At 38.9% G+C, this 120,965-nt stretch overlaps 2 protein-coding genes and 1 long non-coding RNA gene across 15 annotated transcripts; 1 reads left to right on the top strand and 2 right to left on the bottom strand.

Annotated features, from left to right (window-relative positions):
* Positions 1–6,210: 6,210 nt before the first annotated feature.
* On the bottom strand, positions 6,211–12,815 carry LSM8 (LSM8 homolog, U6 small nuclear RNA associated). The gene is made up of 4 exons (XM_027574290.1): positions 12,666–12,815; positions 11,452–11,492; positions 8,770–8,897; positions 6,211–6,465 (listed from the first exon to the last, which is right to left on the bottom strand). The coding sequence occupies exons 1-4, from the start codon at positions 12,694–12,696 to the stop codon at positions 6,375–6,377; spliced, it is 291 nt and encodes a 96-aa protein (XP_027430091.1). The 5' UTR covers positions 12,697–12,815; the 3' UTR covers positions 6,211–6,374.
* A 122-nt stretch (positions 12,816–12,937) lies between these two features.
* LOC113911567 lies at positions 12,938–110,893 on the top strand. Of its 13 annotated transcripts, XR_004819466.1 has the most exons (10): positions 12,938–13,003; positions 14,428–14,621; positions 15,270–15,328; positions 61,106–61,200; positions 78,661–78,727; positions 86,236–86,269; positions 96,695–96,907; positions 99,485–99,557; positions 108,606–108,889; positions 110,547–110,893. It is a non-coding gene; the product is annotated as an uncharacterized LOC113911567 (long non-coding RNA). The 13 variants fall into 13 exon arrangements; XR_004819471.1 differs by lacking the exon at positions 14,428–14,621 and having other exon boundaries at positions 12,941–13,022; positions 108,621–108,889; XR_004819465.1 differs by lacking the exon at positions 14,428–14,621 and having other exon boundaries at positions 12,941–13,022.
* Positions 70,479–71,297, bottom strand: LOC113911565 (rab-like protein 2B). Its single transcript, XM_035723340.1, has one exon. The coding sequence runs from the start codon at positions 71,237–71,239 to the stop codon at positions 70,538–70,540; it is 702 nt and encodes a 233-aa protein (XP_035579233.1). The 5' UTR covers positions 71,240–71,297; the 3' UTR covers positions 70,479–70,537.
* Positions 110,894–120,965: the final 10,072 nt, after the last annotated feature.

Below are 120,965 nucleotides of genomic sequence, written 5' to 3'. Positions count from 1 at the left end.
ACTCAAGGAATTATTACACATCTTGCTTGTTCTTGCCTTTGTGTCAACCAATGTGGAAAGCTTTCTCAACCATTTATGCAAAGCCTTAATATCCATAAGGACCCAGCACAAATCTATTTACTTGAATTCTGCTCTGTGCTCCCCCACGTCTCTGCACATAGAAGCATTTGCAAGCTCTGCCATACATTGGGCACATTTATATATTGCTTTCAAATAACACTTTACCGGTCATGTCATCTCTCAGTGAAGGTTCTCTTATAGTAAATTCTCAGGAAATGAACTATTATTGATAAATTGTTTAGATTTATTATTCATTGTTTAATGTAGAATTTTATTTGCCCTAAACTATCCTTCCAATCTTTATAGGATACTTAGTTTTAATATACAAAATGAAATATGCAAGTTCTTATTCATTCTCAATTTTAGACTTTTAGCATATTCCCATTTCCCACATATCTTTTCACACTAAAGAGATCTAATCTTTATATGACATCTAATCACTGACTGTTTTTCTCTATACTTTCTCTACCTCTGGCATTTAAAAAAAGTGGTGATCAAAACTTCACATCACCTTTTGCACAAGGGAAAGATACTTATTTCCAATAAACTTACAGTTCTGTACAGAATTTTACTAGTGTTTTTCCATCAAAGAGCTTTATCAAGGAATGTTCTTAATTACTTCTGAGTACTTTTCCTAGGTAACAATAGATAACTTAAGAGTCCTTCATTCAGTAATAGGATATATGTTAGCTATTGTTAACACTGACACATTACTTTGTTCCAGGTAGTATTCTAAGTGTTTATTATCTTAATCTTCATAACAACTCAAGGGGGGTTGTCCCATTTTTACTGAGGTACCCAAGACATGGGAGATTAATTTGCTAAAACTACCAGCTAAGTCTGATTTACTTCACTGCCATGCTACACTGGCCTCACCTGACTCTAATTTAAAAATTCCTCAAAATTATACCTCCTACTTATCTTTAGTTATCTCTGGTCCTTTTCTACATAACTGTGGTAAAGTTTACCCAAATCAGGTTGAAAGATCTAAACACTTTTTAAAACTTTTAAAATAAATAAAATTAAAAAAATTTAGCTATCATTTTGACCTCTTTAAAAAATTATTTTTAAAATGTTATATAAGCCATACTGCAGTGCTTTCTGGCAACTTATCAGTTTATGAATTTACTTTGTAGTGTGTAATTATAATCTATGATTTTCCTGATAGAAGACAAATTAAGTGAAATGTAAGATACATCGTGCATATTTTCAGACATCAAACAGAACATTTTCCTGCCTGCCCCCAACACACACACACACACACACACACACACACAATTTTTCATACATGACCTAAGTGATATATCCCCCAGAGATGTGTCCCACCCCATCCCCTGATCCTGAATTCTTTTCCTTTTAACGTATTTCAAATGTAATAACAATTCGGTACCATTTGCATTATTTGGTATTTTTAAGGCCAGTATATAGGGAAAAGAAAACAAAAACCAAAGGTTTACAGTATAACTGAAAATTACCCTAGTGAGGAGAAAGGCTTTATCATATAGTTGAAAGAACACTGGCGTAGAAATTATAGCATGGTATTTGGATTCTAGTTTTAGCAATACTTGACCTGTGCCACTTCTGCCAAATAATACATCTATAAGATAAAAGGATGTTTAAAAAGGAAACATGTACAAAAAAAATGGAAGTAAAAGGTTATAACAAAAATCAATACAGAAACTGGATGTTTAAAAAATTTAATGGTGCACCTAATAATGCCAGTGGGCAGCAGATGGTATTGTTAACTAATGAGAGAAAACTGCTGGTAAAGTCCTCTTTTGCCTTTATCCTTAGTGTTACACAACCTACACAAGCTCTCCATGTTAAAACAGAAAAAAGGTTGGGAAAATGATGAATGCAAATTAGATCCAATTAAAAAGACAGTTTTTAGTCGTTTAAATGAATCCAAGCCCGGTTAAGTTACATCCTAGACTAAAGGAATTTGACAAACACTCATGTCCCTGGAGAGTAAGCCTTTGAGTCAAAAGATGATTTGGTTGAGGTGCTAAGGACAGATACAAGCTACAGAAGGACAAGAACTTGTTACTGTTGTTCCCTGCATTATCCACAGTTGCAAGCATGGTACCTGGTATGCCCTAAAATGGCTTTACAAATGTCACTGACAATATTCCAAAATACACTTTTTTTGTTTGTGGAAACATAGAAAAGGGATGATCACTAGGAGGCAGCATTGATTCACGAAGACCAGCTATGCCCATGTCACAGTTTCCCTGCTAAAACAGGAATAAAGATCACAGCAAAGCATTTGACCAAATTTCACATAAATAATCTCTGTAAACAAGATGGGAGAAAAGGACTAAATGTCTTGTAATTAAACAAATTTGTAGCTGTTTGAATGGGAACACTATGCTGTTTAATGGCTCAGTATCAATCTAGGTGGAGAGGGCTCTGCCTTATCAACATTGTTTTTTTCAGTCTTACATGTAAAGAATTTTTTTACCAAATTTGCCAATGACTTAAAAACTGAGAATAACAGCTCAACTTAAAAAAAAAAGCTCCAAATTAGTAAAAAAGAATATTAAAATGAGTGAAAGTAAATTTATAACATGAGATATAGAATTATATGCAAGTTCAGAATGGAGGGATCCTAGTTTACATGTGAAAGGTTAAACCTGAGTTTTCATTTTTGAACCCCACAAGTCAAGAGTATATGATTGCCATAAGACAAGTATAATCATACTATTTGTTAAATAATGTAAACTTATTACACATACCTTCCACTTAACCTTAAATCTTCAAAGTTGAAATACTCCAGTCTCTTATGGAGAGATATGGTAGCCAGAGGCACTGTGAAAAACCAAGGTGGCAAGACCCACATCTGCAACTTTTTCACTTTGGCCTTTGAATACCTAGAATAAGCTGTTTACTGTTTAAATCCCATAAATCATACCAAATTTTTTAAATGGAGCCTAATTTCATTTGTTACAGCACCAAAAATACATATTGTTACCATGTCTTAAAGGTAAGGATTCTGAAGCATAACTAGGACTCATCCAGGCATATGATAGGTCTTTTAATAATTCTACTACTTTCCTTAGCTATTTATTGAGTATTCCTTTTTGCCCCATTCCAGATCTACTGAACCACATCAGTGAGAGTAGGGCCCAATAATATTTAAAGCAACTCAGGTAATTATGAAAATGACCCACAACAAAGCTTTGCGAACTGCCTTAGATCATCTAAATATTTCTTTCAATCAGTTTTCTAATAGATATTTGACAGCAGGAATTTGATAATATACTTTCTACCAATAGGCAGTTTATAAAAATACAAAGACCTGGTCAAATTCGAGCCTTGTTACCCATATGATCTCTCATAAGGCTCTTAACCCTGCTGAGCCTCAATTTCCCCATATGTAAAATGGTCACTGTTGTAAACATTGAGCATCATGCCTGGCACAGGATATGCACTCAGTAAATGCTACCTACTAAATTTTGAAGGTGAAAGCCCAGAATACACTATATTGCCAGTTACAGATTGCTTTATAATTCTGGCTACTACCCAAGTAGGTTCACATGCCCTTGTGAAGGCACTGTATACTTTCTCATCCACATGGTAAATCCTTTGTTACACGTCTGAGAAACATGTTGACACAGATAGCCTATATTTATGGTGACTACTAAGAAGTTTTTATCATATCTCACAATAGGTTAAAAATTCTGAATGATTTTATAAAGGTGCTAAACAGGATTTTAAGTAAAGCAAATATTAATAGTTTATCTTTAATTATCTCTTATTCTTCTGCCATCAAGATTTGTAATATTTAAGCCAAAACTGTCGGCATGTTAAGGCCATTTAACTTAGCAAAGTGCTTTAGCCTAAAAGCAATGCTTTAAACTATTACTCTGGATAGTATGTTTTCAGTTAAAAAGAAACAAGTCCTTTCTGCAGTTAATTGCCCTTTACAAAAAAGTTCAGTGAAAATATCTTTCCAGGAAAGATTTCTTTCTTTGATGCATTATTAAGCTGGGCTTAGATAGTGCCTGAATCACAGAGCACAGAGGTAATTATAGGTTAAAATTGATTTGAGGCTCTTTATAAATAAAAGTGATTACAGAATAAAAATCTCATTAAAGAACATAAAAAACTTGACACTGCATATTAATCAAGTTACCGCTCATAGTTGTGGTTCCTTTACAATGCTCATGCAAAAAGAAATCCAATTTGAATTGGTTACAAGCACAGAAAGCCTACCCTGCGCACCCAGGAATAAATAATTGCGTAGACCATTTGGTGTGTTTTCATTCATTTTCTCTACCAACCATTACCAACATCCAGTTCATATTTGGGGAATGATTTTTTGACATCAGTCAGGTAAATGCATCATTATAAGATTTCAGAAGGCTACATCATATTAGAAACTCATTACCGTGATGGTTTGTCTACTGGTTTATGTGTAATTTGTGTTATGTCAAGTATGTTGGCAAAATATCTGACTTGGACTTCATTTGCACTGTTCTAATACATTTCACTTAGCAAATGAATGATCTGTATTCCTTATTTGGTTTTGGGAAAATAGTTTACCCATTTAAAATACCACTATTTACTTATATAGAACATTTGGTTTATAGTCCCTCATTAAATTGCCTGTTTGCTTTACTTACTTTGCATTATTTTCATTTTATTATTGATATAAAACCATATACTACAAAAGCCAAATAGTTATGATAGCCAATACTAACTAAACTTTGTCTAATCCTGAGGCAGCCCTGAACAACAGAACATCAAGAAAGTTATGCTGGGTGACGGTGCCTGGTGACCAGTGAAGAAAACTATCTCAACAGTTCTCTTCTTACAAGTCTTATTTCTATGAAGATATTTTCCAGAGGAAAATGTTTTATTTGTGAACCAAAAAACTATCATATCTAATAAGTAGAGTTTTAAATATTAAAAAAATATGAACAAAATCTACCTCTAAACTCTGAAAGGATCTACTCCAGAAGCCCTTTTCAGATTTTATACAAATTAGCCTTCATCTTTTCTTACTGAGCTTGTATTATTTTAAGCCAAGGGTCAGCAAACTATGGCCTACAGGCCAAATCCAGCCTGCCACCTGTTACTGTAAATGAAGTTTATTTGGAACACAGCCACAACTATTCATTTATGTATTATCTATGGTTGTTTTCATATGACAACAACAAAGTTGAGTAGCTGTGAGAGACCATATGGCCCTCAAAGCTTAAAATATTTACTATCTGCATTTCTACAAAAAAGCTTGCCAACCCCTATTGCCAAACACTTTCATTTAAAAAAAAAAGAAAAACTATTTAAATTTTGCTTGAATTACAAGAATGTAGTATTTTTCTATTTTCTACTCACCACAAAGTTACACACTTTAGCCCTCAGTGAGTTGATGAGAATTTCTGTGGACTAGTCTAGATATCTCAACACTATTTTTGTACCATTGTTTCTATGGATTCTTTAAGAAGTCCACACAGCTGTACAAAGGGTTTTAGAAAACAGCCTACTTGTAGATGAGGGACATTATCCACTTAATTGATTCACTCAAATAATCAACCAATTCTGATTGTTGCTCTGAGAAACCATGTTTACTTCTTTTAAAAACAGGTTTATGGAACCAAGGAGTCATGGGAAGTTGTTGACAATAACAGCAAGCACTGCCTCAATAGAAACGTCAGGTTTATTTACTCACATTTATAAACAACAACAAAAAACTCCTTTAATACTAGAAATTCCCCCATTTTTAAGATTAGGAGCTAAGATGGCTTTTAAGACTATATGTAATCCATTTTTTTCAGATAATATGAAACTTTGTTAGCGTTTTTCCTTTTCTCAACCAAACACATTTTTACCTACACTTCTAAGGTGCTAGAGAGCAACCAACCACCAAGGCAGTGTGATAAATGAGGACGGTTCATATTACAAGACTTACCTTGCTGTGACTTTCTTAAAAATAGGGAAACACAAGTATCTTGCACTATTGATGGTATTTGTATGCTTGATTTACACAGCACACAAATTTTTCTCTTTAACTAGTTTTCCATTAAGTATTAAAATATGAAATATTTGTTCTAAAAGTGCCTAAAGTAAACATTAGATTTTCATACTATTTAAGAGAAAAATAAAACCAAGCTACCAAAATTATGATTTAGGGGGAAAAAAAAAATGTTTTTCAAGGAAATGTAGAAATATTTTAATTTACATATCATATTACAATGAATCAATATGGAGTCAAAGTCTACAATTACACATTCATAAAAATTCCATACATCATCCTCAGAATAATCAGTTTCTATACAAGATTTACAGATGTCCAATTATGTAATTTTTCCTCAGTGTGCTACAGAGTTTAGAGGTTCTGCTCGAATATTCCCCAAATCAAGCGCAGAATCTGTCTCTTCATCAATTTCTCCAATGACTGCACTGTAGTTATTTAAGGGGAAAAAAAATCAGTTAAAACAATCTCATTTCTAAAAAAACTGAAAAGACACAGTAAAAACAACCTAAGGTGAAAAGCAAATATCGTTTTCATGAAGTAGTGAATTGCACATTTAAGTCACAAATTACTTCAAGAAGTAATCTGAAGGCAACATTATTACAGAAGCCAGTATTAAAGGACAGACTGCATACAGTGTGATTGGATCATGAGTCTTTAAAGGAAAAAGACACATATCAGATAGATATGGTACAAAACCAATCCTATGATTTCAACTCAACAATTCAATCCACGGACCGTGTTGGGGTTGATCACAAAATCATTACTAAATAAGTAAATAAAAGTGCCTACTATTTGTCTACTATTTGAGTAACTAAATCCATCAATACACACACACACACACACACACACACACACACACACACACACACACACGTAACATCCATTACTTTCCTTTTCAGGATTTCTCAGTTCATTCAATTTAAATGCAAGACCAAAAAGTACAGTTCTTCACATATAAAGATAATAGTAGCAACGGGTACTCAGGTATCATAACAAATGATCTTTTTGATGTGATTAGCTAAGGTTAAAGCCAACAAATCTTTCCTTGATTCAACACTACCATAATATCTGTTAACATTAATTTCATTAATACCATGCTAGGAACCAAGCCATAGCTCTGCAGCTGGATACATACATTGTTACAGCCACACCAAAGGATATGTATAAAACATTATTCCATAAAAAACTGGTTGTTTAAATTAGTTTGGTTTTAATAAGAGTAAGTTCTATAGGTGAATACTTATAATACAGAATTTTCCCAAGGGTGCTTTAAACTATATAAAGCCTCTAGCTCTCTAATAAATGATAAGTACCAAATTCTGAGAAAATATATTACGTTTTCTCAATATAAAACAAATCAATGATCTCAATTCCATCTTAAAAAAATTTAGTATCATTTAAAATCCTTATGGAAGACAGTAGAGTGCTGGTACATGTTTTAAAACTGGCTCTCCAAAGGAAAAGGGGGAGGCAGCTCTGCAGTGTTTACTCATATCCATAGTGCAAATACTCCCACTATGGTCAATTTCAAGCTACCACCAACAAAACATCAATCAACCAGCTTGCAAAATCCCTGAAAATGTAACAATCTGCTTCCTTGAGCCACTCAAGCTGGCTCTAGCACATCATTGAATCTATAACAAGGTTTTAAATTTTTTAAACTGAAGTTCAAAGAAAAGTTTGTTTTTTAATTTTTTTTAAATCAAAGTAGGAGAAAGTTTCTTAAAATCAATTATTAGGCAGAACCCCAATATAAATAATCACTATTATTCTGGTCAGGGAAACTGTCCCCACTAAATGCTGTGCCTTTCTCTCTTTTTTTTATAGCTCACTTTATAACTTTACACCTAAAATTCACCTCTTTAGAATATCTTATAAACCCCTGATTTTTTTATTAAAGATCAAATAATTTATCTATCTAAAGGTGATTTTCTTAAGATAAATAATTTAAATGAAGTATTCTTTCATCTTCTGTATCCTATTTGTCTTCCAAAATAATGTGAGATGTGTAATAGATCTTTTGCAGACTTCCAGCTATGTTTTAATTCTATACTCCCTAGAAAATTGATTCCAACAATCTTCTAGCCTCTCTAACTACACTAGCCACATGGGACTATTAAAAGTAATTAAATTTAAAATTCAATTCCTTAGTCACACCATTTTTCAAGCACTCAATAGCCACACTAGTACCTTAACACAGTGGACAATGCAGATATACATTTCCATCATCACAAGTTCTATTGGACAGTATTACTCTCTCTATACTGTTGAAGACTTTTCTTAAATTGCTACCACAAAATATGTCTTCTCAAACTGCCATAAGTTCACTGATTTTACAGCATAAACATGGGGCATCTTGTGTTCCAATTATACTAAAAACTTAGTAGGTAACGGATAACTACTTATTTATAAATTTAACACTTATAGAAGATGAATTATTTAAAACTGTTCACACAAGAGATTTTGAAGGCACCTTCAAACCCTAGCCTTAGACCCTAGAAGTGTATTTATGTTGCTCTAAAATTAGGGTTATTTTGAAAGAACATTTTAAAAAGCCTCTCTAATGAAGCATTCAGTGTAAGGGAGGACCCTTTCTGGACCCTATCTAGGCCACTTAACTATCAGAAATATGGACCAATTTCGGTGGATAAAAACCTTTTCCATATAGCAAGCAGTATATACCTGTAGTATATTTAACCCGTCTTAAAAAGAGGACATAATTTACTTACACATTGTCACCTCTTACGATGTATAACCCCAGCACCACTTGTTCTACTCCCTGTGAAGAGCTGAACACTCGTTCATGGCTTTCATCCAAAATCAAATTAATGGTCTGGTCAAACCCTTTCAGTGTTCCCTGTAAAGAAAACATTCAAGAGAAAAAGACAAATATTGTGGTTTACCTGAATGTGTAAATTCAATGATGCAAAAATTGTAGTTGCCAGGTATACCAACAGAGTACTTATTTTTTTATTTTTAATCATTTTAGAAGTACTTCTTTCACATATAAATCCATTATAAAATAGAATACCTCTTTATAACCAACAGTATCCAGGGAAACAAACTTACCTCTTGGTTTTTTAAGATGAGGAAAAAACCACCACACATCTGACTAGTGAGTAGAGTGTAAGGAGGTAGCATAAAAGCCTACATAGTTCAGGAGCTAACATTAGACACAGACTAAAACAAATGAAATTTAAGGGAAAACTATATAAACATGTAAAAAGGGGGAAGCATACATACCAGCCATAGCAATGTAACAGTATCACTTCATGCTACACCTTAGTACTAGGCCAGGTGCTAAACACACTGCACACATTATCTCAAATAATTTTTATCCTTTGAGGTACATATTAGTTACTCCCACTTCAGAGAAGAAAAATTGAGGCACAGAGAGGTTACGTAATCTCTCAAGGTTTCATGAGTAGGAAGTAGCAGAGCTAGGAGTTGAATCACAAAAGGCTAGCTTCAGGCCCAGACCACTGAACTACTATATTACTATGAACAAACAAATATAATTTACCATTTTTTGGAGATTCAAATTAGTCCCATAAATATATACAAACTTCAACTGGTAGTAACAGCTAACACTTAATAAGTACTTACTATCTGCCAGTGTTCTATGGGCCTCACATGTATTTACTTAACTGAATCTTCCCAAAATCCAGTAAGGTAGATACAAATATGATTGTTAATTATTAGAACCAGAACCTGAAGGAAATATTCAGAGAAAATTTTATGGAAGAATATTGGTTTTGAATAAAGGATATGGGTCTAGCACAACACAGTAAGTAGCTCAGATGCTGTTCAAGTTTCTGAAGAAATATCAACTTATATTAGTTTTGGGTGGTTAATTCTCTGAAGCTCACTATTAAACTGTTTGATGTTTTGAAGATCAAAATATGTAAAATCAGAATACAGTAAAGAGAAATAGATAACCTAGAATTTGGAAGAGAAACAAAGTACGGGGTATTCACTAAACTAATTAGTATAGTTGTTAACACAACCAGACATTGCCTCTTGAAGTCATTTTACACGTAACTATTCTATCAAGCGAGCCATGTGTCAATAAAATACAGAACTACTGAACTTCAGCACTCAAAATGCTCTTTTAAAATAATTTTCTTCTGTAAAATTAAATTCTCAAAGTTATTATCAATCCTGTTAAAAATAAGAAAATTTAAATTTGAGGTTTTCACAAAATAAAAAAACTACTTGCAAATAAAGTTAATAGTAATAGATGTCCTGAGGTGTTAAGATGAGATAAAAATATTTCAAACTGTCCTTATTTGACAAAATACGCTAAGGAGCCTAAAAAGAAAAGAGTGTTCTCTTGATTAAGAAGGAAGCAAGGCAACTAGCTTTAGCTTTGGAGTCAAGTTGAATTTAAATTCCAGTTTGGTTCTCCCACTTATTATCTAAGTGACTCTGGGAAAGTGATGCACTTTTTCTGAGCCTGGTTCCTAACCTCAAATTCAGGGGTAATTCTTCACAGAGCTGTACTGAAGATTAAGTGATATAATATATGTAAAGTGCCTCGTACATGATATACATTTAAATAAATGGCTGAGTCTAACACTTCGATAACAGTCACATAAGGACCCACTGAGAAAAATTACAAGAATTAAAAAAAGCAAAGAAACAAAAACAACTGCAAAATAGGAAAAGAAGAGATTAAAATATATGAATTAGTTAGAAAACAGAGAAAGCTTAACAGCTTTAAAACTTTTTTGAAAGCAAGCAATGTATAAATTATAACTGAAGAAATAATTAAGTAGCCAAAAATCATGAAATAAATTCCTCAGGTCAAGAACAGATCAAGGAGAGAATCCAAGAATTTTCTAGAATTAAGGGGGATACTGTGATAAAAGGACAAATGAGATGAAATAAAAGTTAGAGTCAATCATCATAATTTGTCCTACAGAAAAGAGACGTCCTACAGCCTACAGAGACTGAAAGTATATTAACACCATACAAGCCCTAAATGTTCATTATTCTACATATGTAGTATCTAAATCATAAAAAAGTTTCTAAGAGGCGTATACAAAATTTCAAAACAACTATGATTCGTGCAGTGAATGTCAGAGCACTGAATGGGGAAGGAAATAAAAAATGGAAGAGGAAGATAAATATAAAATACAGGCAGATGTCTGAAGACTAGACTAGAAGCTCTCTGAGGACAGAATCTATTATCCATCCTGGCTCCTAGAAACTTTTAATGTAAATTACACCCAACATTTATTAATGAAGGAAATATGAGGCAGGAGCTATTTATCAAAGAAAGAGTTGAACCGTAACAAAACTGCAATGCAGGTGTACTGTGATGCTTAGGCATTAAAGATCAGAAGTTTTACATAAAAATTTACAACCAATAAGCTTACAGGGAGAGAATGAATATGCTTACTACTTACCACAATCATTCTTCCGTCAGAAGTTATAACTGCAACAGTTCCTGATAACTGAATCAAGGAAAGCATTCTCAGGGAATAAAAATGAAAACTTGGGATCTCCTAAGGAAATGGTTTGAATTACTAGGAAAAAGGTGACAGAATTAAGACACAACTACTTAATACAACCACTACATTCACAACATATCTTTAAGTTTCTAACTTCCTCAAATCTTTGTGATAATTACACAATTAAAACAGGGAAAAATAGAAAAGAAAATCCCTTTCTGTATGCGCTCAGTTTTTTCCCGTCTCGGAAACAGCGGAGATGTTTGGTACTCTTTTTCACTGGGGAATGCTCCCCATAGGACTTGGAGGAAGATATTTCCCCCCTTCCTAGAACTGTTCATCTCTAAAAGGAAAATTGAATTAGTGATAATTAATCAATATTGAATGCTTTCAAGCGTGCTGAGACACTTTCTTCCAGGACCTGGCCTCTGGAATTCAAAAAAGCTACAGTCGATGTCACAAGGTGCCAATATGCTTGCATCGTTAAGCCTTTAGTATTTCACTTTTGTCCCAAATTTATACATGAGAGCAATGTAATGTTTCTATCCTGAGATTTTAAAATGGTAGTACTTCTATAGGGTACATTAAGATTTCACACGGGGTTTTATAAGTTATTTGCCCTTCGTATCAATTACAACAGCAAGCATTATTTTCATTCTATCAACAAAGAAGTTGAGACTTCAAGTGGTAAAGGGCAGAAATTCAACTTGTGCACCATCTTTAAAGTTTTTGGTATCTTCGAACAATAAGCAAAGCCTATGAATAAAACAAATTCTTGGATTGCGAGGCCCTCCTCGCCGCTAGGACGACTGTTGATCCTATTCCCAAACGTGAACGTATAGGCCCTAGGGTAGTATGGAGGAACAGATAGCTGATTTCTAAGAGACAGGGAAAAGTTCGGAATAAACACTGCCCTGTTTTTTTTTTTTTTAAGTTAAAATTAAAAGGCGACTTGGCCCCCAGGGGCGGCGGGCTCCAGCCCCGGCAGCGGGACTGGCGGGTCCCAGGTCCTTAAGTCCCTCACCCGCAGCCCAGGCCCCTCAGTGGCCGGGCATCCCAACCGCCCGCCGATCCCGACCCCCGGTCTCTCCAGCACCAGCCCTCTCCAGGGCGGACGCGGGCTTCGCCATGGCCCCGATTGATGCCCGCGGCAGCCGGCCCGAGGATACGGTTGATGTAGTTTTCCAAGGCGGACGTCATGATGCTCGGCCCGGCCGCTCTGGGGACCACAGGAACACGGGCGACAACTGGAGCTAAAAAGGCCCGCCAGGTAACGGACGGCGGCTCCCGCCGACTGGTGGCAGCAAATATCGCGAGAGTTACAGCACCGTAGCCTGGGCCAGTCAGAGATTGAAAGAAATCGGCCAACCACACTTGAGAGGCAAAGGGCTGGCAAGTTAGTGCGCGTGCGTAGTGTGTTTTCGCTGTTTTTCGGGTCGGCGATCGCAGCCGCCCGGAGTGACAAAAGCGGAGCAGGAGGCGGAAGGAGGGGAGAAGCTTCCTGAAGGTGGGGTAGGAAAGAGAAGGTGGGAGAGCGAGTTTTCTAGTAGAGGGAAAGACAATGTGGTAGAAGTTACTGGCGGAAAATGTTGAGAGAAGACAGGGGAGGCGGGAGAAAACGAAACAGGGTGTTTTCATCACAAGTAGAGAGATGAATGTTGTTCTCATATGAAATGTGGGTGTAGGGAAGTGGTGTATGATCCTTAGTTTTCTGCCACACGGGCCGAAATTTCATCTTTTAGGAACTCAGTGGCCCAGGACAAAATTATGCACGTTGAGACTATATGGTATACATCTCTGGAGAACACGACAGTAAAAAGCATGTTCGCATATTCTGCATTTGCCTCTAAAAGTACTCCAGTATGGAGGCGTTATTTATTTAAGAAACTGACTACAGTTTCTTATGTGTTACACAAACATATATGAGCCTCCGAAAACTGCCTCCCCTTTACCACGCCACAAAGCCTCTCTGTCCTCAGGATGAAATTAGTAAATAAATGGCAGGTCTGCTGCACCGCCTGGGAAAGGACTGGTGCCAGAAGAGGCGTCCAGATAAGCACCAGACTGGGTTTTTAGACTTGGCTCTGCTAACGAATTATGTGAGTGTCCTTGCACAAGTAACAGCAACTTACCTGGGCCTCTGTTTCCTTATGTCCTGTCACAGATACTTTGGGTATTACCACATATCACTAGAAAACATCACTCCTATTTTATTGTAACTTATAACTGAAGTTAGAAAAGGATCTATATACAAAATACCGCGAGAGCTATTCTTTTTACAAAATCTCTTTATGGTTTTATTAGGCTTGTGATTTCTTAACTGAAGAATTGTGGGTTTGAAATAACTTGCAGTGTCAGCAGTTTTCTTCTGAAAAGTGAACATCTGTTTTCCTTACAGCATACCCACAAATTTACCTACAGATCACTCCCAAATGGTTAATATTTTATATGCTGAAAGTTACTCTGACCTGTTTGAAACCACATATAGTCAGGAATTAGGTGGTGAGTGTCCCATTATTTTTAGGGGGAAAAATGAAAGTATCTCCCATAAGTGAAAAAATGAAGATAGTGTGTGATTTGCAAATGTTAGACATTGAAATAAAAGAAAAACAAAGTACTAATTAGGGATAAATGAGGTATCATTAGTAAGGAGTTTTTAAAAAATAATGTGCTATGTTTTTAAAATGAATAATAATCCATGTAGTTTTTCATCTCTTACAGTGCTTATGTTTCAAAATGTTTAGTTACATTATATAGGAACTTACAGAACTAATTTTATCATGGATACATCCCAAATTTATGACCTTGTGTAGTTTCCATTAAATTAATATGCCAGATAGATAGCAGATGTCTAGTTTTTATGGAGCATCACAAAGTCTTGTTGGTTTGAAATTTTTTACGCAAGTCTTAGCACTGCTGTGTTTTCTGTAGTCCCTAAGGATCACAGAGGCTGAGAGAAAGCCTATGGATAAGGAAAAGTCCAGTTAGTAAGACAAAAAAAATGAGTTACATCCAGATGACCTTGGGAGCACATGGACATAGAGAGCTCTACACCTCAAAGGAAAATTACGTTCCAACAGAGGAGAAGGATATGTATAAACATCTGACAACTAAAAAATGAAGAGGTACAGTGAGACCTTTAGTTTCTGTGAAAACCTCTCAAAGTGCTACTCATTTAAATGATACTCTATGACTGTTAAAAGGAGTCAACCAAAGAATGCTGAAATCGATACTCATTTTATCCCGTTAGTTCTGAATCTAAACCTTAGCAGAAAAGTAAATTTTGCTTTCATATTTAGTTCATTTAAGACTAATCTAATATTGTATATATCTCCCATCCCAGTCGTGAGCCTCCCCCTCATTAGTAATCCAATTGCCTGTATCTAGAACAACAGTCAAGATTTATCAAGAACAGGACAGGAAAAAGACATAAAGGAGAATTCGTAGACATGACATTCCCGGGAGTTACCTTCTGTTAGTAGAAACCAATGTATATAAAATGGGTCTCTGGATGCACTGTTAGGAGGATCTTAATGATGGTCCTGAGAAGCAGGACATAACTCATCTCCCTTTATATCCTATATTCTTTCATTAACCTGAAGAATCAGACTCATACTAGGATCTGGGGAGACTATTTGCACTTTCCTATGAATGGCCCATGGAAAATATTACTTTTAACCTAACATGGTATGAACTTTTATTTTTTATTGATTTACATTCCTATGAGTTCCAAAAGTGTCAACCAGTTAGCAATTTTGAATAAATCTTTCTAGGGTTTTCCAAGACAGAAAAGGACATAAATCATGATCTTTCCTTACAAGGAAATTCCTGAGTAAGTACAGAACTTTAATTATAAACATGAAATAATTAGTACATGGAAAAACAATAAATATTCCTAAAGAAAGATAATTGATGTGGAAATATTAGCTCATTTAACACTATAAATTACAAAGTGTTTTTCATATTTCTTTGTCTTTTAAGGTATTAAGATAGTCACTTTAAACTCCATTTGTTAAGGGATGGAAAAAAAGAATCAAATACAACCAAATTGTTAATTGAGAAGCAGTATAGAATTATGATTAAGAACACTGACTCAGAAACTAGCCTGTTTAGATTTGGATACTGTGTAACTTTGAGTGGATTACTTAATCTTTTTGCTGCAGTTTCCCCAACTGTAAAATGGAGAAAATTTTGATACTTACCTCATCAAATTGTTGGGGGACTAAAAGTAATTCTTGTAAAGTTTGGCCTATGATAAGCACTTAATAAAGATTAGTTATGATTACTGAAGGACATACATCACAGGTAACCTTTCTCTCAGTCCCAGTGCTTGTTCCCTTATAATATTCTATTCTCTGCTTTTTTTCCTGATTGGACAAATTGAGTGGTTACACATTTTAAGTGCTTAAGGGGAAGAGGCATATGTGTTAGAATCTTGGAAGGTTTTATGAGAAGCATAATAATCTGACATTAATTATTTAGTGGTGGTGGGAACTGGGATTAAGAAGGCTAGCAGGAATGCAGGTGTGAGTTTCTGATTTGTAGCAGTAGGAATAGAAAGAAGGAAAAATATGATTCAGAGATAGTGGTTAAGAAAGGCAGTGGGGAAGACAGCAAATCATGGGCTGCACAGTGATAGTGGTTGGTGAATTGGAAGGATGGCAAGAGTAGGGAAACCCAGGAAAAGACAGGATTGCTTGTTACTAAAGTAGATGGGGCCAATCCGTAGAACTGCGTGCGTGTGACACATGTTGCTCGCCAGCTAGTGGCGAGGCCACAGAACATACTAGTTACCCTTCAAATGGCTTTCACTTTACTTTGAAGGTCTGGAGAACCAGTCTATCTCTGGAGGTCCACTGTTTCACTTTACAAAGGATAATGCATATTAATAAAATACTTCTATATACTTTTTTGCATTCTTTTAAAAAAAGGATATTTATTTATTTATTTATTTATTTATTTATTTATTTATTTATCTGAGAGAGACAGAGCACCAGCAGGGGGAGGGCCAGAAGGAGAGGGAGAAGCAGACTCCTCGGGGAGCAGGGAGCTCAATGTGAGGCTCCACCCAGGACCCTGGGATCATAACTTGAGCCGAAGGCAGACGCCTGACTGAGCCACCCAGGCGCCCCCACTTTTATGCATTCTTTACATTATTTTTATCTTGGAAACCTACAGAGTAATACAAACATTTCGGCTACAGTGTGCTATGTACATTCCTGTAAATACCACGTTCAAAAAAATAGCTCATTTAAAATAACAGCTTAAGGAAAAAAATAGATCTGGAAAGGACCACTCAAAACCTGAACTGACTCAGAGTAGTAGTTCCCTGACTTTGCTCTCATTGAAGTCACCTGGAGATCTTCGAAAACTACTGATGCCCTGGTCCCCACCCCCAGACATTCTGAATTAAATGGTATGGGGGGGGAGGTTGGGTATTTCAAAAGCTCCCCAGGTGAGTGTAACGTGAAGCAAAGTTTGGGAACTACTAAACTGCACAATTCCTAACAAAGAAAATCTATCATTACTTATTTACTTTTTTAATTTTTTTTAAATTTATTTATTAGAGAGAGAATGAGAGATAGAGAGCACGAGAGGGAAGAGGGTCAGAGGGAGAAGCAGACTCCCTGCCGAGCAGGGAGCCTGATGTGGGACTCGATCCCAGGATTCCAAGATCATGACCTGAGCCGAAGGCAGTCGCTTAACCAACTGAGCCACCCAGGCGCCCCACTTATTTACTTTTAAAAAGAGTTGAAGGTAGCTTGAAAAATGAGTTTATGGAAGAGTTGATACTGCTGAGTGTTGGAAACAAGAGCAGGAGAACGTTATCATCAGAGGTTGCAGGTGGTGAAGCAGTTGCAAACTTTGCACAAAATGTATAGAGATGCTAGAGATGGATAGCCCTGATTCATTGCTGTGCCTTTTGCACAAAGATTTAAGAGAACTGCAAACTAAGCACTGTCAAAGTGGAATACAGGGCTGAGCTAAGCCAAGGGAAGAATGGGGTGCCATGCAATGAAAGATGGCATTTATGTACCATCTCCCTCCAGGCCTGGTGGGATCGTGGAGTCCGCTGTGTACTTTACATTCAGCTGTTGTTTCTTGGTAGCACAAGACAAAGTGCTAGGAAAAATTAAATATGAATCAACCCACCTTCCATGTTATTTTAACATTACTCCCCTATTTAATAATCATGTGAGCTGATTTGTATTATACAAAACAGTGCTGTAGCACAACAGACTGTTACTATTCCACTGAGAATCTGGGCTTTAAATACGGTTAATCTGCCCCTATTTACTTCTCTTCTCCTGTGGCTCATCCTGTTTCTTAGCACCAGGTAGTTTTTTGGACAGGCAGGTCTTAAGCCTCTGACTCTGCCCTAAGAGGATACTTGAATTCATAGAGAGTGGGGTGGCTTTATTTAAATAGCAAGTAAAGAGGAGGACTAATCCAGATGGAGCACTCATAATTGAGCCATTCAATATCTTTTTTTTTTTGGTATAAATTGCCATCTATATGTTCTCACTATCACAAAGGAAGTTAAGAAACATTATTTTTTTTTAAAGATTTTATTATTTGACAGAGAGAGAAGAAACATTATTTTAAGCTGTGCATTTACTTGCATTTTGTTATTTTTGCTAGCATTTAAAGCTTAGTGTGTTTAGTGTCTTGGGTTGCAGTACAGGTAAAATTATATTGTCCTTTTCGTTGTGATTTTCGCATGACAAATTTGGAAAATAATATTGAAGACAGAAATTACTTTGACTTAGATCTCTAGAATCTTTCACCTGAACTCATCCCTGAATGGTAGAGTTCACACTGTAGGCATAGACTGATTTAGCCTTGTTGTGACATTATATCGCAAGAGAGATCAAATTTAGGGGTGTCTGGCTGACTCAGTCTGTAGAGCATGTGACTCTTGATCTCAGGGTTGTGAGTTTGAGCCCCATGTTGGGTGTAGAGATTACTTAAAAATAAAATCTTAAAAAAAGCAATCAAATTTAATTTATTGGTATCCTTGGGGAAACATACTGAAGTTAGGCTATGAGGGATGAATAATGTGAGAAAGTACAGAAAGATGAATGGAGTGGTAGAGTGAAGTATATGAATTATATATATATATTTTTTAAATTTTATTATGTTCTGTTAATTACCACACATTACATCACTAGTTTTTGATGTAGTGTTCCATGATTCATTGTGCATAACACCCGGTGCTCCATGCAGAACGTGCCCTCTTTAATACCCATCACCAGGCTGACCCATCCCCCCACCCCCCTCCCCTCTAGAACTCTCAGTTTATATGAATTATATTGACAAAAACCAAGCATGAATAACCTTCAGTCACTAATGGAAAGCAAATGCTGAAGTTACTTTAAAATATGTATTGGGTAGAAAAACAAAAGAAAATCAAAGCTTTCTTACTATTTCTGAAAAGTTCTTATTATATAAGTTTTGCTGTTGTTTTGTTTTTATACCTAAGATATAATTACTCTCCCACCTCCAGCCCCCTCCTTTTTTTCAGATCATGGATCTAGACTTTTGAGCTAGAAAGAAATTTAGGAGTTTCCAAGTCCACATTTCTCATCTTGTGGATAAGGAAACAAGAAGTTCAGTGGCACTCTCACTAGGTCAGGTCACGTAGCAGAGCCTTCTAGATTCTAGATCAGTAATCTTGACAATAATTAGTAATAAATTGTTTTACTCACAAGATTTCAATCTGTATGTATAGATGCATGTCCATAAATGTCCATAATATGTCATTGTCTGCTTTTGTATATAGACTTTTTTTAAAGATCAGAAGGAACTGATATCCAAGAATATACTCAAAGGCTGTCTGCATTTTTGAGATATCAGTACCACTGAGAAGACTAGGAAAAGCAAATAGGATATTGTATTAGGCAGAGTAATCCCCACCCCACCCCAAAGATGTCCACATCCTAATTTCTGGAACCTGTGATAGTGTTACCTTGTATGACAAGAGTCTTTTCAGATGTGGTTAAGGTTAAGGACCTTGAGATGGGGTGAATATCCTGCGTTATCCAGGTGGGTCCGCTCTATGTACTTGAATCCTTAAAAGTGAAAGAGTGAGACGGGAGTGGCTCCGAGAGATGTATGTGAGAAGAACAAGTTCCACTGTTCATGGTTTTGAAGTTGGAGAAAGGGGGCTATGATCCAAGGAATGTGGTCATCTTTATCTGGGAACAGCTCTTAGTTAACAACCAGCAAGAAAACAGGGACCTTGGACCCACAAATGCTAGAAACAAATCTGCCATTAGGTCTAGTGGTAAGGAAATGGATTCTCCCTCAGAGCCTCCAGAAAGGAACACATTCTGCCAACACCTTGATTTTAGTCCAGTCCGCTCCACACCAGACTTCTGATCCTATAGAACTGTGAGGTAATGGTTTTGTTGTTTCTGCCATTAAGTTTGTTGTAATCGTTATATCAGCAATAGAAATTAATGGAGATAGTCAGTGTCTTAATTTATTATCTTCTTGGATTTTGACTAAAGAAGTCGTTTGGAAAATCAACTGTACTATATTCTAGAGATTTGGAGCATATTTGATTTTGGAGCACTTATAAACAACTTAAGTACTATTGTTCAAGACCATCTTTCTCTGTGGTACGAAGTCCTTCTAAATTCTAAACTTCTCCTCAGAATTTCCTCCACAGTGGAATTAAGTAAAACATGGGTTTCTTCAACCCAAATTACTATTTACTTCATGTGTGTTTCTGACTTATACTGTCATTATCATAAGGGCAAGGAGTGGTACATGTTCAACCTTTAATGAAAACTTAAGTGTTCTTGATCAAGTACTCACAGTCTTCTCAGCCTCCATCTCTCCTGTGAACATGGTCCATGATTCTAGTTTCTTTGAGATTTGTTTTGGCCAAAGTCATTTTGTTAGTAAATCACAGAGCCGGTTTTTGAACCTAGACAGTCAAGCTCCATATAGGAGCTTTAGGTATTACCATAATGCCCATTTTGACCAGCTTTGAGATATGATTCCTCCATTTTTCTGAATTTAATAATTTATACCATGAATAACAAAAAAACAAACAAAAAAGTCAGATTAGACTTCAGAAGTATGTGTATTGTTTCTCCCCTTTCTTCCTTCCTTCCTGTTGTTGGCATTTCAACCCGGAATGGCAGAAACATTTTCCAAGTCATTACCCCATGTGATAATAACTCATGTAATGGGATTTTTCATGCATAAAAATAATATAAAATAAAAAATAATCTGCCTTTTAACATATGTATCAGAAACTAAAATCCACAGACATATCATAATGCAGTGGATTAAAGGAAATCATCAGCAGATAGTTTTTTGAAACAAAAAGTGGTAATTCAAATTAAACACACCTCTTTGTCAGAGATATTAATCATTGTTTTTTGGGTATTCATCATCAGAAGGTCTGAGATAGAGCTTAGTGTGTCAGGTACTTTTTTTCCCTGGTCTTTCTTTCAACAGGAGAGCACCAGTCTCTGCTTATAACTATGTCAGACTTTGAATTGGGACCTACAGAAAATGCAGTCTTGTGGTCATACCAGTTGCAGCAAGAGCAAGTTCATAAAGGAGGCATACTATTGAGGCTACCAGTGGCCTCAGCTTCAGTTTGGCAGTGGGGTCCACAGGATCCTAACTGAGCCAGCTTTGCTGTGTGTTTAGGACATGCTGCATGGCTATGTAACTTCTGAATCTTATTCTCCATCCTGTCTCACAATTACGGAGCTACTGAATATACTTTAATAACCCTTTCCTGGTTAAATCAGCTCAAGTGGATTTCTGGTTTCAAACTGACAGCTAAGAATTCTGACTGTAGAAATGTTCTAGCAGTAAGCTACAGTGATCTTCAAACATTTTTGGTTATTTTTCCTACATTTAAAAAAAGTTTATTTTTTTTTTTGGAATCTCTACATCCGACGTGGGGCTTGAACCCACGACCCTGAGTTCAAGAGCCCCATGCTCTACCGACTGAGCCAGCCAGGTGCCCATCTTCTACATTTTTTTAACTAAAACTTTTTGTATCATAAGTTTATTAATTACAAAGAATGCTGTTTCTGCCACATAGTATTTTGTGTATGTGCTTTAAATATATTTTCATTAAAACCTTAGCACTGCAGATCAGACCCTTGAGCTGACTCTTTTTTCAATTTAAATAAATATGTTACCATGAATTCTGTGAGAACTGAATATCCCTGCACATCCTTTCTGGGTGTGTTGTGAATATAAGGTCCCAGTCACTCTACCTGGGCCATTTTATGTCCCTTTTAACTTAATTTCTAGATACATAGGTGCATTAATAACCATTTTCCAGTTCTCTCAAAACTATTTCAGTGTGTTTCAGTGACTTTCGCTTGTTAATATGTGCATTTCTGTGTTTGAGGGCTTTTTCTGGAATCCTGTCTCTGTAGTGGTAGGTTGGAAATGCTAGGAACTTCACACCCGCAGGGAGCAGTCTTCAGTCAGTGACTGACAAGGTGGGTTTATAAATACTTCAGCCCCTTAAACAAAGTGGGATAATTCATTTGGGATCTCTTTAGTCATTCAGTACAGTAGCTGCATTAATAGTGTACCTTTCATTGGCTCCCTTCCTTTCCTTGTGACACTTCTCTACCCCCTTACTGGTTTTCCCTAAATAAACTACTTGCACTTGAATTCTTGCCTCAGGATCTGCATCTGGGAGAACCCCACTGAGAGATCATAAATACTTCTTCCTTTCAAAGGGATCTCTATCTTACTTGAGTTTGAGAATAGCTGTAGCCTAACCACAGCCCTTGTCATCATCTGATTTCACCTGATGACCTTTTACATGATGGAAAGGACAAGATGGGGTTTCTAGGCAGGCCTCTTTAAATATCTCTAGGTAAAATAAATAAATAAATAAATATCTCTAGGTAAACAATCACCGCTGCCACCAAAGTTGGTCTCAAGTGGAATGTTTACTCAAAAATGAAATACCTGTGTATGGTACCTTAACTAGGTTCCTGCACTGAAACTTCAGTTAGGCTCCGTGGTGTAGCAGGAAATGAATGCAGAAATTACTCAGTTATCTGACTATGACACAGGAAAACTTTATGGTGTTAGAACTTAGACTCTTGACTTCAGATATTCCTTAATCAAGCCTGAAATGGTATAAAAGGCATAGAGTGAGCCCACAGTTCAGCGCTGCTCTGATCCGCTGATTCCTTCCTCTGGGAGGGTGAGAACCACAGGCTCTGGATATGCCTCATGGTTGCCACAGCAACTAATCTTACCCTAATCTCAGGTATATCCTTTGCTCCATTTGCTTACTGGTTCAAAGGCAAAGTGAGAGCACCATTGAGTGAAGCTGAGTGGCCATTCTGACCCATCCCCAAACACTGTCCAACCTGTGGTCTTGCCATAGGTAGGTGTCACCAGTAAACCTGTGCATCTCCCAAACACTGGGCTCTTTAGGTAAACATTTGGCAAATCTGAGCTCACCTTCCTCAATACCATGGTGAAGTAGTTACGACATTCAGAAGCCTGAGCCAAACTCACAGTTTGCTGATTTGGTGGTGGAAATGAAGGTTTGAGCCATCCATGTCTCTTTCCTGGAATAACTGGATGTGGGATGTTGAGTTTGCAAAGGCTTCTCCAGTTTTCCTCAAATCATACTGGGAGGCTCAGTTAGTTAGGTGTCTGTCTCTTGATTTTTGGCTCAGGTTATAATCTCAGGGTAATACGATCAAGCCCCACGTTGGGCTCCACGCTCAGCATGAAGTCTGCTTGTCCCTCTCCCTCTGCTCCTTTCCCCACTTGTGCTTTCTCTCTCTCTCTCAAATAAATAAATAAAACCTTTTTAAAAAATAAAAATCATACTAAGATGGTGACAGTGCACTCCACCTTTCTGTGAGACTGGCCTTGTTATATTCCCTCTCTGAGTCCTGTGATCTCTTTACAGACCTTTCTGTTTAGAAGAATATCTTAGGACAGAGTCTCCAGAAGGCCAACTTAAAGCAAGGATTTCTGTGTTAGTGGTTTGTTCAGGAAGTGTTCCCAAGAGAAATCAGTAAGGAAGCAAGGGAAGCAGGAGAGGAGAAGGGAGGAAACCCAAGCACAGGTACATTTGCAGGCTAGTTCTCACCCAGGGTAGTTTCAGTGGCGCCCCACAGGGAAGTGATGTTGTGTGTTTTGACACTGTGCAGTTTTGTCTTCATTGGAGGCAAGGGACCTGGGCTTTACTACTCCCTGCCAGTCCTTAGGAAGAGCTGCCTGGGGTGGGGGTGGCAGACTTCCAGCTTACTGTAAGTGAAGGCAAAACCCAACCAACTCATAGGTAGGCAGCATTCTGGAAAAGAGTGCAGGTCCTGGCCTCTGGAAGTAAACACATGTGAAGCCAGGAGAGAGGTGCCCAGAAACTATGAAAGCAGTTGCAGGAGATCTGAGTGGAGCACCAAGAGGGTCACTTCAGTAGGTGATTTAAGTTTTCTGTCCATTTAACTTTTGGGACCATTTGATGTGGGAAAATATTAGGAGGATCAGAAGATAATTACAGTTTGGTAAAAGAGATTTAAAAAATATGTTTCCACTTCTTGTTAACAAGGTTTGCAGCCCCCATACACATTCATTTGTGGTAAAGGCAATCTTCTGGTACAGGGACAGGGATTATAATGAAAAAGGATTTTTAGAGAGAATTATGCACTATATAGAATACATTTTTGTGACATCATGACGTCTGTGACATCTGAAACATTTGTTGGCACATTTTATCATTGGACTGCTCTTTAAAATATATGTAATCTGGTTTGCCCAGGAGTTTTCATAGTTTGAGGGCACAGAGGAAATCATAACAGTAATAACTCAGATTTCTGTAGTTCATGCCTAACCTGTCTTATGCAGGATTTCCATCTCTCATTCAAAGTCTTGCTGGTCATTCTGGGAATCCATCTAGGGTATTTGGCAGTAAATCACCAGGAGTCTTTTCTTTTATTCTAGATTTCTTTACTGATCATGGAGGCTTGAGAATTTTCTTCAGGGTGACCCTTTCCAACAGTGATTCGTGCCTGCAGTGACAAGATGAATGTCTCTGGAAGACTGGGGGGAAAGGGGATTTTCTCCCAAAACTTCTAGAGCTTCAGACTGTCAGGGTTGCCAAAATGATAGTCTGTTCTTAGTATCTTTCCCGAGCTAAAGCTGTATTGGATTCAGATTGTAAGGGTTTCTGTAGCATAGCTTGTTATTGGTTTCTGAAGGAGGGCTGCATGTGTACCTGAGTCTCAGAGAATCTCTGTGAAAACAATTCTTTCTTGCTTCTGTCTGTACCTGCCTCCATGCTCCCAGATTTTAGATATTACTGTGAGGAGGGGTGAAGAAAAAGATTGTCTTCATCATCTTTTTTTCTATCCCATACAAATGAATTTATGCAAATAGGTGACTGCAAACACTTGAGAAATTCCCAGTCTGACCTGATTTCTAGCAGTTGATACAACTTTATCTTCAATGTGTCTTTTCCTGACACCCCTCCAAAGAAACACACACACTCCAGAAAACCTCTCTGTAAACATAATTTTTTTAAAGATTTTATTTATTTATTTGACAGAGACACAGCGAGAGAGGGAACACAAAGCAGCGGGGGTGGCAGGCAGAGGGGAAGCAGGCTTACTGCCGGGCAGGGAGCGCGATGCGGGGCTTGATCCCAGGACCCCAGGATCATGACCCAAGCTGAAGGCAGACGCTTAACCAACTGAGCCACCCAGGCACCCCTCCCCTGTACATTTTCTTTCTTTCTTTCTTTCTCTTTTCTTTCTTTCTCTCTTTCTTTCTTTCTTTCTTTCTTTCTTTCTTTCTTTCTTTCTTTCTTTCTTTCTTTCTTTCTTTCTTTCTTTTTCTTTCTTTCTCTTTCTTTTTCTTTTTCTTTCTTTTCTTTTTCTTTCTTTCTTTCTTTCTTTCTTTCTTTTTTTTGAAGATTTTATTTATTTATTTGACAGAGACACAGTGAGAGAGGGAACACAAGCAGGGGGAGTGGGAGATGGAGAAGCAGGCTTCCCGCGGAGCAGGGAGCCCAATGTGGGGCTCGATCCTGGGGCCCCAGGATCATGACCCGAGCCAAAGGCAGACGCCCAACGACTGAGCCACCCAGGCACCTCTCCCCAGTATGTTCTCAAACAGCATCCGAATATATACTCTCTGTACCTTTCCCAACAAACCCTATAATTCCTTATTCGGTTTCCTTAATAATTACTTTCAAACGTTTTTCCTATATCTTAGGGTGCTATACACATTGAACAAAATGAGCGGTGCAAAATATTTTGTTGTAGGTCCAAAATATTTTTGTAGATCCGTATACCTTTTTATGTCTGAGAAAATATTTTAAAACTTACCACCTACACAGCAATAAATCATTTAATGATAGCCCCTTAGTGCACCATTAGAACTCTCTAGAATTTCATGAAAGACTTGCCAGATTATTTCCATGGAAATTGGTCTCATTTAAGAGATATTATCCTAAGGAACATTCCATATTGTTAAAAAAACAAAATTCGACTGAGTAAGTTTGAAGATCTAATTGGCTTTATTCAATGATTCATGAATCCGGCAACATCCCATCTGAGAAATAGAAGAGAGCTCTGAGTTGCACAGAATGGAAAGTTTTTATAGGCAGGAGGGTGAGACAAGAAAGTCAAAAGTGTATTATTTCAGGTAAAGTTACCTTCCCTTAGGGGGAGGCCCGGGGGTCTTATCAGGCAGATTTCCTCACTAGTGCTGACCAGGAAATTCCAGACTGCTTTAAATTCCACTCCTGGAAGAGGCTGAAGCTGCAGTTAGGTTAGACATTAAGTTGGTGGGGCTTAGCAAGTGACTCCATTTGGGGCTTATTGTTTCTTTGTAACAATATAAACAATTCATATTTTCTACAATTTTTTTTAAAGTTTTTTAAAAAAATGTTGAACTAGCTTTCACAGCAGGTTCTGACGAATCAGAGCAGTGCTGATGTTCTGCGTGGGCTGTATTAGACCTCGCATAAGGTACAAAACAATCTCAGATCTTAGGGGCTGTGATAGTGGTGGCATATATAGTAGTAGTGAAATTATTAAAACATTATTTTTATTATTTTTTTCTTACTGTTTTTACTTATGTCAAGTATAGCCTGGGTTGCTAATTGATGGTGGTAATATAAAATTTCTTTTACAATTAAATTCAGGTAACACTGTGAGTTTATTTGAAGAAAAGTAAAATAATGAAATTATATGTCATTATATTTATTTACATATATATATGTACACACACACACACACACACACACACACACACACACACACACACACACACACACACACACACACTGAGATGTCCTCACAGGGAGTAACAATCATGAAGGTGGTATAGGTGTGACTCAAATTCAGGGAATGTTGACTTTGCCCCTCAGGGTGTGCTAATGGGCTTGTAAATACAAATGAAACGTTATCTTCTATATGGAGGTGATCCTAGACCCGTCAAAGAACTCTGAAAGTTAAACAGTAACAAGTGTAGTGCATTCGGTGCAAAGAAAAGCAGAATCCGCTTACAGAGATTATTATTTATCCTTATATCTTCATAAACTGATTTCTCCTTGGCAGAAAGGTATTAACACAGTAAGGAATGGCTGTGTCCCTTAGAAGAAGGAAGTTGAGAAATAAAGGTGCAGAAAAAGGAAGTTTGCAAGAGCAGCCCTCACCTAGAGAAAGGATGTTCTGTTAGGCTGGCCTAAGAAGCCACTTGACAAGAATATTGCTATTGTCACATGAAGCCAGATTTCATTACACATTCCAGTAATGTAAGTCCTTGTTCTGCTTCCTCGTTACCCAAACACCCTTGTGATAATTGGGCTCAGTGGTCAGACTGTTACATCTAGACTGCTTGGCAATTACACTCCTTATAAATAAGTAAAGTGGCTCAAACAGCAGTCTGTGATGAGCGTTGTTAGTGTGGATCAGCTTCTTGAGAAGCTAATTATATTCACATTGATGAGATTAAGTTTCTAAATCTGAAAGGTTGAAGGCCAGATCTTGGACTGGTGATTGCATGAACATACATGCTTACTGTGGGGATCTGGGTGAACTGTACATCTGGAAAATCCCGATGTCTCAAGGCTCACTTTCTCTTAACTTTTTCAGCTATACTGTTCACGTTATTGTGATTTGAACCAAGTTCTTAATGTTGTTTTATGCCATATTAACATGTTGAGGTAGTTTGCAGATATCCTCTTAAGGAAAAAAGATATTAATTTCTGTCTTTTATTTTTGAAAATGTAAGGAAGGACTCAATGTTTTGCAAAAAAATGTTGAGTTTTTTAAGTACCCACCTGCCCGAAATTTTTTAAGCATCACATTAAATATTTCTCATTCAAACTGCTGTATATCTTTCTCGTTTCTTCATTGCCAGCTTTTTTGAATGAGCCATTTGCTTTCACTGCCTCCACTTCTTTGGTGCCAAGTCTCCCCTCTCCACCTCCTGCCATCTGGCTCTCACCTCCATTTTTCTGCTGAAACTCTGTTAGGTTTCTGACTGATAACAGAGCTTCTTTATCCTCTTTTCACTTGACTTGACTGCAGAGTTGGTCTGTTGTCTGCTGTTCTTTTGAAAACATACCTCCTTCCTTTTGTGATGTCCAAGACCTACTTTCTCCTCTTCATTTTTCTCCTGACAGTGCATACCCCTTTCTTTCTTCTGGTGTATTTTACTGCAAGCTTTTTTGAAAAAAAGAAATATAATGTGGCAAATGAAGCTAATCTTCTCCTGTTCTCTCCCTCCAATCTATTCTCCTATTCTGAAGTTGTATTATCATCGATACACTGTTCTGCATTTGTGTATCCACATACAGTGTATGTTATTTTATGTTGTAAAATTTCACGTACACAGAATCACAGCATCCTTAGTAGCTTGCTTTTACTGAACATTATTTGAGATTTACCTATTTTGATAAATCTAGATTCAGTTAATTCATTTTAATTTCTCTGTAATCTTTTGTTTATAAATTAATGACAGTTTTAACTACCCTTTAAATACAGACTTTTTTTAAGACTTCAGGGGCGCCTGGGTGGCTCAGTTGTTAAGCATCTGCCTTCAGCTCAGGTCATGATCCCAGGGTCCTGGGATCAAGCCCCGCATCGGGCTCCCTGCTCAGTTGGAAGCGGGCTTCTTCCTCTCCTACTCCCCCTGCTTGTGTTCCCTCTCTCGCTGTCAAATAAGTAAATAAAATCTTTAAAAATAATTAGTTAATTAATTAAGACTTCATTTTTTAGAGCAGTTTTAGGTTCACAGCAAAATTAAGGGGAATATGGAGATTTCCCATATACTCTCTACTCCCACACTTGCATAACCCTCATTATCAACATCCCCACCAGAGTTGCATTTGTTAAAATTGATGAACCTATATTGACACATCATAATCACCTAAAATCATAGTTTACATTACAGTTCACTTTTGGTGTTGTAAGTACTATGAATTTGGACAGGTGTATACTGACTTGTATCTACCATACAGTTTCATGTAGAATAGTTTCACTGCCCTAAAAATCCTCTGTGTTCTGCCTATTCATTCCCTCCCTCCCTCGAACCCTTGGCAACCACTGACTTTTTTATTGCCTCCATAGTTTTGTCTTTGCCAGAATGTTACAGTTGGAATCATACAGTATGTAGCCTTTTCAGACTGGCTTCTTTCACTCAGTAATATGCATTTAAGGTTCCTCCATGTCTTTGTTGGTTTAATATCTCATTCTGATTTAGTGCTGAATAATATTCCATTTTCTGGGTATACCACACTTTGTTTATCCATTCACCTACTGAAGGGCATACCTCTTCCAAGTTTGGGCAGTTATGAACAAAGCTGCTATAAACATCTGTGTGCAAATTTTTGTGTGGGCCTGTTTTCAACTCCTGAATACAAACTTTTAAGAGACTTTGTTGTTATTACTTTATATTTTTTTAAGTGATTTCATCTATTCCCATCACACCAGCTACCAATTAGAGACCACTGACTCCACAACTCCATTAGCCTTAGCGATCAAGTTAGGGATAATTTCAGCAAGCTCCATGTATATATATTTTGTAGGTATTGAACTTGTCTAAATTGCCCATTGTTATTACTCCTGAAAACTCATTTCTCTCACCCCTTTTCACTACCATTGAAATCACTACCACTCTCCTAGTCACCGAAAATAGAAAATGTGGGATAACTTTTTATAACCTATTTCTGTCTTGTTTTTTCTCCTAATTGTTTATCTAATCCTGATTCTATAAACAAAATGTCTCTGTTTTTTTTTCTTTTCTATATCCATTTCCATTGGCTTAGACCAAGCCTTTATTATTCTTACTGAACTATTTCCTTCCAAATATTTGCCATGCACCTAATTTTCCCCCATTACCATTTATCCTTCATCATGCTGCCAGAGTTATCTTTCTAAAAAAGAGCTGATAAATTCTCTAGAAAGGGATAGTAAATATTTTAGGCTTTGTGGATTATGTGGTCTCTGTGGCAACTATTCAACCCTGCTGTGGTAATATGCTAGTCACTAGACAAGAATACATAAATGACTAGGTATAGCTGTGTTCCAACAAGACTTTGCTTATAAAAATAGTAAGCTAGTAAGCCTAGATCTATAGTTTGCTGACCCCTATCCTACAACATAACTTGGATCATGTATCTCCCCACCAAAGCCTGTCCATTTTCTACAGAACATAATGTTCACCATCCTTCTAAATCTGGCATTACTGACTTACCACCTAGGGTCAATTGCCTCAAACTCTGAAAAACAATCTATAGTCTGATATGTTTCTTGATATCTCCTGATTTGATGGCATTGGGAAAGATGGTTCGATGGCAGGTGGGCTTGGGGATTTGGTTATGGGAGAATGAGAATGCTTCTGTCTGATAGTTCCATATTCTCAGTAGATGATGGGTAAGGATACCTGCTGAGAGACAAAGGTGGGAGAGGCAGAGTACATCACAGGACGAGGGTCCAGATCAGTGTGACCATTCTGGGGACCAGAAATGTAAAATTATTGGAGAACTATAGCAAGATTTCTGGGTCATATCAAGATTCAAACTGGGGGGGCGGGGAATCGGAGGAGGAGACGAACCATGAGAGACGATGGGCTCTGAGAAACAAACTGAGGGTTCTAGAGGGGAGGGGGGGTAGGAGGATGGGTTAGCCTGGTGATGGGTATTAAAGAGGGCACGTTCTGCATGGAGCACCGGGTGTTATGCACAATGAATCATGGAACACTACATCAAAAACTAATGATGTAATGTATGGGGACTAACATAACAATAAAAAAAATAAAATAAAATAAAAAAGAGATTCAAACTGTGGCCTGAGATTACAACTTTACAGTGAAACTAGTTGTGTGGTTACATAATCTGTGATCACTAACACTCCTGTGAAAACAAGGAGAAAGTCTGAAGCCAGAGGAGTTCATACATGGATTGGGGTTTTTGTAGGGTGAGCTTAATTGGAGAGAAGGAACTGAGAGTTGAAAGTATTTGTAAAAGGGTATCATGTTGATGATAACGGAATCTGTGCCAAACACGATGGAAAATGATGACAGGAGGGGACTGATGGCTAATAAGAAGGTGGGGGGATGAGAGGGTCAGATGTCCCCACATCACCGGAGACCTGTGTGGTCACGTGGAAGTCCTGGTGCCGCTGACTACGTAGGAAGCTGCCATAGTTAAATGTTTCAGTGTTTATTTATTTATTTTAAAGGTTTTATTTATTTGACAGAGAGAGACACAGCGAGAGAGGGAACACAAACAGGGGGAGTGGGAGAGGGAGAAGCAGGCTTCCCGCGGAGCCATAGTTAAATGTTTCAATAGGAAATTTTTTAAAAGGTTTGCATTTTTTAAAAGATGTAAAGGTCCAGGGTGTGACCATAAATTAAGTGACTGAAATGGAAAAGAAAAATGTCAATGGGCTATAGAAATCAAGAAACTGAGAAGCTGGGGCTTTTTGATGGGTCATCCACGTAGGCATTGAAATCACCCAGGATAAAGAAAGGAGACGGAATGGAACACTGCCAGGAACAGAAGGCTAATGAAAGCGGAGGTAGGACGAAGAGGTTGGGAAAAGCGTGTAAGAAGGTGTAGGAAACAGTGATCTGTCCAAATGACGTTAGCATTGAAAGAACAGTGATTTTTGCCGGAGGGAAGGGGTGAGATAATTTGGAAACAGAAAAGGGGAGCAAGGGGTACACCTACGTCAGTCAACTCAGTATAATCAACTCCTGGCCCTAATGTTTGTTCAGGGCCCAGGCGGGTTTCAGGTAAGGCAAAGAGGTAAAGGGAATAAATATTTGAAGAACAAGGAATCGCTTATTCATATTGGGGTCACAGGAGACACTCAAAGGGTCTGTTTGGGAAGAGAGGGAAGTGGAGAGGATATACAGCTTATGGATAAAGTCTGTGAGAAAAAGAATGACTTGCACCGGGACTCCTTCAAATTAGTGAAGCATGATGGCATCCGTCCCGAGAGACTCACCTTGTAATCCTCTTGGTGGTGTGTTGGCCTTGGGACTAGTGGTTATTCTTTCAGTAACTGGAAGTTCTAGATTCATCTGTTACAATGAGCTCAGTTAGCTTGGGTGAGCCTCTAAACCTCTCAAAACCTCAGTTTTCCCATCTATGCCGCGAGGAATTGGTCTAAATAATCTCTTGAACTTCAGGCATTTTAAATACCTGAGAGTAAAGAAATAGGGTCATGCCACATGTGAGTTTGCAGTATTAGAAATAAATATTTATCTTGCAAATCAATGATGTATCAAGAGTTAATATTAGATAGAAAGAGATATCTGAGAATTTATACATATGCCTCATTTGGCTTCAAAGTATGTTAATGATTTCAGCAAAACAGAGATACATGACAGAACAATCCAGCATATTTTAGAGATATTTGGTAATGCCTTCCTGCTAAAGCAAATATACTTTGTTAACTCACAAATATGAAATAGCAGTAGATTTATGATATCTCAGATGTTATGTAGTAATTAAGGTTGAAACTTACCTGCCAACCTTATCTCCCATCCTCTTTCCATTCTTACTCCCCATTCAGTTCGTATCATTAGTTAACTGTATTATTGTTACTATAACAGTAGAATAATGCATGAATGAGATACTTGAAAGTATACAGTTATAATTGGTGAAGGCAATGAGTTATTGAAGAGGTTCATTCAATCAAGAATGAAAATGCTTCACAAGTTTTTTAATATTTAGACTAATTTCCTACTAACCTACTTAGTTGAACTGATGGATCAGTTCAGTCAACCCTGTAACCACACTAATAGCCTACTGGTTAAAAACGTTACTTCAGTCCAGACTATGGAACAGCTTTGGGTCCAGTCAGATGATGGGTCTTATCAGCTGAGGAGTTTGTCCTGATGTCTTGATTTTAGCTGAGTTTGGTGTCCAGGTAGGTGTTTTGTTGAATGGTTAAGACTCTTGAGATAGGTCTCTAAGAGAAAAAAGCAGTAAAGTTTGAGCTTTATTGGGAAAGGACATTGGATAAAATCAAAGAGGGGGGTAGTGTGGACATTATATATTCCTTACTAGCAAATGAAAATACTGTATATTGGAGCTAAAACCTTATACATGTGAATTAATTTTACTCAGAGGCAAAATGTCAAAAATTGGAATGTTTCATTAGTTGAAAAGTGTATATGTGTAAAAGTGGTATAGAGGTTTCTTTATCTTATGATATTGAGTGGAATTTAAAAGTTAGTATTTGAGAAATAAGGTTTATTTCACACTAGGTGTTGCAATTACAATTTGGGTAATTGGCCACTAGATGGCAGGACTGTCATATGCATGTGGGTCAAAAAACACTGTAAAGGGGCATTCTGTAGGCATAGGTAATATGGTTTATTTTATACTAGCTGTTGCAATTACAATTTGGGTAATTGGCCACTAGATGGCAGGACTGTAATATACATGTGGGTCAGAAAACGCTGTAAAGGGGCATTCTGTAGGCACAGATAATTTAAAAAGTCAACATATGGAATTCCTTTCAATACAGTTTAAATACACAAGTTAAGCAGATACTTATATGTTAGGATTTTTGTAAATGCTGGAGACACAAAAATGAATTGTTATATGACCTATGTCACCAAAGAGATGATACTTGGAGATAGGTGTGAGGTCTTTTTGTTTTTTAAAGCACTAAATAGAATGTGGTAAACACTATTATTACAGATTTTTTATTTTAAAGTATAATGGGGACGTAGGGACTATGAAAATTAATTCTGCCTGTGACGATGATGTTGAGACAAGCAAGGAGTTCTTGGAAAGTTATAGAGAATGTAAAAGTCTGAGGAGGAGCTTCTAAAAAACAAAACAAAAAGCATAATCTAAAACAAAAGTACAAAAATAACTTATCTTTTACTGTTATGGATAAAGTGACAATGTAAAATTTAAAATAAAATTAAAAAATGAAACTAATTCCCTTTTTTTAAGATTTTATTTGTCAGAGAGAGAGGGAGAGCGCAGAGGCAGAGGGAAAAGCAGGCTCCCCACTGAGCAGGACCCTGGAATCATTACCTGAGCCGAAGGCAGATGCTTAACTGACTGAGCCACCCAGGCGTCCCAAAAAATGAAACTAATTCCTATGTAATCCTTACTTATAATCCAGTGGTTCACAACCAAGGACAATTTTGCCTCCGTACATTTGGCAATGTCTGGGGACATTTAAAAAAAAATTTTTTTTTTTTAAATTTTTAAGTAATCTCTACACCCACTCTGAGGCTTGAACTCCAACCCCAAGGTCAAGAGTCACACGCTGTACCAAGTGAGCCAGCTAGGCGCCCCCCTCTAGAGACATTTCTGGTTGTCACAGTTGGGGAGAGGGTGCTGCTGGCATCGAGTATGTGAAGGTCAGGGATGCTGCTAAACAGCCTAGTATGAACAGGACAGACCTCCACGAGAAAAAAATTACCTGGCCCAAAATGTCAACAGCACCAAGGTATTGTAACTAGGTAAATGAACCTAGAGGTTTAGAATTGGACAGGAGAACACAGGTAAAATTCAGCATTTTGGAAATTGAAAGCTATAATTTTTGTCTCAAGATCAGGAGCAGATGAGGCCTGGTGTTTGGGAGAAAAAAGGCTGGAAACAGCACCTTGGATTGAAGATATTTGGGCAAGCTCACTGAATGGCTCTCGAATATGTACAGTTGGAGCTAGGACAACACAAGCTTGATTTTGCCTTGGCTAATAAGGGTTAGAGGGCAAGTGGCCAGAGTCAGCACTGTGGAACATGCAGACCAGGGTTTGGATCTCAGCTTCAGCATTTGTTAGCTGGGTGACTCACTTTACTTTCTAAGTTTCCATTCCCTTAAAATGGGAAGCTTGAGAGGATAGAAATGTTAAATACCTAGGACATAAAAGGTGCTGCATAAATGGGGTTTAACATTACTGAGATACTGTGAAGAGTCCAGTTATATCCCCCCTTCCACAGTTGTCTTCACCCCTTTTGGAAAATTAGTCAGAATACAACTGTATGTCATAACATTGAAAATAGAAAAACATATGAATTGTGGGATGGGGAGAGGAAAAGTAAATGACAAAACACAAAACTTTTGCAAGACATCATTGGGAGAAGTATTGAAAGCTGAGTCAGAATCACCAAGCTCTCTGAACAGTATTGTTCTCTGTTAGGGAGAAAATAGCTAATATTTCCGTGAGGAGGCGAGGGGGTTCGGGGGTGGGGGTAGGGGAAGATGGTGCTGCGATTAGCCAAACACAGCCTGGCTAAGCCAACTGTGCTGTTCCGTCACCTACACAGCTGAAGGGGATGAAGCCCACGACGGTGCTGACTGTTCTCACTTGCTGTGACTACCACTGTTCCAAAGTAGGGGACATTGCCCTGCAGCAATACCGTATATCCCCAGTCCATACTTTCCTTGTTGATTACTTCATGCTGTCTGAACTTCATACCTCCAAGGCCTTCTCCACCATAATCACTCTTAGCTGATGATCTTGGTTCCTATTTCACTGGCAAAATAGAAGCCTTCATAGGAGAACTCTCATGGACTCTCACACTTCATCTACTCACCTCATGCACCTCTGTCCGTTCACTCTACCTTCTTTCTCCGTTACTAAGCATGCACTTGAACCATCTGTACTCTTAGCTAAGACCAGCCTCTCACTGATACACTATATGCCATCCCTTTTCACCACGAAAGGCTTGATTCCAGTAATTCTCACCCATTCTCTTGGATCATAATTATTCCCTCTCTTTTGGGTCATTCCTGTCACCATACCAACTGCTGTTATTTCTCCCATTAATTTTTTTTTAACTGTGCCAACTTCATTTTGCTTCTTTTCTATAAAACAAAACTTTAGAATCCTCTATATTGACCGGCTGACTTTCTCTGCTTCCATTTTCTCTTGAACAAGGTCCATTAGGCTTTCACCATCACTGCTCCACAAAAACTGTGCGTTTCGCCAGGGCGATTTGTATTGCTAACTTCAGTAACCAGCTCTCACGCCTCGTCTTCCCTGAACTGTTAGCAGCATTTGATATGGTCAGTTACAGTTTCCTCCTTAAAACATTTTCTTGGTTTCTTAGCTACCACACATTGCTGGCTTGCTTTCTACTTTGTTTGCGCCTTAGTCTCTTGCTTTCCCTCTACATGCTCCCTCTCCCAGCCTTTATATTTTTGGAACGCCCTGTAGTTAGTCTTGAGAACTCTTCCTTTTCTGTCTATATTCAGTTTCTTCATAATTTTCTCCAATGTCATGGCTTTAAATACCATATGCTGATGATTCCCGTATTTATATCTCTGGCTTAAACCTCTGTATCCTGAATTCCAGGCTTGTTGCCTAAACTTCCTCAACCTCTTTAGTTCCATCTCAGAATTAATGTGTCTAACACTAAACTCTATATACAAACTCCCAAACTTCCTCGTCTCAGTTAATGGAAATGTAATTCTTCATTTACTGAGGCCCAAACTTTGGAGTAATGCGTAATACCCCCTCTCTTGTATTAAAAACATCTCACATCTGAAGTGTCAGCAAATTCCATGGTCTGACTCTATTTTCAATTATATCCCAAATCTGTCTAATCTGGAACAAGTCCTTCTCCTCTCACCTGGTATTGCAGTGATGGGTTAGTTGGTTTTCCTGCGTATTCTTCGGTCCTCTTTCCCATTCTGCTTTTAATATAGAAGCCAGAATAATGCTCTTGAACTTAGTCAGATCATATTGCCCCTCTGCTCAAATTCTCTACTGATTTCCAAAAGATCCTGTGTGTTCTAGGCCTCCATTAATTCTTGGACCTTCTTTACTACTATTCCCTTGCTCATCCAGCTCCAGCCACGATGGCCTCATCACTGTTTCTTGAATACTTCAGTAACAGTCTTGCCTCAGGTTCTTTGTACTTGCTGCTCTCTCTGCTTTTCCCCTAGGTTCCCCTGTGGTTCCCTTTTCCTAAGGGTAAAATTTTAACACCTATTTTTAAACATTTTCTCTATACTCCTTCCCTACTTTAGTTTTTCCCCTTAACACTTAACATTCTCTAGATACTATATATTTATATAGTATTTATATTTATATATATTTATATTCCGTGTATTTCTTCTGCTGTTTGTCCATCTTCCCTCTCCAAAAGGACAGGGATTTTTGTCTGTTTTGTCCATTATTATAATAGCAGTGCCTAGAACAGGGCTTGCCACCCAGCAGGTACTCAATATTTGTTTAGTGAATTTTAAATGACTCTTTGTTGAGTGAACATCAAATGAATCTGGTAACCCTATAACCATCCACACTGGGGAGAAAGGTTAGAGTAGACATGAAAATTTCTTACACAATAATACTCAACAATGTAATTTGGCAAAAATAATCAGAAAACATTTCCTCTCAGAATCACTAAAATTACTTGAAATCCTTCAGAGCCATAACTAATGGTCAGGGATATGATAAGGGTTGCCACAGGGCTTGGTAGGGGGTAGGCAAAACTAGAAAAATTCAGTTCTCCTAGGGATGTATCTGGAAGCTATTCTTCTTAGGGACTTTGACAACCCTATTTGTCTACTTGTTTTAAGGTTTCTTGACTGATATCTTAATTGATTGCTGTGACTAAAATAAGTAACCCAAAATGTTAGGGAATAAAATAATTTTTTTTATGGCTTATAATTCCACAGCTTCCCTGGGCAGTTCTTCCCAACATGGTATTGTCCAGGGTCACTGAGACAGCATCAGTCATCTGAAGGTTTGACCAGGAGCTCAGCCAGACCTCTCAGCCAGATCTCAGTTCTTTCCACATGGTCCTTACATTGAGCTTTAAGTTATTGTGACTGGGTTCCAAGAGCAAGCATTCCAAGAAGTAGGAAGCAGAAGCTTCTGGGTTGTTTGAGGGCTAGACCCAGAACAGGCATAGTATCAGTTCTGTTTTATTCTATTAGAGGAGTCAGAAGCCCAGCCCAGAGACTGTGGAAGCGGGACTGCATAAGAAGTGTGGTTCATTAACTATCTGTCACATTGGGTACTTTTATTAGATACCTCCAGAACACTCACTCACATTCCTTGGGCCTACCTCTGGTTTCAGCTGAAGCTAAAGTGTATACTTCTGTACGAGCTCAGGCTGACTTTACACTTCTCACTTCAAGTGAGAGCCAGATTTTTCAGCTTTCTGCCCCAAATCCTTCTCTGATACCAGGAAACCTGAACATACAGGTGAGTTAACTTCTAGGACAACCTTATATCAGTGGGAGATGGAAGCTCCAGCCTCTTGTCCCTGGGGAAGATAATTCTGGGAAGCATGATGTATGCATTAGGACCCTCAATAGGTCCTGATGAATTGAGCTCCTTTTGCCCAGAGAAGTTTGGTTATGGACACTTATATTGGATTTTTCTACTTTTTGAACTCACTTTCCTTGGTCCCTCATTCCTATGTCCTAGGATCTCCACCCAAATAAGCTATCTGCGTTCAAGATCTTTCTGACTCTTCTTTTTTGGCGAAACAAACTTAGGGATTTGATCTAATAATGAGAAAAATCCTTTCATGTTTCTTTTAAAGAACAAAGTTGGGACTTCTGAAAATGGTTGAACTGTGTCTATAAATTCCAGTCTTTCCATTTCAGTAAAAGGGTTTATAGTCTAAGTGCTGAAAATGTGTTTCAGTGTGTAAAGCTAATTGAAGTGATGGAGAAAGTTTAGTCCTTTGTTAAATGGAAAGCAACTGGATAGGATGACTCATTCTGTCTTGGCCATTCCTGCAAAGAAGTTGGATGGCTCCAGATTTAGAAGTAGTGCATTTAAATGTGCACGCAACTTTGTAAAGATAATACTGTACCCTTAGGAAAGGTGACTGTTGTAAAATTTTCCTGTTTTAGGAAAAGAAAATATTCAGTGCAAAACCTTCAAATGTGGTGTATAAGCTAAGAGCTGGCACCTTAATTCAGTAAATAATTCAGTTGTTCAACTGAAAGAAGTCTTTATGCAAACTTTGGAAGAGTTTCAATATGAATATGTGTGTATTTACACTACTAGTTGAATTTATATTTGAAGATAATATATTTGAAGTAATTAAGTTATATTTCTTTTACAATTTATTTGTATATCATCTTCAAAAAATGATTTATAGCTACTTAAAATGATACATAAGTGTGACCAGGTAGAATGTATTGGAATTAAAATAAAAGCAGTGTAACAAGGTGGGGCACAGAGCAGATATATATCCAGATATATGTGCTTCTATGTTGGCCTTTGTCATCTCTACTCCACTTGAGATGAATATAGAAAAATACCTGCAAAAGCCTGAAGTTCTCCCCGAAATACAGTTTGGATCTTTTCTGGCATACAAATGAACATAAAATGGAATCCAAAAGTTCTGCTCTGTGTAGCATGGCAATGATTGATTTAGCTTGAAAACAATTTAAAGCAGTTATAATCAGATACTTGCTTCAGGTGAAAAACCACAAAAACGGAATTCTTGAAAACCCTCCCTTTAACACCTATAGAATCCCTGACCTTGAAGAGTGTTTCCTCACACATCTTCCAAGATGCTCTATTCAATATTCACCAAGATAATTGAGACAACTTGTTGTATTGGCTTATTGTTTATAAATTGGTTAAAGGTTCTGGGTCATCCTCCAGAAATAACTATTTTCACATTTAAAAAGTTGGTCAGTAACTCTTTTTCTGGCAATAATGAGCTTGCAGAACCTGTTGTTTGTTCAAGCTACTCACGATTTGAGATAATAATATAACCGCATCATTAGCCTGTAAAACATTGTTCATCTTTCTGTTCTCTATGGGCCTGTGTCCAACTCATCTGAAAGCAGCATCTGATCGTTAAGAATCAAGTTATAAAGAATGGTGGGGTTAATAACTTTGCTTCACCCTTGTGGAAAATTTCAGCTCTTCTATCAGAAATCTAGTTGTGATAAATTTAAGGATTGTTTTAGGCTGCTCTTCCAGTTGAAGACTAGCTTGAATTCATTTTGGTGTTACATGATTTAAAAAAAAAATTAGTATGTTTTACAAGCTATCAATTATCTGGGCAGCCAGCCCCAGGATGACATTCACAAGCCATAGGACTTTCCAAAATTCCAGTTTATCTAGGTTGAACCCACAATGTCCCTTTGATGCCAACCCAAGAATGTTGATATTAGTTCTTTTTTGTTTCTTCCTTTTATCCACTCAGCACTGCCTCCAGCCCCCCAAAACTGTCATTCCATCTCTAGAACTTTGCTTTTGCTCCAGGTTATGCCACTGTAATAACAGTGTCTTTAGCCAAACCACTTAACCTTTCCACGTCTCATTCCTCAGCTGAAAGCACCTACCTCATGGGGTTGTGATTAAATGAGTTCATACACAAAACTGTAGGGGAGAAAAAAAATTTTTTTTTCTTCTACCCTCCTAGGCCTTCTGGCTGGGGCCCTATAAATTGGCTGACAAAAAATTAACTTGAAAACAGGTTCTCAGCATGTACATTGAATACGGTTGGAACACTCAGAGATGAGGAGCTCAAAGGAGTGGTTAGAATTTGGGATCTATATACCTAACTTAGCAGGGGAAACGATGGGAAAGAGCACTTATGGAAGAGCAAATGGCTTTTTGGAGAGATAAATGGGCCCGTAGAGGCATATATGGGGGATACGATAGTTTGTGAAACTGTGTGTCTGGGTGTGGTATGGGCTTCTTGTCTCCCAGAAGCTGGTAGAGTGGTTCCTGGGAGGGGATTTGTGACAACTGAGTTCTTTTGGGAAGCCCTGCTTTTAGGCAGATAAGGGATTTCAAGAACCCAAATGCCTTCAGCTCAAAATAATCCTGTCAAAGTGGCATATTTTGGGGATGGCATATCCTGATCCCCTTCAGTGTATAAGACTGTGTAATACTCTTAGAACGTTCCTGACAAATAGCAAACACTCTCTGAATGCATGGTGCTGTTACTGTGATGATTGCTGTGATGGAATTCTATTTGAGCATCCATAAATGAAGGTTTGGGTTGAGCTTTGCTTGTACAAGAGCCCGTGTCCACTGAGTTAAAGGTGAGGAGGATGTAAGGGCGCCTGGGTGGCTCAGTTAGGCGTCCGACTCTTGGACTCTGTTTCGGCTCAGGTCATGATCTCAGGAGTCACGGCTTGGAACCCCAAGTCAGGCTCTGTGCTCAGTGGGGAGTCTTCTGGAGATTCTCTCTCCTTTTCCATCTCCCTCTGCTCCTCCCCCCTGCTCATACACACACTCTCTCTAAAATAAATAAATAAATCTTTTTTTTTTTAATTAAAAAAAAGGTGAGGAGGATCTAATCCCTCACTTCTCCTTCTCCTTCAAGATCCTGAACCAGTTGAGAACAAAGATAAGACAGTAGTGCTGGATGGCACAGAGACAGTGTGGCTGGAAGCCGACCTCTGAGCCCCTGGGGCTGTTGTACAGTAGGCACTTAGGGCAGCACAAACTGCCATGAGCCAAGAACTGTGCAAGGTCCGGTGCCTCTCTGAGAGGGTAGATGTTTGCTTTACATTTTAAAAAATTAAAGCCAAAAGTGCTCCGGCTGCCACTGTAGATACAAGCTGGGCTTTCTCTTTCCTGCTGACGAGTATAATTCTACTCTCCGTTGGCTAAGGAAACATTGGGTATGAACCAATTTGACTTTGTTAACCTGACACTACTCCCCTATTATAGTACTAATTGGGTTTGAGCTAAATCACCTTACAGAAACTTATGTGGCAGAACTGTCCTATGAAGTTGTGACTCATGTTTCCTCTTTCATTTTAAGGTTAAATCTGAATGTCAGTTCCTTGGTCTGGCTGTTACAGGGCAGGCGGATGCAGGCCTTGGCCCCTGCATGTGGGATCCCACCGACCTGCCAACGATGGGAGGGTGCCGGCTCACAGAGGATTAGCTCCGCCAGGGGTTCACGGAATTCGTTAGGTCACAACACACACATACAGAGCAAACCACGTGTCTACAATTTTCACTCTGCTGGGTTTTTTGTTGTTGTTTTTGTTGTTGTTTGTGCATTTTTAATATCCTCTGTGGCATCCTCTGGGTATGCTGAGCTGCCGGCCTGGAGCTAGTGCACCATACAAAACCATGTAAAGTTCCCCAGCACAGAGCAGCCATTCAGTAAATGTCAGTTATTATTGTTATTAGCCCTGATCAATAGAGAAATGTGGCCCACTGGTTACTGGTTTCTCCCTGGTCTACCCCATCAGTTCAGTCACTCCTCTCCTTGTATGAGAAGTTGCTAGTAATTGAGATTTGCTGAGAATGGAAGATTTTTTTTCCCTTGGCATTTCTGAGAGGCAGAAATGTTTGTCAAAGTCTCTAACACTTTTCTTAGAGAAAGGAAATGTTGATGGAAGTTCCTACATTTTGAGCCAAGGCAGAAACACACAGTGCAGATAATGAAGTTTCTATTTATAACATGGATTTGTACAGATTTCTCCACTGGAAGAACACAGGCAGTTGGACTACAGATCCCACATGTGTCCAAATATATTTTGTGTGACTTAGCTAGTCGCAAGGCTACCCTGGGCCTGCAAACACAAACAGATGGTCCTGGCAGGGGTGACACCACAGCCTGTTTGCTGAAAGTTTCCTCTGGAAGCTTCCTTTGGGGGAGGGAATGTGCACACTCAGTGGGGTGACCATGATCGTGCATCTGGTTTGTCTAGACTGGCCAGTGTTCTTCTGTTGTACTAGCATCTCAAGTGGTTTAGCATTTGTCACTCTCAAAAATGTTCCAGTTTAGGTGATAAATTATATGCTTACTTCAAAATGAAAACACATCATATATTCAGCTTGCCAAGGAACAAGTTCTAAAATCACAGAAAAAGATTTCTTTCCTAATGCATTAGACAGTTTTGCAATAGAAGCCATAAAACTAATAGAGGTCAGGATGATGGATCTACCTGTATTTCTCTAAGAAATGGCTAGAGAATTAAAAGTCCCAAAAGACCAAACATAGAGAAATTATTAATGAAAAATCCAGAAGCCTAGCAGGCAATTAACATTAATAGCCCCCAACATTTTGTAGACCTTACTCTTGGGGTCCCACCCAGCCAAAATGCAGAAGAGGATTCTTGGAGAATGCAGATCACACTCCAGGACCACCCCCACTTACTGGTGGTGCTGTGTAGCTCATGGCTCACGGGTTGTTAGAGTGCCATTTCTTGTGGAGTAGTCCACTCCACATCCAGCCGGTTGAGCCCAGCTGAGTCAAGATAGGGGGCAAGTCTGAAGGGTTTTTGACTGACCATTAATCCCCACTGGATTAGGGGGTCACTGGTGAGATGGCTGGAATCAGGCAGTGGGGTTAAAGCCCTCCATCTGGAGATAACTAAGTCCCCTCCCACTTTCTGAAACTTTGCAGTATGTTCGAGATGGCAGGGTGTGAGAGGCAGGGAGAAGACAGGAAGATGAGTATTGGGGAAGAATCCTTTCAATGGGAAAATCTTTCAGTGGAAGACACAAAGCTGTCAGGCAATTTGGGGCAAAAAGGGGAATTGTTATCAGAGTTATCAGTGTGGCTTAGATCCAAATTTGATAAAGTATCCTTGGAGGGATTCTACTTTTCACAGGATAGGACTCTCTAGGGACAAAGAAAAAAGCCTGGAAAAGCCCAGCCCAACCATACCTCTGTACTTTCAGAATTTAGGAGAATGAAGGAGTTGGGGACAAGATAACAGACATAGAAGGGAGACAAAGATCATAATCAGAAAGTGCGAGAAAAGATACAAAGTATATGAATATCATATAACATGTAATAATGCTATATATTGTTAGTAGACACACGGATAATAAAATTATACAAACAGGCATGGGTTGTATGCATCCACTACAGGGAAACAGTGATCCTGGGGGAAAAGGGAGGGGACAGAGATGGGCCACAGCAGGGCTTTTAGTTGTCTTTGTCATTATTCTCTCCAAATTACATTGGAAGTGAACACTTTGAAAGCAGTGACAGGACTCTGATTTCCAGGTTCCTGGATTCTTGTGGGGCCTCTGAGAGCTCCATTACTCCTGGTTTCCCACAGGGGTCAAGCCAGAACTGCATATTCTTGGGTATGAGGTTCACCTTGCTCTTCCCTCCTAGCATGCCATTGCCAAGATTTGCCTAAAATCCAATTATTATATATTTTGGTTATCATGGATTCTGAGTCACATATTTTCTCTTAAGGAGAATAGTATGATAGACTTTTTTGGTGTCATATTTTAATGAGTAACCTTTTTGGCCAATCAATGACCCATATGCAGAGGGGGGAGGGTAATGGCCCTGGGAAAAGTTTATATTGAGGAGGAAGTAGAATGTGTTGGAGAAAATCTAATAAAGCGTGTGGGTGCATGGCAAAAATGGGCTAGGATGCATGGGAAGGGATTTTCCTAGTTATAATAAGGACTCTATCCCTTATTCATACTTTTCCAGACCAGTGGCTCTCAAAATGTGGTCACCAACTCACAGCATCACCTGCGCCCCACACCAGACCCACTGAATCAGAAACTTTGGGGCTGGTACCATTTATCCGTGTTTTACAAGCCCTCTAAGTGATTCTAAGACACACTAAAGTTTGGTAACCACTTCTCTAGACTCAATTCTTGGTGCCCACAATGAAGGTCATTAAAAATCACCACCACTGTTGATTTGAATCAAAAAGAAGAAATGGGAGAACAAAGGAGGTCAACAAAACCCAAGTGAAGGACAGGTCTAAGCTAGTAATTGCGGTAAACTATTAGAGAACACTAACAGTAGTGTAGACAAAAATTAAACATAATGGTTTAAAATTATAGAGAAACCTAAAATTAAGAAAAAGATCTAAGATAAGGCTAAAATTAAAATGCAATAAAATAAGCTAAAAATTAAAAGTAGAATAAGGGGGAGGGGCACCTGGGTGGCTCGGTTGAGTGACTGCTTTTAGCTCAGGTCATGATCTCAGGGTCCTGGGATCGAGTCCCGCATGGGGCTCCCTGCTCAGCAGAAAGCCTGCTTCTCCCTCTCCCTCTGCCTGCTGCTCTGCCTACTTCTGCTCTCTCTATCTCTCTGTCAAATAAATAAATAAAAATATATTAAGTGTCTGACTTGATTTCAGCGCAGGTCATAATCTCGGGGTCCTGGGATTGAGTCCTGCATCCGGCTCTGTGCTCAGCATGAAGTCTGCTTGTCCCTCTCCCTCTGCTTCTCCCCCCAGCTCATTCTTTCTCTCTCTCTCTCTGGAATAAATAAATAAGTAAAATCCTTAAAAAAAAAATAAAATGAAAGGTCAAGAAGTAGGAGAGGAAAAATATACTGGTGGGGTGGGAAACAGAGAAGAAGCAAAGAGGTACAAGGTCCCTAATGGAGTGTGGAGGTGGGTGTGCTTACCTAGCGTCAAGGCAGAGGGCTGCACTGTTTCTTGTGAAGAAGTGGAGGGTGGAGAGCCTAGCGCACCCTCAGGGCTTCCCTATCACTTGACCCCCTCTCAGGACCTTTCAGCTCTGCACTGAAGCTGGAAGCAGATCGTCACAGACCAACACATATCTTTCCAGTACAAATACCATACCTGTTACTGTGCTGGGGCCTCATTTGTTTCTTTTTTTAGCAAAGGTGGAAAACCTTTGGCTTGTCCTGGCTAATTGGGAGTTAATTTGCTTTGCCTCAATTGAAAATCTTGGCTATGATGGCTTCCAGTGCTTCTGAAGACACAAAATTTTCACTCACCATTCAGCAGAGATAAGAACCCGAATGAAGCTCACTGAAATAACTACTACAATTATCTGGGTTTCAGGACAATTAGAATGACTTTCTCTATTTTAAGTTTCATTTCTTATTCTGACTCTTCAGTGAAGAGGAACTGTCATGGTCCAAGAACAAGGGCAGAATATCCCCGCTCACATTGCAGCAAGCCACCTATCTCGGGGGTGAAGAGAGAAGAATGAGGACGCATCCAGATGTGTCCTGGGTTGCAGACTTAGGATGAACTGCTTAATGCGATAGCTAATAAGAAATAGTTGTCTTGAAAGGTGGTGCGAAGTTTCGGGGTTTGCTCTCCTCCGGAAGACCAAAGAAAGGTGGATTCCTTCTTCAGCACAGATGATCAAAACTGGATGAAACATGCAGTCAAAACTGCGATTGGGGCAGCTATCTCTATGGAGTGTAAAACTGATACTTGTACTACTTTTGAAAGAAAATGTTTAGAATTAATGTTCTCTTGTACTAAAATGGAGAAAAGAAATGTTGGGAATAGTAAAACTGAAAGGGAAAGATTAATTGTGTGATATTAATATGATTTAGAGCACATACATTTTAGGTAATGAATAACACGTTGATTAGGTAATATCTATATAAAGTACAAAGAATTTTAAACTACCAACAAATATACTGTTAAGATGAATTTTCCCTCCCACTCCTGTTCTCTGGTTCTCTGGGTTTTTCCATTCAGGAGGCAACGAAATATATATTGTTACATTTTGTTCAAAGATTTTTTAAAAATACATTTTTTAAGTTTATTTATTTAGTAATCTCTTCCCCCGATGTGGGGTTCAAACTCACAAACTCAAAATCAAGAGTCGCATGCTCTTCCCACTGAGCTAGCCAGGTGCCCGTAGTTCAAAGATTTTTAAATGTTTTGAGTTGTTGATCAATTATTTTATATTTAATTTCATTTTCAGAGAGGGGCTATATTATGGATCGCCTTATGACAAATTTCCTGGGCATTTAGCCTCTACTGTACTTGATAAATATCAACAAACAAACAACCTTTCTTCTGCATTAGCACTGAAGAACCAATATTTCCTCTGAAATAGAATTTTCTAGATCTTGTGATGTCTTTTGCTATTAAATACAGCTTGACAAAGGGATTTTTAATAAAATATATTGGAGGATGCCATAGGACCAGCCTTAAAAAAAAAATGAGAGCGGGAATAATGATGATGACTGTTCTTTATCTAGTACCTACTGTGTGCTGAGTCCTTCAGTACATTACTTCCAGTTTTGAAGCTGATAGATTCACAAAAACTCTGGGAGGTAAACATTAGCATGTCTCTTTTAAGATTGAGTAACTTACCAAAGCTCTATAATTGGTAACAGCCCGAATTTAAACTCAGGAATTTCCAGTTCCAGTTTCTCTTTTACCATATTCTCCTACTGGTCAATGCTACTTAAAAGGGGATGGCATAGGGAACTGCTAAGATCGAAAGAAAGGAGGAAAAAAGGGACCGGTATAGGAAGACATCTAAGGGGAAACCATGGCAGTCAAAGAAGCCCGGGTTATTCAGAAAGTCTGGGGCTTTGTTAAAAAAAACTATTCTGTGATTTATATACCATCATAAACTAATATTTCCTGTTTGCTAGAGTCCTTTTCTCTAGTATTTATGAGGATTCTGTTGTCACACCAGATCTCCTTTGGGAGGAGGATTTTTTTTTTTTTCTCTTTTGGATGTTTATGCTGTTTTATCTGCAGTTGCCAGTGTTGGTTCACCTGGTCCTGGAGCGACTCTAACTAATTTCTGGACAATGAGGCTGAAGGGTAACAATATTGAATGCAAGATCCCCACACTGGCCCTAAGCTTTGTGGTTACTGTTGAGGCATCTGTGATAGAATATTCTAATGGTTTGCCAAGAAAAAGACTATAATAGTTATCTGTTGTTGCATTTTAGTTACCCTAAGATGTAATGGCTTAAAGCAACATTCATTATGGTACAGTTCCTGTGGGTAGGGAATGCAGGTGCCTCTGGTTCAGGGTCTTTGACAGGTTTGCGGTTAAGGGGTTGGCTGGGGCTGGTGCCATCTCCACATCTCCAGGCTTGACTCTGGGAAGATCTGCTTCCACACTCACTCATGTGGCTGTTGGTTGGAGACATTAGTTCTCTGCCACACGAGGCTCTTCATAGGGCAGCTCACAGCATGGCAGCTGATTCCCTAAGAATAAGCAAGCAAGAGAACAAGAGAGGGTGCTCAACATAGAATTTATAATTTTTTGTAATTCAGTCTTGGGAATTAATTACATACCATCCCATCTATTCTGTTCTGTTTGGTTCTATTCCTTATAGACAGGTCAGTAAATCCTGCCCATACTCAAGGGGAGAGGATGGCACAAGAGCAGATTAGCAGTCAGTAAACAGGGATCCTTAGGGGTTATATCCAAGGGTGCCCATGACAGAGATAATATATTATCATTGCCTGCTCCTTTAGAGCCTGTTTACTGCTTTGTTCCTCTCTTTAAACTGTGTATTCTATAAAAAAACAAGGGCTGTGTCTCTTTTGTTTACTATTCTAACAGATGTGATACCTAATATGTAGTCAATGCATGTTTAATAAATGAATAGGTTAAAGGATAAATTTTGAAAGTGGTTATGGTTATGATTCTCATACAAGTTAATATCTGTCAGATTTTTACTTAACTCACTAATTAATGAGAGAACAAATAAGATATTATAACCACTCAAATGAAAATTCAGAGTACCAACTATTTATTGTCAGATAAGGAACACTGAGATGATTTTTACAAATGGGTGCAGACTAGCCAAACTGGTCAGTATTCACAGGGCAATAATCAATGGCATTCACCAGACACAATTTGCATTTCTATGGCCAGAAATTGTTCTCATTACTAATAGTTTTCTACAATTAACTTTATCTCTACAGTGGTATAAAATAATATGGTTGAAGGCAAAGGCAGAGATAACCCGTATTGATGAACTAGACAGGGTGCTCACTAAATTTCAAAGTCTTCCAGAATTTTTTCTTACAAATGAATCATGATGTACTGTATGGTGACTAATATAACATTAAAATAAAATTAAATTAAAAAAACAAAACAAAACAAATGAATGGTACAGATGGAGAAAATGCACCCCGAGGAAGGCCCAGGCAAGAGGATAGTCTTAGCTCTTTTCTCTTCAAATTCATATAAGCAGTTAGAACACTTAATTAGTACTTAATATTCCTTGATTATTAGAGAACATTTTAAAACATGTTAGAATATCACAGATGGATCTCCCCACCTTCACAGTGCTACTATTCCCTTATACATGGTTCTTGACCTGTGAGATAGAATCTTTGGCAATAGAAAGTAAAACCGAACCATTTCAGTTCTTTGGGGATTGATGAGGTCTTGTAGTAGATTCCAAGGTCTATGAGATCTAGATCTCATAGAGATCTAGGTTCTTATACATCAAGAACCATGTATAAGCCAAACATAGATGGACCAGCTACATAAAAATCTTGGTGGGGAGTGTGTAATTGTCAGAGGGTTATGTGTCAAGAATTTTTACTCATGGGCTCTATCCTAAACCTACTGAATCTAAATGTATTAAAGTGAGGCCTAAATAATCTTAAGGTACTCCTCAGATCATTCTATGTGACCAATTTTATTATGCACTAGTCTAGATCATTTCTCATTGAAGTCATTCATGGTTCTGTGGCCATGACCAAAATGCATCTAAAGAGTTTATGGAGCCTTTGAATCTACCATGGAGAAATTATAGATGGCTTTCCCTTTGAGTTTTTCAAAGGGAAGGGTGAATATGGGAATAAAGATCCTTGAGAAAACATATTATGCTATCAACTTAGCTGTAAAATCATTACAGAAAAAAAAAGAAACAAAATAACAAGAGGTGCAACTACAGATCTCTTGCTATATCCTCAAACCATAGACCATGGTTATTATAGAATTAACTAATTTTCATAGCCTCAGTAAAAAGCCTTTTGATAGTATCAGTCTGTGGAAATTTCAACAGATACTTGCAGAATGTCCTTCTAGGTCCTACTGGAATAAGAGAAAGACAATTATTTACATTTTTTTCTACCATGCAGACTTTGCTTAATCATTTCACTATACTCGAAAAGCTACAACTATTTGAAATTCAAATGAACATTTACCATCTGTGGTCTTCATTAACATTGTAATAGTATCATGATTTCAGACATTTCTGTTGATGAATATCAATTTTCTTGAGCTTTATACCCACTAGTTTTAATTTTGTAGTCCATAAAGTGTAACAGGTAATCTGATTTAGATCATATATGTGTGTGTGTGTATCATATACGTATGATGTGTGTATATATATATGAGGTAAATCACAGAGTGAGAACAGACTTTAGAATGATTAATTCCAATATCCTTATCAGAAAGGGGAAGGTTATGGACTGAATTGTGTCCCTGCAAATTTGTAAGTGGAAGTCTAACTCCCAGTAATGAGACTGCCTTTGGAGACATGATCTTTAAATAGGTAATTAAATTAAAATGAGGTCATTAGTGTAATTCCATATGAAATGTGTCCTGATAAGAGGAAGTTTGGACACAGGCATTGTCTTAGTCCGTTTGGGCTGCTATAACAAATTTTCATAGACTGGGTGGCTTATAAACAACACAAATTTATTTCTCATGGTTCTGGAGGCTGGGAAGTCCAAGATCAGTGTACCAATGGATTTGGTGTCTGGTGAGGACCAGCTTCCTGGTTCACAGACTGCTGCTGTCTTTTCGCCATGTCTTCAGTGGTGAAAGGGGCAAAGGCTCTCTGTGGTCTCTTTTATAAGGTCGCAAATCCATTCATGAGGGCAACACCCTCATCACCTAATCACCTCCCTAAGCATCCCCTCCTAAATCATCGCACTGAGGATGAGGATTTCAACGTGTGCATTTTGGTGGGACACAAACATTCATCTGTAACAGGCATGTGCAGAGTGAGGATGATGTGAAGACACGGGAAGAAAACAGCCATCTGCAAGCGAAGGAGAGGACTCAGGTGACCAACTCTGCTGACGACCTGGATGTGGGACTTTTATCCTCCAGAATTGGGAGAAAATAAATTCCTGTTGTTTAAGCAACAGCACTTTGTTATTGTAACCGTAGCAAAATAACACAGGAATCAAATTGCCCAAGGTTAAAGAACCAATTAGCTGTAGGACTGAGACTGAAGTGCTCAAGTCTTCTGCCTCTCAGTTTGGTATATTTTCCTTTTTGTTAAGATGCTATTAATACATCAAAAATTAAAAAGCTTTAGCTATGCAAAATCATAGGACCATAACAGAGTGGCTACTCTTTGAAGATTGTTCTTGTTCCTCATTCACCTTCAACATTAGATGGTCTTAACAAATGTTGGATATCAGCATGGGATTGAACATTAAGTATAACACATTTATGCCCTGAAATCCTAAGGCTAAGGATTGTACCATTTCAAATATATAGAGCCTATTAAAAATGAAAAACTTTGACACTTATTATAATAATTTCATCTTTGGCATCACTTCTGCTTACCAGTTTCTCAGCTTACTTTCTTATGTACTGTGTGTAGTGTCTGCAATCCTACAACTTTCTCTCTATGCAGTTTGAATCCAGCTTCATACTACCATCACAGATAGCTTTTTAGCCTGCAGTTATAGCTGAAACCTTAAAATTTGGTGCTCAAAGATTTAAACAGAAGTTTCAGGTTGACAGAGCGAGAATTTTTCTTGACTACCTTAGAATTTTGTTCTTTCCATACTTCATCTCTAATTTGCCTACCAACTTAAAGTAAGGACCCTAAGGTAATTATTGAATTTGGTGTTGTAAAGTCATTAGGATCTTTCCGGATCATGAATAAAAAGCACATGGAAAATGTGTGTTGTTAAAGTAGAGCCATAAGTCCTACAGCAGAAGTGTTATGTCAAGTTACCAGATAAAACACAGGATGCCCAGTGCAATATTTGGGACATACTTATACTAAAAAAATTATTCATTGTATTACTGAAGTTGGAATTTAATTGAGTGTCCTGTATTTTATTTGGTAGATCTGACAACCCTAATTTTATGTGATTTAATGATAGATTGAATACCAAGATTTCTTTTTTTATGTCTTTTTATTTTATTTTATTTTTTAAAGATTTTATTTATTTTAGAGAGAGAATGAGAGAGAGCACATGAGAGGGGATAGGGTCAGAGGGAGAAGCAGACTCCCTGCTGAGCAGGGAGCCCGATGCAGGACTTGATCCTGGGACTCCAGGATCATGACCTGAGCCGAAGGCAGTCGCTTAACCAACTGAGCCACCCAGGTGCCCCTGAATACCAAGATTTCTCCGTAATGAAGGACCCCAGAACTTTCTCTTCCTAAAGTGTGTAGGAAAGGTAGGGTTAATCACATATGATGCTTAGTTTCTCAAAACAGAGACCCATTTATTGGAGAAGCAGTGATCTAAATAATAAATAGATTTTAAATTAACACCGTCTTATAAAACTACCAAACTAACCTATTTATAAAGGAAGACCAAGTTATTGTTTATTGCATTAAGGGAGATCACTATATTGGCAGTGCTTTGGAAGTGTCTCAGGAAGGGGAGGTGAAAAGCAGGGTATTTGTAAGGGTTGGGGAATGTAGTTTAAGGCAGGTCTTTCAATGTGGTAGGAGGGCTGATTAGGATTGGGCAAAGTTTATGAAATAATAGTTTAGGATTGGTGGACCCAGCAATGAAAGGTTTTAAAGTTAGCCTTGAAGAATAAACAACCTTTGATGAGACTGATGAATGATCTATTAATTCTGATGAGGGCAAGTTTAGTGGTTGATTATTTGGATAAATGGATTTTTAGAAAGTTCTTGTAACAAATAATAAACAAGTAATAAAAGCAACAGTAACAGTAGCAAAACAATGAATTCAAAGTTATTTGCAATTTCTGGAGCAAGAATTTTGTGGAATAGGTGACTCATGTAAACACTGTTCTGTAGTAAAGTCATCTTAATGTAATCAGAAAGCTGCATAACCGTAGATCATTGGTTCTCTAAGTGTGGTCCAGGGACCACTGGGATCCTCAGATCCTTTTGGGAGGTCAACAGGGTTGTCTCTTTTCCAACTGCATGTCTGTGTGAGGCCACATTTTCTTGATAAACATCAACCAAGACAACATATTCCAAGGACTGAATCCGATGAGGATCTCTCTTCTGTTAAGCCAGACATTAGGGATTTGCAAAAATGTTAACACTGCTGTTTTCATTGCATTTTTTGGTTGTGATTGTCAAGAACCATAAAGGGTCTGAGGTTTTACTCTACTTGCAAGTTAACAGATTAGCTTACCACAGTTTAATGGAGACTGGCAGAAGACATGAGACTCCTGTGTCAGAAATCGAAAAACTTTATTATTCACAGCAAAACCATAGCGAGAGTGTTGGTATGTTTACATCAGTTTCCCTCAGTGAGTACCAGTTCCACAGGGGCAGCAGAGACAGGCCAGGATGGATGCCTGGACACACAGTAGGTTGCCTGACAGGAGAGGCAGACTGAGCGTGGGGGACCTGCCATTCATAGCTGGCAGTAAGCAAGCCTGCTTTTTGTCCTGGAGGGAGACCCCGCTTTACCCTGCAAGGCTACTTGCTGCCTATAGAACCATGAGAAAACCTGAGTAAAAAGCTGTCAGAGTATTGCCTTCTTGACATACATAGCAAGTTGTCTTGAAGCGTGAGACATTTGTGAAGGCATGTCACTCAACAGGTATTTTTCATAAAAAATGTTTATGTTAACATATACATACATTGCTATTTTAAATAAATAATATATAAACTTTCTCCATTTTAATTTGTAATTGGTAAATATCAGTAGTTATAACCCCTCTAAAACTTGCTCTTTGGGGACCTCAGTGTTTTCTTTAAGAATATGACGATGTCCTGAAGACCAAAAGTTCGAAAAGTACTATTACAGGTAGTAATATATCTCGCCATTATAATCCTCTTAGTTCCTTCATCCTAGTCCTAGAGATAATTTATTTATTGCTGCCAAGGAATGCCAATGGGTTTATGCAGTGCATGCTCTAGAATAAGCTCTTTTAAATGTTTCCTTGATACCTCACTGCTGCTGGTCCCCACTGCGCTGTTCCAGAGAAGGCTAGAAGTAGGTGACTTCTGACCCAGATGGCTCTGAGAGAGTTGAGACATTCCACCAAAGGCCCTGCTAGCTGAATTTTACAGAGGGGCTTTTGGCTTTTTATCCCTCACTACTTGGTGTTGCGGTGGGAAGAGTCAGGTCTGAACTTTGGCAGACTGACATATGCCATTAGTTAATTTTTCAGGTCTCTTATTAGAAATCCTATGAAGTTTTTATTTGTTTTTTCCTTTGGATTTTTCTTTGTTGTTCTTCATGTTTATTCAATAAATCTTCCTTTCTCTCAAGTTTGACAGGAATCTTTGGACTTTTTTTGTTATATATATTTATCTGATATATATATTTATATAGAAACGTGTGAGACATACATATGGATCACAGGACTCCTTGGCCAGATTTGTATTTTGACAGCACAGGGCCTCTCAGTTGTCCTTGTCTCCTTTCTTATTTGCATTTTTCTTAGAACAAGACGTTCCAAGGTCTTGTTACAAAATAGCCACTTAATGATGCCTTAGCACCATCTAGAATATGGTAACATTGCAATTCCGAACCCACGATACAGGAAGTTTACTTTCTAACTTACACATGTCTATAAGATTTCTTTAGTAATGAGCAGGTATTACTTTTTTCAAACAAACAAAAAATTACACTTAAAGAAATGGAAAAGAGATTTTTAAAAAATATAATAATTAGTTGGCAGCATAGACTTTGAATTCAAATTCAGATGGAATACAAACCATTAGATTGCAGGTTCCCTAAGTTCAGGAGTTATGTCATATTCTTCTTGCTATTCTGAACACCTAGGAAGGTGTGCATACCATAGGTGCTCAATAAGTGTTTATTAAAGAGATAAATAATAACAAAAATTTATTTAGTGCTAATTTCACGACGTCATAAAACATCCTTACGGAGTTATCTTCTTACTAGATCATTTGAACTTCACTTTCAGACTTCTAAATTCCTGAACAAAATTCTGAAACTGAATTCCTACAAAATTCCATAACTGAATTATATCCAAACAATTCCATTGAACTGTCTAAAATTTCTGTTTTTGTAGAAGGGTCAAGTAATGGCTATTCCTTGTGATTTATCCTAAATGATTCTAGGTCAGTGTTGATTTTTTTGTTACATATAACTTAATAGAGGTAAAATAGAGCCAAGAAAACAGGTAGCTGATGCCTCGAATGCAACAACCCCATTGTGCTTCTTTATTGCTGTAAAGGGGTTAGATTCAGGGTGGGGAGAAGGTACTCCGATACGTTAGAGACCTACGAGGTGTTTTGTTTATATTTCATTTCTGAACCACTCATGTTAATCATGGACTGGAGGGAGGAGAGTGTGAATTTGGATCAGAGGCTTGAAACAAACACAGAATGCTGTAGAGTTATACAGTCCTCTCTGAAAACTGAAGCAAATGGATGCATAATATTTCATTTTATGCTTGGGATCTTAAAATATATTATTTAACCCTATTTCTACTGGGAGATGCAATCCAAGAAGAGGAAGCACTGGCTCCAATCAGTGATGACCACTCCGGCCACTGACCACTTTGGTGGTGCTGGCCCATTGCTTTAATTATTCCATTGAAATCTTCCTTTCTGGAAATAATATACTTTATGGCTGACAACCTTTTGATTCCCAGAAATATCTGATTCTCCTCACCTCTCATCCCCAAATAAACAAACATAGGAATATTTTGTAGGTGAAGGCAAACACTGGATACAAGTCCTGCAAGTTTCTGGATGGCTTGAAGCAGAAGATGTGCCTACAACAATGTATTCCAAACTGTTTTTACTGTAAACCTCACTTGGAAATTTATTGAGCATCATGACCCAATAAAACACACGCACGCACACACCTGAAACAGAAGTTTTATAAATTAATATTTACCGTGGATATTCAGAATTCACACGTTTTTATTTTTTATTCTGTATTAGCAAAATTGCCACAAACCACTAAATTGTTTTCCTGATACACCAGTAGAGTGCGACCTGTAATTGGGAAGCAAGAAATAATTCACACATAAACATGTCAAATCTTTATTTCAATAAGGGCTGATTCAAAAATGTAAACAAGTACAATTGTCTGTAGAAATGAAAACTTGTAGGAGAACATGCCTGGTCAAATAGAAAGCCTCAGCAGTATTCTGTGATCAATTGAGGGAAACTCAGGAGTGCCTGAGGGTGGGATTTTATTGCTGATTAATCTAGGTTGTTTCAGAAGCAAATGCCTTCTCTAACTTCTATTTACCATGCTTCAAATCTACACGTGAAACATTATATTGATTGTTTTTAAAATGTATCGCTTATTTTTCTGAGGCCTTGTTTTTGCTAACAGGCTTTTAATAATCATAATTTTTTTCAAGAATGTAAATCTTATGGTTGGCAAGAAATATAAGCAATCTTTTGCCAACCATGTCTATATATATTTGTATCTGTCTGTCTGTCTATCTGCATGTTAAGTGATTATAAGTCTAAAAGGAAAGCAGGGGAAGGGGATTGGAAATGCTGGAGGGAGACAATTGGAATTTTAAATAGGATCATCAGGTCTCAATGAGAAAGTGACATTTGTGTTAAGATCAGAAGGTTTGGAGAGCAAGACATGTGGATGGGTATTTAAGGAAGAACTTTCCAGGCCGAGGTAACTGTGACTGCAAAGAACCTGATGCCGGAGCTTGTCTAGTGGGTTGGAGAAGCAGCAAGGAGGTCCCTGGGGTGAGGCAGAGTGAATGAAGGAGTGAATGGTAGAAGATGACATCAGAGCAGTCACCCTGGGACAATTGTATAGGACACTAGGAGCCACAGTAATTTTGGCTTTGCTACATGGAGAAAAACATGAAGCTGTTGGAAGGTTGGGAGCAGAAGAATGGTAGTATTTATCTTACATTGGATAGGATCTGTCTGGCTTCTCTGTGTGGGGTGGGGAGCTGTGTGGGAGCAGGGAGACCCTATACAATAAGCTGTGCAAAAGATGATGTTGGCTTGGCTAGTGAGGTAGCAGCGGAGTAGGGAGGAGTGGTAGGACTATGGATCTATTTTGAAGGTGCAACTGGCAGTATTTGCCTACAGATTGGACATGGGTGTGAGAAAGAGAAGAGTAAAGAATGATTGAGGATTTTGGCCTGAGTTACTGGAAGAACCCTTATAGACCAATTAAATAATGATGAACACCTCAATGGAAAAATAGGCCACGATATAGCTGAACTTAAACAAAAAATGATTTTTTTAAGGCAGTATATTTTTAGCAGACCTTTTATCAAAGATAAGTGCACGAATCCTAAGTGTATAGCTGGATGCATTTTCACAAAGTGAACAAAATACATCCATGTAACCAGAAACAGATCAAGAAACAGAACATCACTTGCACTCAAAGAAACCCCCCTTATTTTGAAAATTAACTCTGTTTAAGTCTGTTAAACCTTTTCTGTATAGCAAATGATATTGAGTAACAGACCACAGAGTAGGGGATATCTTCAGAAATTAGGAGAGGAAGAGTTTAAGAAACCTGCCCACAACCATGTGATGGGAATTAGTCATCCACTTGATCTCATGAAATTCATGCTGAAAAGTTCTTTCCTAATAATACAATGTGAGGCAGACACAAAGTAAAAATAGATACATTTTCTGCATAGATGTCAAAATTAGAAAGTTCACTAAAAGTTGTTAAGAAAAAAAAAAAAAAGAGTCCTGAATTGACAAAAAAGAAACTTCAAAAAACTGAAGTTGACTATCCTAAGGTCCAGTGATCTGTACTTTTAAAGTAAAACATTCATTATCTGGAAAGCTTGGTGAAGGCAAGGATCAAAGTAAGAGGATTTAGATGCTGAGTCTGAAAACTGGACTTGGAACACAGAAACTAAGTTGTAGTTTTTCTCAGAAGTTACATATGAAGAAATATATGAGCCAAAATGGGTGTGTAAGGGACTGGAGGTGGAAGAAGGGCAGGAGAAATAGATGAAATTCAGTTTCTCGGTGACTATTTCAGCCTCCTCCCCTTCCCGCCCCCCAAATACCTTGGAATTAAAAATCTTATTTTAGGAAGAGAAGAGTCCTTGATTTTGGAAATAATATAGAAAATTGCTTATTTCTGATTGGAAAAAGACCCTGTGACAATTTCATGCTGACAACACAGGAATTCATTTATGCAAGTATAATTTTTTTTCTTCTTAGGCAATATGGAAGGAAAAAGAAACATTTTAGAACTCTAAGAAATGACTAGAACTTATCCAAAGCCAATTAAGGACCTTTTAGTGATTAGCAGAAAGCAGCAGAGCAAGCCTGTGAATTGTAGCCAAAGAAAGACTCCATCAATATATATCGATCCCTATTCTGCCCAGAAAGACAGTATACTACTTATTAATATACCTAACCATTCCTTGAGTTATCTTTCTTAATTTTACAGGCTGGGCTTCATTATTTTGAATCTGAGGTCCTGTCTTTTGAAGTTCTTTAACAGGCTTGACAATTTAATGCCTAAAATCAGAAAACAGAGACATCAGATATATCATACCTTGATAAATTATCTAGATAACTTATCTCTATAAGGCCAGCTTAAAAAGATACTCATACTTAGAATCCTCCCATAGAGATTCTTGAAATCAGATTTCCATCTAAACAAATGGTAATCATCATGCTTTGATAAATTATCCAAATGAGACTCATTATGTAAAATGTTTTATATACAGAAAATCTTTCAACGGTTCTAACTCTTTTGGTTTATTTTACCCATTTATTCTAAGTGATAGTTGTGGCTACACATTTATGTATCATATTAATGCAAAACCATCATTGCCATCTGAAAATTTAGGTATCTTCCAGTGATGTCTGTGAATCTTTTAAGTTGTGTCCATGGGGCTGTCCTGTCTTCCTATTTTATTAACATTCTAATCATCTTCACAAGTACTTACAGGTACATCTACTTCTTTCCAATACTAGACTGAATGGCCTGCATGTTCTTGATGGCAAGAGCAGTATGAATTTTGCTTACTACTCTATTCCAGTTAGGAACTATACGAAATTGGGCATAAAGTTGGTACTTCATCAATACTTGTTGAAGAATAAGTGAATGAATACAAACTTGTGGAGGCTGCCATGCGCTGGCAAGAAACCAACCATGATAATACCCTGAAGTTTGTCTTTATTTTTCTTCGCTCTTCTGGCATTGATACCATCCACCCGCAGCATTCTGTCAGAAAGCCTATCAGATGACTGGGAAACATGGAAGTTTGTCACCCAAGCTGTGTTTGCCATGTGCATTCTGTCGGGAAGCCTATCAGGTGACTGGGAAACATGGAAGCTTGTTTATTTATTTATTTTTAAAGATTTTATTTATTTGACAGAGACACAGTGAGAGAGGGAACACAAGCAGGGGGAGCGTGAGAGAGAGAAGCAGACTCCCCACCGAGCAGGAAGCCTGATGCGGGGCTCAATCCCAGGACTCTGGAATCTTGACCCGAGCCAAAGGCAGGTGCTTAACGACTGAGCCACCCAGGTGCCCCAAAACATGGAAGTTTAAATCACCCAAGCTATGTTTACCATGTGCACTTATGCCAAGCCCGGCGAAACACCTGGCTCCGCCTCAAATATCCATGTGTTACTGCAGACACGTAATGATGTGAGTGGGACTGCGTGTAACATGCTCTTGAAATTTTTGAAATAAGAAATATTTTAGTGCAACCACATTCACTCATCCTTCACTTGATTTCAGATCCCTGTCTCTGAAAATGCTATTTTGTAGTCACATAATTTCTACCAAAAATAAAATAAGTGAAAGGCACGGATGGTACCCTGTCTTCCTGGAACCATCTCTATCAATTGTCCAACATTCTGTTGAAAAAAGAAAAAAACAAAATCCTATGATGAGTATTTCTAGGGTTGTTCTGATTCCTCCTACCTCCCATACCCCAATTATTCAGCAAAAAAGGAAAGAATGTCAGTATTTGTTAAGTGTCCCCATGTGACAGACACCTTATGTGTAGGATCTAATTTAACTTTGCAATGATGCTAGCATGTAGGTGTTACTTACCTAAGTTGCATATGAGACTACTGGAAATGAAGTGAACTGCCCAAGGGCATGTGGTAATTGAACATCAGAACTAGGATTTGCATCTGCCTGTTTGATTCTAAAACCTGTGCAGTACCCTCAACATCTCGGTGCAGTACGTGCATGCTGGAATTCACACAGCTCTAATAGAGATCTCGAATTCGTTTAAGCATCTTTTTTTTTTCTCACCTGTATTTTCATTACTGTGCTGTTGGCAGATTTTTTAATGGGGAGAGCAGGTAATGCAGAGATTCCACTAAGGAAACTTTCCAAACAAGTAATTAATACCATGTAATTAAAAACTGTACATGTGTTTAAGTATCTATTTTGCCTTTTCATTTAACCAGCTTATTTAGTTCTAAAAGCAGAGTTATTGAAATAAACTTTTCAGTGTATACAAATGTTCTCTCAAGGAAAAGGTCCCTTGCTCTTGAAAATATTTTTGTTGGAGCAACATAGACAGGTACCACAGAAGCCTATTTGAACAAATTACTTGAATCAGCAGCTCTGTACAGACACAGTCTGAAAGATTCTTGAATTCAGTTACACATTTTAAAAGGAGACCTAAGGGGCACCTGGGTGGCTCAGTTGTTAAGCATCTGCCTTCAGCTCAGGTCATGATCCCAGGGTCCTGGGATTGAGCCCCGCAACAGGCTCCCTGCTCCACGGGAAGCCTGCTTCTCCCTCTCCCACTCCCCCTGCTTGTGTTCCCTCTCTCGCTGTGTCTCTCTCTGTCAAATAAATAAATAAAATCTTTTTAAAAATAAATAAATAAATAAAAGGAGACCTAACATTTCAGGGTTCCAGCCCTGTTTGGAGGCATATCTTAAACATTTATCGTACACTACTGTTTTCTATGACTGTAGTTTCTTAAAATGTTGAAACAATGAACTTACCTTTGCACAGGACACCTACATAATCTTTCCCAGGAGTTATTTGGGCTGTGGATTAGATAGAATTTCATTGTCTATTACTTCCATAAAATTCAGGTTAAAAAAAACTAACATTATATAATACGGTGTTTGCTTCTAAATGCTTTTTGGAGGGGGCAATGAAGGAGGAAAATAGTAACATTTTGGTAGATAGGAACATTTTATTAAAAATCGGTTCTAACAGAGATGGATCATACCTGGGGGGAAATATATGTGCGGGTATGTGTTTAATCTATACCCTCAACTGCAACAATTTGAAGCCTTTGTAAATATATAGATACATACATACATGCACAGTACATAATTATACATATATGCATTTATTCACATATACATATAAAATTGATGAGTTTTTATTTGGTTTATTTTCAGAAAATAATAGTCCACAAAACCACTGAAAGTGAGCTACAGCCAACTTAGCTATTCAAAGGATTTTTTTAACCCCCATCGTCATCAGACATTTATAGGTAAATATATTTTGATTCAATGTTTTCTTCTGTACAAGCACAATAAAGAGAGCATATTTTTTATTCCAATAATTGAAATGTGTTGTTAAAAATAATTCATATTTTTATTCTCATCTTGCAGTATTTTTGACTCATTGTATTTGTTTATAATTTCTGTATTATATGACATTGCCCATAGAAACATTTTTCTTTTCTTTTCTTTTAATTTTTTTATTGTTATGTTAATCACCATACATTACATCATTAGTTTTTGATGTAGTGTTCCATGATTCATTGTTTGTGCATAACACCCAGTGCTCCATGCAGAATGTGCCCTCTTTAATACCCATCACCAGGCTGACCCATCCCCCCGCCCCCCTCCCCTCTAGAATCCTCAGTTTGTTTTTCAGAGTCCATCGTCTCTCATGGTTGGTCTCCCCTTCCGATTTCCCCCCCTTCATTCTTCCCCTCCTGCTATCTTCTTCTTTTTTTTTTTTTCTTAACATATATTGCATTATTTGTTTCAGAGGTACAGATCTGTGATTCAGCAGTCTTGCACAATTCGACGTGCTCACCATAGCACATACCCTCCCCAATGTCTATCACCCAGCCACCCCGTCCCTCCCACCCCCCCCACCAGTCCAGCAACTCTCAGTTTGTTTCCTGAGATTAAGAATTCCTCATATCAGTGACGTCATATGATACATGTCTTTCTCTGATTGACTCATTTCACTCAGAATAACACCCTCCAGTTCCATCCACGTCGTTGCAAATGGCAAGATCTCATTCCTTTTGATGGCTGCATAATATTCCATTGTGTATATACACCACATCTTCTTTATCCATTCATCTGTCGATGGACATCTTGGCTCTTTCCACAGTTTGGCTATTGTGGACATTGCTGCTATAAACATTGGGGTGCACGTGCCCCTTCAGAGCCCTACATTTGTATCTTTGTGGTAAATTCCCAGTAGTGCAATTGCTGGATCGTATGGTAGCTCTATTTTCAACTTTTTGAGGAACCTCCATACTGTTTTCCAGAGTGGTTGCACCAGCTTGCATTCCCCCCAGCAGTATAGGAGGTTTCCCCTTTCTCCGCATCCCCACCAACATCTGTCGTTTCCTGACTTGTTAATTTTAGCCATTCTGACTGGTGTGAGGTGGTATCTCATTGAGGTTTTGATTTGGATTTCCCTGATGCCAAGCGATGTTGAGCACTTTTTCATGTGTCTGTTGCCCATTTGATGTCTTCTTTGGAAAAATGTCTGTTCATGTCTTCTGCCCATTTCTTGATTGGATTATATGTTCTTTGGGTGTTGAGTTTGATAAGTTCTTTATAGATTTTGGATACTAGCCCTTTATCTGATATGTCATTTGCAAATATCTTCTCCCATTCTGTCGGTTGTCTTTTGGTTGTGTTGACTGTTTCTTTTGCTGTGCAAAAGCTTTTTATCTTAATGAAATCCCAATAGTTCATTTTTGCCCTTGCTTCCCTTGCCTTTGGCGATGTTTCTAGGAAGAAGTTGCTGCGGCTGAGGTCGAAGAGGTTGCTACCTGTGTTCTCCTTTAGGATTTTGATGGACTCCTGTCTCACGTTTAGGTCTTTCAACCATTTGGAGTCTGTTTTTATGTGTGGTGTAAGGAAATGGTCCAGTTTCATTCTTCTGCATGTGGCTGTCCAATTTTCCCAACACCATTTGTTGAAGAGACTTTTTTCTATTGGACATTCTTTCCTGTTTTGTCAAAGATGAGTGGACCATAGAGTTGAGGGTCCATTTCTGGGCTCTCTGTTCTGTTCCATTGATTTATGTGTCTGTTTTTGTGCCAGTACCATACAGTCTTGATAATGACAGCTTTGTAATAGAGCTGGAAGTCTGGAATTGTGATGCTGCCAGCTTTGCTTTTCTTTTTCAACATTCCTCTGGCTATTCAGGGTCTCTTCTGGTTCCATACAAATTTTAGGATTATTTCTTCCATTTCTTTGAAAAAAGTGGATGGTATTTTGGTGGGGATTGCAGTGAATGTGTAGATTGCTCTAGGTAGCATTGACATCTTCACAATGTTTGTTCTTCCAATCCATGAGCATGGAACGTTTTTCCATTTCTTTGTGTCTTCCTCAATTTCTTTCATGAATATTTTATAGTTTTCTGAGTACAGATCCTTTGCCTCTTTGGTTAGATTGATTCCTAGGTATCTTATGGTTTTGGGTGCATTGTAAATGGGATCGACTCCTTGATTTGTCTCTCTTCTGTCTTGTTGTTGGTGTATAGGAATGCCACTGATTTCTGTGCATTGATTTTATATCCTGACATTTTACTGAATTCCTGTATGAGTCCTAGCAGTTTTGGGGTGGAGTCTTTTAGGTTTTCCACATACAGTATCATATCATCTGCAAAGAGTGAGAGTTTGACTTCCTCTTTGCCGATTTGGATGCCTTTGATTTCTTTTTGTTGTCTAATTGCTGTGGCTAGGACTTCTAATACTATGTTGAATAGCAGTGGTGATAGTGGACATCCCTGTCGCATTCCTGACCTTAGGGGAAAGCTCTCAGCTTTTCCCCATTGAGAATGATATTCGCTGTAGGTTTTTCACAGATGGCTTTTATGATATTGAGGTATGTACCCTCTATCCCTATACTCTGAAGAGTTTTGATCAAGAAAGGATGCTGTACTTTGTCAAATGCTTTTTCTGCATCTATTGAGAGGATCATATGATTCTTGTTCTTTCTTTTTTTAATATATTGTATCACGATTGATTTGTGGATGTTGAACCAACCTTGCAGCCCAGGGATAAATCCCACTTGGTCGTGGTGAATAATCCTTTTAATGTACTGCTGGATCCTATTGGCTAGGATTTTGGTGAGAATTTTTGCATCCATGTTCATCAAGGATATTGGTCTGTAATTCTCCTTTTTGATGGGGTCTTTGTCTGGTTTTGGGATCAAGGTAATGGTGGCCTCATAAAATGAGTTTGGAAGTTTTCCTTCCATTTCTATTTTTTGGAACAGTTTCAGGAGAATAGGGATTAATTCCTCTTGAAATGTCTGATAGAATTCCCCTGGGAAGCCATCTGGCCCTGGGCTTTTGTTTGTTGGGAGATTTTTGATTACTGCTTCAATTTCCTTAGTGGTTATAGGTCTGTTCAGGTTTTCTATTTCTTCCTGGTTCAATTTTTGTAGTTGATACATCTCTAGGAATGCATCCATTTCTTCCAAGTTATCTAATTTCCTGGTATAGAGTTGCTCATAATATGTTCTTATAATTGTTTGTATCTCTTTGGTGGTGGTTGTGATCTCTCCTCTTTCTTTCATGATTTTGTTGATTTGGGTCATTTCTCTTTTCTTTTTGATAAGTCTGGCCAGGGGTTTATCAATCTTGTTAATTCTTTCAGAGAACCAGCTCCTAGTTTTGTTGATCTGTTCTACTGTTCTTTTGGTTTCTATTTCATTGATTTCTGCTCTGATCTTTATTATTTCTCTTCTCCTGCTGGGTTTAGGCTTTATTTGCTGTTTTTTCTCCAGCTCCTTTGGGTGTAGGGTTAGGTTGTGTATTTGAGACCTTTCTTATTTCTTGAGAAAGGCTTGTATTGCTATATACTTTCCTCTCAGGACTGCCTTTGCTGTATCCCAAAGATTTTGAACAGTTGTGTTTTCATTTTCATTGGTTTCCATAAATTTTTTAATTCTTTAATTTCCTGGTTGACCCATTCGTTCTTTAGTAGGATGCTCGTTAGCCTCCATGTATTTGAGTTCTTTCTGACTTTCCTCTTGTGATTGAGTTCTAGGTTCAAAGCATTGTGGTCTGAAAATATGCAGGGAATAATCCCAGTCTTTTGGTACCAGGTGAGACCTGATTTGTGACCTAGGATGAGATCTATTCTGGAGAATGTTCCATGGGCACTAGAGAAGAATGGGTATTCCGTTGGTTTGGGATGGAATGTTCTGAATATGTCTGTGAAGTCCATTTGGTCCAGTGTGTCATTTAAAGTCTTTATTTCCTTGTTGATCTTTTGCTTAGATGATCTGTCCATTTCAGTCAGGGGAGTGTTAAAGTCCCCCACTCTTATGGTATTGTTGTCAATGTGTTTCTTTGCTTTTGTTATTAATTGCCTTATATAATTGGTGCTCCCATGTTCGGGGCATAGATATTTACAATTGTTAGATCTTCTTGTTGGATAGACCCTTTAAGTAGGATATAGTGTCCTTCCTCATCTCTTATTACAGTCTTTGTTTTAAAATCTAGTTTTCTACCATTATAGGTTACATATCTCTTCTCCTGGCTGCTTTCTGGATTTTCTCTTTGTCTCTGAGACTCATAAGTTTTACTATTAGATGTCGGGGTGTTAATCTATTTTTATTGATTTTGAGAGGGGTTCTCTGTGCCTCCTGGATTTTGATGCCTGTTTCCTTCCCCACATTAGGGAAGTTCTCTGCTATAATTTGCTCCAATATGCCTTCTGCCCCCCCTCTTCTTCTTCTGGGATCCCAATTATTCTAATGTTGTTTCATCTTATGGTATCGCTTATCTCTCGAATTCTGCCCTCATGATCCAGTAGTTGTTTATCTCTCTTTTTCTCAGCGTCTTTATTTTCCATCATTTGGTCTTCTATATCACTGATTCTCTCTTCTGCCTCATTTATCCTAGCAGATAGTGACCCCATTTTTTATTGCACCTCATTAATAGCCTTTTTGATTTCGATTTGGTTAGATTTTAGTTCCTTTATTTCTCCAGGAATGGTGTCTCTAATAACTTCCATGCTTTTTTCAAGCCCAGCTAGTATCTTTAAAGCCATGGTTCTGAACTCTAGGTCCGACATCGTACTAATGTCCGTATTGAGTAGGTCCCTGGCAGACATTACTACCTCTTGTTCTTTTTGCTGAGGTGATTTCTTTCATCTTGTCATTTTTTCCAGAGGAGAATAGATGAATGAGAGAACAAAATGCTAACAGGTTAACAACGTCCCCAGAAAATATACTCTAAACAAATCAGAGAAGACCTGAAACCAGGGGAAAAGAAAGGGAAAGAAAGAAAAAAGAAAGAGAAAAAAAAGAAAAAGATAAAACCAAAAACAGAACAAAACAAAAAAAAAAAACAGAATATGATCAAATATGATTAGGCTAGTGCATAGATCAGTGCCACACACTAAATTCTGGGTGTATTTTGGTGTGTTAGAAGATAGTGCCTCCTAAAATTGTAAAGAAAGACTTATATATGTACAAAATAAGGGTTGATACAATGAAGGGATGGAATACGAGTGTAAAGATGAAAATTCTAAAAGATTTTATAAAAGGAATTGATAAGAAGTTTGAAAAAAGAAAGAAGATTTAAAAAAAAAAAAGGAGAGAATGTGATCAGGCAGGAGACTAGAACAAAGCCATACACTAGAGATTTAGGGTATATTTTGATCTGTTAGAAGAAACTGTATCTCAAAATTTTAAAGAGAGAACAACCTATATATATATATATATATATATGCCAAAAATAAGGGTAACTACTATGAAGGGATAGAATATGACTCTAAAAATGAAAAATAAAAAAAATATTTTTTTAAAAAGGGATTGATAAGATGTTGGTTGAAAAAGAAAAAGTTAAAAAAAACAGTTAAAAAAATTAACTTTGAAAAACTAATGAATCATGGTAAAAGAGCCATGAATTCTATGTGCAGTATTCCCTTAGCGCTGGAGTTCTCCCATTCTCCTTGATCGATAAACTTGGTCTTGGCTGGCTTTTCGTGCTGATCTTCTGGGGGAGGGGCCTGTTGCCATGGTTCCCAAATGTCTTTGCGGAGGCGGAATTGCCCCACCCTTGCCTGTCTGGGCTAAGCAATGCTCGGGTTTGCTCTCGGGAGCTTTTGTTCCCTGCAAGCTCTCGGTACAGCTTTGGAGGACAAGAGTGAAAATGGTGGCCTCCCAATCTCCGCCCGGAGGAGCCGAGAACTCGGGGCCCCGCTCCTCAGTGCGCTCCCAGAGAAAAGCAGTCACTCCCGTGTCCCCGGTCTCTGGCCGCACTCCGTGCTCACCCGGCCTGTGACCAAGCATTTCTATCTCTGGCACCCAACCCCGTGTGGAGTCTCCAAACCCAGCAGATCCCAGCGGTGTGCTCCCCCACCGCTCCTCCCGGGGGAGGAAGGGGAGTCTCCCCAGCTCTGCCGCTTGTTGGGTCCCTGCTGGAGGAGCAGTGGCCTGACTGGGCCGCAGATCACAGTTTATGGCAACCCCGAGCTGAGAGCCCACGCCTCGGCTCCGTCTCTGCAGCCAGCTTTCCCGCTCCGATACTGGGAGCTCTGCCGCACTCAGGCACCCCTGGTCTTTCTGTGACCCCAAGGGTCCTGAGACCACACTGTCCCTCGAGGGTTCCACCCCCCACTTAGCCACTGGAGCGACATCCCTCAGCGGAGCTGACTTCTAAAAGTTCCAATTTTGTGCTCCGCAGCTCTATCACTTGCCAGAAGTGGTGGAGGCCCCCTCCCGAATATCGCCTCTGATTCACTTCTCCTCACCTCCTACCTTCCAATAAGTGGTCGCTTCTCTGTTCAGAGAGTTGTTGCTACTCTCTTCTTCGATCTCCCGTTGAGTTCGTAAGTGTTCAGAATGGTTTGATCCCCATTCAGCTGAATTCCTGAGACCAGACAAAATCCAGGTCTCCTACTCCTCTGCCATCTGGCTCCGCCCAGTACTGTATATATTTTAAATATATTTAACTTCCCACTTATATCAGGAATATTTTCCCCACATTGTTTGCCATTTAATTTTTGTTAATTAAAATTGTTTCCATTTCTGTGTAGCAAATCAAGTAATATTTTCTTCATGCTTTGTGTCTTTGGACACAAAGACACAATGCTCGCTAAATGAGGCTTTCTGCCTGCCAAGATTATGTAACTAACTATTCATCAGTGGTTATAAGAAGCAATTCAGGAAGTAATGGTCAAATTCTATTTTCTCTGAAACTCTTAATCAGTGTTGTTGTAGGATTATTTCCAAAGTGTTTTGAAATTCCAAATTTCATTATATAAAAATGATAATGGAAAATTATAGCAACAATAATAATTCTGAAGCTAAGAATTATTAAGCAATTAATATGGGTTATCTTAAAAAAATCACAACCCTATTATCATCATCATCATCATCATCATCATCATCATCATCATCTCTGCTTTACAGCTGAGGAAACTGAGGATAAGAGAAGTAAATGAAACTCATTTCTATTTGAGTTGGTTTCTGAAACAGTGCTTTTTTTTAAAAAAAGATTTTATTTATTTATTTGTCAGAGAGAGAGAGAGGAAACACAAGCAGGGCGAGCAGCAGGCAGAGGGAGAAGCAGGCTCCCCGCCAAGCAGGGAGCTCAATGCGGGGCTCCATCCCAGGACCCTGGGATCATGACCTGAGCCGAAGGCAGGCACTTAACCCACTAGCCACCCAGGCATCCCTGAAACAGTGCTTTCTGATTGTTACATCAGAACATACTGCTTTAATTATTTTAGCTGTACTATGTGCACATCAGTTGGAAGAATGGACCAGCTTCCTAAATAGAGGTTTCTGCTTCATGTATTCTCCATACACAATTTAGCCTAGCCCCTCATTTCTCATGTTTTTGCTCAGTACTGTCTAGTTGGAATAGTGGCTTAAGAACTCTGAGGGATACAGTCAAAGCTGTTTTTGAGTATTGTTGAGACTTCAACAAAAGAGATCCTTGGAGGTATGTTCCCATGGGAAACATCTTGAATCTCTTATACTTCTTATGATACCAGCTACCTTCAAGGAGGAAAGTGGCAAGTTATTTATGATGTCTCTTCTCTACTTGGACCTACTTGCATTGTATCTAGCAGACACCCTTAGATATTTTAGCTTGTATAAGGTATTTCTGTTTTTGTATTTTTTCATCATTTCAATAAGGATATGGGTGTAGAATAGGAAGTTAGATATTTATTTAGAAATCCATAAGGATCTTTAAAGGATGAGTAATGTCCTTTTAAGGAAGAAGAGAGGTGTAAGACATTCTAGGTAGGAAAATTATTCATAGAAAATGTAGAAGTAAGAAAGCAGCTGTCTGGAACTGGTGTGGTTGCAGTTAGGAAGACATAAAGTAGGAAAGGTAGTTTGAAATCAGATTGTGCAGGATTCTGTATGCCAGACTGAGATACATGGGTTTTGTTCTTTAAGAAACCAGGAGCCATCAGAATATTCTCTCTACAAATGACAATCCTTCCAACACATGAAATTGCTAACATATTTCCCTTGAGATTGTTTTCTGCAAACTAATAAACTAATATGCCCAGTTTCTTTTCTCCTCGGGTAGCATACTTCGATTTTATCATTTTTTGATAGTTCTCCTATGAACATACTTCAGTTTATCTGTGGCAGTTACTAACTATACTTTATAATGTTTCCTTTTGCATTTTTAAAATGCTGCTTTCACATGTATAATACCTTGAAAACACAGGCTTTATCACTTTCCTCTTTTTTTTATGTTAATTCAAACTTTACTATAAATATGAAAACAGTGGAAATGGTGATGCACAAGATGATCATACAAACACACCAGTGAACCACAAGTCCTGGAGAGAAGTGGGAAAGGCAGCAGGGCGGCCCCTCTCCCTGCCCCACAGGGCAGTACCACAACAGTCCTCCAAAAAAGGCAGGAAAGCATCATCGGCTGGAACAGGGGCTTTCAAGGGAAGCTCTTCTTAGAACCCAAATGCATGTGCTTTGCAGAACAGCTAAGGGTGGCAGGACTTGTGACCTGTTTCCCTGGGTTGTAATGGCAAACCTGTCCCGTGATAGGAACAGCTGTCTGCTCAAAACCATTTCTGAAAAAAAGTTGGTTGGGAGACTGAAGAGGAAAAAGAATTGAGCCCCCCCCCCCCCCGCCCCAACTCTGTACGGGTGGGAATAGGGGCCGTCAGGGATTAGAAATCATTCCCTTGGTGGAAAAGCAATGAATAGGCCCTGAGGTCGGTTCTGGGAGAGAAAACACCTCAATTTCCTTTTATTTGAGAGACACAAAGCATGTTTCCCGAAGGTCTTCCCTGCTTCCACACAACCTGGGGAGGCTGAGGCTACTGATCTCTAATTCTGCTTCAGGGTCTGCTGTGGATCTCTCACACCTGTCCAGGGTGCTTGCTGGTGCAGACCCTGTCCCGGTCCGAGTCCAGGGAAAAGGACAGCTGTGGAAGGGTCAGGAACTGTGGGCCGTGGAAGTAGGGCAGGCCAGTGGAATGGGTGGGCTTGCAGGAGGTAGACAGGGGGATGGCCTGCAAGAATTTTTCAATTCATAGCTGGAGGGTTGCTGAGGGGAGGGTATTCTGAAAGATACCACCCCCCTTCCCAAAGTCCACGAGGAGAGAGGCTTCCTTCTCTGACTCAGGAAGGGGAGGGGCTCTCGATGTTGCCACGCTGCACTCGGTCTGGCACTTCCTCCTCCTTCTGCTCCAAATCAAAGTTCTCAAGCTCCTGCAAAACCTCATCCGTGAAGTCCCGGGAGTTGTGTTTGTCAGACACAGCTAATCGAATCGCATCATTGAAGAGCTTCACGACATTGGTACCATCAGCCGCTGAGACAAAGTACAGGGGAAGGGAGAACTTCCTGGCAAAATTGAAGCTCTTTTGGGTCATCTTTATGTCTGCATCAATTTTATTGGCCACCACGATGCATGGGATCTCTGGCCTGAACTCCCGAATCTCTGTATACCAAGTGCTCAGGTTCTTGTAGGTTACTTTCCTCTGCACATCAAACACCATGATGCAAGCGTGGGCCTTGTGGTAGTAGGAGGCATGCATGCTCTGGAACCGCTCCTGGGCTGCTGTGTCCCAAAAGTCTATCCCTCCTCCCTGGACCACTGGAATGAAGGGGTGAACAGTGAGGTTGAGTTGGCATGAGGGGGGAAGGACCACAGGAACACAGAACACCACAAACCTTGAAGGATACAATCCGTCCATGAGAAACCTCTCCATAAGTTTGGACTTGCCCACAGCGCTGTCCCCTAGGCAGATGATCTTCACGTTGTCATCAGCATCGTATTTCTCTTGGTTGAGCTCACAGGGTTTGGGTTTGTCGCTGGCCATTGGCTCTTGGCCGTTCAGCCCGGGGTAGGTGTATGCATGTGGGGTCTTGTCACTGTCCCTCGGGCCAGCCGGGTTCTCTCAGCGCCGCACTCTGCTTCTGGCTCCGTTCGCGTCCTCGCAGCTGCTCAATCACTTTCCTCTTTTTTATTCTTTCCTACCACCACACACATAATACCTCCCAACACATGCAAAATACTGGAATCATCTTATTAACTGAGTAGAGACTTTATTATTTTTGGGTGAACAAAGTGATTGTTAGTGTCAACAATCAATTTGTATTTGGTAGTAATGCTGCAGACCTCTTGTTCTCTCCGTCTCCCTCCCTGTCTCTCTCCAACAATGTACCAGCATGTCTGTTTCTTATTTCATCTCTGAAATAAAGTCCAGAGATCAAAAATGGGAGACAGCTAAGCTCTCATCAGGGGCCTGTTAATTAGATACTAACTTCTAAAATTTCCCCAATTTTTTTACCTGAATGCAAAAGAATAATTTATTTGGATACTGTTCATATCTTATTCTATGGTTTTCTTAAAGCTGGCTTGCCGGTTTTATAATAGAGCTGAACCATTGCCATACTTCCATTAAACCAAAAATAGAAAAAAAAAAAAAAAAGCAGAGTAAATGTTTCCTATTTGTTATATCCCTTAAGTTTCTCCAGCCATGCAGAGTATCTTTAACGGCATTATTGTTAGCTTGGAATGCTGTGTAACAACCTTTGCACATGTAACAACTTAAATAGGAAAAACAATGGCTAACCATGATACAAAAAAAGGTGGGGTAATAGCATACACACCCTGACTAGTTTAAGCAAATTTCCTGAAAGTTAGCCAATGGAAATTTGGAATACTTTCTAATTGTCTAAGACTACCATTCCTGTTCTGAGGTAAAATGTACCATATTAGACACTGTTAAAGTGATCTTGTACGGAAATACGTGAATCAAGAATTTGAATTTAAAAAAGAGTCCCTTTATGACAAAGTAGTGGGGAAAAACAGACTATGGAAATATTTAAGTCTTCCGTAGCAAAAGATGGCTCCTTGGTATTTACTGTCATCTGTAACTGTTTATAAGGGATACTATGTGGGTATATGGGGGTGAGGATGTGTCTTTTGGCAGACATCTCAGGTATGCTGCTCTACCATGTTCAGTGGACAGCATCATTTCTGATAATGAATTTGTTAAGCAAGCCAATGATTATATCAGAAACAATAAGAAACCCATTAAAACATACCTAAACTTGATGAAATCTAAATTTTAACAAAAACGTAGATGTTTGTGATTATAATTGGATACTAAAATGAAAGTATTTAATGAAAGCCTCAGCTCTGGCTGAAGCCTTCCCTACAAGAATATGCAGAGTACTCCCATTTTTTAAAATGAGGTATGAGACTACCTTATGGGACTTGCAAAGGAGGTGGTCAAAAGCTAGGTTTGTGTAGGTCTTTACCCACGTTGAACGTATAAAAGGGCAGAAGGGCAGGCATGGAGATTAGAAGAGGGTTTATGGGGAGAGCTATTGGAAAACTGTGAGTCCTCTCCCCTCTGCCTCTTTATTATGCTCAGGAAAATAGGCATCAAAGTAACCACTCAGAAAGCTTGGCACATGTCCCTTGCCACTTGGAAGACGTAGTGGACACAGTCTCAGGCCAGACAAATTAAAGGGTAGGAAGCTGACTGTGGCTGGCTGGCTGCCCTGATGGTGGAATTGAGAGAAACCAATACATTGGTGCAGTCTGTTCTTCCAAAATTTCTTAGGGGCAAAGAATGTAAGATAGTTTCTCACAGACCAGTCAGGGAAAGGAGAGATAGAGCAGAGCAGGTGGGGTAGCTTTACCTTTTCTCCAACAAGATTCTCTCCGAAGAGAGAAGCTGGAGGCCTACTGTGGAACTCTAGGGGCTGAGGTAGGCAATCAACCAGAGGCGATGCTTTGCCCTACACCACAGGAACTTTGGAGAAGTGTTCCCCAGCAATGGACTTCTCTCCAAAGAACCTTAAAAGGCATCCCAAAAAAGAACGAGAGCTTTAAACACCTGCCAAGCCTGGAGAATATCATCTCCAGTTCTTTATTACAGTATATGATGAATAAAATCTTTCCTCCTACTTCATCTCCCTAAACCCCTCCAGCTCCACCTTGGAAGAAGTCAGAAACCATGGATTAGCAAGCTGGAGGAAGAGAGGTAGAAGCATAAGACAGAAACATAAATAAAGCTGCTATTCCTCTGAACAGATTTGATCTAGGGAGGAGAAGATTTGGTATAAATAGAATTGGAAGTTTTTACAATTACATAGGATTGGTCATTTTAATATTAGAACTGATTTAGGGGACTAACCTGACCAGAGGTTACTCTGAGGGTGACCAAAACAGTCAACAGTACCTTCCCTAAAGTGCATCTTTTAAAGTGAGGGAACAACTAAGCCTGCAGAATGGGTTTGAATGGGCAGAGGTTTTCTGGTTGCACACTTAAGTCCTTCTTGTTCAGTGTTTGTGATTAGCTGTCTACCTCTCCCCAGAACCCTCTAGGTTCCAGATATGAGGCCAGTTGGCTCCCGTTGTTAACTTTATTCTAGGCCCAAGGGAAAAAAAGAACCCTTCATCCCAACATATTTCAGTTGTTCAGGATCCATTTACTTCACTACTGGCCCCTCTAACCTTATACCTTGAACCTTGTTTTAATAGTCAGCATTTTGCATCCTTCCTTGTCATAAAGCCTCCATCTTGTTTTCCACCTCTGAGTTCAGTTTTTGATTTGCATCTGACACGTCCAGCTATTCTTCCCATGGCCTGAGCTCCAGTCCCCCGCTCGGAGTCCCACCACATGTTGCCAATCCACATGCCAGCTTTCCTTGATCCCAGACTCCCTCAGGCTGTGTAGAGCTTGCCTACTGGGATCTCCTACTCACTCGCTCACAGACCTCCCCGAAGCAGAATACCTGCCCAGACTTCTCCCTGCCTCTGGCTCTTTGCTTCATATCGTTGCTGAAACAGACTCCTTTTGCCTATGTCGAGCCTCTCTGACACTCTTTTCTTTCTACTGAGAAAAGCCCCACTTACTGTCCCATTCCAATGGGCCTACCTCATCTCCTGACCCAAGAACCCCTTATAGATCAGGCCTGGGTCCCTTCAGTCTTCTTAGACTTGGATTAAGTCCATGGAGAACATGTTCCTCAATTTTAAAATATTTATTTAGTGAATCCTCTAATCTGGGTGTTTTGAAGTAACAAAGAAACATATCCTTGAGTACCTTATGTAAGGAAGACCCATTTGTACAATTCTTAAATCGATGAAAAGAAAGTTTAATGTACTTTCAAAAATCCATTTCCTTATTAATTGCTCTTAGACTTTTCTATGTCTTTCTCACCCAAACCTCCTGAATGACAATTCTAGCAGGGAAAGGCCTTTTTGGTAATCCCACGCTAATTTACCAGGCTACCAGGATAGTAAGCCTCTTCCAAATCCAGGGGTACAAAACGCAGCAATGCCACCTTGTAGAACATGTTTACCAAGATATTTAGGTTTTATTGTGCACTTCGATTTGTGGGAACCCATATTCTTGTTTTATTACCTACACCAACTTGATCAGCAGGAAGAGCAATAGATCCATAACACTGAGGATGTTGTCAAGAAGGTAGGCTTGGATTTATACATTTATATAAAGCAAACTCTCTTTCTTTGTTCCCTCTTTCTGCTCCATCCAGATTCCCATTCAGTACCACCCTTGTGGCAGTTGTGGGGTGAAGTCTACCCTAGAACCATAACCCACATCCTGGTTATGATGTCATTTTAATAAAAAATGTAGAACAATATAAATTCTTATTTAAAAAAATAAAACATTGTATCCTTTTTAAAATAGTTATGACTTCATTTAATCCTTACAATTTACACTCAAGTTTAAAGCAGGCACAAGGATCAATAGTGCCATTTTACAAGGGTATGAGTGACACCAAAAAGTTAAAGGATTTGACCAAACTTAAATAGTTGGTGAAGTTAGGTAAGCCCTTGGTCTCCCAACTCCCAGCCCAGCATCCTTTCCTTTATATGCCAGCCCTTATCCTTATTAGTTCTATTCTTTTTTTAGTGAGGTACAATTTGACATTTAAGGTTATATTTGTTTCAAGTGTACAACCTACTAATTCCATATTTGTATATATTACAGAATGATCGCTATCATAAGTCTGGTTAGCATTCTTCACCATACATAGTTACAAAAACTGTTTTTCTCGTGATGAGATCTTTTAAGATCTAGAAAATTATTAATTCTAATGATTAGGTTTGGTTGCAAGTGATAGGAAAAGCAAAAAAATTGTTTAAACAAGACACAATTGGAGGGGCACCTGGGTGGTGCAGTCAGTTAAGTGTCTGATTCTTGGTTTCAGCTCAGGTCGTGATTTCAGGGTCGTGAGATTGAGCCCCACGTTGGGCTCTGCGCTCAGTGTGGAGTCTTCTTGAGATTCTTTCTCCCTCTCCTTCTGCCCTTCATGCTCATGCTCTCTCTCTCTCTCTCTCTCTCTCTCTCTCAAACAAATAAATAAATCTTAAAAAAAAAAAAGAGAGAAACAAGACAGAATTTGATCATTTCTTTGCTATCCTCAATACCTGGCTTTTCAAAATGACTGCTCAAGTTCCAATCATGAGGTCTACAGTCTAACTAACCATAATGATAAGGAAGATTAGGGACAGAACACATTTTTCCCCCTTAAGGACACTTTCTAGAAATCATACAGGACATTTTTGCTAAATTCCATTGGCCAGAATTTAATAACATAACCCTAGTTAGCTTCAAGGGAGGCTGGGAAGTATAACCTTTATTCTAGGTGGTCATGCTTTGATAAATTTGTAGGTTCTATTACTAAGGAAGAAAAAGAGAGAGGATATTGAGGTAACAACTAGCAGTGCCTACCACAACTTTGCATTTTATTGGCAGAGGTCTGTTTTCCTTAGATTACTTTTTTATTTATATCTACTTGTTTCTGAAATACTGTGAGATTTTTAGATCTTTCATTTTCTACCTATGAACTGAGTACCCATAAATGTCAATAATGATAGAATTATTTTAAAGTTTTATCTTCACCCTAATTAATGTTTAGTGTGACATCTTCCTTGGGTTTTAATTAAGAGGATACTGAATAAACAATTTCTTTGATTTGTTTATCATACAAAGCATGGTATTAAATACTCATATATATTGATTAATAAAATATTATTATGGCACCACTTGGATCAGTCCCTCATTACTCATTTGGACTCTTACTAATCAATCATCTCAAACTCTTCCTCTTAAATCTATTGAAAATATCACTGCTGACATGATTTCCCTGGAGTGCAGCTATGATAATGTCACTTCTCCATGTAAACACCTTAATGAGTTCCCATTTCCTATAGAATAAATCCAAAGTTTTTAGCCTGGAATTTACCACTTCCCACAATATTATTCAAACCTTAATCTTTAGGTGTGTCTTTTATTATAGCCTTTGTAATATTCATCCTTAGTGGAAATATTCCCTATATCCCATAAGTGTCTGATACTTTTATTCATATCTCTAACTTTGCTCCTGAAGTTTTGGGCTAAGTCCCTTCCCATACGTCCCTTGCACCTCTCCTCCCCCACATTTCTTCTACATATTTTATCATTGTTCAGGGACTATGAAATGCCACCTCCTTCATGAAGTTCTGGCCTAACACTTATTTTGCTTAAACTTACTACTATGGATTGAGTTTTAAGGAATTTATGCATCTCTTACTCTCTTATCACGTCATACATTTATTAAATAAACTTTTTAAAATTTTAATTCACCCCAGGGCACTTTGTAGATAAAGTATATACACTATTTATTGAATGAATGAATAACAATGTTTTGGCTTTGTCTACAAGTTAGGGCTCTTTGGAAACACCTCGTAAGAGATGAAGAAACATAATTGGGCTCTAATTTTTTACTTCCAGTTTAAATCTAGTACCAGACAATAGGAAGTGAATGGCATTACTACTTGATACCAAATGAATAATTTACAAGCTAATTCAGAATCAAATCTAATGTCTTTTACAAGAAAAACAGTAGCAACAAAAACACATTACAAATCCCACATATTTTCTTCTCATAAATAGTGTATCTTTATAAGTCATGCCATCCCTTTAGCACAATAGTTTAAATTTATAGACAAATATTTTCTCAACAATTTTTAAAAAAGAAAAAAGTGGGTACTGTAAATTTGGACCAATTTGATTAACATCAAATTTGGTCAGCATTCGGAACAGGTAATTTGAACTGATAACTTGTGAGTACTTAGAATAATAGGATGTGGTGTCCATCAGAAGCCATAAATTGTAAGTTATAACAAATTAGATTTGCTGCTTCTTTTGATAGGGTTATCATAATGGAAAATCAAGGAAACATTATGTACCAAGGATATCTTGATTTCTTTTTTTAGTTATTTAATAATGTTCTTTACTAATATAGAAATAATATTATAATAGCAATAAGAGAAACAAATATTACCCCCATATCACCATCTAATGATCATTTGTTTTTATTTTTCCAAGTTTGCTCCAGTTCTTTAATTCATTTATTTATTCACCATTTGTTGAACATCTTCTTTATATTTCATGTAGAATATTTGAATTTTAACAGTTAATTTGACTTTCCAGATATTTGTGTGGATAAGATGGTGAGATATGAATTTAATGATAATACGATATGTCTGATTAATTCCCAATTTATCAAATCATACCTAACGAATGTGGATTACTGATTTGGTGTTAACCTGAAAGGATGCTAAAATTTCTATTTTGGGGCCTATTCCTAATCAATATGTTCATCATAGTCTTTAGTATTGAAAGAAGTAATGATTATCAAATGTACAGATGTACAAGTGAGACAAAATTGTAGATGATAGGTAATATCACAGATGATAAAAACTAGAATTTAACTCTGCTCCCATTTTCATGTCATAAGCCCCAGGAATTGTGTCTACATTATTGATAGTAAATATATTGATGGAAGCTAATGCTTTCAAAAGAGAACTGATTATGTATCAGCCATGGTGCTAAATTTTACCAATTTTATTCAGTCCTCACCGAAAATTTTAGGATGAGATGATCATTTTATAGATGAGGAAACAAAGGTTCAAATTGGTTAGGTAACAAGGTCCCCAGCTTAGTGAGGATCAAAATCAGGATTTCAAGCCTGATCTTCTGCCTATAGAGCCTGTCTTGCTTTTATCTCAAATTCTTCATAATTAAGTATAATTAGAAAGTTCTTTTTAATTTTTCAGTATTTTCTCCACCTTAACTCATTCTGAAGGGTTTCTGCTATGTCCACATTGTATTTACAGACCTTTAAAATTAAAAACAATGATAAATTCAGCACAGAAGTTCTTATATATATACATTGATCACTCTAATTACCTCTCCTTCCTTTCTCTCAGGGAATGCTTTTGTAAATTTATTCTTACTTCTTTCTACTCTCCTCAATCCATCATGGAAGACAATAAGGTCAGTCTGGTTTCTTTAAAGTTTTTGATTACTCACTTTTTAAAAACAACTTAATTTTTATTTATTTTTTTAAATGTTTATTTATTCATGAGAGTCAGAGAGAGAGAGAGAGAAGCAGAGGCAGAGGGAGAAGCAGGCTCCCCCGCAGGGAGCCTGATGCGGGGCTCGATCCCAGGACCCCGGGATCATGACCTGAGCCAAAGGCAGACGCTTAACCATCTGAGCCACGCAGGCGCCCCATAAAAACAACTTAATTTTTTAAAAAAGATTTTATTTATTTGAGAGAGAGAGAGAGAGAGCAAGAGAGCACGTGCAGGGGGAGGGGCGATGCAGGGCTCTATCCCAGGACCTATGATCATGACCTGAGCCAAAGGCAGACACTAACCAACTGAGCCACCCAGGTGCCCCAAAAAGACTTAACTTTTTAAAGCAGCTTTAGATTTGTAGCAAAATTGGGTGGGAGGTACAGATATTCCTACATATCCTCTGTCCTCACAAATGCATAGCTTCCCTCATTAGCAACATCCTGCACCAGTATGGTACATTTGTTACAATTGATGAACCTACATTGACATGTCATAGTCACTCAAAGTCCATAGTTTACAACAGGCTTCAGTCTTTGTGTTGTATAATCTATGGGTTTGTACAAATGTATAATGACATGTATCCATCATTACGGTACCACACAGGATATATGTTTACTTCCTGAAAAATCCTGTCTGTTCGTCCCCCCTCCCCAAACCCTTTTCTGCCACTAATCTTTTTACTGTTTCCATAGTTTCACCTTTTTCAGAATGTCATATAGTTGGAATCATATAGTATGTACCCTTTTTCAGATTGGCTTCTTTTACCTAGTAATATGCATTTAAAATTCCTCTATATCTTTTTGGCTTGATGGCTCATTTTTGTGTGTGTGCCAAATAATATTCATTGTCTGGATGTACTACAGTTTATTTATCCATTCATCTACTGAAGGACATCTTGGTTGCTTCCAACTGTTGGCACTTGTGAATGAAGCTTCTGTAAACTTCATGAGCAGGTTTTTGTGTGGACATGTTTTCTTTCAGTTCATTTGGGTAAATACTAAGGAGTATGATTTCTGGATTGTATAAAGGATAAACATAAGGGTATGTTTAGTTTTATAAGAAAGCACCAAATTGTCTACCAAAGTGGCTGTCCATTTTGCATTCCCACCAGCAATGAATGAGCATTCCTGTTCTTCACATCCTTACCAACATTTGGTGTTGTTCTGGATTTTGGCCATTATAATATAGGTGTGTAGTGGGACTATTTACTCTTTCAAAGATTGCTGACCTTGTTGCCTGTGCTCAATACATACTTCCTTGGCTATTATAAGTTCTAAAATGGCACAATTCCAAAGTTTTCATCAATTTCTCATCAATCCCCTGCAGCTTTCATAACCAAGTATAGACTAGCAATTCTCTTTATTACTTTTTCTAAAATCTGAAAAATGATATTGTCTAGAAGATCAGGCAAATATTTACCGATGCACTGATTTTTAGCAGATTATAGCTTTAGAAGATGTCTGGACAGTTTAGATTTTCCATTATGTGTATCTTTTGTTTCTGCGACAACTTTGTGATTTGCCTTTGGCAGCACTTTCCACACCTTTTATCTGACTGAACAGTCTACAACTCTAGAACCATAGCATTTTCATTCATTTTATCCTCACCAAAGTGTGGTCCCTATACCTTTATTCTTAGAAGACATCCAAAGTTTGTTTCAACACCAAGATTCTATCGTTTTTGTTTTGTACAATTCTATCAGTTTTGTTTTGTTTTGTATAATTTTGTAGAATTATAGCTAGAGGAGGATGTCCTAAATGCATAGCCTTGATATTTATTTATTTATATTTTTTTCTTAAATAATAGTAGTCATTTTAATTGTATAATCATGGTGGAACAGAGGAGAGGTAATTGCAGTCTCAGCTTGTTAAGTATTTTAAACAGAGCATGAATATCTATTAATAGCATCTACTCAGTAAATATTTAACTGAATTTCCCTAAATAGATTCCTCAGAGAATCACAAAGCAACCTCTACTATATTAATTGAGATAAGAGTCAGATTCTTAATGCCAGAAAAGACCCAGGATTTAATCCCAACCTTCCTGACTAAACACAAAGACTTAGTTCTATATCCTTTCTCCAGTCCTTAGAGTTAGGAAGTGCAAGTTAGATGTTACTTTTGATCAGATCCTTTTCTATGCAATTCACATAGCTTTAATCCAATCAATAAAGAGAAGGAAAAATCTCTGGAAAATTCATAATTATTTTTGATATTCGAAAAATGATAGCTCAATATCATTTGAGTCCATAGACATACACAGAAGAACTAGTTTCCAAAGCAACAGTAACCAAGTTGCCCTTATAAATTCAACTCCGTGAATTATTTATTTCTCAGGGATTTTTCAGTAGGGATAATAAAAACAAGTACACAGTACTATCCATATTTAGAGCAAATGTCATTTAAAAGGAAAATCTTGTTGCATTTAGAAAAAAATTGATATTTTGAACTGCCACAATTGTGCATTATTTGTCCCATTTACCTTCTCTTAATGGTATGGAAAAAGTCTGTAAGAGGAGAAATGAATGTTGAGCTTTTTATGTCATGTACAGATTAAGTAGGCACATTTTTCCCAACAGAGATACAAAGCTAATTGGTAATATTTAAGTGCCATTCTGTCAGCAAGACTCTAGCTATTTGAGTAAAGAGGTATCCCTCACTCTATCAAACAGTGTCATTTTTCTATTCCTTCTCACTGATGAGTGAGTAGTAATTCAGTAGGTAATAGATAGGAGAGAGAGAGGTGATTCCACCAGCTGGAGTCAAAAAGACCCAAATTTCATAAGCATTTAAGCAATCTTTGGTAGCCATCCACCATCACTGAGGAAGGAGATTTTTCTCTATCATCCTTCCATAAGGCCTCTTAGAATGCTCGCTGGGCATGTCTTTTATTTGCTTCACACCTGCACTTTAAACCTGCTTTCTCCATAAGCAAAGGTGAATGGTGGTGTTGAGTATTTAGCATTTCCTATATTAGGACCCATTAGGCATAGCTTCAAAAAATGTAGTCTTGGGGTGCCTGAGTGGCTGTGTTTAAGTATTTGCCATCAGCTTAGGTCATGATCCCAGGGTCCTGGGATGGAGGCTGGCCTAGGGCTCCCTGCTCAGCAGTGAGTCTGCTTCTCTCTCTCCCTCTGCCCCTCCCCCCACTCATACTCTCTCTCTCTCTCAAATAAATAAGTAAAATCTTTTTTTCAAATGTTAGTCTTACAGTTTACCCTCTCCTGCTTCTCCAACTCTAAGTCTAACACAAAATATATAATAGCATGGAGGGCATTTAGCTCAGTTTTCTGACATGGACATACACCATGATGTCATGTTTTCCTAGGCTTCTAGAGCTCTCCCTCAGCTTGTACTTTATGGCTTCTGATAGACACTACATTCTATTCTGAGTACTCACAAGTTGTCCGTTCAGTTATCTGTTCTGAATGCTACCCAAATTTGATGTTAATCAAATTGGCCCAGACTTACAGTTCCTGCTTTTTTTTCTTTTTTTGACTGGTGGGATGTAAAAAAAAAAAAGAACAGAAAAGTTTAGTTTAGGAAGAAACATTTGAGCTGGTGAAGAAGAAAGAGGGAGGAAGAGTATTCCAGCCCAGTAGTGAAACCCAGTGATAAGCACAAAGATGTTGTGATTGGGAGCACACCATGTGTATGGTTGCTTGGCAGGTTTGGGGACATAAGGAGAGAGAGAGAAAGAAAATGAAGTTGGAGGGGTAGTCTGTAGAGGAGGACTCAGCAAGCCGGACTGACACTTTAGATTTCTCCCGTGGGCCCTGTGGAGACCCTGAATTTTTTAACATGGAGGACTAACATGATCAAATTTATACCTCTGAACAAAAGATAGACTGAAAAGAGGAGAAAATGGATGAAAAGAGACCAGTAATCAAGCTACTTATTTTTGTTTCTTTTTTGGTGTAATGTACAGGCCCAGTGAATGTTTGAGGAAAGGATAAATATCCACTGGGAAATTTAAAATATCGATATGGAACTCAAAAGCGAGATGGAAGTATATAGGGGTGGCCCGGAGTATCATTTGGGTGAGGTGCATAAGAAGAGAAAGAAAACATAGGAAAGGGTTTGAGAAAACACCGATGTTTAGGGGCAGGTAAAAGACAAGAAACCAGCAAAATGTCTAGTGGAATAGGAAAAAGCATGGAGAATGTAGTGTCCATGATCCTGATGGAAGTAAATTTGAAGAAGGAAATTAAAAATAAGCAAAATAAAATGGTGCAGCAAGGTGAATGTTGGTTTTCCTTTGAAGGCCATTGCTGGCCATGATGACAGCACCTTCATCAGAGTGACAGCAAAAGGAACTAACCTGTGGGGAAGGTTAGAAAGAGATGATGAGGGTACTTACGGAGGGAGGAGAAAGATGGGATTGCAGCTGAAGTGGAAGACAGCGTTGAGCCTTCCTTCACCTAGGCAGAGCTGGACTTGTGTGTCAACGACAGACAACAGAGAATTGAAGAAGAGAGGAAGAGATGAGAGAATACTGATGGATAAAATTCTGGAGAAGTCTCCAAGTGGTGGGATACCACTGAAAGATGTTTTTATGAGAAGAACTTAGAGCTTAAAAAATACTTAAAATGGAGGAAGGGTAGGGATCGAGCCGGTAATTTATTCATACATCTGCCCTCAAGAAGTTGATCTAATTGAATCCCTAATCCTGGTAAGAAGGGATAAAATGCTCCATTTGAAAGCATAATTTTTCTTACTAATTATTCATAGACGCATAGATTTTTTTTTTTTTTTAATCTGAAAGGTAATTAGAAGATCTCCTAAAATTCCTGTCAGGTCAGTAAGGGCTGAAAATGGAGGAAAATCATGACTTTGGGGCCTTTCTCTGGAGCCTGCTTTTAGTAGTTGGAGTGGTTAATGGAAGGAAGGAGGTGCTTCCTTCTGCTTTCTGTTGCATCTCCCATCACTGCAGGGAGGTCCAGATGGTAGGTGGGAGGGGATAGGAACTGAGATCAGTCTGGATTCTGCTCGTACGTGCACTGAGGATTTATTTTCACTGTTTTGGATTGGTGGTCTATCTGTTGAGAAAGTGATGCAAGAATCCTTTATATCTCATAGCAGATAATCAAAAGCACTTTTTTACAGGTTTAATTGGAGTAAGTAAATATGAAGTTCTAAAACCTATAATAATATAGAAGTTCTCAAATGCCATTACAAAGTGATGACACCCTGGCAACTCTGCTTGCACACTGGAAGCTGGATTTAATGTCAGGAATGTCATAAATGCTCAATATTTTTTAAAGCTACATATTAGAGAGTAATAAAAAATTAATTTCAATGTTGCATCATTTAAAAATGGATTTGCATTAAAAATATCTACTTTTTCTATAGTTAAGAATCTGTTGCTTGATTTTTTTCTCCTTTGCTCATTTGTTTCTTAAATTCCACATATGGGGGTGCCTGGGTGGCTCAGTCGGTTGAGCGTCTGCCTTCTGCTTGGGTCATGATCTCTGGGTCCTGGGATCGAGTCCCATATCGGGCTCTCTGCTCAGCAGGGAGTCTGCTTCTCCTTCTCACTCTCCCTCTGTGCTCTCCCTCTCCCTCTGCCCCTCCGCACCAACTTGTGCAAGCGCTTGCTGTCTCTCTCTCTCTCTCTCTCTCAAATGAATAAAGTCTTTAAAAGAAAATTCCACATATGTGGGGAGATGGGTAAAACAGGTGATGGGATTAAGGAGGGCACTTGTCATGACGAGCACTGGGTGTTGTATGGAATTGCTGAATCACTATATTGTACACCTGAAACTAATATAACACTATATGTTAACTCTACTGGAATTAAAATAAAAACAATAAAACGTAGAACCAAAAAAATGTACTTTTTATAATACAACTTTCACCTCTGAAAAATAATTGGTATTTGAAATATTTTGTGAACTACTTTTCAATCTGAAAAGAAAATTATTTTTCTTGATTATAATAATGCAAACTCTAAGTATTAAAATAAGTAAACACATAAAGTTTTTTAAAATCCAAATAAAATACCACCACCTAGAGATAAATACTGTTCATATTTAAGAAAACATCTCCTCAGATATAGCTCTATAGGGGCACCTGGCTAGCTCAGTCAGAAGATAGGTGACTCGGGGTGCCTTGGGTGACTCAATTGGTTAAGTGTCCAGCTCTTGATTTCAGCTCAGGCTCAGGTCATGATCTTGGGGTCCTGGGATTGAGCCCTGTGTGGGGCTCTGCACTCATTGGGGAGTCTGCTGGAGATTCTCTCTCTCTCTCTCTCTCTCTCTCCCCCTCTGCCCCTCTCCTGCTCACACACATGCTCTCTCTCTTTCTCTCTAAAATAAATGTTAAAAAAAAGAGCATGTGACTCTTGATCTTGGAGTCATGAGTTTGAGCCCCACGTTGGGTGTAGAGATTACTTAAATAAAACTTTAAAAAAAACCAGAGCTCTATAAAAGCACCAATATACATATACTTGTCATAATTTTACTAAATAATTCTTTAATTTTTGATGATGCCATAAAACCTTTCAGAATTTAATTTCCAGGGGTTGGAGACTATGGTTTCTAAACATCTTTTGTGTTCTGGCCTTTACTGCAACATAGATGAACAGATACATTCGGCATGAAAGGACATTTTATGTGGTTCACATTAGTAGCAGTTTTCAATTAGAAAGAGACCAGTTCAGCAGTTCTTTTGCATCTGTAAGTGATATTTTGCTGCTCTTTTCATATAAATCTTTATGATGCCTTTCTTTTCAGACAAGCCATGATTTTCCTCCATAAAATGAGGGGAAGGCACAGTACTCGATGATGGTATTTTTTTCCACCCAGGGACCTACAAATTACTAAGAAAATATTTTATTCCATTAGGCTGAGAAGTCTTGTTACAACTTGAAGACCTGCTGTGAGGAAACTCAGAATGAAAAAGGGAATCTTTTTTTTTCTTTTTTCATATTAAAGAGACTGTAGGAGAGAAGGTCATGACCATGTCACCTAGGATTTATTCTCTGACAAAAGGAGGAACCCAAAAAAGGCATCTGACAAAGGAGAAACTCCTCCTAAAATCCTAAAGAGAGCTTAGAGCATACATGCCAGCATCCTCCTTGCTACAGGGTTTCAAGAAGAGCTGACCTATTTGGGTGGGAGAGTTTAAAAGGGGAAAGAAAAATAAGGAAAAACAAGAGAGAGCACAGGGAGAAATAAACAGCCCGAAAGAGAAAAGTGAAGCAGATGGTGGATGCGGATGAGTCAGCACCTCCAATGGCTAGGAGCCCCGGTTCCTTTCTCTGCCCAGAGTGGCCGGGCCCCTTGCTCCAGGTTCTACTCTTGCAGACAATCGCTCCTTCACTCAGGACCTCATGACTCAATTCCGTTTGTTCTTGTACTTACGCTGTTTTGATTTGCTGACTGGTCTTGGATTCTGATCTTTCTTTTGGCCTTTCTTCTAGTTACCAAGGAAAGCAAAGATTACAGTTCTTACCAGTGAGTATCTGGATGAAGATACCTGAAGGAGATGAGACATCCTGCGTGCCAGGGGAGTGTCATGTGTCCATCTCGTTTCCTTTCAGAAAAAGTCACCTGACATCCACCACCAGCCAAATGAGCAGCAGGCAGTGACTTTCACCCCAACCCCCAGAAAACAGGGTAGCCAGGAACACAGAGAGTAAAGATAGTGCAAAGATTAAACCTTAGTTGCAAACCTAGGGTGTAACTTCTATCACTGGTTTTAGCATTTGGTATCACATGTTCTGTCAGTATTTACCCATCAGTATTATTTACTGTTTTTTAAAAGAGACTGTTGAAAGGTTTTTTTTGAATAGCGAGTCTTTTTATTATAGTTATATTTTGTTTATATATAATATATATAATTATATTATAGTTTCAATTAAATGGCACCTTTGAAGTGTTTTTTCTTTTTGAAGATTTATTTATTATTTGAGAGAGAAAGAGTGCATGCAGGGGGTTGAGGTGGAGCAGAGGGGGACGGGGAGAGAGAATCTCCAGTAGACTCCACGCTGAGCACAGAGTCCAACCAGGGCTCGATCTCACAATCCCGAGGTCTCTACCAGAGCTGAAATCAAGAGTTGGATGCTTAGCTGACTGAGCCACCCCGGCACCCCATGAAGTGGTTTTTCTGTATGGATTCCAACCAAATTAAGACAACAAATAAAGTACTTTCTTTTTGTTTTCTGATTTATGGAAAAAAACTGATGTTTTTGCTTTTCCATAGAAACTAAAATAAAAATTTAACCCCTTAGACCTTTTGCAGAATAACTATATTATGTTCTAAGCTTTACTGCAGGTTTCATAGTCTCTGAGGATACAAAGGAATAATCTTTTATTCTGGGATTGTTTATTTCTTAATTTAAAGGATGATTAAACCTACTTTAGTCTACAACATTTGCCATTCTCCTTTTTTTCCCATACACACACAATAATTTTTTTCTACATAAAATATTACAGGTAATATTTTGCTAAGTGACTGAAAGTAAATAGTACAGTATTAGCTGTTGTTTACTCCAGTTGCAGAGAACATTATTATGTTACTCTTTATAAAGCTTTTCTAAAAATTTGAAATACTTCAAAAGAATTTTTACTGAAATACTTTTTTTATTTGGCATAATTTCCAATTTGCCAAAAAATTGCAAGGGTAGTACAAAGAATTCCTATATACCCTTTGTTCAGATTCACAAATATTAACATTTTATTGCACTACCTTTATAATTCTACATATATATGTTATTCCCCCCCCAACCATTTGAGAGTAAGTTACACATGTGATATCCTTTTACCCTTCAATACTTCATGGTTATTTATTTATTTATTTGGACAGAAAGAGAGAGCATAACCCAAGGGAGCAGCAGAGGGAGAGGGAGAAGCATGCTCCCTGCTGAGCAGGGAGGCCGATGAGGGGCTCAATTCCAGGAGCCTGGGATCAAGACCTGAGCCAAAGGCAGAAGCTCAATCGACTGAGCCACCCAGGTGCCCACGGTCATTTCTAACATAACAGCAGTACAATGATCAATATTAGAAAATTAATACAATATCATTGTATTGATACAATACTAGTTGCTAATCAACAGACTGTATTCAAATTTTTCCAACTATCTCAATAACGTCCTTCGTAGGGAAAGGACTCAGGTCTGGCACCTGAATGCATTTAGCAGTCAGGTGTCCTCAGTCTGCTTTGATCTGGAAGCATTTTTCAGTCTTTCCTTGCCTGTCATGACCTGGACATTTTTGATGAGTACAGGTCAGCTGTTTTGTACAATATTCTTGAACTTAAGTTCTCAAAATTTTTGTTTTAAGATTTTAGAGAAAATATCTTTCCTGTTTCTCAGACTAACTTAAAACTGCATCTAGGGGCACGTGGATGGCTCAGTCAGTTAAGCATCTGCCTTCAGCTCAAGGGATGATCCCAGGGAGCTGGGATCGAGCCCTGTGTCAGGCTCCTTGCTCAGCCGGGGGAGGGGGGGAGGGAATCTGCTTCTCCCTCTCCCTCTGCCCCTCCCCTCTGCTCATGCTGTCTCTCTCTCTCTCTCTCTCTCAAATACATAAAAAAATCTTTAAAAAAAACTTGCATCTAGTATTGCACTCATTTCCCCTACATCAGACCTAATTATCTATATCCCATTTCTGCAAAAAGGGGTCATCATTTCCCAGTTTTTCAATCCAGAAACCTAGGCACTGCCTTCTCCTTCTCATCCAGCTTCCGTGACAGAGAGGGCATCTTACAAAGAGATTGTGGTCTTTCTCCCCGCACCACCCATGAGTTGAGGTCCTCCTGCCTTCTCACTTCCAGTAGCCTCCAGCTGGTCTCCACTCTGCCCGCCTTTCCACATCTCCCCTCCTTTTTTTCTTTTACAAGGGGGGGCGTGTAGGAGAGGAAGGAGCAGGCTCCCCGCCGAGCAGAGAGCCCGATGCGGGGCTCGATCCCAGGACCCCGGGATCATGACCCAAGCCGAAGGCAGACGCTTAACGACTGAGCCACCCAGGCGCCCCTCCACATCTCCCCTCCTTGCAGTCAGTCCTTCCCCAAAGCTCCCAAAGCAGTTCTTTACATCTAAAACATAACTCTGTTTCCCTATTACTAAAGATACTTCAAGGATTATACAGAGCTTGTGGGATAAATTGCAAATGCCTTTTTAGTGCACCCAGAGCCTGCCTTGCTGGCTTTAACTCTCAGTCCTCCCTCTCTACTTCCCAAGCCTCAGTCATATTGAACTACTTGGAAATTCCCAAACAACCCTGCTGGTTTTTGCCTCGGAGCCTTCCCATATACCACTCCCTTAGCTTGAGATATGTTCCTCCCTCCCCACCCATGCATTCTTTTTTATTCAGCTGCTGGCTAGGCTTCTATTAAAACTCCATTCAAGTAGCACCTCTTCTGCTTACCCCTTCTACTTCCCTACCCTCATCCCCCACCTCCAGCAGTGAGGTTTTGCTCTTTTTACCATGAACTCTGAAAAAGCAAAGAACTTTACAACAATTCTACCTCAACTCATGGGTAAGAGAATACTTTCTGGTAAACTAAGCCATTCCTGAACCAAACTAATCGTCTAGAAGCCAGAACTCAACGTGCCACCCAAAGGAGCAAAAAGCGCTCATTTATTTTCTTCTCTCTTGTTTGATCCTGCCATCGTTAGCTTCAATTCCACTCTTCTAAGATATTTACTTCTGTGACTTGGTTATGTGAAGTTTCTTATGATGTCTTTATTACATTTATAGCTTTCAAATGGAGGCTTTTCCTCCTGGGAGTGGACTCCTGGCTATCTTTTAAAAATCACATCAGTGCTAATTATATAGATAAATCACAGAAATTGACATTGTAAGAATAGTGAGTGGTAGCAAGGTTACCACAGTAAAGGTTAATTAGCCAGGAAAAAATTCCATGTGGTTGTAATTGTCAATGTGTTCCGTAAAGTACAATGGTTGGTACAACCAGCTTATGGGCCTCTGGTAAGGCTTTCTCTGCCCCAGGTTATTTTGTGCCCAACAGACTGCATGGAACTCAATCAATATTTGTGAAATAAATAGTGGCTTTGTCAAGCCTAAGATATAATCAGGCCTATAAATAATATGGAGAAACTATTATTCAAGTTATTCACTCCAAAGAAAAGTCTTAGCATTCAGTACTAGAGGTATTAAAGCTAATTTGGATCTGCTTTCACCCAGTTTCCTGAGACTGTGGTCAGAGCCTTGCACTGAACCATGTTATTGCTCATATTTTCTATAAACTTACTCCAGCCTATGTTTATGTCTGATTTCCACTCCTGTCAACCAGTGATTTTCAAATCTGCCTTCACATAAAAATCATCTGAAATGCTCTGAGAAAATAATGAGGCCTGGGACCCACCTCCAGGGGTTTGGATTTAATGATCCCAACACTGGTATATTTGGAAATTGGGCATTTGACTATGAAGCGCCAGTTCAGAACCATTGCTGGGAGAGAATCTATTTTATTTCTGCCTAGTGTCTGAACAAATTTTCTTTTTAATTTCACTTTTGTATATGTTTCCTTTTTTCAGAATTTGCATGGTGCTACCATGCTAGTTATAACTTGTATAATCATCTTTATATGAATATAAATATTACTATATTTAGCATATGGTTTCTTCAGAGAAAGCAACATAAAACACTGGAAGGATTTGACATTTAGTCATCATTTGAATTCCCACATAGGATTCCTGGGACAACATCAATAAAACTGATGACACTGAAGTTATCGATGCATAAATAAAAACATGTCCTAAACTGCGACATTGTTGTGAGTGATGATATGGTAACTACTAATGGCATTTTCTGTTAGTTCCAGGAAAAGTAAAACGGCTAGGAATTCTAGTAGCTAAGAATCTGAGTGGATTGAAGGTCTTTAACTGATGAATGATTGTTGAGTCATCTAGTTCTTCTTTAAGTGGCAACATGACCAATCTTTCAGTAAATAAAGATGGCTTTCAGTGAGAGAATAATAAATGAAAACCATTCATGTATTCATTGATATTTTAAGCCATCATCTTGCATAGCAATTGCAAGCAAATATTATTAAGGAACTAGCTGTTGCACAAATGTAAAGCTTAGATGTCATTTAAAAACTTGAAATCAGAAAACACATTCTTTTTATTAAATGTTGTTTTTCCACATTATGGTTGCTATTTTCCTTCTAAAAATGATAGTCTAGGGATGCCTGGACCCAGTCGGTTGAGCATCCGACTCTTGATTTCAGCTCAGTTCATGATCTCAGGGTCCTGAGATCAAGCCCTGCATCAAGCACCGTCCTGGGTGCAGAGCCGAAGGGATTCTCTTTCCCTGCCCCTTCCCCCTCAAAGAAAAATGATAGTCTACATTCAGTCTGTTTTGGTTGGGCATGTGAAAAGATTAAAGAGAGGCTGAACAAATTGAATTATAGTTATCTAGATTTTTTAACATTCCAGTATAATTAACGTACAGTGTTATATTAGTTTCAGATGTACAATATTGATTCAACTATTCTATACATTATTCAGTGCTTATCACAATAAGTATACTCTTAATCCCCATCATCTATTTCACCCATACCCCCACCGCCTCCCCTCTGGCAACCACCAATTTGTTCTCTAAGAGTCTCTTTTTTCCTTTCTTTGTTTCTTAAATTCCACATATGAGTGAAATCATATGGTATTTGTCTTTCTCTATTTCACTCAGCATAATACCTTCTAGATGTTGTTGCAAATGGCAAGCTGATTTTTAAAGATCCAGGAGTTAAGCCCCACTAATTGTAAAATCTCATGATGTTCAGCTCTGGTTTTCAAAGCCAAATGTTAGGGGGATTCATCTCACCAGTGCGGGTCCCCTGTGCCTGGGATGCCCCGTGTGGGGTCTACTCTTCTCCCTTCTCTGGCCCTCCCTCTCCCAGACAATCTTGCAGGTCAGCTTGGTTTTAGACCACTTCTCCATTCTTCCTATGGTTTTTGATGCGGACTCTTCTTTCTATGTGTAGTTGTGGAAAGTCTCTTCTGCCAGTTTTCAGGTCATTTGCTGGGTTGTTTATACTGATGTTGGTGTTGCCTCAGTGTATGTGTGGGATGAGGTAAGTTTAGGACCCTCCTACTCCACCATCTTCCCCCTAGTTATCTAGGTTTTTAAAACTTGACACCACATCAATATACTATAAAGTAAAATTAGGGTAATGAAGATGTTTTTAAAGTAACTCAAGCCCTCTACGTCACAGGGAAAAGAATGAGTGAGAGTGTCTGAAATAATTTATAATGGACCAAAGTCAGGTCCCTTGTTCTAAAACATTAATAAAAAAACTATTTTGGATTTCAACTAATTCTTACAAAATATTATTAACATTTAAGTGTAAATGAGTTAAGGGCACCTGGGTGGCTCAGTACGCTAAGTGTCTGCTTTCGCCTCAGGACATGATCCCAGGGTTCTGGGATCAAGTCCTGCATCAGGCTCCCTGCTCAGTGGGGGGTCTGCTTCTCCCTCTGCCCCTCCCCCCATTCTTGTGCTCTCTCTCACTCTTTCTCTCAAATAAAAAGTGTAAATGAGTTAGAAACATGTGCACCCTGTTTTCCTTAAAATATAATTTTTATAAGACTGGCAAAAGTACAGAAGAGAACAAAAGAGCGGCAGGTCTCCAAGGGCCGCCTGTACACACACAGACGCTGGCCCTGATTCTGCCTCAGGTGGGCCCAAACTTCTTAGCGAATGTTCTAGGGGGAGGACTGTTTTTATATATTTATCTCCAGCAAAAAATAAAGTATTAGTCAGCTTGATCAGTGGTTGTGATACATGTACTATAGTGGTTAGGTTAGTGGTTGAGGTTTCAATTAGTTACCCAAAGTCAACCTCAGCCTAGAAGCAGTTGCTCCTCCTTCTGACTCACCAGCAGGAGGTCAGTAGTAGCCTCATACTACGTCACATGCCCACATCATTCAGCTCACCTCTCATCACGTCGGCATTTTATCGCCTTACCTCGTGACAAGACGGGTGAGTACAGGACAGTAAGATACTTTGAGCGAGGGAGACCACATTCACATGACTTTTGTTGCAGTATATTGTTATATAATTGTTCTATTTTATTGTTATTGTTGTTGATCTCTTGCTATGCCTAATTTATAAATTAAACTGTATCATGGATGTATGGGAAGAAACATACATATAGGGCTCAATACTCTCTGCACTTTCAGGCATCCCCTGGAGATCTTAGAAGTATCTTCCATGGATAAGGAGGGGGAACTACGGTATTTCCAGAAGCAGCATGAATGTCTCAAATGTGTCCTCACACTGGAACATAATAAACACAATAAAAGAGCTGCCTCAGAAGTTATAGGACCCATTTGACAATATGCTTGCTTGTCACCCAGTTGTCTTGTGGGAACTTCCTTGCTTGTCACCCAATAATCTTTCCTCCTTGGCTCTGACTTTATGGTTGGGAGGTATCAGAGACAATTCAGTACTAGGACTTCAATGTTTTTTAATCAGTACTCATTTATAAGAAGACATGCTATTTCTATGTCTTTACTGGCTCGTTCCCTTTTATCTAAGTGTTCCAATATCCCCTTTACAGTGATCTATAAAACAGTGATAATTATAACACAGGGAGCAGGAGAATTGTTCTTAACTTACCAACAGCTCTAGGAACTTTATGTCATGTAAATATAACTAGCCAAACTGAAAACTATAAGCCACGGAGCAAGTGTCAATAGACACTCATGATGAAGAAAATTATAATGCCTCCTAGGCATATGGGACTTTTTTCTTTTCTTTCTTCTTCTTTTTTTTTTTTTTTCCAGAGATGGAGAGAGGGAAAAGGGGCAGAGGAAGAGAGAATCTTAAACAGGCTCCATGCCCAGTGCGGAGCCTGACATGGGGCTCAATCTCACTACCCTGAGATCATGACTTGAGCTGAAATCAAGAGTCGGATGCTTAACTGACTGAGCCACCAGGGCGCCCCTGTGACTTTTGTTTTAACAGCAGCATAGTCCCACTTAGGTGTCTCTGCAGTGTTTCTGTTGTCTGGCTGTGCAGGGGATTGTCATGACTCCTACTGAGAGTTTCTGCCATAGAGTACCACAGTTTTCTTCGTCCATAATCAGGGAGCATCTGACTGTTTGAAACCAGAGGTAGTGTAAGTTAATGGGTTTCGAGAGCACCATAGGAGATGTCTTAGAGGACTCCTCTGAATTGTTCTGTCTTCATAGGGATTAAATAGTGAGACATGGCTTGAATACTGATTTAGGAGACTTGGGATAGAAATTGGAAAGGAAAAAAAGAGAATCAGTTTCCATCAGCCAGTATGTTTATTCATCCGTATTAGGTATGATAGGATGGTGAAGGCTGTCAACTCCATTAAATGGTCTCGTTTGCTTGAGGGAAGTGGGTATAGTTGTGACAACTCAAGTGAAGGTGGTTTTGTTGAAATTTTTACACACTTGTAGGCAGAGCACACTTGCTGCCATTCAAAGCAAAGGAGACTGAGAAGACCATTGCAGCAGGGGTGGGTACAAATGCTCACAAGAGAGAAAGAAATACTCCATTTTCTATCCCTAGCATCTGTAAAATGGGACAGGTTGCATTTTGATCAAGAGTTTGAAAAATCTCATTACTTCAAAATATGGTATTGTTTTGGGGGTCTGAGGACAAAGGCTTAAACCTAAGATTTTTGTAGCAGATTTTACACATGTTGGGAAAGTAGAAAAGGACTCAGGCCAGGTATTTCCTCAACCACTCACATTCATCACCATAAAATATAGCCTCACTAGCACAGATGGAAAGAATGGCTCAGCTTTTCACAAAACTTTAAGGAAATCCTGTGTGTTTTATATTGAGTATTATAGGATCTTAATCTGTTCAGTGGGAAACAGAGTACTATTGTATTACAAAAACTTTAAAGAAATAAACAGACTACCACCTAGAGGAGTGCCCTAGTCTTCTCACCCCTCTGATTGAGAAAAGAAATAGAACTGCTTCGTTAAATATTGATGACATTTTAAATCTTAGCCATTATAAATATTGATGACAACATGTTTTTCAAGTACTCTAACCACCCCCAGATGAAGCACCCTGCAACATTGTGAATTTAGATGTGATATAAATTTGATCACAGTGTCATCACTGGTTGGCCAACTCTAAGCAGACCTCTCATTTCATTAACCTAGCAAATTGTTATCCCCACCATTTATGCATCTGGAGTTTTTGGACCTCACTAATAGTGTATGATGGATTTTTACCATGTTGTGAAACTGTTTCAAAACCAATCACTAAATCTTAGGACCCTACATATTCCCCATGTTCCTCAAGTGTACTTGGAAAGGAAGAAATTACCGTAGGCAGTGTCAGATTTACAGACATTATGATTCAGAAGGAAGAAAGGTAATGATAGTTCTGTGAAACTGAGCTCAACTTTCTCTGATGACCTTGCTTCCCTAGATGGGGGGAAGGGGTGAAGAGGACTTGGCAGGATTAGGGGTGGATGTGAGAACCTTAATTTTTCTAATTAAAGATAATTTTCTTCTTGAAAATTTGTCTCTTCCAGATTCACTTATCTTGTTGGGGATGGTGGTCAGTTTTTCACAGCTTCCCTCCCCTTCCTCCTTTGCCTTTAACCACAGGGCATGTGGGCAACAGAGTACTTTTGAAACCTTGTGACCTCAGAGGGATAGTTATCTGGTCCACATGCTGTACTGGGGTGTTCTCTGATGGCTCCGCGTGTTTCATTCTCTGTGTTCTTTATGATATTCTAAAGCAATGGGTTCCATCTGTATTTAGGGCAAGTTAGCAGCTCTTGTTACTGATGTCTGTGGTCGCTGTCATAGCCTCTGGTAGTGACATCTACGTGCCTCATCCCCACCTGAAGAACCCACGAGTCTGTGTGCTCTCAACAGTTTTTCTAGTTCTCCCAGGGGCAGGGGGGTGGGTACCTTCTGGACCTTACCTTGGCTTGCACAAATCCTTGGGAACCAGGAACAAATGCTCACTTGAGACCTCTCTTGACCTAAACACAGGTAATTGCTGTTTTACCCTATGTCAATCAACGCAGATCACTTCAGTGCCAGTTGGGAAAAGAAGTATAAGTTCTGTTTGCCCTCAGATCTCTCCAGCTCCTCTTCCCCCCATGCCCTCCCAGCTCCCACTCAGGGTTTTCACCTTAGAAGAGGGGAAGGGCCAAAATACCATCAGAGGCACCACACCCACTTCCTTTGCGTCCCCTCCCCTCATTCTCCAGGCTACCACCTGGGCGCAACAAGAAATTGCCTCTAAAAAGATCATAATGTACATCCTTTCTCCCCGCATAGTTGGTAGCAAATCTCTGTGCTTTATGATTCCAGACCTTTAAAGGGAAGTTTCAGGAATTTAGAAAATCCTTTTCTTTCTCAGTTGCAGGGCTGTTGTTATAGGAAGCCCTGTGCTTTCATGACTTTCTGTACCTAACTTTTAAGAGTTTATTTTGAGACCTAAAGATGAATACTTTCTTCTTTGCTCTTGGCTGGTTCTGCTTATGCTCTGAAATAATGGTCACTTCATCCCTGTTGGGTAAAGGGTTTGGTAATAACTGTCATAAGTAAAGACTGTATCAGGTGATATTTCAAAGTATTATCCTATTATGAAATTATTAACAATTTACAATTATTCCCAGGTATAACTATATTCTTTTTCAGGGACAAGCATGATAGACAAGTTATAAGAAATAAAGTAGTATTCAGTGACAGTAAAATCATACTATGAAACAAGTTTAAAGATTGTAGACTTTCTACATTTTAATTCATATGGACCTACAGGAGTGGCCGAGAAAATAGGTTGGATTAATGTGTTGGCAGGCATCACATAACAAGTTGATGTTAAATTTATATGTTGGCCAAGTTAGTTTACTGACATTACCTCTACTCCCTCAATACCTCTCTCTGGGATGCAAACATCTAGATTTGGTGACAGAGAGCTGAGAGCAGTAGGATTGAGTTATTCACGAAGAAGACCTCTGATTAATGAGCTTCAAGTAAGAACTAATTTCCAGACAACCATCTGTGCCATCACTAGAACCTGAAAGTTCCCATTTATGATCAATGTCAAGATGAGAGTGAAAAGAGAAATTTACTTTGAAACAGCAAAAAACATTTTAATCTTTCCTTTCAAGAGGTAAGCACTTCTAAGCAGTAACTTGACTTGTTTTAGAAGGATTAAGAATATACTTATATTGTCTTTGTTCTCTGATCGCTTCAAAGGGGAAGATTTTGTCTTTATAATAAGTTTGAGAGTCTTTAAGGGGTGTGGCTCTGCAATACATATATTGTGTATCTCTCAGAACATCTAACCAGTGTTAGCTATTTCTAAATAAATCGGTATATATGCTCAATTAGTAGATTGATATTCCATAACTTCATGGTAGATACAGATACATTGTTTAAATCGTTTCGCATGTTATATAGAATTTAGGATTTCCCTTGAGCTTTTGCAAATGGATGGGCATTAGATAAGAAGGGAAAAGGAGGTCATATTCAAGGGGAAGGCTAGTGAGAGTGAATATAGTGCATTATGAGAGGGTAAGCACATCTCTTTGACCAAAGTAAAGACAGGGAATAGATGTAGAAGCCAAATGGTGGGATGCTCAAAAACAAGCAACAGTAGTAGTGAAGTGACACGATGGAAGCAGGTTAGGTCTATATTTTCCACGTTTCCACCTACACGGAAGATGAATTGGGGTCTAACGGTACAAAAGAAACAAGATGGTTTCCGGCTTTTGTACTAGCTCTCTTCGCATCATTCAAGAAGACTCCAGGGTGTATCATGAGTAATTCTAATTGTTTTTCTTTGCTTATCCTGTGTTCTCTCCAATTCCCTGTGATGGACCCTAACACTGGCTGCATGTGTCCTGCATTGTTGCCATGATATCACCTGTTTTGTTTGATGAAGATAATGTGGCTTGGCACCCGGGTCATAGTCACGTCTCCTGATTTTGATGTGCCTCTGACGCCGTTGCACTTATCTCCTCCCATTTCCTTTGCTAATGTGGGACTACTCCCATCATATATTATACTCTGTTACTTGGTCCATGAAGCAGCAAGCTATTTTTTTTCAGGGCCTTGCCAAAAATTATCACAGCGTATTGCCCCCTTGGCTCTGACCATAAAGCTAAAAAACAATCTGGATATGGGGCGCCTGGGTGGCTTAGTTGGCTAAGCATCTGACTCTTGATCTCAGCTCAGGTCTTGATCTAAGGGTCATGAGTTCAAGCCCCATGTTGGGCTCCACGCTGAGTGTGGAGCCTACTTTTAAAAAAAAAAATCTGGATATATATACACTAAACTGTTGTATTAGCTATCTATTGCTGCCTAATAAATTATCCCAAAACTTAACAGCTTAAAACAATAAGCATTTATTATTTCAAGGTTTCTGTCAGTCAGGAGGCATGACATAGCTGGGTCCTTTGGCCCAGTATTCCTCATCAGGCTGCAATAAAGTGTCAGCAAGGGCTGTGGTCTCATTTCAAGGCTCATCTCGGGGAGGTTCTACTTCCAAGCTCACTCACATAACTATTGGCAGGACTCCGGTCTCTTGCTGAGACACCAGTTCTTTATCACATTTGCCTGTCGTGGGGCAGCTCACAACATGGCAGCTGGCTTCTCTCAGAACATGTGAGGGACGGAGTGAGTGAGAACCAGCAGGATGAGTCATAGTTTTTTTTTGTCAATGAATCTCTGAAGCAACATCTCATCATTTTGCTATATTCTATTTGTTAGAAGCAAGTCAGCTGGTCCAGCCCACATTCAAGGGGAGAGAATTACACAAGAGCATGAATACCAAAAAGGAAAGATCACTGGGGCCATTTTAAAAAGCCACCTACCACAACTGTGGAGAATTTCCCTACATTTCTGGTGACCATACCCTCTTAAAATCTTGAGTTCCTTATGCAACTACCAGGCAAACTCAGACAAATCTGAATCTGGATAGGCTGTCACTCTCAGACTCCTGTTTTACAGTTTCTTCAGAAAAGGAATCTGGCAACAATATACAAGATGGATTAAAGAAGACTTGTGGTTGGTAAACTAAATCAAGAAATTATCGTAATTGTACTGATGAAAAGTAGTAAAAAGTCCAAACCAGGATGGTGGTAGGGAGATTCAAGGGAGGATATAGATGCAAAAAAAGGCAGAAAATTAAGAATCAAAAATACTTGCTTCCAAACTGAATACAGAAAATGGAAAGAAAGGAACAACAACTTGAATTCCCTGGTGGATCCAGGGTACTGCTGGCATTTATGAAAAATGGGAAAATTTGGAAAGAAGTCCAGGGAGCAGACTGTTCCCACCCTCCAGTCTCTAATTCTAATTTTTTAAAGATTTCATTTAATTATTCATGAGAGAGATAGAGAGAGAGAGAGAGAGAGAGGCAGAAGCAGAAGCAGGCTCCCTGAGGAACAGGGTGCCCAATGCGGAACTCGATCCCAGGACCCTGGGGTCATGACCTGAGCCAAAGGTAGACACTTAACCAACCGAGCCACCCAGGCGCCCTCTAATTCTAATTTTTTTAAGTTAAAAAATGTGGATGTTTATTGTAGGACACTTGGATAGTATGGCTAAATGGAATGGAAAGGCCTGCAGGTCACTTTGAGAATCATCTATGTTGTGAATTTTAAAATTGCTACAAGCAAGATTTTATTCACCATGATGCTTTCTTTTGTTTTCTCTTCTTATTTTCTTCTTTTTCATTTTTCAGTTTCAACAAAGGATTTCTCAGTGTCTTAAGGATTTCAAATATTGAGGGGTTGATCTTGCCTCATGACAGCAAGGTCAGTGTTTTTGCCTCCTGACTGAACCACTTCCAGAAGGATCTTGATAACCAGCTTGATGGTCAGATTGTTCATTTCTTTTTTTTTTTTTTAAGATTTATTTATTCATTTTGAGGGGGGCAAGCCGAGGGAGGGGCAAAGGGAGAGAGAGAGAATCTTAAGCAGACTCCCTACTAAGTGCAGAGCCCAACACAGGGCTTGATCCCACGACCCCAAGATCACCACACACGCAGAACCAAGATTCGGGCACTCAACTGACTGAGGCACCCAGGCACCCCCAGATTATCCATTTCAATGGCTTTGTCAGTATAGTGTTTCTCCAGAAATTCATACAGTGACTTGGCACCCTGCCTATGGCATTGGCCTTCCAGCAGTGGTTTGTTCCTGAGGGGCCAGTCTCCTGAGGGGTGGAAATGTAAGGGTGAAGGCAGGCTGAGTTTTAGAGGGAGAGTAGGGCAGGTGAGAGCCAGCCCCAGAAGAAGGAGCTAAAGCTCAGACTCCATTAGACCAGGAGACCCATGGGGACAAGACTCCTGACCTGGCCCTGGCAGCCAGCATGGAAAAAGTTTATAGGTTTTCTCTTCTCTCTAAACTTATCTACAGCAGAGTCCAACAAAGGGCAAATAAAATATTTTCTGGACAAATATAAATATTAATAAAAACTATTGTAGAATTTCCATCTTGTAGGATGCTATAAAAGGGGAATACTTCACTTCCAGTTTCTCTTATGAATAAGGATTGTTAATGTAAGGAATGTTCTTTGGAAAGCTTTTCTTTTTTTAAATTTAAGTTTATGAAATATGGAAATGACCAAAAGTATTAACATAAAACTTGATGATGGATATTTTGTAGGAAATAATTCAAAATGTCAAAAGAATTTTTAGCACAGAGTTTTTAGTATAGCAAAAATGTGTTACAGAAATGTGTAAAAATGAAGCCGTGGATCCATAAATCGTGGTGTATACATACAATGAAATCTTGTGCAGCTACTAAAAAAACTTCTTTCCAAGTTTGCAATGATATATGGAGTTGCCTAAGTAAAAAAGAAACACAATATACCTTAAAAGCAAGGTAAAAAAAGGTGATCAATCTACATGTATTGATACGGAACCATCTTCAAAATAGATAATATAGCAAGTTGGATTTTTCATTGTCACAAGCGTTTTACAAAAATACGGTTGACCCTTGAACAGCACATGTTTGACCTGCATGGGTCCACTGATATGCACATTTTTTTCAATAAATACAGTACAGCAAATGCATTTTCTTTCTTATGATTTTCTTAATAGCATTTTCTTTTCTCTAGCTTATTTTATTATAAAAATACGGTATATAATACATATAACATACAAAATTTGTGTTCATTGACTGTTCTCTGTAAGGCTGCAGGTCAATAGAGGGCTACTTGTAAAGTTTCAGGGGAGTCAAATGTTGTGTGTCCCGATCCCCTGCATTGTTCAAGGGTCCTCTATATAATTTTACTTGTCCTTAATTGCTGTAATATCTGACTCTTATTTCCCATTATCCCTCATGGAAGAAGACATAATTTAGTCATTTCTAAGTAGACTGTCAAGTGCAGTGATTTCTCAGTCAAGCAAATCGAGGTATTGGATGCTGGAAGTTTGCCGTGGTTGCCCCTGAAAACCCAGATGCCTTCACCACTGTGCTTGCCACAAGGCCCGTATGCATTACTTTATGCACTCAGCCCCTGTGTCCAAACCTCACTGTGCATTCTACTGATAGGCAAATAAGTTACATGCCTGCCGTGGTTTCAAGGCAATGTTGCAAATGTCATTTATTGTTTTGTTTTACTTTACAGCTTCTCTGGTATAGAATGGAACCCATACAGGGTTGGCACTGTTTGGTAATGGAACCATCAGTGACTACAGCATCATCCCCGTTAGGATGACGAGATCGGTCTTCAGTTTGAGGTTGCTAGCCATGTACCAGCCCCATGGTACCTAACAATTGATTTTAACAATGCAATTTGATTATTCAACTTGATTATTCTATTTGATTGAGAAAGAATGAGTTTAGTGGTTAAGTTTCCCTTTCCAATTATGCCAGATTTAGCCCTGTGGAATTGCAGATATCTCTCAGAAGGATAACATTTGTCAAATGAGACAGTACAGTCATTTAGCAATCACTCAGAGTATCCACTGAGCACCATGTGCGAGATAATCAAGTAGAAATCGATCATGTCTTTTATTTGCACAGTACTTAGATTTTGTAGAACACACCCAAGCCTTCTCTTACCTGATCCTAAAAAATAGGTTTGTGAAGTGAACTGGGAAGAGATCCCCATTTTATAGATGAAGAAACAGAGGGTCAGAGTTGAACCATTTGCCCTAAGTCAAACCAGTAGAAAATGGTGAAGTTGGGACCAGGACTAAGCTGATTATATTTGAGTACTGTTTCCAGTATTCCACACTGTCACATTTTCTATTGGCTCCATGAACAGGCTTTGGTAGGGAAGCTGGAGAAAACCTGAGGAATGGGAAGGAGACACCTCTGGGATGGGGAGGACAAAAGAAGGCACTTAAAATGAGAGGCTAGTAGAGCTGAGGCTCCTTCTTGACCAACTTCCCAGCATGGGCCACGGGCCAGCCCTCCATGAATCGGTACACTTCCCACTCAGATTCTGTACCTTCTCCTATCCCTTCTGCCCCTTTTTACCTGTGTCCCTGGCCACAAAAGACCTGAATGTTAGAAAAAATTTACAAGTTATAAGTATGAAATCCCACTTGTCAAGGAACACTATAAAAATCTGTGGTATGTTAGCCTTGGTAAGGAAGCTCTCCTTCATTTTCAGAAGAACTCTGTGAGCCTCCACCTCTGATCTGCAAACACAGCAGTCTCTTTAAGGCCAAGGACTACTTTGGTGTGTGTTGAAAGGACGACAAAGACTAGAAAAATAAGCCCACTGATTTCTGAGCAAAATCACAGCCTGAAGGTCACAGCCTCCCTGCTAATATTTTGTATTCTTAATGTTTGATATGATATTTGGGAATAATTCACTAAGGCTTGATTAGATTTACATAAAAACAATGGGCTTTCTGAAATTACAGGTGAGGAGTGGGTGGGAGCAAGGAGGTGATGAGAACAAGGCTGTCCATGTAACAGAGTATAAGCTAAAAGAGAAAGCGATGCACCTCTTCTGCCTAGTTCCCCAGAGCAGTCCGACACCCAGTGTCAGCAAAGGAAATGAACAAAGCGATGAAAGCAAAAAAAACACCCAGGTCTTTTGCAGGAGAAAAGAGTGAAGGTAAAAATTCTGCTAAATAAGTTGAACGATACTCTGTCAGCCTGAAGAAAGAGAAGCTCTCTGTGTAGTAAATCATCAGGCTTCTCTTCACTGAACGTGCTTGGCAGAGGAGGTTCTTCCCATGTGTCTCTCTTGGGAAAATGTTTTCACGTTGGTGGTTGCTAAGCTTCATCAGCGCATTGTGATAGGTAAGCCAAAGTTGTGGGTTTAGTTGGTTGATTGTTTGTGGGTTCATTTACACTTGGCTTTGTTCTAAAAATGCTTTGAGGTGGCAGTGTCCAATAGCTCATTGTGCTTTGTGCATCGATCATATTTAGTTATTAAAAGCACAAGTGAGCCTTTCAAAGGACATCTGTGTGAATAGAGGAGTACAGATTTGTTATTGTAACTAGGCAAATAAGCCAGAATGCTATTTGAGTAAACTAACAGTAGGTCTGCAGCCATTTCAGCAATAGATGAAGGTAGGACAATTTTAGTTGAGAATGATCAACAGTGTATTTGCTCCAGAGGATCCTGCAGGCCCACTAAGGCTGACCTACTCAACTGCCATGCTCCTGGCAAACCCAAGAAGTGCACTCATGATCCTCAGCCTCAGAGAACTTTAGCCCAAACCAGTGCCTCTTTTACCAGAAAAACTATAGCAGAGAGGCACTGAGATGTGTCACTAGAGACTGAACAAGATGTTTATGTAATTACTGATAATTTCACTCAATCTAATTTTAATCTCAAACCAATTTGGGTTCTCTCCAAGGTTCAAGAACAAAACATTTATTATGGTAGAGTTGCAAGATGGCTATAAGTGAAGTCTCTGCCTTTAGAGAGATGGGTTTGAGACGACTGCAACCACTTCCTAGCTAGCTCTATGGCCTAGGCTATGGGTTTGGACGAGTCACTTAAACCCCCAGTGCTTTAGTTTCCATATTTGAAAATGGGGTAATAAGAATACGTACCTCATCACCTTGTTGTATCAATTGAAATACCACTTCTAAGATGCTGAAACACAATGTGCAGGCTTGTTGATGTTGGCTGTTATTACTATGTGCCTAGGACTGTCTTGGGCCTTACAGGTGTCAAAATGTCTTAGCCCGTTCAGGCTGCTATAACAAAAGGCCGTCAGCTGGGTGGGTTATAAACAGCAGAAATTTGTTTCTCACAGTTCTGGAGGCTAGGAACTCTTAGATCACAGTGCCAGCAGATGTGTCTGGTGAGAAACTGCCTCCGGATTCATAGGCACTGTGTCCTCACATGGCAGAAGGAGGGAGGGAGCTCTCTTGAAATCTCTTTTATAAGGGCACTAATCCCGTGTATGAGGGTTCTATGCTAGTGACTTAATCATCCCCCAGAGTTCCCACTTCTAAATGCTACCACATTAGGGATTAGGATTTAATATATGAATGTATGTTGGGGGGTGGGATACAAACACTTAGTCTATAGCACAAGATGATTAAATAGTCTGCTCTCAAGGAGCCTGTATTAGCCGGGGTTCTCCAGAGAAACAGAACAAAGAGGATATGGAGATACAGATTTATTATTTTTTAAAAATTTCCATCAGATGTTATTTTTTAAAAACCAATACAGGTTTTACAGTCTGGGGTAAATATCTTTAGTTTTGGTAACATACATTAAGTGGCACTAATTACACAGTAATTATTAGGTAACTAAAGTGAAACCACAGAACTGTAACTTTGCCACAGCCACGTGGACATGGCCTTTCTGGCTGAGCACATTAAAAAAAAAAAAGACAGGATGCCCACACCAAAACTATGCCAAGGAAATCTGTTAAGGAGTAAAGCTCTGAAGTGGTGAGTCACTAGAGTACCTAGATATAGAATAGATTTAGATTTAGAGAGATTTCCTGTAAGAAATTGGTGTAGATATAGAGAGATTTACTCTAGATGTAGGGAGATTTACTATAAGAAATCTGAGAAGGAAGTGGAGAAGTACAAGATTTGGGGCCATCGGCCAGCTGGAGACCCAAAAGATCCAGTGGGATAACTTCCAGTCTGAAGCCAAGGCAAAAAGCAGGAGAAGACCAATGGCCCAGCTCGGAAACAGTCAGGTACAGAGAAAGGACTCTTTCTTATTCGGCCCTTTATTCTATTCAGACCTTCAACGAATTGGATGAGGCCCACCTTCACTGGGGAGGGTGATCTGCTTTACTTTGTGTAGCACTACAGATGTTAATCTCATCCAGAAACACCCTCACAGACATACCCAGAAATAACGTTTAACCAAATATCTGGACACCCTGTGGCCCACTCACGCTGACACATAAAATTAAGCATTAGAGCTTGCAGTATGGTACGAAAGACAGATAGATAATTAAGTATTACAATGGAATAAGGGAAGTGCAGACTTGGGAGAACATACAAAGAGCTGTGAGAGTCCTGAGAAGGGCGACGCTTGTCAGTCTGGGGTGGTTGGGCCAGGTCTCTAGATGTTTGGGTACTTGAACTGAAGTTTGCAGTTCGGGGAGTAGTTTTCTATGTGTCCAGGAAAAATGGAAGGGGCACAGGACCCTAGGCCATTTCTCACCCACTTAGTGGCTAACACACTAGTCCAAGTGACCGCTGTGTTCACGATGCTGTCCTACCGGCCTTCTACCTGGCCTCCTTGCTTTGATTTTTGTACCTCTGCTATCAGTTCTCCATACAGCAGCCAACGGGGTGGCCTTAGATCCATAAGTCAGCTCATGGTGCACCCTGCTATTAATGCTCTAGTAATTTGCCATCATATTTGGTAGAAAATTCAAAGTCCTAACACTACAGTGCCCCATATGACTCCCCATTACCTTTCCCACCTAATTTCCTGTGACTTCCCTTCTCTGTTGCTGTTTCCAGCTACACAGAGACCTTTTATGAGTCTCACGGCCTGCTTTGACTTCAGCGTATTTGTTTCTACCCGGAACACTTCTACAAATTGTCGTATGGCTCCGTCTCTTACTGCATCCAGGTCTGTGCTCAAAGTCAGCAACCTTCAATGGCACAACATGGCTGTTGTCGATTTTATCCTGCTTTTTTAAGTTGGTCAGTTAGTTCTGTTGTTGTTTTGCACACATCTGGAAACCTTCCTGGATGAGATGATGCTTGAGTTGGATATTGAAGGGTGAGAGAGCAGGTAAGAAAAGGGGAGAAGAGAATCCCAGGCCAGAGGACCAGCATGTGCAAAGGCTCAGCATCAAGAAACATAATGCCACCTTGGAGAAAGGCAGGTGGTTCCCCTGGGGTAAAGGGTGTGGTGTGGGTGAATAGGAGAAAGGAAGCTAGTGAGGACACAGGGCTGTCTGTGGATACACGAATAATGGTACCTGTAGACCCTGCTGCTCTTGCCCACGTCAGCCAGCAGCCCAGCCTTCGCCCTTCATTCAGAGGAGCCCGTCTCAGATTGTATGTCTTACGGTGGTGGCGTGTCTCAGCCTTTTTCTCATACTGTCACTCCACCCAAGGAGTCTATGTAAACATTTTTTTCTAATACCACTCCCTATGAAACTTTAATACCCCACATGTGCTGCATATCTATTTATCTGCTGTATATGCTTATCTGTGCTTTAGACATAAAAATAGGATTTTCTCCTCCTGAGGGCCAGTTTTCACTTCTGTTGAGAATGTATGTTTTATAATTTTCACTGACAGCATGATTTTGTCTCCGTCTTGTCTCCTGTCTCTCTCTCTCCCTCAAACATCCAGGGAGCATCGAATCCCACAGAATACCATATACGTGACAATAACTGAGCCATCACTGTATAACAATAACTATACTCACATAAAACTGGAGTGATTTTTCTTTCCTCCCTTAATAATTCTGCCCCATCCCCCGTATATGGACCACCTAATTCTACACCCATGCTTTTTTTTTATTTTTTTAAAGATTTTATTTATTTGACAGAAAGAGACATAGCGAGAGAGGGGAACACAAGCAGAGGGAGTGGGAGAGGGAGAAGCAGGCTTCCCGCTGAGCAGGGAGCCCGATGCGGGGCTCGATCCCAGGACCCTGGGACCATGACCTGAGCCGAAGGCAGACGCTCAACGACTGAGCCACCCAGGCGCCCCCTACATCCATGCTTCTAAGTGGCATTAGAGACTGAAACATTCCAAGGAATGTCATATATCTGATTCTTAGAGTTCTGCCTTTAGGGATAACTCATTTATTCAGATGCTACTTATCCTCAAGTCACACCTGTCTCCCCATCCCTGCCAGCGAAGCGAGCTGAGGACACATGCACAGGGCACAGGAGGAAAGCTAAAAGGCCTCTGAGCAACTTGCTTGAATACCACACTGCAGCAAAGCTTGTGTGTTTTTTTAAAAAATCCGTTTTTCCAGGTGTTGAATGTAAGTATTGAATCACTAAATTGTGCACTTGAAACTAATATTGCACTGTATGCTAACTAACTGGAATGTCAATAAAAACTAAAAAGACAAAAAAATACAAATAGGGCTAAATAAAAGGAAAGATATGCCATGTTTATAAAAAAATAAAAATCAGCTTTTTATACAATATCTATTTACATTTACTATACACAATTCTATTAAGATTTGTAATCTAGCTTTTCAACTCATGATTGACTTGAGGTAGCAAAATAGAAGGAGAAGAGAAGGGCTGATGATAACAAGGAAAATACAGAAGAGCTACGCAAATCCCATTTACTAATATGAAAGCACATCAGCCTAGGGGCAAGTGGTCGCTGGATTTTACTGGTGTTTATAATGTTGTTCCTAAATGATCACATGACATTTTATTTAGGAAAACAGAGAATATGAATCCTATTTTCCAAAGCTTCCAACTAAGATCATTAGAATAAAGTTCTTAAAATAATAAAGCTTCATCTAACTGGAAAATTTAGCTACCCATAAAGACTTATTTCCATGAGGATCCTGGATAGCATCTGGTTTTAATAATTGTCGGAGCTGTCGCGTGTAAACAGATGTATGGTTTTCGAAGGTTCCATGAGACAAAATACAGCCTTTGCTCATTTTGAGTAATGATGTATGGGATGAGCGAATCTGAAATGAAAAAATTAAAATGTTATTGGTTTACATGTCGAAAATTTTTTTAAAAATATAATCCCATATCATAAGTAGCTTCAACGCTGGTCAGCACATGCTGTGATAAAAGCTGAACTAATTCCCTTGATGGGGATGCTAGAAACTAAATGTGTACAGAGATTTACTTATATCGATATAGGTAAATGAGTTACTGAGTGATGGAACAATGTTGTGTGGCTAGCAGAATTGCGTTCAGCCTAAGCACTTTATCAAGAAGAGTATTTCCTGCAGAGATAATAAGCCATTAGGATAAACTCACTTCCACCTAACCTAATACCTGAGCTTCATTGAGAGGAAAATAAAGCATGCCTTACTGGCAGTAACAGCAACAGTATGATGATCGGCACAAAGGGCTTTGGGATCAAGAATCAAACAAGATCAGTTTGTTGAATATGGCCGGGTGACACGGATGGGGGTGGGGTGCAGACACTCCATGAGCCCCCAAATTATCCTTTATAACTAGTATGTCCTACCTGTATTATCAACCGAAAGATGACCGTCAGTTTAGTCACAAAGCTGGGCACTTTTCTCTCCCTTCTTTTCCTGTTCTTTCCTAACCAATCACCCAGCTTGTTTCAGTGAACTTTTCTCAGGATTGTTGGAGTCAGGCAATATAAAAGTGATCGAACAGACTGAGAGATATAAAAATGGACCGAAAGCAAAGCTTTAAAACAAAACAAACCATTTTTTTTTCTTTTTTCTCTTTCTTTTTTTATTATGCACCCCTATGTTCATTGCAGCATTATTTACAATAGCCAAGAGATGAAAGCAGCCCAGCCTTATTTAACATAAGATCGTATGGTGAAAGCCATGAGGGAGCGTCAGAGTCTCCAGGGAGAGAAATTGTGGGTGAAGAAAAGGAAACGGATCCAAAGGGAAAAGACGTGGCGCCAGTGGTTCTTTCTGCCTACTGTTGTTTCCCGCCCCGGCCTGTGCAGCCACCTGAGGCGTCCTCCAGGCTGCTTTCTGGACCCGAGGCTCGGGACGCTCTCAAGAGGAGATTCAAAGAAATTTGAAGGAGAAGGTATAAAAACCTTGAGTTAAAACAAGAGAGTTGTATTAACAAGAGGGAAACTCTCATTGATGAAACTGTTTGCCCTGTTTCCTTTATTTCTGTTTACCCGTGACAACTTTAAAAATAAAAGCCTAGACTTAAAATATTTTTAAATCTTGGAGAGACATTCTTGCGTAGACAATCCTTGAATTCCAAGCAATGACTTTTAAGAGGCAATTTCGAGGATTAATATTTTGAAAATGCAGAATTGTTCACCTTTCTTAAAACTCTCTTCTCCCTGATTTACACAACTAATTTCTGGTTCTTTCTGAGCTCCCTGACTATTCCTACCAGCTATGTTCACTTTTTCTTTGTCAGAACCCACATCAGTGCATTCCCCATGGTTGTAGCTTTGACAGTTCTTCTCCTTCGCACTCTAAATACTCTGTCTTGGGGTTTTAGCCTTATTTCATGGATTGAACTGTTATCCATATTCTATAAGAATTCTATATTAAAAAAAGAATTCTATATGAAAAGAAAAAATGTTTACCAAAGAATAGTCCTTACACTAACAATCCCCCATTGTAAGAGAAACTAGAAATGAAATAGCCCTCTTTCTGGGTATTCTATGACATGGAAATTCTATGGTAGTTCTTATTTATGTTTATATTTTCCCAGAAAGCATTTTACTTAACCCTTTGTTTGACTCTGCTGTAACTGAGTTCAGAGAGAACAGAGGACCCATAAACTCTCTCCATCATGATGAACGACCTGCCAACATCCAGTAAACAAGTTACTCTTAGAGATACACTGTAGCACAATGACATGACATTGCCATTTTGGTCTTTATGTAGGTGAAAATGTAATTTTTAAAGTTCAAAATTCATCTAATTTTTTTCATCATTGAAAGTAAAGATTTAACACACTTAAAATGCTGAAAGTTATACAACTTTTTCAAAATATGTAAAAATATAAATGTGTAAAAATAGAAACTCAGTGGATAACCCAGGAGGGCCTAGACTTTTCTAATCTGCTCACACAGATGGCCAAGATGGTGGGTTGGTGCCTGGGTCTTGGTAATTCATGGGTTGGGATCCTCCAAGATCTTCCCACCTTCTTTCTATTCCCTGTGTGATCCTTGTCAAAACTGGACCTGTTTATCTTTCGAGTACCAGGGGCCCCAAATCAGAGCTGAGGAGGACAAGACTCACACCTGGTTGGCTGCCAGGACCAGGTTGGAATTCCTGTCCCCATCAGGCTTCCAGGGACTCAGAGCTAGAACTTTAGATCTTGCTTTTGGATCTGCCTCTCACCCACCCCACCCTCCAAGCGGGATCGAACCTCCTTCATGCACACCGCCACGCATGTTAGTGAGTAGTGGGAATTAGACCAGGGGAAGAAGGAGGAGAGAAGACAGAAGGTGAGGGGACAAGAAGGAAAACCATGTGAGAAGGGTAAGGAGGGAGGGGAGAGGGGAAAGGGGAGGAGCTGGAAATAAGCTGGTTCCAGAAATCGTCCGCAGACTTCAAATGAGCCTGTCTCTTGTTTGAGAACTTTGAGGATATTTTTTTTTAAACCACCTTTGGGTTTCTCATCTGATTGGTTAGTTTGGATTTTTGTGTGTTGGTTGGTTGGTTTTATTTGATTTTTTAAATTTGCAGAGTTGTTTTATTTGTTTTGCTGCCAGGACTTTAGGAAGCATTCCCTGATGCGCCATCTGATGAAGAGTCCTCACCAGTGCTCCACCACTGCTTGCGCTTACCCTGATCCCAGCACTATGGGTTTGTTTGTTGTTTGTCTGGTTTGCCACGTCTCTTGTTAATTTAAACCACCGGGAGGGCAGGGACAGGTCTCTTTTGTTTTAACAGCATGCATTCGCCAGAAAATAATCTTTTCTACATGTTGAATCCTGCACATGGAAATTCTCAAGACACAATATGTCAAGAGTGAGAGGAAAGTACAAAATACATGTTCACTGTCTTTTCTGACAATTCTTCTTGCGAACATATGGGTATAATTGTGGCTCAATAAAAGATGTGCTCAAATTATCTCTCTTTGGTCCTCCCTTTGAAATACTCCCTAATTGATAACACATTTGCTCAGCCACTCTACTAGGTAGTTACTACTTAAAAACTGGAGAATTTTTAAGAGTTAGCAGAACATCTGGGAACTGTGAAAACTGGTTTTGGCTGAACTTCTCTTTGTTTTGTTCCGGAGGGTTTTTTTTTTTTTTTTCTATACAATTACACTTGCATCCAAGTTCTACCAAACCTGAATATCAAGGAATTTTACCCATGGCACTCTTAATTTTTTCTCACAGAACACTAGAAATCTAAACATTGATCTTTCCTACTTGTCTCCAGCCCATATCTGAGTCCTGGCATTTATTATTTTCTTCTGCTATAACATTTTAATCCATTCATAACTCTGCTTATATCTATGATTTGGGGATTTGGGGTCACCTTTTAATTTATTTTATGCATTCATTCATTCATGTGTTCAGCAAGTATTTACTGAGTTGCCTTGGAACCACTAGAGATAAAAGATAAATAATGGTTCCTGCCCTCGAGAAATTTACTATGGGGAAATAGTCAAATAAACAGTCCATTACAATACAGTGTCATAAGTGCTATTTATTCATTCAAGTCGTTTCTGAGCTCCTACTCTGTCCCAGCACTGTGCAAAGCAGACATTACAGCTAAATTGCCATATAGAAGGAACATCTAATGGGGGAAGGGGAGGTCTTCCAGAAGAGGTGATCCCAAGTTTGGTCCTGAATGATGAAGAGGCTCTAACCAGGGAAGTCGGAAGCAGAGGAACAGGGAGGGATTATTATATTCAAAGCAGAAGGAGCAGCACCTGAAAAGTTTTAGAAGTAAGATCTGCCAAAGGCATTGCAAGCTCTCAACGGTGGCCAGGAACTGAGTGTCATAGTAGCACTTATCAAACATATGTTGAATGAAGGAGTAGAGAAGAAGAATGCGGTAGAAGCAAGGAGGAACAAAATCTTAAGCCTTTTAAGTCATGCTAAGGAGTTTGGATTTCATCTTGACAATTAGGGGAGACCATTGAAAAGAATGTTAAGATGGACAGGGCTGAGAATAGGGGTACAAAATAGATGTGATCAAACTTGTAGTTTAAATTTAAATTACTTTGGTCTTATCATCAAGATTGATACAGGCAAAAGTGAAGGCAGGGAGCCCAGGAATGAGGCTATTGCTGTAATCCAGATCTCAGTAACCCAAAATGTGGTCCTGGACCAAGAACATCATCTACATCACCCAGGAGCTTGTTATTAATGCAGAATCTTGGTGCTTACCAAGATTGAGTCAGAGTTTGCATTTTAATAAGTTCACTCAGTAATTCCAATACATATTAAAGTTTGAGGTGCACTGATCTAGACTTAATTATCTTAGTGGTAGCAGGGCTAACAAGAATGGGAAGATTTGAGAGGTATTTCGCTGGAACAATCAACCAGATATGGTGAGCTAATGGATGGGAGGGGAGAATAGCTGAGGAAATGTGGTATCTCTTAAGTGAAAAAAAAAAAAAAGTTGGAGAGAGAGCTGATACTGATCTCTTGGGCTTGTACTTTAAAAAATTGATTTGAAATCTATTCATAGAAGTAATAAAATTGTTATATAGCTAATCTCCGCTCTGAAAACTACAGCCAGGGGAATGCTTAGAATTATAACGTAGGAAATATTACGGAACCAAAGACATCTGCTCAGTAGGGTAGCACTTTTTAGATTACATCCTACCTCAAAACTTCTCTCTTTATGGCAACATATCAGAGACTGAAATAGCGCTGTCTTAGTTTAGGTTAGCATGAGTCTAACAGATCAGAAAGGGAGAAAGGAAAGGAGATTGCCTGAAAGAGAAACAGACAGAGAAAGACCAAAGACTTTTTCAAGTCACAGCTCCAGCCACCATTTGGTAGAGCCCGTTGGAGAAAAGTGAACTTCCTTATACATAAAGATCACAAAAATTCTTTTTTTTAAGATTTTATTTTATTTATTTGAGGGAGAGAGAGTGAGAACAAGCAGGAGTAGGGGCAGAGGGAGAGGGAGAAATAGACTCTCCTGCTGAGCAGGGAGCCCGATGCTGGATCCCAGGACTCTGGCATCATGACCTGAGCTGAAGGCAGACGTCTCCTTAATCAACTGAGCCACCCCGGTGCCCCTACAAAGATTCTAAACCTAAGTACATTTTCCTTGAAAGTGTAAGGGAATCGATAAGTTACCTAACGATTTTGAATGCCAGCTATGTGCCAATCACTGCCTATTCACCCTATTTCATCTCACTAATTTTTAATAATTCTGTAAGGTAAGTATTTCCCTTCCCCCTCTTTTAGTTAAGGGGATGGAGTGTGTATCATCAATGTGAAGGTGTTTGCTGAAGGCAGATGAGCCGACTGGAACTTCAACCGAGAATTTCAACCCAGTGTGTCCAGGCTTTTCCCATCATGCTGTACTGCCTTTTAAAACAGACAACTCTTTACATTTGACAAAAATCCTTAAAAGGAACCAACCTTCCAGCAACAGATGCAGTGGGACATAAACATCATGCACAGAGATATACAACCAGCCCAAGAAAAGAAGGGGATATAGACCAAAGTCAGAAACATTCCTCTTAGCCACAGAGTGAAGAATTCATCAGTTCCCTAGAGTGAGGATTAGAACAGTTAACACCAGACCCGTAATGTATTTGTAATTTATATTCATACATATTTATATTCATACATATTATTGTATCTTATCAACTACATGTCTCCATGCTGCTATCATTCATTCTTGTACATTCAGTTATTCTCAACATTTCTTTTTATTGTCTTTGTATTGTCAGTGTAATACAAGGCCTTCAATTTAATTAAATGAGGTGAATATAATTGACAATTAGAGACAGGAGTTTGGAACCAAGTGAAAACAGAAGGATGCCTTAGTAAGGCTAATGTTTGTCTGTGCCGGAGGTTACAAATTCACTCAAATTTTGAACACATTTTAAGGCAAGGCATTGTGGAAGACACAAAAAATCAATAAACCATGAGTTCTGCCATCAAGCTTCTAGCAATCTAGGATGGGAGACTCAACATATTTAGTAATAAAAATAGTAAGAGAATATGGTAAGTACCATATGTGAAGCAGAGACAAAATGAGCTAGAAAAGTGAGAGTTTCCATTATAATGGCTGCGTAACAAATTATCCTGAGACGTAGCATTGTTAAATACTCATTTATTATTCTGTAGTTCAGGAAATAAGACAGGGCGTAGCAGGGACAGTTTGTCTCTACTTCATGATGTCTGGGGCTTCAGTTGGATGGCTTGAAGCGTAGGGGCTTGAATCAACTGAAAGTTCATTTGTTTGGAAATCTGGCAGTGGATGCTGCCTAGACTCAAAAGGCTAGTGTGCCCGAACAGCTGGCCTTCTCAGGCATCTCTGTCTTTTTCTGGTCCCTGTACCTGGTCTCTCTGTCTTGGCCTGTGTGTTGAGAGAGAGCAGCAGGTGGATGGTTTTTTTCTAATCCAGCCTTACTTAAAAGTCACTTATACCACATTGTTTGTTGGAATCGATTCACTAGGGCTAGCCCATATTTAAAGGGAAAGGAATTAGACTCTACCTTTTGTGGGAGAAGAGTCAAAGGATTTGTGGGCATGTTCTAAAAACACACTGGAGGATCAGGGAGTGCTTCATGGAAGTACTACCATTTGAGCTGGCTATTGAAAGATGAATGTAATTTGAAATAGCAAATGTAAGATAAGTACAAGTAAACACCGGGATCTGTATCAGCAGGTAAACCGTGCAAGAACATAGCAGACCGATAAGGCCAGTGCATTGGAGGTACAGGAAATAAGCCTGAAAACATAAATGGGACTCAAAGTGTGGCAGGAGTTAAGCGCCAAGCTAAGGAGCATGGATTTGATTCAGCTGGGAATGGAAAGCTATTGTAATTGTAGTTTTCAGCCTTGGCCACCATTGGAATCATCTGGGGGGCCTTAAAAATACCCATGCCTGGATCCCACCCCCAAAGATTCTAACTCTGTTGTTTTGGAATTATCGCTAAGCACCAGGACTTTGAAAGCTTCCCAGGTGATTCTTCTGTCAGCCAAGGCTGAGAACCAGTGCACTGAAGGAGTTTGAGGAGACAAGTGATATGATCAGAAATCAGTTTGCATGCTCTGTCTGGGAACCAGTAAGTAGTTTAGAGCTGATCTGTTTTTGTTTGCTTGCCTATGTTCTATAGAGCCAGACTTAATGGCTGTTTGAATGGGGTGACATGGCAGTCAGTAATCCTGACTCCATTAAAATATGGGCTACTCCTTTTTACCATTTAACATTATAGTTTTGATGTAATCTTTAAGGAAAGGGGGGGGAAATGCTTTTGCTGTGTTAGCTCTAAGAAGCCAGTCCTTTTGAGGAGCTGCCACCCAGGCACTGGGATCCTGGAAGATCTGACTTAGCTCTGAAAATGTAGTTCTTATTCAATAATCTTTATACCAACCCTTGTATCTGCTCATGCCAGGGAAATGGACAGGGTGGCCAGGTTTTAGAACTTCTGATCTCCTCAGGCATTTTTTAAAAGGCCTTCAGAATCCGCACCTTTCCCCACTTATGTTCCCATCTAGCCCTGCGTGCTAAGAATGAAAGGTAGGTGTTTGTTCTAAGTACCCCTGGTGGAGATAACTACTATGAGTATATTCTCAACAGAATGTCAATTGGAAATTTGATAAATGGAAATTTTTGATATTGAATTCTCAAACCATCAGTGTCACCTTGGGTCATCCTAATATTCTATATCTTAGCGGTACAAAGGAATCATTTCATACCTTGTATATGATATCAATTTGTGTTGAATATACATTCAACTATGTTATTGTATTTATTACTCAACGATTCCACAAGGGAGGTCTTATTATCCCCACTTCACAGGTGAGGAGATGAGATTTAGAGGAATTGTGACTTGTGCAAGGTCACAGAGCTAGCAGGTAGCAGAATGAAATTGAGTACAGCTATTCTGATTCCAAATTTAGTGTTTTTCACACTATATACATAATTTATGCTTTGAGAGAGTTGGAGCATAATTTTTTTCATTGTATCAGTCTCAGAAATTTAGGACACTTAAACATTCCTATTTCTTTGAATATAGTTTTTATGTTATATAAAACCCTTTTTAAAAAAGCTCATATACATTTTCAACATATGTACTTTGTGAAGTAATGAGATATGTAAATTTACTGTGTGCTTTGCAAATCCCTTTTATTTGACTTATATTTATCTCTTTAATGTCAAAGGATGCTTCATATTATATACTGAATTTTTTTGGGGTGGGATGTCTATTCATTTTGTTGGTTTTATTCTAATTTCCCTTTAGCCTCTAACTTTCAGACTGATTTTTTTCAAATCTGTAATTATACCTTTGCTTACACCATCCCATTGTTCTAATTTATCATATCAGGTCTCCTAAGGGTTTGTTTTACAAAGCATTTTTTAAAACCTGCTATGTGCCAAGAACTTTGGGGAAACAATGATTAGTAAGATTGCAAGGCTTTTCCAAACTGACTCTTTTTCTAGAGGTACAATGACAAGAAGTGAATGAAGCAGTTCAGGTGAGGCTATAGCATTTTGTGGGCAAGGGAATGATAACATCTTATGTCCCATGTTTATCCCTACTCTAGCCATTTCTTGGCCTTCTTGTCAAGTACATTGTACAATTACAATAAATAGCTTCAATTCACCTTAAATAATTTTCTAATAAGATATTAATAGATCAAACTGACCTTCTTGTAACTCATTATTTCTGAATCTTACAACTTTAATTTTTATTTGTTCCTTAATGAATATTCTTACATTTTTCCATACTAAAACTACTTTGTCACTTTACCCATTGACATGGCCTCATATATTTCGTTGGGATTTAGCTCCATTTGCATGGAATTCAATTATCTACAACATGACTTTTATCTTCAGGCTTACAAATGGCACTGTGCTCTCACTTCCTCATCATTACCATTTATAAAATATTCAGTAAGACAGATCTCAACATCAATATTATTCATGTGTCAGTTTTGCTGAGTGGGCATTGAGATTCTCTGTGAAAAGAAAAATATTCTTTGGAGTGATAGACATTAAGAAAAGAATTTTTAAAATGTTACAGTTAAACCAGAAAGTAGAAGCAAGTTTGCAGAAGTCATCTACCAACTAAAAATAACCATTACAATAAGCATTGACTTACTGATTATCAAGATTAATATAAATGAGTGTCATATCTATCACATCTTTATATGCTCTACCATTGCCTTTTGCCTGCTGGAATCTTCCTCTATTCTATTGGTTAGAGCTCCTAATAGCAATAATTTTAGAATCAGTTGACAAGAAAATCAAGACCCTTAAAAAATTTATCAAAATATATTTGAGTCTTTGATATTCAAGGAAATACTCCTTGAGATCCATTTCTGATAATCAAAAGTATAAATTTCATAGGTTGAATTGGAATTCATAGGAGGTGCCATTGTACCTCCCACTTTAGTCACAGATCCCTAAGTCACATCAAGAGACCTCAGACTCTCAGAGCCTGATCTTGGTAGTCTTTTCTTTTTTTTTTTCTGACCCCAACATCATGGCTCGTTCACCCTTCCAGCCTCCCACACTCTTCTCAGCTTCTCTTCTATCACCACAGGCCATCCAGCAGTGACTGCCTATTGACTTCCTCCTAGTTTCTGTGGCCAGCCTTCACCTGCCAGGTTCTTCCCACCAACCTGGTATAGAGATAATAAAGAGACGAGGTTCTGAGTTCTGGTCTGGAGTTCTAGTCCAGATTTTGCCAATAATTACTATGAGCTCTTATTCTCTCATGAATCCATCGCTGTCTCTTCATTGTGGAGTAAGAGGAATGTACAAAGAGTTGCTTTTACCTCTACATGTTTTGCTTTTCTGATTAGGTATTGGGTAGAATGAAGTAGAGTAGAATCGGCAAAAGAAATGTGTATTTCTTTCGAGAAGGGAAATTTTACTGTAGTCCTGTGGCTGAATCAAGTCTCTCTTCCAATTTTCCCCAACATTCATCTGATTGGATGTACTGACAAATGAAAAAATAGTTGGAAAGGAGGTTAAATATAGCATGCTAGGGAATTGCTCCATTACATTGGTTAACTATGTAGATGTGAGAGATAGTGCCCTCCATGAGGAATATGGAATTTTTCAGTGACTCTAAATTCAAATTAAATTTAAAAATACATATTCTGTGAAACTGGGGAATCACCATTGGTGAAGGGTTATGACACCCTGATCCAGCTAAACTAGCCAGCTCATTCCCCAATTGTGTCATAAACATGTCTAACTCTTTGACCACTGACATGCCTTCTCCCCCTTTTTTCCTACTTGTTTAAAGTTCTGCTTCATCGTCAAGACTTTGTTTGAATTCCAGTTTTTTTATGTAGGAAGATATTTCTTTAACTGCCCAAACCCAGAATAACCTCTTACTCCTTTAGAATTGCTGGAGCATGATCATCTATCTGCTCTGCTTATTTTGTACTGACCTTATTATGCTGTCATTTGTTTTTATTTATCTCGTGATGAATATATCCTGTCTTTCAAACTAGATCTTAAGCCTGTTGTAGAGGACTATGTTGTGGCTCTCTGTGTCCACAGCATCTGGCTCAATGCCCAGCACACAATCATCACCCAATAAAAGTTTATTACTGGTAATGGCCCATAATTCCATGAGAATCACTTAAATATTATCTACTGCATATTACTTGAGAGATGTATTGTCTGACTTTCATTTGGCAAGAACACCATATCTTCATTCATAAGGAAACTAGCCTTGCAGCCCTGAACACCAGCTAATGGATGGCCAGAAATGGTGTCGATTGAACATTTGCTGTGGACATGACAAGTGTCATGTTTAGTAACTGTCAAAATGGTTACCTTAATCCCTTCAGGCTTCTATAATACAATAACCCCAGACTGGATGGCTTATAAACAACAGAAATTTATTTCTCACAGTTCTGGAGGCTGGAAATCCAAGATCAGAATGACTGCGTGTTCAGATGGGAGCCCTCCTTCGGGTTGCAGATTGCTGACCTTTTGCTGTATCTTCACATGGCATAAGGGGCCAGGGATCTCTGTGAGGTCTCTTTTATAACACGTTAATTGCGTTTATGAGGGCTCTACCCCTTTAACCTGATCACCTCCCAAAGACCCCACCTTCATGATACCGTTAACTCTGGGGGTTAAGATTTCAACATATGAATCGGGGTTGGGGGACAAAAATATTCAGACTGTAGCAATGGTCAATACTAATGAGCTAGTAGATATCATAGAACTTTTATGTGGTTTTAATCCTGGGGGCAGTAAATGTCATTAAGAGCCTAACTGTATATCTTTACTATGTTAGTAAAAGGGATATATAAAATAATCATAGCTTATGCTTATAGAATAAATATGCATATTTACTTATTTAATATTTACAACAATCCTCTGAAATAGATAATATTATTTCCCATTTTATAGAAGCAATAGTTCTCATTTTATAGATGAGGAAACAGGACACAGAAAGGTTAAGTAACTTGCTCAAGACTGCACAGCTAATGAGGGAGAGAGGTGGGATTTGAACGTGGGCAGCCTGACTCCAGAATCCAAAGCCTTTATGCCATGAAATAAGTTGGTTTCTTGTATTCTATAATGACTGGGTAGATATGAAGCTGTAGAATTTATTTGAATTAAAGAAATTTGAGTATCAGGTGGCTTTTCCCAGTGGGAATAAAGGCCACATGAGAACTGAAAAGCCCCAGTGAGGAAATGCATCATGCCAGCTCAAGGTCAGCCTGTCTACTCAATTCCTTTTCCGTCTTTAAGTTCTTTTCCACTAGTGTGTAAGCGGAAGTGGGAGCTGACTGAGGTGAAGAGGGGCTTTCATCTTCCAAGCAGGGGGACCACTTGGGAAAGCAGGCTGATGAGAGCTGCTGGGGGAGCTGAGCCATTTTAAAAACACATGAAAGCAAGAGCTTAAGAGAGAATTATTATGATGAGGATGGCAAAATTGAGGGTGTATGCTCATGTTCACATGCAGGAAACGTGGGTTAAAACCGATCAGTGATTAAAATTCCTTAGACCTTTAAAATGCAAATGACTTGAAAAATGTCTTATTTTTGAAAAGTAAGCATTCTCATTTATGGGAGCTAAGCATGGTACTTCATTCTAGAGAATATTTGAAGTTGCACGAAAATTGCTAGCGCTCCAGTACAAATTATTAGATAAAAATATTGCCTGCTGGGGGTTGGGAAGAAATTCCACTGGTTTCTCATCCTGACATTTTTCTCCTTAAGAAAGCAGGGGGGCAATTAAACTTTGCTTTTTTTAAAAACCCTTTGTGCAGAAAATGGCGCAAACGTTTCAGTGTAAATCGGAAAGACAATGTCACAGGCTCCTGTTTTTCAAAGCAGTAAATTCTAACTCCCTGTCCTGGTTTCTTGGAGATTGAAGTCAGGCACACATATTTTCAGTGACACCCATTTTTTCTGTGTCCTCAACTGGCTGCTGCAGTTTCTCTCACTAACGTGTGCTGCCTGCCAGGTTCTTCGATATGAATAGTGAATACTCTGGCTCTCTCACTGGGACCTTCTAATTGCAAGGCTAAGTTTGAAGATTTCAACTTATTTTGGCACACAGGGTGGTGATTCAAGATTTAATTCTCTCCTCAGGCTATCTAATTAATAAAACTCTCTAATTTTTGTCAGGATACATTCAGCAGGGGTTTAAATAACTAGTTCTCAAAGAGCCCCATTTTGCTATTGTCAAAAACTGTTCTTCAAATGTGCTAAAAATATCCCAGGATACAGTAAAGGGAATGCACAGCTTCCTCCCCTTGTGAAGATATGGTGAGTTCCTTTTGCATTTGGCTGTTTTAAATATATGTCAAGAAGAGGAGGAGGAAGGAGGAGTGGAATTTTTGGCACCCAAAACGACAGGGCTCAAGGGACTAAAGATGTGCCTTCTCCATCTATAGGGATTGAGAAAATAAGGAGTTTAAATGCTTAAGCTTATCCTTTTTTCCCTTTTTCTTTCTCTCATTTAAGTCTGCACATTCTACCTGAACAGATGAATTTCAT

This window comes from Zalophus californianus, chromosome 12, assembly GCF_009762305.2.
Source record: "Zalophus californianus isolate mZalCal1 chromosome 12, mZalCal1.pri.v2, whole genome shotgun sequence".
In the NCBI taxonomy this organism is placed as follows: Eukaryota; Metazoa; Chordata; class Mammalia; order Carnivora; family Otariidae; genus Zalophus; species Zalophus californianus.
This window is presented reverse-complemented; position numbering and strand designations above follow the sequence as displayed.

Excerpts from the sequence above, each read along its gene's own strand:
- LOC113911565 (XM_035723340.1), bottom strand. The coding sequence starts at position 71,239 with ATGGCCAGCGACAAACCCAAACCCTGTGAGCTCAACCAAGAGAAATAC.
- LSM8 (XM_027574290.1), bottom strand. The coding sequence starts at position 12,696 with ATGACGTCCGCCTTGGAAAACTACATCAACC. Across the intron at positions 11,493-12,665 it reads CTTGGAAAACTACATCAACC|GAACTGTTGCAGTTATAACT; the intron begins GTATCCTCGGGC and ends TTCAGTTATCAG. Across the intron at positions 8,898-11,451 it reads CTGACGGAAGAATGATTGTG|GGAACACTGAAAGGGTTTGA; the intron begins GTAAGTAGTAAG and ends TTTTCTTTACAG.